The following is a 121,896-nucleotide window of genomic DNA, read 5'->3' on the forward strand; positions in this document are numbered from 1 at the left end:
CTTCCATCTTTTGTGTTTCACATTTTTCTATGACTTTATTGAAATCTGAAATGCTGCTCGCCAAGTTTCTCTGAATAGAAAGCATCGCTACCGCAAATATTTTTCGCTTTATTTTCTTTAGGGTCCAGAAACACCTCTCTCCTCCGACAATATGCATTTTGTTAGCATTTCTTTGTATAAATATACGGTACAAAAAGTCCATTTTCAGAAACCACGTATTTTTGTCTGTAAAGAAGCATGAAATCTAAGATGTTTTCCTTCGAAAATGGAAAAAAAATAATAATAAAGTAGTTTAACATTCCAGCAAATTAGGCTAAAGAAGACAGATGAGTATTGGAAGTGAATGATTTGATATTAATTTATGCTCTCCGCCGGAAATCGAACACAGAATCATGTGCACGAAAGACACAGAGCTAGGAATTAGACCAGTAGTAAGACATTTTCTTCTTCGAGACTCGATCGACCCCCCAGAATAGGATTTTTTTTTTTAAATAAATCTTATCCCAAGAATTTTCACCTTTGTATTATAAATGTTAAATAAAATCTATTGACTTCAAACGACCGCCCCCCAAACTTTCAGCCTGGATCCGTCCCTGCTACCACCAGACTTATATTTGTTCTTTGCGAGTTTGTTTTGTGAATAACTTCTTTCTTCCAAGCGTCTGTATCTCGCTCACCCTATCAATTGAGTCAAGCGCTGCTAAGCGGAGGAATTCGTAACTATTACAGAAGCTGACCAGTTGCGGTAAGAAAGGCAACCGCATGAGACCAATAGGGGAAGATAGGAGCGATGCAAGAATAAATCCACTTCCCCATGTTAAGAGATAGGAGCTCGCTGCCATATGCTCAATGTTACTGCTTCCAGTGGCAACGTTCGCTGCCACCGGAAATGTAAATCTCTCTCTTTCTTTCCGTTTTTTAATTGACTTTTTTTCAGAAATGCATCAATACTGTTTTGCGCTCAAGAGCAGAGGTTTATTTTTTACTAATACACTACTTTAATACTTAAAAATAGTTTTAGTATTAAAAAATATCCGGTTGCACAACCATGCAACATATAGTACCAGCCGCCGCTGTATATATATATATATATATATATATATATATATATATATATATATATATATATATATATATATATATATATATATATATATATATATATATATATATATATATATATATATCTTTTAATATTTCTTATTGCTTCGAAACTTTCAAATTATAATCTACAAACATAACAGAACATTTAGAAAAGACTATATCAATGAAATATCTGTTGGTAAAGATTTCATTCCTTTCTTTCAAACAGTATCCGATATTCGGCACCTTTCCTATATATATTATTTTTTCCTGACGAATTGTTCCTAAAGTGAGCTCCGGGGGATAAGAATAACCCTGGCTCTACATCATTAAGTGAAAAATCTTTAAATGAGTGCGTATAATTGTATTAATTTAGATGACAACTATCGTTGATCACTAGAAAGTGAATGTGGGGGAACTATGAAATAAAGTAAATAGACGCGTGTCATTTTGTTATAAAATTACATGGCGAATGCATTTTATTGGATCCGAAACGGTTATCGTCGAATATACACGGTTAGAGCACTCTGATTAGCCAAACGATTTCAAGAATTTATCCATCTATAAGCAGTGTTTTCTTCATCGCCCCGTGGTGAAGTCGGAAGAACACGAGGCTAGTGATCGTAAGGACGGTGGTTCGCACGCATATAAGCTATTTAACGTATTTTGGGGGAGTAATTTTGTGGTTCGTTGGCGTTATGTCGCGTCTCTGCCGCTGGTGGTATAATTTTCAAAACGGAAGTGTAGTCACCGAGATCATCACTGAGGGGCCGCCAATTTTTGGCGAAATGTCGCTAGTTGCCCATCGGTGGTCCACCGATGCTTACGGCATGGGGAAGTTCATGACCTCCTATGACAGGTCACCAAAGAGAAACTCATTCCTTGTATCCTCCTACATTACGACATAACCTCCCTGCAATGTCTCTAAGACAGCTTATATTTAGAAGAAAGAAAACTACTGCAGGAAACTGGCAGCCATATTGACACGTGGGACCACTAATGAAGCAGTCTCTATTCACACGGATCTAGTTCGATTCCCATAGGGCTACTAAATCTAAGATAAAATTGAATTTTATTCGGATACAACTTTAAGCAATAGACCCCGTCTCCTGTAGCCTCGATACTGAAAAAGGACTTTAAAGTCCGTCAATTCGTGTAACACTTTGTATTTCGATTAAATCATCAATCGATTTTTTTTATTTTTAATAAACCATATAGTAGTTTTAATATATAATTTTAAGATTGAGAAGAAAAATGATATCAACTAAAATAATTTATGGGAATTAATTATGATTCTCAAGCTTACCATTAGTTTTCTATACGTAAAACTTCTGTAATACTTGTTGATATAGATACCGGACAATTTATTTTTTTTTAAAAATAATACATGTTCATTTCCAATTGTTGCACACGATAAACCACCAAACTTCGGTAAATGTAGTTTGTCTTTTTGATATTTTAACCTTACGATGGTAATAGGGGTGACGTGTAACCCCAGCCTAGTGTTTAATTTTTACTCTTTTACTGCTATTAGTTTTTGTGACCAGGCTACCCTGCTAATCTCTCTTCAATACAAGGCCAGTTAGTGTGTTGCATAAGCTTGCGTGAAGTGGGTCCTGTTTTTGTTTTGTGTGGGGTGGCGTGTCACCACTGTCACAATTGTTCCTGTCGCTCACCATGGATCCTACGAATGTTACCGACAATTTTGCTGACTTTGTTAATGAAGAGGAGAGCGTGTCGAGTGGTGAAGAAACTGTGAGTGATGAAGAAGATAAAGTTGAGGTTCAGTCTGAAGAGAGCAGTGGAATCAAGTTTGATTCTTCTGATAAGGATGATGAGAATTCTGCGACTACAGAGACCATCATTAAAGGTGGAAATGGCCGTGTATAGTCGGCTGTACAACCTAAATAAACTTCAACAGCTTCACGGAATATTGTAAAGATTCCTTATTTTTTTATGTAAGAAACATCTCAGTGAGATTGTTGGTCACTCCATGTTACCTACCGAAGCTGTCATATTGAGGTTACCATCGTAGGATTAAGTCTCGCTTTTAGCGTCCTTGTGAGCAAACGTTGTACTTTTTTTTTTTTTTTTTTTTTTGTACAGGACTTTGATGCGTCCGAACCTTCGTCCCTCTGTACATTCTAGGTTAAAATCATACTTAATTAAGAGCTCAAATTAATTATTTATAAATAAATTTATTTATTTACTTTTGAGTTTTCCTACCAAAACAGGAAGTTACACAATTATTAGTACTGAAATATAAATATGGTTACGGGCCTTGTTCTAATAATAATATAAAAACCACAACATGTTCATGCTCAGCATCATCATTTATCCGTTTTGAGATAATTGAGTTGAACCAATGCAGCCTAAGTTGCAATTAAATCACAGTATATTACTGTATAAATTCACAAATACGAGGATTATCCAAAAAATAAAGACCCTTTAGTTATACAAAATGAAAAAGGCACAATATTTATTGGAAAAATATTTTACGTTATATATTGGAATCTTCCTTCTCTCTTAATATTCAACGTCCCTTAATATTCAACATCAACGAATACCTCTACGAATCGTGTCTCGCGACATAGTTGATAGTTCAGGTTCAAAAGATATATGTTAAATAGTTGATATACGTCAAGTTCAAAGCTTGGGGGAAGGTTGAAAAAAATTTAAAAAGTCTCGAAGAAGAGAATAGAGAGAGATAGAAAAGAGAAAGAAAAAACGGCGCACCAAAGGAATGAGCTAGGACACTAAAACTGCAAAAATAAGTAGTCGAATTTCGACATACAACAATCCACAGTTAAATATACTTCCATATGGCGAAAAGGATTATATACTAAAATGCGTAGCCTAAGATAAATATATCTCCAAGTGCGTGACAAGTTCGTGCCCACAATGGGATTTTCATAAAGACAAAGTCTTTAAGGAAATCCCACTCCTCACTGTATCCGATCAACCTCCATTGGAGACCCCGGCTCTACAGGAATGATGGAGTGGTCTCTTAATTTAGAATTTCTAAATAAAAAATATCCGACCCCTCAGAAATTTTTACTCCTGGCTCATCCTACACGATAAATACTACATCACTTCAGTGAACACTTCTGGTGTCTCCCGCGTTGACTGATAATATTGAATGTCATTTAGAATGAAACAACCAACGTGAACGGATGACAAAATCTTTGACAAGATATGCACATTTAATCGGTTTCTACGACTGTTTCCACATTTGGATTAATTGCAAGCCCACTGTAAACAATGTAAATCAATAATTGAGACTGAATGTTCAGAAGAAAATGTATACAAGTGAATTGTATTCATTCATTCTTTATTAATAAATTGTAACTTAAGTTGAAAACAGGCTTTGGATGATTTCACGAAACCGACGGACGCCTACTTCAGAGTTATGTAACATTTCTCTAGTTCTAGTATGGCGAAGTTACGGTGCCTCTAGGGTGTAGATTTCGTCACCTACTCACAAGGGCGGATTAAAGGGGGCGAGGGGGCGATCGCCCCCCCCCAAGAGCCCTCCAAAATATTAAAATTACACACACTGCTGCTTGTAGCTTACCGCCACAAGAACGAAAGTTTGGGATCGTTCTTGCGTTATTTTAAAAGAGGGTTAATTCTTTAAATTCTATTTAAAAATTGTGTCTGTCCAGCATGCCGCGTTTACGCTAACGATAACTCGAGTCATAATATCAGATAAATTTCAGGAAGAAGGACGATTTTACTTGAGGTCATAACATCAGGAAAACTATCCATGGCTGGTTCTTTCCCATGAGAGGGGTCTTTTTTTTTTTTTTTTTTTTGTAAATATTGCTCATTTTTGCAACGGGTTTGGTTGGGGGCTATCGAATAAACATGCCTCTCCAAACTCTTGTGACTAAACCTTTGAAGAAATTCGCTACTTTCTAAGGTATTTTAGAAACTCACAAGGCATAGTAGTACATTAACGCTGTTGAGGTCGGAAAAAACGTTTCTGAAAAACTACTGGGAACCAGTGAAACCAGTCGAGAATCAAATCAACTCGTCAAGAAGACAAGTAATCCTAAATCGCGACAAACTGAAATTAATGTTGTAGAATATGATATTCCTTGGAAGGCAAGGCATTGCTTTTCAAGGCCACAGGGAAGATGCTTGTGTGGATAATTGGACCTCAGATGGTGAGGTGTAGAAACTAAGTTCAACGAGGGCAATTTTCGAGAATTGGGCAAATTTAGAATGACTTGTGGTAACGATATCTTAAAGAATCACTGGAAGAAAGCATCGTAAAGGACAATTTTTGCCAATAAAACCACACAAAATGCTCTCATTGGGGGTTGTGGATGAGAAATCACGTCTATAATATTGTCAATCGAGTGCGGGAGGGTCAGTTTTATTCTATTATGTTTGATGAGACTACGGACGTTTCGCACACATCTCAGCTGTCTTTGATTGTAAGGTACAAACACACGGGTGAAATAAGAGAAGACTGCTTCAGTTTCATTGATCCTCGATCAGCAGAGCTGAAACGTGAGGACATTGGTTCGAGCTTGGAATCCGAAGACGCAAAACCGCCCAAACTCTCACTGACTGGGGGGAAAATTGAAAAAAAAATTGCTCTATCTTTGCTACGAGACTTCTCACTCGACCCGAAAAACTGCGTTGGTATTGGTACAGATGGTTGCGCCGTCATGACCTCAAAGTCGTGGGGCAGTGCAGGAGATCCAGAAGGAGGCTTCAAACGCGCTGTACTGTTCATATTGCAATCACAGCCTCAACTTGTCCATCTTCAGGTCATCGTCAGTATAGTGCGTGAGGAAATGTCTGGGAACAATGAAAGAGATCATTGTGTTTTCCACCGCATCGTCAAAACGTAATACTGTCCTTAAGCTTACGCTTGGTGGCCAATTGGAGACATTTTGTGAAACGAGATGGGTTGAACGGAACGACATGGTGTTACAATTTCACTTGAAATTAAAAAAAAAAATAGTGAGGCTCTACAGTGTGTTCCAAGTGATCCAAGTTAGATACAGCCAAAGCACGGGCACTTTCTTCTCCCATGCACGACAGCGAGTTTATCGTAACTATTACTTGTCTTCAGGATGTTCTCACGATAACTCTATCCTTCATCGACTTTTGCAGAAGACAGATTTAGACATGAACGCAGTGTCAGATGTCATTCAGGACACTATCGCAGCATTAAACAACAAGCGTTCAAACAGCAAAGAAGAATTCAAGGCAATTTTCGAAGCAATATCCAGAATGGCTGCCAGTGTCGACGTGTAGATTCGAAATCCTCATTTCACCCAAAGACAAACACATCCTACTTACTTCAGGGCAGATGACACGACATCTTACTACTGAAGAACTGTCTACATTCCGTTGATCGAGTCGGTCGTAGAAGACCTCAAAATGCATCTTGTGCCGCATGTTTTAAACGTATACGGACTCAACATTCTACTGCCAACACGTGCAACCGACAAAACTCTGAGCAACACCTCCGCGTTCTAAAACCATCGGACTTTACAAAACTATCGGAATTGAAGAAAAAATGCTATTTTCCCTCCTTAGTTCTGAATTTGCAATCTGTACTTCTAAATGGAAGAGAATTAAAGAGGAAGGTGAAACTCTATCACGGACTGCGTTGGAAGCCTTGGCCACTAGTGACGAAGATCTTCGCGTGGCTATTCGAAAACTGCTGTGCATAGTTGTATCCCTGCATTCGAGTGTGGCCAGTGCAGAACGATCTAAATCCACATTGCAGCGACTGAAAACGTGGTTGCGATCTCGTTCTGGCGAAAAGCGGCTGAAAGGAAAAAATGAAAATGAAATTTTTGAGTTTTACGTCCCATGGTTATGCGGGCTAGGCGAAAGGAGACGGTGCTGATGAGCAATGAATGAAATGGTGGAATTGAAAAAGTAGGACGACTAGCACTTTTGAATGTCTCAGGAACATTGTCGTAGATCGCGACAATATTATATCGAGAGATACGCCTTGGGTGGTATTCATCAAAAAGCGCGTTTTGCGTTGTAACTTGTCGTAAGTTCTTCTGTCCTTTGTCTAATTCATTTTACTAAAATACAGAAACATTATGAGCGTTCTAAGAAATGTTTAACCTGATATTTTTCTAGCAAAATATTTAGTAAAGCATAACCACGACCAGGCCTGTAGACAGAATATCGTTTTGGGGGAGGGGGCATTGTGGTGAAAATTCCGTAGCAATTATATCTTTTACCCTCTTTTCCTGAATCCGTTTTACCTTTCTTTTTTGGGGGGATAATTTATGGGAACATATTCCACTCTACAACAAAGAGTCCCCCCCCCAAGACGTTTGGTTTAATCCGCCAGTGCCTACTCAGTGGTATCAGATTAACGGTTACCTCCAGGTCCGGATTTATAATCCTGCGAACCACGCGTTCGTGGAAGGCGCTGGGTGAAAACGGCGCCAAACTGGAAAATGACTTTGTGTTTTAAATGTGAATATTTATTAGAGAAACTGTTGTGATGAAATTTTTTTCAATTAGCTTCACATAAATATTGTACAGACTGAGATACAGACAAAATGCATAAAAAAGACAATAAAGTCCAATCTTTGCGTGAGTAGCTGAAAATACCCCTTTACAATTGAAATGGACTCATACATCAATTGGTACCAATGCTATATTCACAAGTGATGCTAGCTTGAGGTAAATTTCCAGTGGCGCACGGAGATTTAGAAAAGATTTTTTAAAAGGAAGATTTTACGAATAGGAGATAAAATGTAGGGAAATTTAGCTTTTCAATAGATGTTATATTAAACACTACGGTAGTACGACTAAAGACAGCGGCATTATTTCCACAATCCTACCATATGCATAAAATACAAATATAACATACTTCATTCCTCTCTCCCAACAACTCTTCCGCGACCTTGCTGGAGAATATTGCGAGAGAGAGAGAGAGAGAGAGAGAGAGAGAATTACAGCAGAAAGAAATGTTTTACGGAGTGTTCCACCTAGTCATAAACAGTGTCCTCGTATAGTGCTTCGGTTCAATGGCCAACTTAAGAGTTGAGAAAAGTCAGCGTAAATGAAATGCACATTATCGAAGTTCACGCGACTGTCCATTGGTCCAAGTAGAGGGACGAATACTGAGTAAAAATAGGCTGTATAAGTAGAATTTTTGTCATTTCTGAGGGAAATTTTAATATAAGTTATTTCTGAGGGAAATTTTAATATCAGTGGCTCACACTCGGTGCCCACTACTTAATGTCTATTAGAACATTTGTCATTCGCCTGAGTTCCCATCCTGAGTCCGGCCTTGTCTGTTTCTATCCTGAGTCGTTTAGCTTTTTCTTTTTATTATTATTTATAACGATGTATGCTTTTACTTTTCAATAGTATTTTGTTTTTGTTTTAAGGTGGATCACTACCCGGAAGTCAGTACATATTTTAGCTTATTCCCTTAACTGCTGCGCAATGAAACGTTATATATTATAAATATTGTACTTTAAGATAGAGTAATGTTTCAGCTACAGCACAAATCACTGACTCATTTGGTTGTGTCTCCTGACATCGAAAAATGTAACAAATAAAAGTAAATATTTGATTTGTTTTACAATGAGCACACAAGATGGCACTTACTGTTAGATCTTACTAGAAGTGCTCCGTTTTATGAAATGTTTATTTGTATGTGTAAAGTATTTTAAACTAACGATCTTATTATGAAATAGATATATTGTTTGACCGTTTCTCGTGTTATGTTTCACATTTTATTTAAATATTAATTTGCATTTAAGGAAATAGATTTTGAGATGAAACTTGCGCATAACCCCATAATGCGTTGTTGCCAAATTTGTATGTTTACTGTAGTAGTCACAATAAGAAAATTCCTTGTTTCTAGCATTGCAGTTCGAGAAGCGAGATTGCGGAAAAAGTTGAAAACTAATTTTTCCATTAAGTATCCAAGCAGAATTCCATGATTACTCCCTTTATTATCTGGCATTAGTAAAAACTTGACACTGTCTGGCAACGCCGCACTATTCAAGCAGCGTTTAGTATAGCACCGAGAACACCTAGTGATCCACCTTAATAATAATGGCCAACAATAAGTGTGCGTTTAGTATAGCACCGAGAACACCTAGTGATCCACCTTAATAATAATGGCCAACAATAAGTGTGCGTTTAGTATAGCACCGAGAACACCTAGTGATCCACCTTAATAACAATGGCCAACAATAAGTGTGCATTTTATCGGAAAGAAAGCTATTAAACTTGAAAGAAGATGACAAGCAAGCGAAGGCTCTGAAAAAGTTGCTTTCGGCTTCTGGACGAAATTTCGAAAGTAATAATCGTACAAATGTTGAGGTGATGGAGTTGTCAATACCAGTTACTGTTAACGAAGAATTTGCAAGTCGAAAAACTTTTGAAACTGTAAGTTTATTTTATTGCAGTAATTTAATTGTTAAATTAAAAAGAAATGGATATGACCTCTTCTGTTACGAGTCTGAGTTAAATTTAATATATTTCAAAATCTGTTTCAATACAATTAGTTTCCAAGCAGTATATTCGTATATAACTCGAAAGCGTAACTGTAGTCGAAAGGTCATTAGGATTGTAAGTAACACTTTTTGTTTTAGAACTCTCTTTATCAACTTTATCAATCACAGCAGCTTATACACATGCTCATTAATAACAGTGGAACAATCATTATCAATCCATTCTCTCGTATTAAATTTAGATGGAACAATATCTTTAAACATTTGGTAATAGTTCTAATGCAAAGTAGAGTTTTGATTATTAGTTACCAGTACTTGTGTTCAGAGATGCACCAACGGAGGTGGTCTGAGAGTCTGGATCCCTGACAACTTTTAATTTTTAAGAAAATTATCATAATTTCAGAAGACAAATACACAAAATTATTTGCATTTTGTAGGCTACTCCGAAAAATCTTCGGATCCAAAAGAGAAATCTTAGTGTGACACTGCTTGTGTTTACATTGTATTACTCATTGCCTGATTTCGAAAGTCTACGTTGGAAAGACACATAAAAGGACTGAATTGATTCATAGGCCTAAGGGGCCCTGAAAATAATTTTTGCGGCTAGAGCCTGATTTTAAAGTTAAGCCACTGGATCAAAGACATTAAATATCGATTAAAGCACACACTTTTGCTATTTGTTGTGTATTAAACAGATTCATCTAAAATTAATAAAGATTCATTTGAGAGCAACTATATCTCAAAAACGATTAAATAAACTAGTTTTGATGGTCGTTGAAAAAGACATACTCAATGAAATGGATACGGATGCAATAATAAGAGATTTTGCCAAATTGAAAGTCAGAAAAGTGTCTTTATAACATGAACTTTTCAGTAACAAAGGAAACGAAAAGTTAAGCTAATTACCATAATCGTATCACTAGAAAATACTATGTAAATATGCTTTTAATGAAACATAAGAGCATACATCTTTATCAAAATCATACCTGTGTTAATATTAGACTTGAAGCTCATGAGTTTTATTCTGTTTCGACTTTTATGTTTCACTTGTACTTGTCAAAATACATCTTTTATATATATATATATATATATTAGTTGTGCCTTGTGCCTATTTAATGAAAAATTCTATTAATTATTAAAATTGGAACTTTGTTAAGTATTCATCCTCAGTCAATTAGTTATAATTTTGCCATTTTCATTATATTCACAGGGAGAATACAGATATTGAAGAAATTTGCAATTGTAACAACTATTTGAAGAATTTTGTCCATCACAACTTTCTACTCTTTTAGTATGATCTAAGTGGGGGCATCTAAATATTGTTTGCTTACACTTAAGAAATGTCTAGAACCGGCCCTGGTTACCTCTTCCACGAGGACACCTGAATTACTGCTAACTTCTATCATATAGACTTAAGTGTCCGCTGATCAACAAACGTTCTGTGCATATGTATTCTCCTGACGTAGTTCAGCTGTATGGCTGAATGACGCTAGCGCAGCTTCGATACTCTGACGGGGTTAACCTCCATTCACCTTTCTGGATGGAGCATTTAGTGTACGAGTCTGAGCTCTCGCACACCTCTACGACCGCGCTATCTGCTGGGAAACTAAGTAGCTAGTATTTATCTCGTTCATTGGTACCTTTCTGTAGTAAGTTACTAAAGAAGAAAAGCTATGCATTCACGATATTAACGTAATACATTGTAATATAACGAAGGTAGAAACACACTAATATGTACACCTAGTTTCTACTCATATCAATGTGGAGTATTCAGCGATTGGATAGTTATAGACAATACACATCCCATAACAATATTAACAAATCAACTGGTATATAATTACAAAATTTAAATGTAATTACATAATACAGGGTGTCCGAGAAGTCCTTCCCTGATTACAGAAATTGATAACTGAGGCTAGAAATACGATAGAAATATGAAACTGGTGTTGAATTGTTTACAAACTATAAAAGTTTTGGTCACATCAGTACACTTCCACATGAGCACCCTTGGTATCACGTAGCACATCTAGGCGATATTCAATTTCCATCCACACATTAGCCAACATCACTGGAGTGATCGATGCAACGACTGTGGTTATTCGTTGTTGCAGGGTTTCAAGATCTGGTACACGTGTTCGGTAGACCTAACAAGACAAAAACTTTTATAGTTTGTAAAAATTCAACACCAGTTTCATATTTCTATCTTATTTCTAGCCTGAGTTATCAATTTCTGTAATCAGGGAAGGACTTCTCGGACACCCTGTAGAAAACAAATGAGTGGCGAGATAGGACAAGTACACGGAAATAAAAATCTTATCTATGCACACTAATACGGATAATAACAAAATGTAGTGTTACTGTGACTATTATCTAGAAACTACACTATCTAGTGTCCACAAGTGCATAGTGCACACTTCGAGGATGCACACTCGAAGTCTACAAATGGAGTGCACACTAAATAGTGTACACTTCGTTAAATTAGCTTTTGATCCACACTTGTTTACAGCGCCTCATCGTGGTGGAATATGGAACATCGATAACAAAAGAAGGGAGAATTTTGCGTACTAGAAAAAAATAACATGCTTTTTTCTAGATGAATGATTTTCAAGTTATATTAAAGATAAATATATCGTACAGATTGACAATATAGGGTAGGCCTAACCATAAAATGACTTAAGAGTTTCTTTCATGTATGCCAACAGCTTCAGCTTTGCCGTACCTGCAAATATTTAGGTCTATCAGCATAAAAACCACTAAACTATTGGCGATGTTCTATTTTGTTAGGTATGCTTGCGCGAGGGAATATATATTAATCCTCCGGAAGAAAAGTAGCACTGGTGGTTAGGGCGCTGATGATACTGTTGCTAAGTAGCTTAGGAATTTTCTTGCAGGTGAAAGTAGGAGATTTGCAAGAGCGTTAAGACACCGAAGTTACCGAGAGGAGCGCCATTTACAATAATGTGGCTCAAAACTACTTTGGGAGAGAGTTCATATTGAGTATAATTCCTTTATGTACGGTAGATACACAGCAATGATACTATAATTGTCGTCCTTCTATTGTATTGCTTCAGTTACAGGCATACTGATTAGACTATTTCTACCATATTGTGATAATGTTGAAGTTCGTTATATGTTACGCTTTCTTTGTGAATCTATAGATTTTACTCGTAAATCTTCAAAATAGTTCCTCCATATTCTTAATCTACACCGAAAGTTAACACTTACAAGGATGACAAGGAAAGAAGTGGTGGAGTTGAACATCAGGACCAAAATTTACAGGAAAAAGCTATTATGTCACTATGAAATGCCAATTTATAAGGTTCACGTGTACTCAAGATGGATAACCCTAATTAAAGTAATACGTTTAAAAAAAAAAGATATAAGATTACTATCTTATAAGCCCGCTTAAATTGAGTTCTGTACATTGTATACACTTCAACATTTGCGTGCACTTCACTATACTTTCGGCGCTTTACATCTTTCTTGAAATATACCCGCTGTCTCTCCTACACACTTCCCAATACGAAAATGGTTACTCAGTAACGAAACAAATCTCCTTATCAAAATATAACCATTAAAAGCTACTATTGATCTAATAATAATTTTATTAAAATTAAAGGACGGTTTTATGAAAAAATACAGTATGCAATGTAGTGGCTCTCATTGTTTAACTATACGGAAGGAATTATTTGTTCACAATCAATTTATAATGGGTACCGTAATGGGATTATATGAATTAAAAGGATGGCAAGTCTTTACTTTGGCCATTTTATTCAATGAATCGTTCAATAAACCGATTCGTAACCAAGACTGAAAAGAACGTGCCCTACGAGCCTCTAATCTGCCTTCACTCGCTGACGCTCGCTCGGCAATACTATGTGAATTAAATATTAAACTTTGGTACAGAAAAGAACCACCCTAGTTATTAACTTTTATATGTATATAAGCTAACAGGCAAGTTCTGAAAACCGGAACCGAAAGATCAAATCACTGAATCGAAGAATCAAAAAAAAGAAAGAAAAAGAAATGTCCAAAGTAAACTTACCAAGAGGAATTTTTGAAGTTTTTGATCAATGTGGAGAAATAAATTTTTGATCTGTATTTCTCTTTTGGGCAGCTGTCAAAAATGCAAAATGTATGGTAATTGATATATTACAGTCTCTCAAGTGCAAGGAAATATGGTAGCTTTGAATAGAATTTGTTTTGAACCAAAGCTAGAAAATTAGCCTCTCTACCTACGAATTAACATTTGCAGCTGCAGCTGTAGCTATAGCTTTAGAGAATGAATAATCTAGGTATTTATTATTCTATGCTAGTTTAACATTTTAATTCATACGCCATTAAAATTTGTCATTTACGTGCAAATAGCTCTATTACCGATAGTGTAATTATTTCAATTAAGCTACGTAAACCATGTAATATTTAAACACAAATGCCTTTGTAGCATTATTAAAGAAACTATTTGGTTGCTTTCCCTATACTATTTTAAATTCCATTCCATACTCAAAAAACACAACGTAAATAGTTTGTTATTTGCGTAACATTTTTACATTCCACTTCTAAAATCACTAATTTGTATATTTATCAAGTAAATTATTATTAAATCAGCTCACAAATATATATACCTCAACAAAAATATTAAAAATATGTCTTTTAAAATTTTATTAAATCACTTTGACATTATTGTTGTTCCTACTAGAAAGAACTCCCATCTTAAGTACGCAAGTGTGCTAACGTAGTGTACATCCTCGCACACTACGTACTATGCACTCGCAGACTTGTGAACTTGGACCTTTTGATGCACACTAGGTGACGTCAGTTCCGGAAATAAACGTACTCCGAATGCACACTTGTATCTTTTGGACATGGCCTAATATTCTTTTCAATAAATGGAAAAAGATAAAAACACACAGAAACCAAATTTACTTTATTTTTATATATTATAAAAATACTTATCTATATCAGAAACAGACGTTATTGAAGCATGTCATTAATGTCAAGTGTGTTCACGATAGAAGTCAACACATTCTCAATTCGTACGTCTATGGCATATATCACACATGCAGTAAACAAAACATTACTTGTTTCCTGCGGATCATATAACATGTTCTTCGTGGCTCCAAGGGAAACGTTTCACATATAACTGGGTCATCTAAACGAGAATAATCTAGATTGATCTAATAGGCATGGTAAACACCACAATAGTTGTTAGAATTAGTCATGCACGGCTAGAATAGGCTTCAAGAGACCCATCTTGGCGTTCCTATCATATTCTTGGTGCAATGCGTGTTCCCGTACATAGATGTATGCATTTTACTTCAAAAAGACATAAATGTTGAGTTTGGCAACAATGACACACTGCTCCTATCAGTTCCACGTAAGCTGCAACACACCACAGACCAGGCTTGTAACTTGGTATGTAAGCATCTCGATTTACTTTATTATGCTGATTTTTCTCTAGTAACCACTTGTACAATATCTTGAAGTTACATCAAACTCTACTAAAATACAAAAACGACATTTTTTGTCTTACTTATAATCAAAATTTGATTTCTTTTTTTGAAACAGGTCTTCTACTCAGCACTTTTCCATATCACACTCACATTGTCTCTGATTAATACTGCGCACTTTCCCGTAAGTGCATATTGCCCCAAATTACAATATATAGATGAATGGCAGACAACAGAGAGTGAACGTTCCCAAGTAATAACAAATTTCTACGTTTTGCTTCGCTAATTACAAAATGCATTTGAAACTGTTAAGTCAATTTGAACATACGTCATCTGGAAGATAGTAACTTTCTACAAATTTTAAGGTCAGGGAGTTTCCAAAAGGATTTTCAAGGGAGAAGAAGGATCATATGTCATTTAATATGATGAAGGGAGTCTCTAGTAAAAATTATAGCAAAATATTCAAACTATCACAGGTGGAATGTCTCCGTTACAGTTATGTCATTCAAACTATTTGACAACCGGTTCTATGATTACCATGGTAGGCTGACTTAATATTATTACTAGACGATTATATTACTATGTATCTATATATTATTATTATTATTATGCTAAAACAAACCAATCAGAGGCTCCATCTCGTATCGGTTTGCGTCAGCACAACCCGAAATGTTGCGTCTCTGACAAGAAACTAAACACATGTTACACAAAAAACTGCGTCTGCACATCCACAGATTTATGTTTCCATTCGTGAGATACTGTACAGACTCAAAGTGTCATGTCCCAATTCCAGCATGTCTAAACTGCCTGTTTTGAAAAGTTGGAAAGGACGAAATAAATACTAGAACTTCAAAAATATTACTAGAGATTTTTTTCCATAACTACTGGATTTAAAGGTAAAGAAAGAATTTTAACAATCTGTTCGAGTGAAACAGCTGAAAAACATCACTCTTCCTATGTAAAGACGGAGTTCGTTTCATTTACGGGTGTTGCTGAAAAGCGGCTGACGTTGAAGTAAGGTTTTATTGTTTTCACGTGCAATAAATGTATGTCATTACACTTTCTTTGTTAAGTAATACGCATAGTTTAAGAAAATTTAAGATTTTTATTTAAAAAATAAATTATTATCAAATAAATTACAGTCTTTAACCTAATCAAAGCTTGCTCACAGAGCAAAATCACCTGTTATTGCTTCATGCAGAAATTATTCTAAATTATTCTCTTCAATATTTCACACATCTACATTTTCTATACTGCTGCTCAGTGTTCATCCTTACTCTCACGCTCCCACATCAACTGCAACAGCTCTTTCGTCTTCTCATAGACACCAAAGAACACAGCACCACCTAAAGAAATCCACGCAACACGTGGCACAACTCCTGCGAACAATCTGGAACATTATACAATATATATATAAATCTATAGAAATATATCCTTTATGCTAATTTATAATTCTACAGTCTATGTTACAATACAGGGTTTTCATAAAGTATGGACGGATTTAATTCGCTTATAATTTACATAAAAATGCTCATATTGAAATCAAATAAAGTGCAAACGGTAGCGGAAGGATTAAATTTTTACCTGTAATCTGCACCATCTCAGTTCATTCACCGCCACACCTCAAACTGGGCGCCATTTACGTCCACACATTCGCGTAGGCGGCGCTGGAATCCACTCACAGCGTTCCGCCGTGTTTGATCCGAAATGCCAGCCACAGACGCCCTGATTTTGTCCTTTAAGTTCTCCAAACCACTTGGCTTCTTTGCATAAACTTCCGTTTTCACATGACCCCAAAGCCAGAAGTCGCAGGGGGTAAGGTCGGGTGCGCGGCCAATTGATCGGTTAGGGAATTTCTCGTCAAGGAACTGTCTCACCTTGATTGCATAGTGAGGGGGTGCCCCGTCCTGTTGGAACACGATGTCGTTCTGGATTCCACGTGCCTTCAGTTCCGGAATGAGGTATTTCTGCAACATATCCAGGTACGAATCTCCATTCACGGTCTCCTCTTCAAAAAAGAACGGTCCAATCAGATGATCATAGGACACAGCGCACCAAACGTGTTCAGAGTTGCCGCTTATCTAACAGTGTTGCCAACTAAAAATTTAATCCTTCCGCTACCGTTTGCACTTTATTTGATTTCATTATGAGCATTTTTATGAAAATTATAAGCAAATTAAATCCGTCCAGACTTTATGAAAACCCTGTATATAAGCTGTCATTCAAGATATTGAAGACAAAGCAGCGAACATAAAAAAGAATTTCATATTATTTCTACAGTTTTCAATAATATTGTTCCTCATAAAAGGAAATAGACTTTATGTGTCTATATCGAAGTTATTGATCACTAGGAATGTAAGTTTCGTTTTCATATTAGTTTTTTCCCCTAAAATTGTGACTGATGAAAATGAACAGAGTATTCCTGAAAATTTTTACAAGATAATTACAGAGTCCGCCAGAAAAATGTATACATTGTTTAAGAAAAAAAAAAAACCCTATATATCATATTTCTTAATTACATTTAATTATTGTTCAAACATGTGTTACAAACCTTCAAGTAAGCGTATGTTTACAATAGATGTTCAAAATGTTGGCCGTTGCTTGGGATGGTCGAGAACCTTCGCCAGAAGATTACAGAGGAATGTGCATTGGTCTCCATTGATCCATTGACCACTGTAGCTGCAGCGACCGCTCGTCGTTCCATGCGCCTCAAACTTGCCAACAATACATTTGATTGTTAGGCGGGTTGGTGGTTCAGTACCAAACTCCTCTCTCCACTGACGCTGCACTTCGATGGCATTCTCAAACCTGATTTTAAAAAACTTCAAAACGTACTTGCGCTGCTCGAACGTCAAGCGTACTCCTACCATTTTCTTATCTCACTGATCGTGCTGACAGTACCGACATCTGTTGATCGAAAAACCGTACTACAACATAATTTTAATTGAAAACAGTGCCGACATCTGTTGGGCGAAAACCATACTAGGTACAACTGACTTATTTAAATTTCAGAACAATTGTCAATGCCGGTATCCTGATACGGGATGACAAAGAGTGTATACATGTTTCTGGCGGACTGTATACAGGCACAACAAAGTCAGTTTTTTTTTACTAAGTTAATAATAATGTGTCAAATATTCTCCTCATTACATTATAATATTGTTATTCATTTGAATGTAGAATATTGCACTATCAACATTGTTAAAAGGCTGTTTCGTTTACTTTGTCGAAACAAATATCCCCATTTTGCTGTTCTTTACGCTCGTGTTTAAAGAAAATACTGCAATTTCCTGTTTTGTACACTAATATTCACAAAATTATTGCAATCTTTATTTATAGTTTGAAAATCTTTTATACAGAGTACACCGCTGTAGGGAATGGAAAGTAACTAAATAATTTTCAATGTGAGTTTCTGAATACCTGTTCCTTTTTTTGCAGAGTATAATGATGTCTAATGAGAAGTTTTCAGCACGATACCATACAAAATGACATGTTTATAAAAGTTCTCAAGACTTAAGTGTGATCTAAAACGTCTAAGCTCTGAAATATCTTGGTTTGATGCTTCTAGATTTCAATATAATGAATATCGGAAAAGGTATTAAAAGCTGTCGATTGAATAAGTCTGACACAATAAACTAGTATGATATTTACAACAATTATGGATAGTACAAAAATATTACGTCATCCCTTCTTACAATTAACATTGGTTATTTAGGGATGGGCAAAACCGGAAACCGGTTTCTAGAAAACCGAAACCTGAAAAGCTGACATTTCGGTTTCTACAAAACCGGTTCGGTTTCTCACCGAAACCGGTTCCGGTTTTCACCGAAACTGGTTTTCCGGAGAACAACGAAACAATATTCTGGTCAGAAATAGAATTTTGAAAAAAATAAAACTGGTTTTGAAGAAAACCGAAACCGGATCCGGTGAAAAACAGAACCGGGTTTGGAGAAAACTGATAATCGGTTTCGGTTAAAAACCGAAGTTTTTCTAAAAACCGAAAACCGGTTTTTGTACCCACCACTAGTTATAACTAAATGACCTCATCACGATTTTAGTATGACTATTCTTAATAGTCCTAGTCAATTGTATGAAAACATATCGTTAAAATGGGTCGAAACAAAGATTGACGGAATGGCAAAACGAGGCAATTGCTTTTAGGCGTGCTCAGAGGCACATAGTATATGAATATTGTTAGGTTTGTTCTTGATCGGATCGATAAACAATTTCGAATATTTGATAATACAAAGTAATTACCAACAAATACTACGGTTTTCAATATTTTATTACTAGCAACATAGCCACTATTATGAGCGGGAGGCCAAGCATTTAAGTAGGGTAACTGCCCCTCCCTCCAGGCCCCCTATAGTCCGCCACTAAAACTTTGGTCGTAAAAGAATCCTAGCACAGACGAATCACCGATGAGTTTCAACCCTGGTTAAGCAAAATTGTTTTCATACCAGACTGGAATTAATTCAATCCGTGAATGCACACCTATCCCAACCAATGTCCAAAAGAACATTCTAAAGGGAACTACATGCAATGAATATTTTAAGTTGAGTATCACGAAAGAGGCCGCTTCTCTTTTGACACATAGCGGCATGTATTAAATGGGTTCAAAAAACAGATACTAAACAGTAGTCCGTCGAGTCACGTTTTGTCTCTATTCCAATGGTGCAAAGCTTGAGTGAGTAAAAGTTCAATGAAGCATTTCACCTGCATTGTGTGTTTTAAGAGATGGAGAAGGTTCTGTGATGGTGTGGAGGTATTCTTCGTAACATAACTTAGCCTTACACATACAGCATATAGCATCACTGAGGTCCAGCGACTGGGAAGGGGTTTGCAGTTGTTGAGGAACATTCTATATTATCCACTGTTTGTTAAAGTACGCCTTATGCTTACTATCGTCGTTCTGTTGAAATATAAAATTTGCTGGCATTTCCTTATTTTCAGCACTCTGCTTTATATTTTGTTTCAAAATTGTGCTACAACCCGACTTTTCCATAACACCACCTACGAAATGTATATTACCAACTCCTCTGGCGGACATACACCCCCACGTCATAAAAGACTTTCATCATGTTTTACAGTGGGGAAAGTGTTTATAGAGTCATTATCTGTATTAGCTTTGTTCCACATTCTTATGTCATCTGAGAAACTAAACTTATTCTTGTATCATCTGACCAGATGACACGATACCAAAATTCTTGACTATCATCCAGATGACCCTTAGCGAACTGAAGAGTTCAATTTTTCTTCCTGACTATCATCTTTTCCTTTTTCTTCCACCATAGTATCTGATTTTCCACAGTACTCTACGGATTGTCTTGTTGGACACTTACAGCTTTTACTGCTGGATGGAGTTTCGGAACACTGATTTCTGGATTCTTTTTTATTTCACCCACAATCATTCGTTCATCTTTCTCTCTCTCATTTAGTTTATTTTCTTGTGCCCCGCGCGGTAAATTCCTGGTTGAGCTGTTGTATTTAAATTTCTTCAGTATGTATTGAATAGTTCAATGGAATTTGTTTGGAATTTTTCTTACGTTTTTTTTAAGTGCAAGGTTCACAATTACTTTCTTCAAATCACTACTTAAACTCCTTTTGACACCCCATTCTGTTTAAAGCTGATTCATAGAATAAACTACTGTGCACTATTCTCTTCCATAATGTACCACGTGTCTGTAGGGGGCAGCAAGCAGACAGCAGTAAAGAAAAACTCTCTTCGTTCTGAGAGTACAATTGGTGTATGAACACGTGTGTTGCATAAAAAAAAATGTACTTTTGTTCTATTAAATATTATTAGGTTGTTAATATTCCTTTGGCTTGTAGTTTTAATATTTTTTTGCTTGTGATATTTCCTTAAATCAATCTAAATAGAAAAGTTCGCAAATTAATTCTACTTTCTGGCGTTTACAGAGTATTTTCCCCAGTAGAGTCAAATTATAGGAACAAGTTTGTTACATACTGTATATACTCTATACTTCATATGTGGAGGATAGTTCACGTTCAAAGTTGCAAACCGAAATCCCATGCTCAACAAGCCTGGAACTCAATGACCTCAATAACTGAGCGTGAGCAGGAGCGACTACGAACTCAATTAAAAACAGTAAGCCTAAGCCCAATGAGGTTAATAGCACGAGACTCAGTTAAGGTATGTTGTCTCATCCAGGACGGCAAGCCCGAGCTTGACCAAGTGCAAATCCGAGCTAGCGCCAAGTCTCACTGATACTAGTGAGCGCAAGCTCCATTAAGAATAAGGAACCTAAGTTCGCGCGAGCCCCATTAAAAATAAAGAACCTAAGTCCGCGCGAGCATGATTGCAAAACGGTCATTTCTGTCGTGGTTGTGTGTCGAATATCTTTATTACACATCAATGTACTATAAGTAAATAATTAACAGTTAATGGTAAGAGACTTTTAAACATCTAATATGATGTCAATTATATTTAGAGAGCATCTATTTATTTACCCAGTTACTCCTCTCTCTGCATACACTTCTTTCATGACAATTGATACTCTCCCTCGCGCAGCTATGTTAGATTTCTCGGCGAGCATGATTCTCGTCTTTGCAACATCAAGTGGGGTTGTTAGTGCAGCTGACATTCCGCCTGAAAATGTATAAAATTTCCTTCTAATCATGCTGACGATAACAAACAGAGAAGTCTAACAAAACAAGGTAAGATCGTAGACAGCATTATCTGGAAATATAAAAATATAAATATTTCAAAATAAAATGTTAAACCAAAACCTGGACATCCAAGGAAAATAATCAGAGAAGGGGAGGGACAAGGATAAAAATATCACCTATACATTATTCGGCGTAAGCTCTAAACTGCGATAAACAAAGCCACGTGAAACTAAATCTCGCTGATTTGCTGTTGTCCTTCTGACGCTTGTACTCCTCCGCAAAATAGTTCATGTGATTGCATTATTACTTTTACTATGAAGCTTCATATAAAACTGCTATATTATTATAAATGACAAAAATATAATATGGATTATCTAATAATACTGCAATCAAGTGTGGCTAATGAAACAATAGAAATAAACACTACGCATGCGCAGTAATTATGGCGCCAACTCAACTGTGGACGGGTGTTCTGCTTTTAAAGTCTGAAAGATGATTGGCATGAATCCCAGTTCCGCGGGTGTTGTGGTGAGACACCAACTAGTCAAATCTTTACTCACTAAGCAACAATTGTTTACGAGCGAAATTCAAATAATTTTTTTTTTTTTTTTAATCTTTCGAGTTTCTTTTCTTTCTTTTCTGCTGCTGCTGTAAGTATGTGGACAACACGAGACAGTATTGTCAAAATGGACGTGTATAATTTTCTCCTCCCTGTGGGTAGTGGGAGTGATACATCACTAGCCAATCGTATTTGTGACAAGCGGAAGGATACAAATATTTTGTTTATCGGAGTTTAGAGCTTACGCCGAATAATGTATAGTTGAAACTTAAGAATTTCAAGTGAAGAATTCTAGGATTCTAATCTCCAATATTATACCTCAGACAGACCTTACAAAGAATAGTGTGTGAACTTCCACAACTCTTTCTTCTCTGAGAACAAATATTTCAGATATTCTCTGGGAAAAAAATGTATAATTATTTAACATTTATAAATTAATTAATTTTCAGTACACATTTCCACTAGAATTCTTAGAACTATATAAAAAAAAATGGCCTAAATGTGCAACTATCATGTTTGGAAACTGAAGATGGTACAATAAAATACAGTAATGAGATCGACCGGTCAGGGAGAATCGCGGATCCTGATCATCTTTACGTCTTGAAAGACCAGACTTCTATTTGTAGAAGGACTTTTTTTTCCCTAAAGTAAGCATTTTACTTGAAAGAATAACATATATGAAGTTTATTGAACACGTATACAAAGCCTCTTTCACAGTTTAGAAATGCTGCTTTACTGTGACCAAGTTCAGAATCGTCACTCAATTTTGAACAGATCTGATCTGACCAAATTTGTGACGGTTCTTAATTTATCAGTGGTAAAACAGAGTGGTAAAAATACACACGTAGAGTATTTAACGGTCGACTACAAGCTCAAGAGATTGAATATTTGTATTTGCAAGAGTTGAAGCAGACAAGCGACATTTGATTCGTCTCTCTAATTAAAGAACAGAGACAGAGCATTTGCGAATTGCTTCCGGAAGAGTCTACACTTTGAAGCCGGCCACCAGGAATGTCATAGTTGTTTTTAGAATTTTCGTTGGTGGGGGGGGGGGGATTCATTACGACAAACTAAGCAAATAAATTACTCTCAAGGCTTTTTTATTAATTCCATTACGATTTGAGAAAAACAATAGTTAGCAGTTGAAATAATTATCATTCACTCTGGAACAATCTGCACAGTTAGTAAGTAAAAATCTTTTTGCAATTTTATATTAACGGCAGATTTAAAGATTAAGAAATCGATCGGACTTATCTTACATCTCAAATATTTCATGATGCTAGGATGACATCGGAAAATACACAGTGCAGCAATTTGTAATCGAGATTGAATTTTTTCTCGGTAGGTGGCGAGACTGTGTAAGCATTCTGTAGTGCGAACAAGTAAGAGATATCTCACCAACAATCGATGGAGAGCTCGTTGACCCGTGTGTGGTGCTATTGAATATGGGCAAGTGTCGTGAAGGTCCGTCATGATTTCAACATGAAATAAAAACAAAAGTCAACATCAAATTTTGTGCGCGCCTGGGTAAAACTGCTACGGAAAAATTTTACATATTGCAGTAAATATGTGTGAACAATTGTTTATTTCGTGCGTGTGTACTTAGATGGTACATGTGTTTTAGTAAAGAACGGGAGTCAATTAAAGACGACGAATATTCGGGTACAGAACGAAAACAAGAACATTGAAACTGGTTAAGAATGTGCAGAATCAGTGCTGGAGACCGAGATGATACGCTTCAAATCTTTGTTAGAATATTAAAGGTGAAAAAGGAAACGTTTGATGCAAAGAAAAGCGCGTGTAAGGTTCGAGTATCAGAATGATGGTAATTTGTGTCTACTTCATGACAATGCCCATGTCACAAGGCTTTATTTGTGAAGGAGTTTTTGGCCCGATAGAGTATCTATGTATTGTCACACCCTACCTATTCACCGGATCTGGCTATATGATTGTTTTCATTTCCTTAACTGAAAACAGTATGTAAAAGTTTCTACTTTGATGATGTCCTAACAATCAAGAAGGCCATGACAAGGGTTTTAAATAGCATTTTTAAAAAAGTAGCATTCCTTCCATTGCAACTCCAGTCTTGATTTCAAATTATCGCACTGTGTATGCTTCCCCACTTGGAATAAAAACTGTGATCATGTGACACGTAACCATTCTTTTATGCAACAAACAAAATAAATTAATATAAAAAGTATGTCAATATCAAAGACCATATTATATACCTGCTATTGCTCCACATAACGCCACTTCTGACGGGTTTAGTTCCTTCCTTTTCCATTTCCGAAATCTCTTTTTCAGCATCTCCCACAGAGGAAACTGGACTAGCGAGAAAGGTATCTCCCGAATAAGCATACTTCGGAAGCCTCGATAAAGCCCTCGGAAACCTTCTTCCTGTACAGTGCTTTTCAATATAGCTAACGAAGAAAGATGCCCACGTGTCTGGCGCCTTTGTTTGATCACCTCTATAGGAACTCGTACGAGACAAGCCGACTGAAAATAAAAACACTAGATATGTATACACACCGGGTGCTCTGTAAGTATGAGTCCATCCTTTAGCTCAGAAACAAATAGCATTTGTGAAACGTGCAGAAACTAATGTGCCATTTATTTGAGAAGCTGACCTTTTGAGCTAACCAATTTCGAAAGCGGGCGTCATCGCCAGGGGTAGGTGACGGGAAGCACCGCAAAAACCGGCCGGGACGCATCGGTTACAGAACCACAACATCAAAATGGTTCATTAAACACCAAGTTACACCAACATAATGGTGACCAAAATCACAGAAGTGATAGAAATAACAGAATTAAAAGGATATTCGTCTCGGTACAAAGCAGTGACGGATCCAGAAGGGCACCCGTGAAGCGATAACTCTTCATGTATTATTTTAACAAGACGAAATGATTTTTTTTAAATATATATTAAACTAATAATCTACTCTCAATCTATTATTGGTACAAATTAGCTAATATTCTCAAGTGGTACAGTGGATAATATTTTGAGCTCTCTCCCAACCTTCCATCCTTTCGAGCATGAAGAATGAAATATTAATTTTGTGGCTCAGTGACGGATCCAGAAGGAGTTGCGCGCCTCCCTCAAGCGAACGTATAATTTCTGTGGTGATTTTTCAGCAACATGAGACGACAGGATTATTATTAGACCAATATTCTGCACTCAATTTATTGTAAATACAAACTAGCTTATATCCCCAAGTATTACGTCGGGTAATATTTTGCGCTCGCTCCGAACATACCATCCTTTTGTGTAAGAATGACGAGATATAAATCTTCTGAAACTGAAAGTCTACCACACTGGAGAAAATATAAGAATTACTTGAAACTATTTTTATAATAATACATCCCGTCATCCCAAACTGAACATTAATCTTTCCAGACTGCCCAGAGATACATACGTATACAAAAGATAAAAGTAAGCGACTTCAAATTGAATTCAACAATTTAGATTTTTAACAAACTTTAGAGCGGAAGTACTAAGTCAGTATGCTATGACTATACTTCCTGTCAAAATTTGTGGCGCCGCTCCTGTTTCAGCAGAACATGTAACTGAAAACATTCCCTGCAAAAACCTGAACAGATTTTCTTTCAGAAAATTCTGTCCGGCAGCAAAATCAAAGCACGAAAGGACTGGCTGTGACACTAGTTGCTAAAGGACGTATTTTGCACAACTGTAATATGTAATCAAAATTAATTTAGCTTACAACCGGCGAGGGGAGACAGGAGCATGTAGACTCTGGACGACCTCCAGGCTGTGTTCCTACAAGAAACACTGCAACAGAACAATTTAATATTTGTCCGTTTATTTATTTATAAAAGTAACCAAGAAAGTTCTGTCACTTTTTCACCCACCACCTTAGTACATCGATATGTCACCTAAGACGTACCTGGAAGATGTAAAATAGTCCCCATCAGCATCGACAACCTTCTGACAATGTTCTGGAAGGCCATAGATTCCGTCGCAGTAGAAGTTGGTGGGCCATGAAGCGAAGAAGGTATCACGTGAATTTTGCACCTCTACTAGGGATTTGAACTCGCGTCCTCTGGACATTGTCCAAGGAATGGAACAGGTGATAATCAGACGATGCAATGTCCGGGAAGTATGGCGGATGCAATAGTGTCCAGAACTGCATCCTACTCAAGAAATTTCTGCTTCCGCGACTGGTACAAAGGTACATTCACTGATATTTATATGTCCTACATTATCACTTGCAGAAATCTTTCAAATGATACATTGCTCGGAGTATTTTGCTATTGATTTTTTTTTTCAGCCTGTCTACTCTATTTAACATACCCCTGGTGGAACACAGTTAAGCTCAAAATGTCAGTCCTATAGATTAATGGAATACGGGATACATCATTTTCTGCACAAGCATAAATTGTTTCTGAACCAAAAGAGGTGGACATAAACTTACGGGAAATCAGATGAATTTCAAACTAAACACTTACCAAAAACTAGTTCTAATGTACGATTACAAAATACAAATAAACGAAAGCTATGTTTAAGTGTTTTTCCTGACACTTCAGACACGCAAGAGAAGAAAGAATAGAAAAAATATTGCAGAAAAGAATAACTGCAACTGAGGATATATACATGTACATGCTTTAAGACTTAAGACAGAAAACAAACGGCAACAAACTGAACTGAATTTAAACATAAGAAAAATATATGTAATAGAATGTATGCAATATGAAAAATAACTACTTTAATTTTAAAATTGAATTTTTGAAAGTAGTTGTATCACTTATTTTCTAATTATGTCTACTAGCTTATTGTAGGCCGTAAACTCATAATCTGGTCTGAAACTTTTCTATCCTGTTAGTGTATATAAGAATTGATTACTTAGCCACAGTGCAACTCAAGAAATGGTTGTTGTAAAAACACAGATTGCATAAAATTTGACACTCTTCTTTACAAAGCGACACGACCAAGAACCAGCATAAAGCTATCCTTAGACTACTTACGGTTTCTCCCATACACGCAGCTGCCATGTGAAGAAACGGTGACCATTTTTCACTTACATAATGCAAGCCGTATCTCTTAATAGTATCATACACGCAAAAAAATACGGCCGCTGTAAAGAGAGAAGACAATATTAAGTAAAGGGTTTAATCGGGACAGAAGGAACATAATATATACAGCGTGATTCTTAAGTCCGTGTTACATTTCAAAAGGATGTCTCCTTCATAAACCAAAATATTTACATTAAAATAAGAAAGAATATTCGAAATTTCGGTATTGGGCAGAGCCTGTGCATAACCGCCGCCGCTTGCTGTTACAAGCCAGCATAAAAAGGCTAATATATACACTATATACAAACAAAAGATGTCACTGTTAAAAATACAACTACAAGTTTCATCATAATTCTAGAAGATCCTACTTAGTATTAAAATTTTCACGATAAAAGAGACTTGTTTTCTGTTCATCGCTGAAGGCAACAATGGCAAACTGAAAAAACTGGATTGTGTTAGGTAAGAGTATGTTCATCGTTCTACAAATTTACTAGGCGTGAAACCGTAGAAATTGGCATCTTGCAACTAACAGTGGAGCAAATTCTCTCTAAAAGGCTAAACTTTAGATTCTGTGCACTCTTGGTGCTGATTAAAAATAAATAAATAAATATTAAGAAATCAGGTCTTTATCATCCAAATGCAGGCGAGGTTTGAAATTGATTTCGCTTATCCACTCATCTTTAGTAACAAAATCTTTCATGGGAATGAGACAGTGAATCTGTACAATATGCGAATATGGAAGAATGAAAATTCCTACGTAGTCAGAAACCATGCTAGGAACTCACCGAAAGTGTATATCTTTCGCGCAGATATATTTTTCCTTGAACAGCTTGGAAACTGACTGGTGTTACCGCTTATTAAAGCTTAACTTTACCGAACAAGCCAACTATTTACTTCATTATCACAACGGAATTAGATGGTCTCTCAATGCAAAACTTGCCACAACATTATTATTATTATCATTATTCTTTGTTAATTGAAGTTTAGCGTACCTCTTCAGCACCGAGGCTAAATCAGACCTGGACCTACACTTTAAGGTGAAATCCGGGTCACCACAACGCGTTTACACTTTTGTGCTCTTCTATCGAGAATCGGACCTTCGACTACGTACAATGAACGCTCAGCACTAGTCATGAGACCAGCGGGGAGACCTGTTACAACGTTAGATTGAAAAGTCAAAATAATGAGTTGTCAGTGCAACTTCTTGTGTTGATTTGTAAATGTCTTTATGACTCTACTTTTCTTATTTGCAATTGGTTTACCAAACATGCTCAGCTCAAACTTGAATGCAACTCTAGTATTTCTTTTACCAATCAGAGGTGACTCTTAAGGGGGCAGACTACTAAATATTTTTGAAAAACTAATAATTTTTCTTTTGCCCGGTTTTTCGTAAGTGGAAAGAGGTAATAAAATGTAACTTACCACAATAATAGATAATGTTATTCTACACCCGAAAATATGAACTGGAAGAATTTTCAGTGTTGCCATCCATAGAAATTGCAGTGTGACCAGAATTTGAATTACTCAAAAATCTAAGTAAAGGCAGCGACTAGAGAAGTGAACTCAATGGTAATTGATGACTTATCATGCTGTCTATGTTCCTTGTTTACTACTTTTTAAATAATGTTTCTATTTATTTTGTAATGACTTATTTATTTGTAATAATTTATGTAAGTTTTATAAAATAAATAGAAATATTATTTAAAAAGTAGTAAACAAGGAACATAGACAGCATGATAAGTCATCAATTACCGTTGAATTCATTTCTCTAGTCGCTGCCTTTACCTAGATTTTTGAGTAATTCAAATTCTGGTCACACTGTAATTTCTATGGATGGCAACACTGAAAATTCTTCCGATTTGTATTTTCGGGTGTAGAATAACATTATCAATTATTGTGGTAAGTTACATTTTATTACCTCTTTCCACTTACGAAAAACGGGCAAAAAAAAATTATTAGTTTTTCAAAAATATTTAGTAGTCTGCCGCCTTAAGGGAAATAACATAGGAAAAACGTACAATTTTATTGCTACAAACTAAGGAAAGAAAAGTTGCCTAATGTCCTAACATATGTTTACAAGAATTAGGACATAAGGTTAGCGTGTAATGATTATATTGTATTCGTCTTCTCGATATAACTCTCCGCAAGAGTCCCGACCCGTAACATCGCAACTATATTCAGTACATGTTAAGCATTTACTTACACGTATATAAGAACATAATATAGTTTGAATTTTAAAATACAGAAATGAATCAAAATCTTCAACATTCCTAAAAGACTTTTCTGTATAGGTATCATATATAGGTATCTCCATATCATACTTCTAGAAAGCAAGATTAACCGATACTCTTTTCCTTAATTATAAGTCATGTAAAAGTCAGTAAGTTAAATGAAATTAATAAGAATATACCAGTCACCATTTGGCGCCGATCCAAGAGCAGCAGGTCCTACTCCAGCATATATCCCACGAAACCCACCAGCTCTCCAGAAACCTTGTTCACTCTGACACCGAGTTTTTATAGTGTCCAGTGGAAATAAAGTTATGTCCACTGCCATCCCTGCTGCACCACCAGCCTACAAAGCAAATACTGTAATTACACTCGAACATCTTTAAGTAAATATTTTACTTTTTTTTTTAAATAACTGCACTTTGTAAGATTAGGATTAGGATTTAGATTTCTGGGCTTTCGGCATCTATGGTCACTTAGCCCATTGGTAGTGCTATATTATGCAGTACTATAGTGCTATATTGAAAAAAAAGGATGAAATAATCGATTTTACATCACACAAATTCCTCTTTAGACGCGAATTCAATAATACACAAAGAATGAAAAAAAAAAAAAGTGCACGACTGGACCAAGGTTTAAGACCGGGTCTGAATTGCTAAGCACCGACCTCAATATAAAATGTACGGCTCTTCAGGAAACGAACTGGGTAATACATCGGCATGGTATACCGAAGACTAAGGTTCGAATTCTGGTCTGGTCATGCGTTTTTTCACCCTTTATGTATGTATTCTTAGTAATACAGTAAAATACTTTTCTTTTATGATCATAATAGCTCAAGATTTTTCGAGTGATCTCTGAGATTTACGATACATTAACTTTAAGCCTAATGTAACAACGTAACGAACTAAACTGATGCAATTGCAAATATTCACTTTGACTAACCTTGGTAACGTGTCAAGAGAGTTACTGACAAGTAAACCTTACGTTTGGGTGAATCGAGTTGCTGACTGAGACACATATGAAAAAGTAGTATTAAATGTGGTCAGTATTTCAGTGAAGTTGTAGGTGCGAAGCTCCAGGGGTTTAGGAGATACAGCTACCAGAACATCACATGGAAGTACAGAATAGTCTTCATACAGTTGGAGGTAAAAGCTCTGTAAGACCTCTTGTAACTACAAAAGGTGAATAACAAATATATGGGTACATATTAGGACTAGGGGGAAGTCATATAGTAAGGGTATACCTGACGGCGGCCATCTTGAAATCCGCCATTTTGAATTAAGGTTAAGTTTTTAAAATAGGAATAGGGTCTTGTGATACATGATTTAAGGCGCAAATTTAATCAGAAGAACAATGGTGACGTTAATTTTGATTTACGCGCAATTGGTAAAAAGTTACAGGGAAATTAAATATTGTTGCAGCATATGTATTAGTCCTTTAACAGGATACAAGAAAAACAACGAAATGGCGTGCAAGTACAGCATCAAACAACTAACATTGTAACGCCACCATTGTATTTCTGATTAACTTCTAGCCCGAAGTCATCTATTGCATTACTCTATTCCCATTTAATTTTGTGCTGGTTAATGATAAAGCAAAAATGGTTATACCGTTGGATTTATGGTACAATTTGCTATTAATAAGGTGTCACTGTTATGCGTTTTGTTTAAAACTTTTGTCTGATTCAAAATGGCGGATTTGAACATGGCCACCATCAAGGCAACTCTTACCATAGACCTAATATTTATCCACCTGCTTTTTATTTAATTAACACAAAATTTACAAGGTGGGGTAAAGAACTAATACATATGCTGCAACAATATTTAATTTCCCTGTAACTTTTTACCAATTGCGCGTAAATCAAAATTAATGTCACCGTTGTTCTTCTGATTAAATTTGCGCCTTAAATCATGTATCACATGACCCTATTCCTATTTTAAAAACTTAACCTTAATTCAAAATGGCGGATTTCAAGATGGCCGCCGTCAGGTATACCCTTACTATATGACTTCTCCCTAGTCCTAATATGTACCCATATATTTGTTATTCACCTTTTGTCGTTACAAGAGGTCTTACAGAGCTTTTACCTCCAACCATATGAAGACTATTCTGTACTTCCATGTGATGTTCTGGTAGCTGTATCTCCTAAACCCCTGGAGCTTCGCACCTACAACTTCACTGAAATACTGACCACATTTAGTACTACTTTTTCATATGTGTCTCAGTCAGCAACTCGATTCACCCAAACGTAAGGTTTACTTGTGAGTAAGATGGAAGTTCCCATTAAAAGTTTCGGCAATTACTATGTGAAAGACATATACTAAGATCAGTCCAAATGTATATTTAAGTCTAGCAATTTTCCTATTGAAGTTGGTACTGCAAAACTTGAAGTTGGTTTCTTCAACCGTGAATAAAGACTGGATACTTACTTATTTTCTATAAATGTGCTTTAGAACAAAACGCCAGTTCTTATGCTCTAAATAAAAGACGAGTAACGTAATACTATCACTTGTTCTAATACGGATGTTGCCGTACCATAAGCCTTATTGTTTCTAATCTTTCGGAGACCCTATCATCTCAACCATTACACATTTTTTATATATATATATATATATTTTCCTTTTCTTTTGGAAAGCAGAAAGTTATTTCTCGTAAGTTATGTGGACTAATTCTTTCAGGTGTTAAATTCACTTCCCCTTAAACCGGGATTACTCATGTTGATAAAATAATAATAATACGGTTTTAGTCTTAGTTTCTCCTTTAGCTGAAGTTGTTTCTAGAATTCACTACTGCTTCACTATTTTCTCGGTGCTATTGGTAGGAATCAAAGATTTACGTGCAATTGTAGTGTTCACCTCGAAGCAAGGCCCCTCAATCTGTTAGATATATTCTAGCTGTGGGACAGATCTTACGAGTGTTTTTGTTAGATTATTAAAAGCGGAGAGATCAACAGCGTAAGAACTTGTGTCAAAATTTTTGCCTCCTTTTTGTTAACATTATGGGTATGAGGGGGCAAGATAATAATATGGTTCGATGAAGAATTATCTCTTCATACATCTTCAGAGAATATGAAGGATACTGAAGAAATTGACGCGTCTTTTGAGTATCGCGAACACAACTGAGACACGGAACAATTCAATGCTACTTCAGATGAAGATGGCGTACACATTCCTGCTTTACCCAGACCAGTACCACAGTATGTAGGAAAATGGAAAGTCTATAAGCCAGTTACTACTAAAACGCTTCGTGAAAATTTAGTGAAAAAAATTTCTTGGAATGGCAACACCTGTAAAAACAATTTTGAATCTAGGAACTATTCTTTCCCGTCAGAAGACTTCATACACTTTTGTAAGCGAGAAGGTTTGATGAAAGGGGATCGAGAGAAGGAAGAAAAATACAAGCCAGGCCCGGTTTTAAACTTTTAGAAACTGGCCTGGAAACAGATCTAAGCTTATTAAAAGAAAAATCTATAAATATACCACATTGATTTGATCCTTAGTCTTCCGTTGCAAGCGCTGCTATCGGCTGAATGAATTCCACTCGCTTTCTCTCGCTTAGCAACAGTTGAACCCTTATTGGCTCAACGCGTGGGTGTGAGCTTTAGTTCGCATTTTTGCCACGGCTCAAAACATTTTGGTAGCACAACAGCTGTAATGCATTTTAACATTTTCCAGGAGAAGAAAACAGTAAAATTAAATTAATGCGTAACGATTGGTTTGGCGAAAAGTAAACAATGATAAGTAAGGCACATAGCGTCTTGTATTTAAAAAGTCTACGGTGTAGTTTGCTCTTCGTAACAGCGGAAAACTGAGTCGTGGAGAACAAGAACAAGACATCTCTAAAACATCTGTGAAATGTGGAAAGAAAGACCACGACTCAAAATTGCCAAGTTTCGAAGCATATTACAGAGAAAATCGTGCGTTCGAAAATATTCATGTACACGCAACGAATTGCAGTACTCCAGGTAGTGCGACAGATTCAGGAATAAGAAGCGGCTCAGTTGCAGAGTTTCATTACATTTTATTCTTCAATTCAAACTGTTAAGACTCTTGGAGTCAGTATTTATTAATGATTGAAAAAAACCAACAGATGGTCTTAGTTCACCTCCAATTTCTTTCCTGAAAAGGAAGAGTTCATTCGGTGAAGACCTCAGTGTGTTGCCATTTGCACTAAATTCACCTCGGAAGTGGTATTGAAAATTCAACAAATCGAAAATATTATCAGTCGAATTGTTATTGTATGCTATTCTATAATAATAAAAACAAATAAATATATTAATTGAGCTGAGCGAAGCGAAGCTCTTATACTCGGGTTAGCCGTTTGGTTGTCCGCGAACTCCTCCTAGACCGTTTGGCCGATCTCAACCAAACTTAGCACGCTGATAGAGTATGTCGTGCTGAGTGACAACATAGGTCGAAATCAAAAATCCGATGTACCATCGACGAATAATCACCGAAAAACGCTTCCTCCTAGACCGTTTGGCCGATCTCAACCAAACTTAGCACGCTGATAGAGTATGTCGTGCTGAGTGACAACATAGGTCGAAATAAAAAATCCGATGTATCATCGAGGAATAATCACCGAAAAACGCTTACTCCTGGACCGTTTGGCCGATCTCAACCAAACTTAGCACGCTGATAGAGTATGTCGTGCTGAGTGACAACATAGGTCGAAATCAAAAATCCGATGTACCATCGAGGAATAATCACCGAAAAACGCTTCCTGATTACGTAGTTTAAGCTCGCTCAGCTCATTTCATTGCAATCGGGTATATCCATTGCATTCCTAGTGGTAGTGATAGGATTTAATTTAGTGTTACCGTACTTTTAGCACCGAGGCTATGAAATATGGAATATTCAACATATGAGCTACCACCAGGAGGTCTCCCGCAGTGAATACTAAGGTATTAACGATTATGAACATCTCTAAACAATTCTTTATTACGAATTTGCATCATCAGTACATTCTCATACTGTATTGTGTGCCATTGCATACTAATTGGAAATCTTTATTCGGTTACAAAACACAAATCTACGTATGAACGGATACTCCAAAAATGAAGAGATTTACTACGCTTAACTTTCCTTCTTGTCTACGTCTATGTTAGGTTTGTTTCTAACTCACTACAAAGTAGGGTCTCAGCAGATAACGACAGGGAAGTAGCAAGGCGACCTAGGACGCCAAAGGCGCAACGATCGGTATAACTGAATTATTAAGACTTAATGCATTATACATGTTAAGTTGTTAAGAAAGTGTACAGTATGTCCAGTACTATATACCAGTCGCGACTATTTATTTCATTACTATTTACAGACTTGAGGTTTACATAACCAAATTATATTTACATACGTAACTCTCTTTGTGAAGCTATACAATCCGAAATAAGAACATTCGTAGTCATTATATAATGTCACCTGCATTCTTTACCTGAGGAATCATGGGTGAACTAGAAACCCGTTAATAGAATGGATTTTTAATTTAAGAGTTGGCATCTTTCAAGGAACAGTAAGTTTTTAACCTTCACACGACGACCGTCCTACTCTTCACTTGTACAGAAATGAATCTTTGAGTTTTACGTCTCACGGTTATGCCGGTTAGGCTAAAAGAGACGGTGATGATGAGAGATGAGTGAAATGGTGGAATGAAGAAAGTGGAGGAAACGGGAGAACCCCGAGAAAACCCACGAGCACGGTGTTTGTCCACCACAAAGTTCACTTGGCGGGGGCTGGGATCGAACCCGGGACCCCAGGCACCAGAGGTGAACGCTCTACCACTGAGCCACCGCGCCCCCTCTCTTCACTTGTACAATGTGCAGCAAAACACATGCAACGTGAGCATGTAAGTTTATTGTGAAACGACGAAGTCTTTTGCTTCAAAATGAGTGTGCAGGGGAGGACGCCAAAGTTTCTTCTGGCGTGATTTGTGCCACTTAGATGTTATGTTGATTCCTTGCACTCTTAGGCGTAGTTTCACAATAAACTTAGATGCTCATGTTGCAGGTTTTTTTGCTGCGGACTGTACAATAATGCTGATTAATTCGTTCAAGGGAAAATTCTGAAAGTTTATCTTTCACTTCTGCATACATTCGAATGATATATGCTATATAAAACAAACCTGATTATAGAGTAACGCTTGGCAAGCTTCTAAAAAACAGGTACCCCTTCCCATTTAGCTGTAATAAAGACAGAAAACAACGTGCCCTGCGGGGCTAACCCGCCTTCACTCGCTAAAGCTCGCTCGGCAATACTATGTGAATTAAATATTAAACTTTGGTACAAAAAGGAACCAACCTAGCTACTGATCTATTTGGGGGGACCTGTGTTCTAGAACCTTCCCGTAACGCTTTGTTTAATATTGCATATAGTCAACTATTTAACAAACCATTACGTAAAGATAATTTCTTTTACATTAAAATACCGGTGTTAATATTTTTTAACTTACCACAAGAGATGTAAGAAATGTTGGGTCCGTCATTATTTAAATATTATACTGAATTTTATATTAGCTACCTTTAAAAACACTGCCACTCATTAAAAATAATATATTATACTCATAGTTACACAGTAACAGAAGTGCGAAGATCCATTTTCTGCAAATCATCCTTGCATTTCTTAAAATATTTGTGATACAAATTAACTAAGGTCACAGCTGTGAAGCTACATCGACAAAAACACAAAAATTGTTGTTTGTGGTAATTGGTTATGAAATCAATATGTGATTAAAAATGTGCAGTAAAACTGCACCACAATTCACTTTTGCGCCACTTAACGTCCATATTTAATCAATGTGACAAATGACATAAGCGTGCAGTTTTACTATAAAAGTAAAAATAAATATATGGCCGGGACGAACCGATTGCCTAATTCCGAATAGTTGTCGTTTGTCACATTGATTAAATATGGACGTGAAGTGGCACAAAAGTGAATTGTTATAAAACACACAAAAAGTTTATGCATTTTGTATATATCAGGGATTTTCAAACTTTTTGCAGTTGAGGCTCCCCTCAACCACCATACTCTGAACGCGTCTCCCCTGTCAACAAACATAAATACATATGTCTCTAAAAGAAACACTATCACTATGCTAAACTATGTTTCATTTATTATTCATTAATGGAAATATTTCATTAACACAGGCGATCTACATTATACACACAGACTTAGAGTTTTTCCGGGGCAGTCCCGGTTTTTAATGAAAGAATTAACTGTCCCGAAAACGGCTTTTGGGACGCCAGTTTGTCCCGGTTTTCGTTCTTCAGATTCATAAAAATTCAATCTGCAAGAACTAGTATGTTACCTACAAACGGAAGGTTTTCGGAAGATTTGTATAGCCAACTAACTTTACTAAACAAACAAGGAATTTGAAAATCACTTTAATTCTTTTGTTTTATGGGTTGTATCGCTTCCAGAAGAAAAAAATATTTAAAAATATTCATGAGAGGCATATGATGGCAATAATTTTTGAATATCACTTTTTCGGTGACGGGCTCTAACTACTAGTAATTTTGTATTTCAAATATGTTTTTTTCCTCCTAAATGCTAAATTTGTATTTCTTTTAGAGTAGTGTTTCTGATTCAGATGATGACGCAACAAAGAAAAAATCTTCAATCACAAATGGGAGGGTGTGTTGTAATTGGCGCAATATTTAGGACCTGTTAAACACGAAATAATCGGAATTCGGAATAAGAGACGCCAGGCAGCTCTTCTCATGTTATCATTTCACATTCTTTATACATCGCTTGTGGGGCTTCATTTGTGTTAACCGTGTATATAATAAACTGGAAAATTGTGATTGTGAGTAAAGACGAGTAGTTAATTGATTCTGATCAAGTGAGTAGGAAACCTGACCTTACATATAGCCTGAGATTGATGTCTCGGTTTTTCGTTTACAAAATTTGGCAACCCTACACAGACTACACCTTTTAAAGTTATTAGCCAGTGGTAATAATTATAAATTGGTAAGTCAGATATTTATATTAAAATTGAAAAATACGAGCAAAGAGAGAATTTAAATAATGAAAACCGGCACATTTAAATGTTGAGCAAAGTCAATGGGATGTATGAGCTTGTTTTGAGTAACGCAATTTATTAAATCTCGGCACATATTTTGAAATGGCAATACGCATCTCTTTCTGGAGATTTATTTTTGACCTATATTTGGGCTTGATCACCACCATGACTGAAAATCCGGTTTCGCAGAGATAGGAAGTTGCAAAAGGAAGGAATACTTGCAAGCAGTACTCGAAGTGAGACGGTATGCAGTGGCATGCCATACCGCCTCTGGTTTTTATGTGATGAAGGCATACCGTCTCTGCTTTTTCAGTGATCAAGACATACCGTCATTGGATGCTAAATGCCTTTAATAAATCCATTTTCATACACACTAATTAACGAATAGCTTTGCACGTTAAAGATTTTCTTTCTTATGTAAATAATTTCTAAGTTAATAACACCAACATTTTTTTATTTTTCCCTACCTTTTGTTTTTAAAATGAGGTGAGCTCAAAGAAATTCATCTAGTTTATATATTTTGATGTCCCATATCAATTGTTTCTTTCTTATGTATGTGTGTGTTTTCTTGTGTTAATGCATATGAAAGTTGTGTTTACAGCATGGGCTGATTTAGGAGTTCTCTACTTTGGGGGCGGATCTTCCGGGAGTTTGGAATATCTCTCAGTCAAGTGGGGTTTCTGGGAGTTTTCCCGCAGGAAATTGTTAATTTAAGAACTCGGTTTTTGAGCATTTTCGTGTATAATTCTCTATACAAACAAAACAAAACAAACATAATACCAATAAAAGTCTATCACCAAAATGTGCAGGGGTGGAACACTCAAAAAAGGCTTATGTTAGAAATAGGGATGCTAGATGATTTAAGTGATGTAGATATTATATGCTTAACTGAACACTGGCACAAGGTAAATGAAATAGAGTACCTACATGTAGAAGGTTTCAAATTACTAGCAAATTCAAGTAGATGTCACATGAACAGAGGGGGGTCGTGCATATTGGTTAAAGCAGGCTTGGATGCAAACAAAAATACGAAATTTGAAATTTTTAATGTAGATAAACATTTTGTAAGTAGCATAATAGAATTATTGTATGTGTATATAGAACACCTGACGGTAACTTAGACTTATTCACAAACAAACTGGAAACAATTGTCAGATATGACCAAGAAAGAAGAAAAACGTAGCAGTAATAGGGGATATAAATGTTAATTTTTTGAAAACTGAAAAGATTGATTTTAAATTTAATGCTATGTTAGAAACGTATGGTTTGAAAGCAATCGTACGAACACCTACTAGAATAACCGAAAATAGCAAAACAGCAATAGATCAACTTCTGATAAATGACTTAATATTAAATAGTCATGCTAGGGTAGTAAACACTGGGTTTTCTGACCATCTCGGTCAACTCTTCACTATTAATGTACCAATAAATAAAAGTACGTCTTTAAAACGGGAACAAGAAAAAATACACGCATATAGGCGGAATTTCAATACAAATAATATTATGCACTTTAAAATGCTAATTAAAGATGAAAATTTGGAAGAAGTATTTTTGCACAATGACGTAAATGAAGCCTGGAACGTTTTTCTTGATAACTTTAGTTACTATTTCAATGTAGCTTTTCCCAAAAAGAATGTTACTTTACAAACAAAAGCTTCCAAACAATGGTGTACTCAGGGTACTAAAATTTCCAGTCAAAAAATGAAAACACTAAACTTGTTAAGGAAGGAAGGAAATACTACTGAAGCATTCGAAAAATATTACAAGAAATATAAAAATATATATAAACGTGTAATTATAGCAGCCAAACAAATGCACAACGAAACTATAGTACAGCATTCGGCTAATAAGACCAAAGCGTTGTGGTCATTAGTAAATAATGAACTAAAAATAAATCAAACAAGAGAAAATATTACTGAAATAAAACACAACGATGAAGTAATTCATAACCCACAAATGATTTCAGACACATTCAATTCTTATTACACAAATTTAAGTAGAATATATGACAAACACAAAAATAGCAACCAATTTGGGAAAGTTAACATAAGAAATAATCTAAATTCAATGTATATATATCCTGTAAATGTGACCGACGTAATTAAAATTATCAATCAAATGAAAAATAAATGGTCAGTAGGCATTGATCAAGTTGTTGGGCCATGGATTTAAATGTGAAGGATGTTTTAAATGTATTTAATAGTAACCAACAAGCTACAAACTGTTTATATAGAATACAAAAGAAACGTATAATATGCTTGCAGTCAACTTTGCTGTCAAGGCGCTACTTCATTACAAAAAAACAAGTGACAACCAAAACAGCGAATTCACAGTATACATATTTCAAGTCTGTAAACTTTCAAGATCGGTCATCACAAAGCCACAGTATACAGTCATCACAGAACAATATTTGCTTTCCATAACACTTCCTCTCAAATATTGTTTTTTTTTTTTTTTCTTTTACTGCCTTTCGCACACGTTCATTGCATCTCTAAGAGTTTCAAAACGCACACGCGCTAATGGTTTGGTCATAATGTCAGCTACTTGATGTTGACCATCTATGTGTTCCACACTTAAAATACCAGCTAGATATTTTTCACGCACAAAGTAATATCTAACATCAATATGTTTGGATCGCTTGTGAAACTCTGGATTTTTTATTAATTTCACTGCACTCGCATTATCAATCAAGAGTGTTGGAATTTTGCTGATCACAGAAATCTCACTCAACATACGCATCAACCAAATCACTTCCTTTGCGCCTTCACTGGCAGCCACAAATTCCGCTTCTGTGGTTGAGAGTACTACACACTTTTGCTTTTGACTCAGCCACGTAATCGCTGCACCGCTGTACTTACACACCATCCCAGACGTCGAACGTTTTGTCCTGCTGTCCCCAGCAAAATCAGCATCGGTGTATGCTTCGAGAACTCCGGATTTATATTTGTACCGGTAAAACAGACCATAGTCCGTTGTACCTCGTAGATACTTCATTATTCGTTTCACAGCTTCCCAATCACTTTTTGTAGGTTTTTCTAACTTTTGCGAAACTTGACCCACAGCATAAGCAATATCCGGTCTTGTAGCTATTGCTAGGTACATCAAGCTTCCTACGGCTTCCCGATAGGGTACTTTACCGGAGATGTCCTCCGCATCATCTACAGCTTCCTCTTTAACCATAGGCACTGCAACTTTATTGGCTTCATCCATCCGAAAACGCTCAAGAATCTTCTTGGTATAGTTGCTTTGGTGCACAAAGATTGAGCCGTCACTTTCCCTTTTAATCTGCATTCCTAAGAAGCTATCCAAGGAACCAACTGTAATTTTGAATTCACGTTTGAGGTTCATTAGAAATTCCTCAATGTGTTCACCATCAGTCCCTGCAATCAATCCATCATCTACATATATGGTTACCAACAACTTCTGTCCGTCTTTTTCACGTATAAAGAGACACGGATCAGCATCCGATGCTTTTAAGCCACACTGTTTTAAGAACCGTACAAACCGTGCATTCCAGCATCTAGGTGCCTGTTTCAGTCCATACAGGCTACGCTTTAATTTACAAACCCTACCGGTACCGTCATCGTAACCATCTGGTTGTCTCATGTACACTTCATCTTCCAGTTCGCCGTATAGAAATGCTGTTTTTACGTCAAACTGTTCAAGCTTAAGACCCTCATTTGCAGCAACACTTAGCACTGTCCGCACTGTATCGTACCTTGCAACAGGGCTGAAAGTCTCGTCATAGTCAACACCTGGCTTTTGGATGTAACCCTTTGCCACAAGTCTGGCTTTGTAACGGCCAATGCTACCGTCAGCTTTGGTTTTCACACGCAGCACCCAACGACAGTCTACTACCTTCTTGTTTTCTGGTAACTCGATTAAATCCCAAACATCATTTTCGTACAGTGAAGTCATTTCTTCATCCATAGCTATTTTCCAGAATTTGCTATCACGAGAATTCATGGCTTCCTCATATGAATTTGGAAGATTGTCATTTACAGCAGCCACCATTACATACTCGTTAAAGTAGGATGGTTTTCTGATCGTCTCTCGGTCACGAAGCTCCATGTTACTTTTCTGACTTCCATTTTCCTGTGATTCATTAGTTACTGAACTTCCATCTTCAGCAACTTCCTCTTCAGCAGAAACCTCGTGTTTGATGTTCAATGTAGCTGATTCACTACCGGTGCCCGCTTCTCTCAGTTCAAAACTCTTTTCGGGAACAAATTTAACATCACGACTTAATAATATTTTATTTGACGACGGTACAAAAATGCGATAACCATCTCTATCTCCACAGTAGCCAACTAGCACTCCCTTGACACTTTTTCGATCCCATTTTTGACGTGTTTGTTTTGGAACGTGCACATAACAATCTTCTCCAAACACTTTTAAATGATTTATATTGGGCCTGTCTTTACCATACCAAAGTTCATACGGACTTTTCGTTGTAACTGTTGTTGGACCCGTTCTGTTAAGTACGTATGCCGCGGTGTTTACCGCCTCAGCCCAGAGTTTGATTGGTAGATCTTTCGAGTGTAACATCGACCTAGCACATTCTACTAACGTGCGATTTTCGCGCTCCGCTGCACCATTTTGTTCTGGTGTGTACGGCATTGACATCCGTACTTCAATTCCACGTTGCTCGAGAATTCTCCGTACTTCTTTGTTATCAAATTCTCTACCACCGTCCGATACAAACTGTTTCACTTTATGTCCTACCTGATCAACTTCTGCTAGAAACTGTTTCAGTTTATCAGCCACTTCATCTTTGCGTTGTAGGAAGAATACCCGCCGAAACTTTGTGTAGTCATCCTTGAAACACACGAAATATTTGGCACCCCCTAGCGACTTTTCTGACATAGGTCCACACACATCTGCACTTATTACTTGACCTGGTACCTTAGCTCTCTCTTTACGAGAACTAAAACTGTTTCTGTGTTGTTTACCATAAACACACCCTTCACAGAATACATCTTCACCATCTTTAACATCAATACCATGCAATTTTAGAACACTTAAAACGTGACGCTTGTTTTGATGACCCAAGCGTTCGTGATACAATTGTAACGATTCTGATGCACGCCCTATGAACACTTTCCCTGGTGTTTCTGATGGCTTTACACGCATATTCAGAACCATCAAACCGTCGATTGCCTGTCCAGTAAGAACTACTTGTCCGTTTTTCTTACACTGTATTTCTTTCGCACTTGTATACCACTCACAGCCCTTGTACAGTGAGACCGACTGCGAAAATAGGTTAAGTTCAACCTCCGGTACATGCCACACGTCCTCTAGGTAATTAGTTACCCACTTCCCATTGATTAACATTTCAACGTTTACAGTCCCATGACCTACAGCCTTCATTACCATACCGTTTGCCACCTCCACATTCTTCGGGACAGCAAAGTCTGCATAGGTTGAAAAGTATTCCCGGTTAGCCGTCATGTGTACTGTCGCTCCGCTGTCGTTAATCCACTGATCTCGATCAATGTTCCGTATACCGCACATAAAAGCAGAACACACAAATGCCGAACCCTCCTTGTCTTGACTTGAAGAAAGTTCAGTCTTGGTTTGCTTCACAGACTTCATACTAGGGCAATTTCGTTTGTAATGTCCCACCTTATCGCATCTGAAACATTTTATGGCACTTGTACTGTCTTTCTTGGACTTATCACGTTTACCGGAATGTTTCCGTAAAGTTGACTTGGACACGAACGCAGCAGACGAATCTTTCCCAACCGAGTCGTGCATTTCAGCCATTCGTAACCGTTCTACTAACTGATCCATCGTCCTATCTTTAAGAGCCGTTGCCTCCCACACCTGACGAAAGTTGTTGTACTCAGCCGGTAACGTTGATGTGATACGCAACATCAAAAGTTGTTCCGGTAATGCTACATCGAACTGTCTTTTCATTTCGTCACTCAAATCGTGGAAGTCTCTTTGCATAACTGAAATGTGTTCTAACATACTCACGGTAGGATCCTTTTTCGCGCCAAAAAACTTTTCCGCCAGTCTATCAAGACGGTGGCCTGAACTTTGTTCATAAATAGACAACAACCGCTGCCACGCATCATTCGCGGATTGCACAACACCTAGCATATTATACACATCATCTGATAAAGCGTTCGTTATCAGCAACTGAGCATGTGCATCGTTTTTCTCAAAGTCACCAAGCTCCTTCCTGTATTTTGCCAACGCTTCCGCTGACTCCGTTTCAGCCACGTATGTCGGTTGTTTGACTTTACCGGTAACAATATCCACAAGTCCATGGCACTTGAACAGAAGTAACATTTGGTGCTTCCACTTGGTCCAGTTTTCTGCACTCGTCAACTTGTCTATTTGGATTTTTAAATCTGCCATCTTCGTATCAAAACGAAAAACACTCCACTTGAACAGTCACCAAACAGTTCCTTCGGGAATGGCACACCACCAAAAAGCAAGCAAGTCTCAAAAGAAAACCGGAACTACACCTTCACATTACCACACGCGCTGGGCCCATAACCTGTTGGGCCATGGATTTAAATGTGAAGGATGTTTTAAATGTATTTAATAGTAACCAACAAGCTACAAACTGTTTATATAGAATACAAAAGAAACGTATAATATGCTTGCAGTCAACTTTGCTGTCAAGGCGCTACTTCATTACAAAAAAACAAGTGACAACCAAAACAGCGAATTCACAGTATACATATTTCAAGTCTGTAAACTTTCAAGATCGGTCATCACAAAGCCACAGTATACAGTCATCACAGAACAATATTTGCTTTCCATAACACAAGTCCCTCCTGCGCTTATCAAAAAAGTTGTAAACTGTTCTCTAGCTGAAGTTTTATGCTATTTAATAAACCTTTCTTTCCAAACAGGAGTATTTCCTGATAAATTAAAAGTTACCAAAGTTAAACCAATTTACAAAAAGGGGGATAAAATGGATATCATTAACTATAGACCGATTTCTCTTCTTACAACATTTGCGAAAATATTAGAATTAGCAATGAACAAGCAAGTTACACTGTATTTACAAAGTACTGGAACAATTTCAAAAGATCAACATGGATTCAAGGAAAATAAACGGAAACCGCTATTTACCAATATCTGAATTACGTAAGCGAACTACTGGATAAAAGAAATAAGTGCATAGGATTGTTTTTAGACCTTACAAAAGCGTTTGACTTTTATATAAAATAGAGAACTTTTATATAAAATAGAGAAATGTGGAATAAGAGGAGTAATAAGAAACTGGTTTCGTTCATATTTGACAGATAGAATGCAGGTGGTGGAAATAACTAGATTAGATGGGAGAAATTCAAAATTAACTACTTTCACATCTACAATGAATAAAATAAAATGCGGCGTACCACAAGGATCAATTCTTGGGCCATTACTGTTTTTGATATATATATATATATATATATATATATATATATATATATATATATATATATATATATATATATATATATATATATATAACGATCTCCCGGATAATTTAAACTTTGCAAAAGCCACATTATTCGCGGATGACACAAGTGTAGCAATAACAGGCGAAAATCATCAACGATTAAATACTAATATAGAAAACACCGTAAAACAGCTAACGAACTGGTTTGATCATAATAAGTTAATAGTAAATTCAGAAAAAACCTTGTCAATAAGCTTTAAATTAACAAACAACAATCTAGATCAAGGAAGTATAAAAATAGGAGAAAACGAAATAAAACAAGTTAGTTCTGTAAAATTTTTAGGTGTACATATATCAGCAAATTTAAAACGGGATTATCATATAGAAAAAAATGCGAATAGGTTAAGAAAAATGTGTTTTGCCGTACAAACCATCAAAAATACTATAAACCGAAATACAGCAAAAATATTATATTACTGCTCATTTGAATCTATATTAAGATATGGATTAATATTTTGGGGAAATACTGTAAAAAGTAGAGATATATTTGTTCTTCAAAAGTGAGTTGTACGAATCCTAGCTGGTGTGGGACCCCGAGTGTCTGTAGGAAATATTTTAAAGAACTAGCTATACTACCTCTACTATGTTTGTATATATATTGCTTAATAGAATTTGTAAGATCCAATATAAATGAGTACACAACAAACGGTGACGTGCATGGTTATAGCACAAGAAAAAAAGACTAATTTTCATCCCCCAAACCATAGAACAACAATGTACGAAAAGGGAGTAAAGTATGCTGGTATTATGCTATACAATAAGTTACCAAACAAATTAAAGGTAATCAAGTCTAATGTTACATTCAAAAGAAAATTAAAATAATACCTATTGTCACATTGCTTCTATACAATAGATGAATATAATCAGTTAAATAGCCACACTGTAAATAGTAGTAGCAAAGTAACAAGATAGGTTCATTTATGTATAAGGTATGCTGCAGTATTGGTATAATGATATTTCAAATTACTGTAATGTATAAATGTATGAATTATGTTTAACAAATGTGTCTAATATATGTACTGCATCAATTAACCATGACGAATCCCATGTACTATCGGAAAATTATTTCCAAGTTTGTACAGAATGGAGGATAAATAAAATAAATAAATGAATAAATAATAAATATAATACAACATAAGGGTGTATATATATTTTAGAAAGTTTTTGACAGGAGATCAAAGTTTCTCCATGCCCCTCCCCACCCCCGTAACTACAGAGAAGCTCTCCAATTGTTTTTAGTCATTCTATAAATAGAAATACCATCTTTTAGGCAACATACCCTCACTGTATTCAACATTTTAGATAGTCGTTATGTCGAGTCAAAATCGTAATAAAACGTGCCGCCTTTTTTTAAAAAAAAAAACTTAAAACACTGATCACAAGGCCTTACTTAATTCCAGATACTTATTCATCACCGAGCTCCAGAATTCAGGTAACGATGCAGAGAAACTATGGTGTTCAATGTACTGTCTGAAGAAAGATCAATAAGCTGTTCATCCTCTCAGATGGTGAAATTTGGATATTTGAAAATTCCTGAAGTAGAGGATCGTAATGGCCATCTAACAAGCATTATACACGTTTAAGTCAAAGGTAAAAGGTAATCCGTGATCGTGTGTGGAACAGAGGTGATACAAAGGCTTAGTCCATTATGTATTACTAAAGAAGAAAGGTGCAGACTTAAGTATGCGTGTTGCATTATAAATATGTTCCTTTGAAAGTCATTTTTTCAGGGAGGCGTGCCGCACAGTTTTAAAACACTTGGTATATATCAAGTGGCCAGGGCATTGCCATTATCAATCAGGTCACAAAATACAATTGGGAATACTATGTGCTTCATTCTGTGTTGACGGTAGCTGATTGCAAACTATTGTAGCATCACCAGTGTGGAGAACATGAATGTCTGGTCTCCTTACTCTAAATCTTGGCCATGAGCCTTCTTCCATGCCAGCAATTACAATAATTGTGCAGAGGAATGCAACTCAATACATGCAAAGAAAAAAATCAATTATAATTATTATGCCGATTGTCGCTAAATAGCAAATTTTGCGTTGCGTTGATTCAAATCGTTACGGAATGTGAATATCGTATCTTAAAAATAGAACCATAAAGGCCTTATGCAGAGTCGTTCTGAAGTTTTATTAGTGCCATACTAAAGAGTTCGACTAACATATGTTTTCCTGTAGTGGTCAGGCTGTTAGTATAACGCTAATCATACGACAAAACGACTCTGCATAAGGCCTATAGTGTTATTACTCTACGAATAGTACAGAGACAAATAAGGCGAGCGTCTTGCGTATTTGTTCGACTTATTTTCTAACGATTAGTTTTTCTTTTATGCTAGCATATGGATCAAAATTCTTAATATGCGGGTGTAAATAGAATGCATTCAAGAAGAAAGTGGATGTCTTAAGCTTTTAGACTTTCGAACTATGCTTGTGTGGCGACAGGTATCTGAACAAAAAAGGTAAGAGAGATGGGCATGCGGTTTTTTGCAATAGATTCAGCGTCCCAAGAATGGATTCCATATCCTCCATTAACTCTCTATTCAATCCGGAAATGGTTCAAATTAGCCATTTCCGGTTTTATCGTTTATTACCATGCGAAAGTGTGGTAATAGATAAGAAGCAATCTTTGTAAACGATTCATCGTCTCAAAGTAACGCACCATGACTATCCTGAATACTCTATCTAAACCAAAAATAGTTGAAATTTAATAGGGATTCCAGTTTCAATACTGATTTCCACAGCAAACACTGATATCTAGATGTTATATATATAATCGATTAATTGTCCCAGGAATAGGTTCCATCTTCTTCATTAACACACTATTTAAACCGAAAGTGGTTCAATAGCCATTTCTGGTTTCAACATCATTTATTCCCATAGAACAGTGATATTAGCTGATATTATAGAGAGGGTTTCAATAGAGCATATCACCGTAATCCTCAACACTTTACGAAAACCGAAAGTGGTTAAAATTTACTACCACCTCCAGTTTCAATACTGATTTCCATACGGCAAAAACGGTAAGACGCCGAAATGTCTTTTTGTAATTGATTGAGCTTTTCAGAAATAGGATCCACCTTCTCATTAACTCTTTAATTAAACCGGAAGTGATCCAAATTACTATTTTTGGTTTCAACATTTATCGCTACAGAACAAAAACGGTAAGAGATCAAGATGTGGTTTCCGGTAATCGATTCATTGTCTCAATTCCTCTTCATTAACCATCTATTTAAACCAGAACTGGATGAAATTAGCCACTTCCGGTTTCAAAATTTTTCGTCATAGAACAAAAGAGACAGTGGTTTTCTGCAATCGATTCTGTCTCTCAAGAAAGTATATCATCTCAACCAGCAACACACTATCAAAACCGGAAGTAGTTAGAATTTACTACTTCTGGTTTCAATACTGAGCAAAAACGGTAAGATTTATTGAGATGCGATTTTTTGCAATTGACTCTGCTTCCCAGGAATAAATTCCATCTTCTCCACCAATCTTCTATTCAAACCGGAAGTAGTTCGAATTAACGACTTTCGGTTCCAACATTTATCGCCACAGAACAAGAATGGTAATATATATAGGGCGTTTCTAAACAACGCCGACAACGTTTGGGAGGTTATTCGTGACACCAAGATAAGACAAAAAGCATAGATCAACCTGAATGTGTTCAAATCCTTCCTTTCGGAGTTATGGACTGCCAAAACCTTGAAAAAAGAACTTTAAAGGCCCATAGCTCCAATACTATGGGACCTCCTGTAGTCGGATCAAGCCTTCACTTAGGAACTAGTATGTGCCCTATCCAAATATCCATGTTTCAGAATCCTGCGGTACTTCAACAACAATTTTTATAGACGTAGTTAGGCTACGGGCATATAATTTGGTTTAGTACTCATCAACTACCTCTATAAAAATTGTTGCGAAAGTACCGCAGGATTCTAAAACATGGATATTTAGATAGGACGCATACTGGTTCCAAAGTGAGTCTTACCCAAGTACGGTAGGTCCCGTAGTATTGGAGCTATGAACCTTTAAAGTTCATTTTTTCGTGTTTTCGGAAGCCTATAACTCCGAAAGGAAGCATTTGTGCACCCAGGTTGGTTTATACTTTTTGTCAGAGGCGGATCCGGGGAGGAGCAATCACCCCCGCACCCTAGAAGAGGAATCTTTCTTATTTTATATATAAATAAAACCCATCCCAGAGTTTGAAACTCTTAAAAGTAGCTCTAAGTAGCAGTATTACAACCCACCTCCCCCTCCAGAAGTGTGTCCTGGATCCGCCTCTGCTTTTTGTCTTATCTTGGTGTCAGGAATCACCTCTCAAACGTTGTCGGCATCGTTTTAAAACATCTTGTATATAGTGACAAGCTGTTTTTTCCATTAGATTTAGGGTGTCAAAACACATATTACCAAAACTGGAAGTTGTTGAAATGTACTACTACTACTTCCAGTTTCGATATTGATTTTCGAAGAGCAAATACGGTAAGATATTTAGGTGCATTTTCTTGCAATAGATTCAGCTTTTCACGAGTGGGTTCTATCTCCTCTCTTAACGATCTATTCAATCTGAAATTAGTTCGAATTAACCATTTTTGTTTCAATCTTCATCGCCATAAAACAAGAGAGCATAGTGAGTAATGGCTTTTTGATATGGATTCATTGCAACCAGTAGTCACAGAGTACTACTTCAAGTTAGTGTTGAATTAGTCTACAGTAGTTTTACACTGTGAAACGAAACTCGCTTGTTCAAATGTGTTACTGTGCTTTGCTTAACTGAATTGTTAACGCGCGCGTTTGGTGTGTGTAGTCCCTGGTTCCACTTCCAGGGGCTTCACTAAAATTTTCTGGTGTTGACTCAGTATCATGTTGAAACTGGGGAGCAATCTGAATTACGAGGAATTGAAATCACATCCAGGAAGTCAGCCAATGCATCACTCAGTTGAATGAGAGCCATCTGCCCGGCATAGTTTTCCATTGACTGTAGCAAAAGTGAGTTTAGTACTTTCTTGCTTCTGTTGGCTAATTTTATCAGTACTTCAATACCGTTTAACTGAAGAAAACTGAAAAGAATGAGAGACTGTTTGCCAATATTGCACGTATTTCAGCCAATGACGCGCCGTCGGTACAATGGTTTCAGTTATATTGCTGACTTTTCTAGGATAGTATATGTTATGTTCAGTGGCGTGTTTAAAACTTTGTTTCGGGGGGAGGGGCTTTGCTAACTTTGGTCCTGGAAATATGAAAATTCAGCAAGATATTTCATTTACTTTAATATAGTAAACAAAATTTCAGGTGGCTTAAGCCCGAAAGAACCCTTAAATACGCCATTGGTTATGCTAATGCTTAGTATACAAAGTGCTTCAGGGGAAAGGGTAATATGTACTTTCGAGAATGGCAGTATGGGTGATTCTAAGTAGAAGTTCATGTGAACACGGGTCCTATTATTGAGAGCTACAGGTTGTGAACCATTTTTGACTTTGTTACTTATTGTTCACTCTTTAGTTATTCTACAGAAGTGAGACATAGCGCATTTGTAAGGCGATAGAATGGCCTTCCCACTCGGAAATAAGGGAAATTTGGAAATTATTGTTGCCGTCCAATTTTCTTAAATAAATCATCTTAATTTTCCCAAATGCCTCTCAATAACTGTTCTAAAGACACCACTGCTACATATTGCATACCGTTGGAACGATCATTTTATCGTCTTTCAAATGGGCTATGTTTCACATTTGTAGAATAGCTACAGAGTAAGCAATAACCAACATATGGTCAAAAATGGTTCACTTTTTTGTTTGGAATCACTAATACAACAATTTCACATGAAACAGGAGCGTGTGTGTGTGTGTGTGATTCAAGATGACAATTATTAACCCCCCCCCCCCTTTCATGAGTTTCTTGGTACGCCACTAACAAGAAATGTTTAACTTTAAAAAAAAAAAATAATCCTCTAATAGTAATGGTTGCTCAATACCAATTTAAGTTTCCTTGCCTCCGCAACACTTTTACATCATCTAAATTTACCAAATTTGCAAGAATGTATCGCCTGGTACTGTATTTTAATTTTGCGTTCTTTCATGACAGCTATGAATTTTATGTATGACGCCAATCGCTTTACTTCTGTGTTCTCTGCCAAAGCAATTGTCGGCGCGAAGATTCATTAAATTTCCTACATTCATATCAACTTTGTCCGACTTAAATCATTTTGTAATTCTGTAAATTAGTAGAAAATAACACTCAAAGAATAGCTTCACGTAAGATCACCGCACCTATGCGCAAATATGTTTTATATTTCATATCCGGGCAAAAAATAAGAAGCATTTCATTCATGGAAATCATTTCGTAAAAGAAAAGCAAATGTAAATTTAGTGGCGCACTTTAAACTAAAACCATTCTATGAAACAACAGTCTTCTGTCATTATTATTCACAGCTAATTCCACAATTATGGGCCAGGACAACATACCCGTCAACAGAAGCTGTTAACTGAACTACAGATCTTGAACTCTACTGAAAACGGTGCTAGACAAGAGAACATGTGAACTTCTTGAAGTGAAAAAACAAACAAAATAAATAAATAAATAAAATAAAATAAATGAATGATTTTGATACCTGCCTGGCAGCAGATTACGTATATGTGTCAGGTATTATGTTCTCTGCCTCTATTAAAACTTATTAGGACTCTAAGAGTTAAAATATAGCCACTACTATTAGTAGAAAGTCTTGAAAGTACCGGGAGTAACTATTTTTGCTGTATCATCCAACAAATCCCCCATTCCTTTTATTTTATTATTATTATTATTATTATTATTATTATTATTATTATTATTATTATTATTATTATTATTATTATTTTAACAAAATAGTTTAATAAATCATTCCTTTCCAGCGTATGAGCAAGTGTTCCCTCTCTAATGAATAAAAGAGGGAATAGAACTCGTTCTTTTTACAAAAACAAAGTTAAATAATTACCTTCTTTTAACTTTAGGGATAGGATTTTCTAGAAAATAGAAAAGAAAAAAGTAGAAATAAAATAATTGAAAATATGTATTTATTCCAAGAATGACACAATCATGTTATGAACTTGTATTTCAAGCACTACTTTGTGCTATCTGCTCCCCTTCCTGTACGTGAAACTCTTTTGGCTGTCTTTTCGAGTAATTCTGTTCTTCTTGCCCTGGAATACAACAAAAATAAATAATGAGTTCTAAATATTTACTATCATACTATTATAAAATATGCAAGGTTAATAAATTAGGGTCCAGCTGCTTTGGTGCGTGAGGTTTGTTTGAGCTTCTCACCAATCAACAACGCTTTCTGCGGCGCAGTAACTATTCTCACTTATTCAAATTGTTTCAGTATTTTCTTTTGTACTGAAGACAGAATATACACCTACATACACCAATGGTACAAAATTTAAATATGTTTCGTCATTATTTGCTGCTGCTTTTACGATACTTCGTAATTTTATAAATATGTTATTTGTGTGTGTGTTTTGATAACGTCTTGGAAAGAAGAACCGACAGTTAGTATGTGCTTGGTATAGATTTTCATTGTTTAATAGTTGAAATGTAAGTTAATGAACGTAAGTTAATTTAATAGTTACAGCTGGGACTTACTTACTGAAAATAAGCGCATTAAAAATAAATAAATAATAAAAAAAAGCTAAGTAACTATACACAGTGCGGCAATTAGGAAAAGAGACTGACTTTTTATGCTGAAAAGTTGGTTTTGGCACGAAACTTATTCAATGTAGTAAATCTTGTGTGTAACCTTGCGAACTCGTACACAATTTTCAAGCTCGGCTGGTTTGACACAGTTAGTACAGACTGAAGATGTGATATCTCCTCATCGTTTCAATAATGAAACAAAAGCGTGAATATCTAGTTCTATGTGCGCTTAGGAAAATTTCTAATGAAAACATTTGAGATGTTCAAAAACGTTTATGGAGACAATTGCTTTTCTCGTTACTGCTTTTTTCAACAGTATAAGAGGTTCACTGCTCTCACGACAGATCCAAGCAGGTTGTCGCAACAACTGAAATGATTGACGTGTCCGGGATATCGTTCTGAATGACCAAAATGGAAGTCTCAAGGTAATATCAGGCCTCGTGAAGCCTAATAAGTAGACTATTCATCAAATAATAACGGAGCATTGTTAAAGAAGTGGAAGCTGTACATACGTTTGGTAACCCATTCCTTAACAGGGGAGCAAAAGGTGGAAGATATTTCGGCCCAAAAGCGGGTTTATCTCTTAGACATATTCACCCCCTGTGATTGTTTTCTTTTCCCCAAATTAAAAGCATCAATGAAGGGTTGCTCTTTCTGATGATGTTTCCACCGTCCAGAAACCACAATCATAAAACACAATCACAGTCTAGAACTTGCTGAATTTATAAACCTATGCATAGACAAAGAAGTTTCCTACTTTGAACAAATGGAAGTAAGGTGATTCTACATTCTTCTTATTCATGTCTTTCTTCAAATCCAGGGTCTCGTTTCCTAATTGCCGAACTGTGTTTAATATTGAGGTATATAGTGAAATATAAAAGTAATGCATGTAACGGATGCAATAAATGTTCATTCTAGTTTGTTAAGAGCACGTTACCGCCATTAATATACATATAATTACTATCGAAGTGCTACAATACATTATTTATTTGTCTAATTTTTTCAGAAAGTCAACAAATACACCTGGCAGCACGGATCAGTTTGTAAAATGAAATCTTTGAGTTTTACGTCCCACGATTATGCCGGTTAGGCTAGAGACGGTGATGATGAGTGATGAATGAAATGGTGGAATGAAGAAAGTGGGAGGAAACGGGAGAACCCACGCACACGGTGTTTGTCCACCACAAAGTTCACTTGGCGGGGGCTGGGATCGAACCCGGGACCCCAAGCACCAGAGGTGAACGCTCTACCACTGAGCCACTGCGGCCCCTTACGGATCAGTTTGTCATTTGTTAGTTATTTGCTATAAATGTCCCCAACAGAAAGTGCTCTCAATGCTAAAACAAGAAGAAAACGAAGGCCATCCATAGCTCAACAACTTCATAGCCACCAGGTTCCTTCGAGAAGATCTCTTGGGAATATTCAAGAATGAGAACAAAAGCTTAACTGATAACAGATGCCAATACGCGCATGCATTTGTCGACAATATCTATGAAAAGCAATAAACAATGATCTATTGTTTTCGCTTCCAATTCCCAAGTTTATCCTCCTTTGCTACCTACCCTTGCAACATTATTATCTAGAGCAGTGGTTCCCAATAAATTTTCTTTGAGGATCCTTTCTTATCTTCGCCAACATGTCGCAGACCATGTAAAATCCCAAACAGATTTCAAGTCGTAAATTAAAATTCTAATAAGCACTTAGTGAACTGAACATCATTATTTACTTAGCTAAAGATAATCCTTTTTTTTTTATTAATTTAGTCTGGTATTTTGTAAGGTGGAGGCCAGTCACAAAATAAAACAGTCATAACTAAAAATAGGCCTAAAAATGAATATAGGTAACCCTAAGAATGAGAATCAATTTGATTATTTTTATTAATACAATAATGTTTATTGGAGGCTAGCTTAAGATAAAACCTAATTTCCCAACGGGGTCAGCGGACCACCTTTTGGGAACCACTGATCTAGAGTAAATTGACTTTCTGAAATACACCAATACACAGTCGGACGTTCAGTTTAGTTGGTCAATTTAATATGAACAGCCTAGGAACAAAGTTGTATTCATGAAGTCACGTTCCAAGATACATAGGTAGCTGATTTTATTTACCACGTTTTACCATACTTTGTAGGGGAAGCAGGGGATTACGGAGTAATATTCTGTTCTTTATCAATGAGTAACGAATTATCGAAAAATGTAGCGACCAGTAGTATTAACATTATATTACCTTTATCTACTTAATACTGTAATCATAATATAAGTCTGATTAGGTTGGTTGGCATTTGGCGTTACTTTTCGGCACGAAGCCTATAAAAGACATGTATCTACAATTTTAAATTGGAATCACAGCCACAACAATGTGTTTAAATTTCAACGCTCTCCCACCGGGAATCGAACTCGGGACCACGTGCACCAAAGGCGCGTAAGCTCGTTACCCACTAAACCTGTGGGAAGAACATAACACAAATTTGAGTCTAAGGATATGCTTGAAGATTAGGATAAACAAAATCTCTATCCAGAATACACTTAAAACATAGAGGAAGAAACAATCTACCTTTCTTATCCGATCCTGGATGACTAGATTCTGTCTGTTCATCGAGTGTTTGCTTCCTCCTTGGAACTTCGTAAAGTCCACCTCACTATAATCAAACGGCGTGAATTTAGACCTTTTGTCACTTGACTGAATCTCCGCATCATTACTAACATCCAATTCGTCGTCAGTAGGTTTAGCTTTCTTCGTTGGACTTTCACCTTCCTCGTCATTAGGTAGATCATTTTCAGGGCCTTCTCTATCTTTATGCCTTTTTCTGTTTTTATATTTGTGCTTCTTTGGAGTCTGTGAACAAAGTTAAACATTTATACAACTATACCTTAACTATTAACACAACATAAAAAAAGACAATGATAAAAAAAAAAAATATGTACAGATGTTTTCTAGTTGTGATGATTTTTTCTTTTTCCTTTGTCTTCTAACGAAATGCATCGCTACGTTTTCTCATTTAAATAAATAAAAATAAAAAGTTCATTTTCGCTGCCAATGAAAAATATCGGTAACTTATTCTGCAGCTTTTCAGAAAGAGAAGAAATTGAAGAACAAGAAAAGTACGTTATCGTTCCTATGTTTTCAATCCAATATATATTATTCAATAAATATATACTATGACGCATCTACAAGCATGCGTTTAGCCAGGATTTCTTTGAAGTAGGGACAGCAGAACTGTTGGTTCGTATCTTGATAGTAAAAATTATTATAATATACATATGGTTACCAAAATATTGGAAACACGTGTGAAATTATGACAATGTGCAGCGTCTGACCCTTATTAGTGGTGTCAGGTGATCGTTTGTAATGTGGCGTAAAACGGATGCAAAGCAGAGCCCTTTCCTTTTCAAAGGGGCTAATTTGTGGGTGCGTGATTAATTGGCGCAAATACGTTTAGCGAGGAACTACAAGATGATGAAGACTTACAAAATCAGCAAAGACGAATAGCGGATGGAGGGAAAAGAAGCTTCAATGACAGGGTTACATTAGAACTTAATATAATTATCACCAATGCGGCAAAAGTGACTGCGAAACTCAATCAGCAGCTGATACAGCTATTGCAATAATCACAGTCCGATGCGATTTGCTGAACATCCGCGGTTGAGTTGCAATTTCCAAACTACTGATTATCGAAAACAACGTTTTAGCGAAGAAAATGGTGCCGAGAATATACAGAGCGGCCGCCAATGATTAGAAATATGATACAGTTTGATGAGCCCTCTTTGACCTTTCAGGCTGTGTACATATACCGGAAGCTCAGAATTGCTTATGCTAAGAATCCTTTCATCCCTACCGCGAAACATGGCGGTACCGCAATTTCCTGGTATTCTGTAGGTCTTGTGATTACGAATAATAAACAAATGCAAATAGTCACAAATAATATTCCCTTGTTGATGGATATCTAAGCCAGGAATTCTTATAAAATACATTATTGAAACAACGACTTTAACGGAGGCGTACAACGCCACATTTATTTCCGTTGTACACAGATTTCCGTTTAACTCAGGTAAAACAACACTATACAACCACCAATGAAACCGTCAAAATTTTATTTTAAAGACAGGTTTCCGCTTAATACACTTTCCGCTGAACACAGAATGTACTATATTAATTTATACTGATGGATCTACGAAAAAATGGAAAGTAATTCCCCCCCTCCTTAAGAAGTCATACAGCGATGGAGCAAATATGGCAGGTTTTATGCGAGAATCATCCATACGTCCTTTGGTTACGTACAACTAAGATCTGCAGACCGCACTATTGAAGTACCAGCAGAAAATTCGAATAAGCGGCTCAGAGTTTACCCAGCAAGTACGGAGAGAAATTATCTTTCGAACTAGTGGTCAAGGGGGGAACGCCAAGCGGTAATGCGGTATTAATGTGTCCTGGAACGTCAGGTGTTTAAATCCATAACCAGCTTATGGAAGTATATGGCCCTCATGTCATGTTGAAAGAAATGGTGCAGAGATTGTGCCGACAGTTCAAGGAGAGGCGTGATCATGATGGGACATACTGAGACCTGACAGGAGGTCAATAGACACTGGAGAGAACATCAGGCATATGGATGAAATGATTCAAGCGAATACACATGTCACAATTAATAACGTCGTCACAGAACCAGGCATGTGTCAGTTCACGAAATCATTCACAACACTCGAATGTGGTACTATCGGGGCGGAAAGAGATGGGAAATGAAACATGGGTTTACCATTTGAAGGTAGAAACAACGGCTTGTCTATGAACTGGAAACATCCGTGATCACCTGTTCAACCGAAGTTCAAGACAACTCCTTCTGCAGGTAAGCTGCAGTTTTCTGGGACGCCTGTAGTATTTTGTTGCTGGATATTTTAAAGGGTGAAACAATCAATGCTCAGCTACGTTGTAAGACACTGACAAGAGAAGTGTGCTTGCTATTTACAGAAAGAGATTTGGCCTTCTGACATCTAGCATTTTTCTTTTGAACGACAATGCAACATCACACTTGGGGGGCGACAATGCAAAACAATCTTGACACCCTCGGTTGGAAGCGCCTAGCCCATACCTATACAATCATGACCTCGCGTTTTCCTCCTCTTTCCGGCATTGAAAGTCTCAGCAGAAGGCACTTTGGAACCCAAGATGAGGTAAAGACAGTCGTGAAGGACCGAGTTTTTTGCAAGAGGAGTTTTTAAATCTTATATCCAAGTCATTGATTCTTATACGGAAAAGTATATTATTTGTTTTACGTAAACACCTCTGCCCACAGATGCAAGGGAAACTTATTTTCCGACTTGCCTTCATATTTTCACCTAAAAATGAAAAACATACGAACAATGTAGGACTACAATAGACAGAGGCACTGATTTTATCTTTCATATGATGGTGTAGTATAGCTTTGATATGATATAATGTATATTGAGTCGGCGCTATATCGTATTTTTTCATACTGTATTTGATTAGTTTCAGTTTGAATGTACTTCTATGCCATGTCTGAAATAACTACAAGCAAAAGCAAATTACATATATATATATATATATATATATATATATATATATATACTCACTCACTCTCTCTCTTTCTCCCTCGTACACTGTACTTAGTGAAAATAAAATTTATGGAGCAATAGAATGAGTAATCCTGAATAAATATTAATAAACCAAGATTTCCAAATTTAATTCAAAACTGAACTCGCTAGCTTCTGTTGCATAAATGAAAGATCTACTGCTGAGCAACTGTATTTCGTTCGTTTTCCACTTGTAACCCTGATTATGACCTACCTATTCGAAATATTGTAAAAGTGTAGGAGTTCTAAAACTTCGTTCAAGTAATATCTTACTCGTTCCCATATGCATAGTCCTCGACTTAAGTAAATAGATTGTTTTACCGCTCTCTGCACAAGTCGAAGTTTTATCATAATCTCAGATTTGCCGCAAAAAACTTCGAAAAAAATATTGTTAAGTAACATGAAACGCAAAAACACAATTTCGTAATATGCCTTAAAAATAGGATATATAATAAATATTATACGCACCCCAGTATGTATCGTACAGTTTATGACAAATGCAGCATTGCCAAATTAGCATGTAGTTCATGCTTCACTCACCAGATAGCTCTCAAAATAGAATTTAGAAATTTACTACTTTTTCTTACTTCAGATCTAACTACTGTTCATAAACCTTATCTATATCGGACATTTCTTACGTAAGTATAAATTTGCGTAGCTCGAGAACTGTCTAATTACGTGGGGTCATTCAAGGGAAAAACGTTCCCTACGTTGCCAAAAGTTTATTTCTTTAGGTAGAGACGAAAATCATCTTGTACCAAATAGCATGGTCCATTCTCTCTTCAACATTATCCCCAAGGCGGCATACGCATTTGTTTCATCGCTGTACGAGTTTTGAAAACCATCTACGAAAAATTCGGAGTCCAGAGGACGAAGAACACTTTTCACAGCTGTCTGAACCTCCCAATCATATTGCAAACATTGTCCCTGTAGCTGGGACTTCAGTTGAGGAAACAAGTGAAAGTCACGCGGGGCCAAGTCAGGACTATAGAAAGATGGTAACCTTTTCCATTTCATTTCTAGAAGTTAGAGCTGCAGAATGCGGACGAGCATTGTCATCCAGAAGAATGACACCAGCAGAAAGGAGTACAAGACGTTTGCGGAGAATTGCGTTTTTCATTTTCTTGCGTGTTTGGCAATAACATATAGCAATGACTATTTCGCCTTTCTTCAAATACTCTGTAAGCACTATTCCTTTGAAATCCCAAAAGACAATCAATAACCTGACTTGAATCTTGAACTTTTTCCTCACATGGGATGTGGAATGCTTCCATTTCATCGACGTCCGTTTGAATTCTAGAGTGCAGTGATGAACGAAGCTCTCATTCTGAGTTACAATTCGGCAGGAAAAGTTGATCCCTTCATTGACGAACCGGGTAAGAGAATTCAGGTTGTGGGGACGTGTTGCAAGGCTGTTCAGTGTGTTGTTGTGGGACCCAACGCAATGTGACCTTCGCGTATCCCAGTGTTTCGTGGATGATTTTTGTTCCCATCCCAACGAAAATGTTCAAATCAGAGGCTGATTCACAAACATTGTTTCTTCGATTCGACAATACCGATGTCTTCACTTTGTCAACCAATGGTGCGTCACTGACTTGAGATGGGCCGATCTTCATCGAATATGCCTATTCGTCCTTCAGAAAACAATTTGCACTATTTTCACATTAATTACACTGACAATACAGTCTCCATAAACAACAAAAAGCTTTCTCTGGATGTTGACAGGAGCACGATCATTTGCCCACTCATACCGGATCACAAATCACTCTTTTTTTATTCCACACCGTCAACACATTTTGTTCCGCCATGATTCGCTATTCCTTATGGTCAGGGCACATTTCTCACTGCACGACTCATGCCAATCATGCGCCGCGCATGCGTGGTAGCCCACACGAACATTACACTATGTGATAAATGTAGAGGAAAGACGAAAGAACACACTGCTACTTTCATGTCAATTATCAGGCTCGTAATTCGTTTAAAAAAATCTTTGAACGGCCCACGTATAATTAAAAGAATTCAAAGCGGCATTTATTTTAATTTGCAGCTTGAAAAAATAGACCCACATTTTGAATCCCTTGTTGTTCATAGGGTCCACTCCACATGAAAGGGAAGATTCGCGTCTATTTTGCAACATATCTCTCGAATCAAGAATTCCTCGAGAAAATAAGTTAAAATGATTGTATATATTACGGACCGGAACATAACTAGACAAATAGGATTTTTTTTCACTCGTATGAGTTTGTATTGCCTCTTTTACTGCCCGAATTTTCAGAAAATTACCTGTCATTATTGAGCAACACATCTGTGTAAATGATGATTCATAATATATTAATATTTGAAGTTGTACCTCTTTTCTGATGGGCTCCACAGATTCCTCCTCTGTCCTTTTACCGGCTTGCACTACGGCACCAACTTGGTTTGTACTTTTCACATTTTCTGATTGATTTTCATTATTTGAAACTGCATCATTACCCATGACCTGCGGTATCGAGGAATTCAAGTCCATGAAGTGTTGTTTTAACTGAAAAAGAATGTAAATTAATTAATTAATTAACTACAGAATATTCATTAGAGGAAAAAATAATTCAGAATTATTGCACACTTCTTCATGCACAGGGAATTATTTTCCAACGCTATTAATTACCAAATCGAGTCTAAGTTTTATGAAATCAGAAGCATAAAGATGTTTTAACACGTAAATAATTTACCTCGTAGTACTCGAAATGAAACTATTAAACACTAAAATTTTTGTCTGCCTTTCTGCAAATATTTTCGATAGTTACTTTCGCATAAAAATGATAGGAAGATGAATAGAACAGGAATTAATGAATGAGGAAAAGGAACACTAAAGAAAACTACGAGCAAATTTCTTTCTACTCTATAAACATAATGTCTTTTTCCTTCTTCTGAATCGCATTGTAGTGTTCCTTTGTTTTCAAAAGTATACACAAGCAAGCAAGCAAGTACGTGAATAAGACAGACGCATCGCATTGCTTGGTATTCTTCAGTAGACTAATGTGATTTACATTCGCTCTTGCTATTGAAGTTAGAGTGATTTCTTTGAGTTGGTAATCCATGTTGTCAAAATTAACAACTTATTTTGCAGTCAAGTTTGAGTGTGATCTCTTCATATTAGATATGTCTACATCTACATCATTTGCTTAAACCTTTTATTTTGCTCTTTCGTAGTCAGCTTTATTAAGCGAGGCTGACTGAAGAGCCTTACGCCTTATTCTGTCCAGTTTCCATACAACGTCGTTAGCACGATGTTCAATTCACTGTGTAATTATATATTAACATGAATCTACATATAAAGTGAAGTATATCTTTCGGTGCTCACTGTCTACACAATATGGCGTCCCTACTAACGCGTTACGTCCGCTACTACTAGACAATACTGCCAAAACTCACCTCCTCTATCATATATAGGTCATTAAAATTACTTAAAATTGTCTCTAGCACAAATAAGAGGTAATTCCTTATTCATATTCTGCAATTTTCTCTCTCAATATCCATGCATAATATCATAACAACTTTAAAGATCTCTCTTTAGTTCTCTTCCGATTTATTCTGCAATTCCAATATATTTCTTCTATCCTTTCCTGTTTTTACAATAATATGTATCATACTGCATTTAACTCGCAAGTCCTTCCATATCATCTTAGTCTGGCCCTGCGTTCCACAACCTTTTCTACTTGCGGCACAACATAAATTATCCACATAGCGCACACGAAAACTTTATTTCCATCAAAAACATATTATACGACACTAATAATATGCCTAGGAAAATGCATGTTGTAATCAACTTATTATATCAAGAAGCAGAAATCACATCGTGTATTTATTAATGTAAACATGGAGTGAAAATGAGTTCTAATTTAACGTCCCACGATTATGCCCTTTAGGCAAAGGAAGACGATGATTAAAGCAAGTTAACGATTATGGAAGAATTGGTGGAATGAGAAAGTGGGAGGAAACGACAGAGAAAACCACAGACATGATGTTGGCCACCACAAATTTACTTGTCTGGGGATCGAACCAGGATCCCACGCACCAGAGGTAAGTGCTCTATCACTGAGCCACCGTGCCTCCCTTAGAATTAGAACTGATTATGGCAGATAAGTGCAATGGACTTAAGCTCCATATATGAAGTTATTCTACTGTATAAAATACGAGAAAATACACTTTTTTGTTACTATTAAAAATAAATAATTGTACTCATATTTTTAATGCGTAATAACTGACCATGCAAATCCGTCCCAATTCACACAAATATATACCTGAAAATGGATTCAGCGGTTGAATGTGTCCGCAGAGAGAGGAATTTCTGAAATTTCACCAGCAACTCCTGAACTCTGGACGATGATCGAACCTGAGAGTCCTCCACCACAGGTGAGCTCTCTACCACTAAGCCACCTCCAGGCTGTACGAGGTAGTGCTAAAAATTTTCGAGAATTTAATTACCGCGCTAAAACCAGTACCAATACCAATATCTGCTGCTAGCTGACTTTTGGGGTGTATTTCAGCTAGCAGTCCCCTAAGTGGCATTGTTATGAGGACAAGTGTTCCTTAGTTTTGCAGGTTTTGTTAACACCCTGTTCTGTTGTTCCTGCGAATTTGAAAATGTTTGACATAACGGAGTAAGGAAAAACTGCAGCTAAATATTGAAGGAGGCTTTTAAGGTTAGTAAAATTTAAGTGAAACAAAAATAGAGTGGTTTGGGTGTTTCAGAGATGGCCGGGATTCTACCATGGTAGCAAATATCGAGTCGACCATCAACGATCGCGAAAGTATCGAGGAATCCCTGAAGTCAGAAGACAGACAATTCTTGATGTTTTGTCCTATCATGTGGGACATGCGAATTCATGCGGATGAACTGAACGTAAGACGAGTTGCAGCAAAGTTTATTCCTTGCATTTTGAACGGCGATCAATGATATCAGTGGGTTCTGATCAAAATACATGACCATTTTTCTCCATCCACCCGACTTAGCCTCTTGCGGTTTGAACTTCTTTCCTAAAATGGAATTCCACTTGAAAGGACGGCGTTTTAACTCCATCGAGGAGATTCAAGCGGAATCGCAATAGTTTTTGAACACGATGCAGCCTGCAAACTTCAAGCAGCGCTTCCAACAACGATACAATCGTTCGTACGAGTATGTCACAGTAGAAATTATGATACAAAATAAGTTTCCAATTTTTACGAGGAAATTTTCGAAGACTTTCGGTAGTACCTAGTATGTTAATATTAACAAAGATTTAACACTATTTAACATAAATAAAGCCAGGCCGATTGAAAATACGATCAAGAACTTCCTGGGTATGGCATACTCATTTTCGAAAGCCCTTTTGATCACTTACTGTACTTATTCAGAGCCTAGGAATATAGAAAAAAAAATTCACTGATCTTTACCTTCGCTATTCTTTCTTCGTCCGTAACTTCTTTATGGCTCACAGTCTCCTCTTCCATCTTTTTAACAAACGGTTTGACTAATTTGTACCTTTTATATGGACTGTGGAATGTCATCTCTCTTACTTTACTCAGAGCTTCTCGAACTTCAGGATCTTCTGCCTAAAAAATGATATAACTAATAATTAGTAATAATTCAACAATTCATGAACATGGCGCTAACAAAAGTATTTAATCTCATTCCTCTCTCCTGCCTCTTTTCCTAGAATTCATAGATAACATTCAACATTTAGTATTAAAATGAGCGTCATGAACGAACTCTGATGGCCCATATTGCGTTAAGACGTAACGAAGACATATTGCGTGACAATCAGCGCTAATCAGCATCAGAGTTCAAGTTAATATAGAAGCAAAACTTTTGTATTACTTCTTCGTTGTTACAAATATAGATATTTCTAGATATTTCGTTAATAGATATACAAATAATAGATTTCGTTGTTAGAAATATAGATATTTCGTTAATAGATATTTCTATGTATGTATAAACATTATAAATAACTTTGTCGTTGAAAATCGTGTCAAATTACGGGAAAAGGAAGAACAATCTGGCACACAGTTTGCTTAAATATGAAACAGATACAGAAGTGACTTTTACTGACGTTGGTAAGTCTCACAAGGATTAATCTTACTGTAAAAAATAAGAAGAAAACCCACCACCATTAACTTTACTTAAACATATTTTTTTTTATCTCATCAACACCATTTTATATAAAAATTATATTTGTATTTTACCTAAACTACGATGATTACTTAGCATACAGATAATTACAAACACCGTTGAATATATATATATATATATATATATATATATATATATACGTGTGTGTGTGTTTACAACATAAACAATCAATCACTATTTTCAACATGGAAATCATATTGAAGATACTTACATTATTTCTTGTATTATATTGGGTGGAACATTTACATAGAACTACAATCTTACTTATTTAAAACATATTTATTTATGAAACTTATGAATATATAGTTTTTGTTTGTATAACTCTCGTGAAATATATCTGAAATTTCCCTATACTATTATTCGAATGAATAGTTTGAATGCCATAGGGTAAGAATGATCGAAGTTATACACAATTACAACTTCGATTACATAAAAACCACATATTTAAAGTCAAACACACTTCCTCTATCGGGTTATTCAATTAATTTGACAGTGTGAACAAGTTCTCTATTATACCTATGTACGTACATCGGAGTGAAATGTTAACAATATACCTTACCTGAGATGAATTTGGACTAAGCAAAGGCAAAATTGGTCGTTTCTTAGATATGGACTCGCCTATCGATGAATTTTTGTTTACGGGTTTGTTGGAATGCAGTAAAACAGGTAAGTCATCACGAAATTCCTTCATATAAGAAATATCATGAGGACAATGCAATGGACCTTCCAGATTCACCTTTACTTGCGTCTGTTCAGCCCTTTTTACTCGTGCTTCATCGGTGTCAACCTATGAGAAAATAGAAGCTCCGTAAGCGATTTACACCAAACATTAATAAATACTAACACAAATTCCTATTTGAAGTGTGAAAGTATTGGCTTTTGAGGTGATGTCAGTTACGTTTCTATTTCGATATCTGTATAAAGTAAAGAATAGATTTGGTCCGCACCTAATCTTACATTACGCTCTATAGTCGGTATATCTTTAGTCTCAGTCTCTCTTGAATTAGAATACAGAATTTCTTCACTAATTCACTAATACGTATTAAACATCAAATACGCGTATATTGATATTTTTTGGAGGTCATATTTATGGATCTTTCCGTACCTATTATTATCAAAAGCAGTAATCCAAGGAGTGACTTCTATCCTGTTTCAACTATCTCTGAGAACTAAGATACTTGTAAATATACTTAAATATTTTTCCTGGTATCAATTAGGTTAAAGCATACGCCGATATGAATAAATCATTATTTCTAACTGCATTTACGGTACCCTTATTTGATTTAACCTCATTAGTAATGAAAAAAATTTTACAATAAGATATAACATTATAAAAACTGTAATATTAAATTAAAGTGGAAACGAAAATGAATTACTTAAACAGAAAATACTCGAAACATAACTATTGTCTAGTAAGCAATCCATTATATAAGCAATTTCGACATGACGCCCATCTGGACACTTCAGTTACTTCTCTCTCTCTCTCTCTGTGTGTGTGTGTGTGTGTGTGTCTTTTTTTTAAATTTATTTTTTCTTCTTCCTATCTTATGATACGTTTGGGCGGAAGGGCTCATAGTGCACATTTCTAGAGTTTGTAATTGTGTTTATGATCTTTACAGTGGTACAGCCACGAACACTAACAAATGGAGGTTGGAGCCATAAGAAATAATGGCTTCAGCCTCCATTTATTAATGTTCGTGACTGTACATGTTAAAGGCAATTTTTGTTACGCATCAAACTGACGAAAGCACAATACCCCAATACTTGATACTGCGTGAGCGAGCGTACATGCCCTCCTCAGGTCTATAGAACAAATTCAAAGATGGTAGCGGAATGTACATGTAACCTCGTGAACTGAATACGCAAATTCGTAACGTTAGGGAGGTGATTTTAGTTTATAGTTCCGATTATAGACCAAGAAAAAAATGAAATGAAATTACGTCCTTGAGTTTTACGTCCTACGGTTATGCTGGCTAGGCTAAAGAAGACGGTGATGATAAGAAATGAATGAAATGGTGGAATGAAGAAAGTGGGAGGAAACGGGAGAACCCCGAGAAAACCCACGAGCACAGTGTTTGTCCACCACAAAGTCCACACAGCGCGAGCTGGAATCGAACCAGGGACCCCAAGCACCGGAGGTGAACGCTCTACCACTGAGCCACCGCGTCCCCGAAAAGGAAGAAGTGGAACATACTAAACTATGAACACTAGATGGAGGATCGCACTCCAAATGTCAGACCAATATACCACCTAAGTTACCGCGAAAGTCAGCGTAAGCTGTTCCCCATGTATTACAGAAAGAACCAGCTTCTTCCAAGAGTTTATAAAGTACATTAACAAGAGAAAATATATTTAGTTAATGAATAATAGAAAGTAATAAAACTACTCTTTTCAACTAAAAAACTCTAAAACTATTATGACTGAAGTGGTGGATGCTTTCGAGTTTCGTATTTTGATATTTTTGGATGCAATCCTCGTTGAAAAATAGGATTTGCTTTCCTCTAAATTTTCTGTCTTTCTTACTCATATAAGGCGAATAATGATATAAACCAATATTACGTTACTGACCATTCGTTAATCAACCGGAATGTATAATGTTTCCTTTTCACTATGCCCAGGAAGAATCGTACACACAAAGAGAAAATCGACCCTTAATAACAATTTTCACTGCATTTGCCAGGAAGTCAATATTTCTCAATCATAAGTAAATGACTATGGATCTCGTTTTGGAAGGGCTCATCTTGAACTCAAGGCGACAGATCATGTTCGGATCTTACTAAAAACTATAGATCTATGACTCATATAATCATTTAAATATGTAGAGTAAATAGAAAACGCTATTCATCAGATTATGACGGCCTAAAAGCTTTTAAACTTATAATTTAATCGAAAAGATTAGCTTTATATATAACAGACACGAGTACTTATCTCTGGGATCCCTGGTTTAATCGTCAACCAAGTAATTTTGCGGTGGTACAACATTTGTCTTTCTTAGTGCCCTATATATATATTGAAACCTCTAGAGTTAGAACCACGTCCGAAGTCTAGGCTGGCAATAGTCAGGGTATTGGTGGTAGTGTGTTAGGACAAAGCTTGTACTACGTAAGGAGGAGTAGCACATCGTGTGCAGTAAGCAGACGGTGATGGATAAAATGGACGACCTCTCTAATTTCCAAATATGCATATATTAGAGTTGGGATCCATGTGCTGACGATACATCACATAACTGTAAGCATCTGGCAGGACCAGATATCCAGTAACAATGTACTGACAACACAGCACGCAACTAAAAGCCATCTGGTAGGCCTAGAAACACTAGTAACTATTATGTAGTGGTTGATGTGTTGACCACACATTACTCAACTGAGAGCCGTCTGGTAGACTTGGGAATCAAGTAACAACCGTATTGGGATAAATTTGCTAATCATACATCAACTAAAACCATTCCGGTAGGCCTAGAAACTCAGTAAAAATCACGTTGGGGGAGGGGGTCAATCTGCTTACCACACACCGCTCAGCTGAATGTCGTTTGGTAGACCATAGTTAGGGGCTGTAATGTCAAAGATGATGATGATGATGATTATTATTATTATTATTATTATTATTATTATTATTATTATTATTATTATTATTATTATTATTATTATTATTATTATTATTGGAAATTAAGTATAGGGAGATGTTTTTACGAATTGGGTAATGATAAAGGACCCTAAACTTTAAATCAACGAACCTACTAATGATCTTCCCATAGGGAGTCCAATCTAAGAGCATGCCCAAGCATTGACTGCAAATTGCCAAAGAAATATTGGTTACTGACATTACAAATGTGTGAAGCTTTTCAAGTAATATCATAAATAAAATACCCACTGCGCAAGATTCGGATCGTTATCCAATAAATTTAAGAATTATATATTCTTAATGGAGAAAAGAAATAGATGTTTATAGCAGTTTCCTTACAAATAATGTTTTTTTTAAAATAATAAAAGCTGTCCTTTTCTTCCTTCGCACTTCTGTTTGAGTAACATATTTTCTAATGTCCTCAGGCAGAAAATGTCTTTCAACATGCTTAAAAAAATCTACTTCTGCCTTAAAACACTCTCCACTTTTAGCTTTCTGTCTCTGCGTTCGAAGCTTGTGCATGATTCGTGAGCTGGACAAAAGAGGGAGGAAAGAGAAGGTCAACTGCATAGTCATGCGGTGTTGCCATTGTAGATTTACTATTCTAAGAAGATATGTTTAAGTCAAAGGGAAAATATTTATTTCTTCGAGTGTACCTATACAGTTTTAACCATGCATACAATTTCTACCAAAAACTTATTTCACTAAATTAACCCAGTAATTAGTAAAGATATTACAGATTTTCAGTAAGGAATTAATTCTCAAAACTATAGTTCTCGTATAAATCGAGATAAATGACACTATTTTAATTATTTAAATCATGTTCAGAGGTTCTAAGAGGAGCACTTAACTATCAGAAAGAGCTTGTCAGAATCTATGATTAACATTAGTATTCTCTATATCTGTGGTCATCTTGCTTTATATATAAATCTAACGGAACATGTATCTTGTTTTACTTCAAATTTGTTTCTTCTATATAATAATTGCATCACAAACTTCAGTGTTACAATTCTCATTGAAATATTATATGTAGTTTGAGAATTCACTATTAACAAATCAACAAAATATAATACTAAATAAAATAAATACTTACAATCACCAAAGGCAATTCACGAGCTCTCAAAATCAACTGATGCAACACAACGAGATTCTGTCGTACAAGTGGAGGAATTGGATTACAACACGCTAAAATTCCTTGCATCTCACGGGGAAGTGTATCTGCTATTTGTAATAGCATGTGGTTTGGAAGAACGTATCTGTAAGAGAAAATACGGTTCTATATTTCAATTACTACTACTATTTGTTATTGTAGTATTAGGAGACTATTTATGCATTCTTCTTTCTTTCTTAAATCTCATGATGTTATGCAGAGGCTGGTAGGCTTCCACATAGAAGAAATACAATGTAAAGAAGTGCGATGCACGCGCAACGCAAAAACGTGACGCTACACCATGTATATATATATAGGTCGAATTTAAAATCTCGTCCCTTTTTTTTAAGTCGGTCAAAAAGACGTATGTGTCTCAGTTGAGGTCAGAGACGCCATATTCTGTCTACACTAAGGGATTTAAGATGCTGTAGCTCAACTGATTTCAGAGTTAAAAACCTAATCACAAATCATGGCACAATACATAACTTAATGCATTTGTAACATATTATTCTGTACTGTTGTACTACATGATCTCTGAAGCCCAAATAACGCTATTACTTCAAAGTTGTCTTCATTATCGAGATCGACTACTTGGTTTCCTTGATATTAAAGAAGTTTTCGATAATTTCCCCGACTTTTCCTAACGAAAATAAAATTTCCTGATTTTCCAGGTGTGAAAACCCTGGATGATGATATGACCGGAATGTAGAATGAAGGAAGTGGGAGGAAATGGGAGAATAATGATAAAACCCACACACGGTGTATCCCAGTAAAAGAGTCCCTATAGTTATTGCAGCTCAATAGACTACTCTACCTTTGGGGTTCTGAAACACCGCCTTTCTTCTTGTAAGGTGCGCATAGCTTCCGGCCTCTGGAAAATGGAATCAATTACTCTTGTCCACCTTGAAAGAAATTTTCTCCAGTGGAAAGTGCGCTATCAGACAATCGTGATGAATGCTCGTCGTCACATAGAACACAGCAAGTAGTGAATGGGTAGACTGTCATCAAGTAAAACGGATAACGACAGTTATGCGAAGCGAACACGAAAATGGAAAGAAACAAACTGAAATGAAATTTTTATATTAACGTCCGGTGATTAAGCCCTGTAAGCTAACGAAGATGGCTCATACATGTTAGTGAATCGTGATGGACTAATTAGTGGAATAAATGTGGCTCCTGTGTGGATAGGCACGATATTCAGTGTTCGCCAGAGCTTACAAGGTCTAAGACGAAACCAAGAACTTTTCACACCACGGATAAACGTTCTTTATCACTAAGATAATGTGTTTAGATATGCGGATCTAAACTATGAAAGTACAAGTAATGGTTAAATACCGAACAACAAAATAACAAAGAAATTCTCAAAATAAAACAGATCTGTTCTTAGCTTATATTACCCGGTTCCTAAATGTTTGTAATTATATCTCAAATATTTATTTACAAGGAAAAATCCATCAAATGTAAATAAATATTTGCGAGATATTTCCTTGAATTATTTTATTGTTTGAGATGTAACCATTACTCCTACTTTTAATAATATATATCTTCATGGATGAAATATATATATATATATATATTTCCTTTTTTGGTAGTGTTGATTTTAAGTACTAAGATATGTCGTCATATCTGTGCCATCACTGTAACCGTGTCCTCCGTGAAGTAATAAAAGTCAGAAACTAACATGATTACCTATAAAAGAAAGGGAAGTTTTTACTCACCCAATGCGACCATAAAAACGTACGTTTCTTTCATAATTACAATACGAATTATTTACAAACTTTGATATATATCTAATTTGATTCGTAGCTGACAATTACAAGAAAACCATACAACCTGTATTATTTCTTACATATAATCGAAGTGGAAAACACGTAATCTTTTGCCTTGATAATATACAATTGAGACATAAGTAAAGGTCTTCAGGAAATTCTGAATTCTAAAGGTTTCATTCACCTTTTGCGTCCAGAAAGTTATTTTGATAGTTGTTCTGTCAGTCATCAAACTAACTTATTAACTAGACGCATTAGGTATAAAACCTTCATTTGTATTTACATCACACTTCAATTGCATATTTTGACTCATTAGTTCTGAATTAATCTCGGCAGGTAATTATTTAAAACAATTCTTATTGAATATTATAAATTACGACACGTGTACTCTGTAACACTTTGTACATAATATCTTTATGGTACTGAAAACCGCACACTCATTTAAATCGACGCCTAAAACTAACCACAGGTATGGGATTTGTACATTAAATATTCTACAAAATTCATTGATTTTTAAATGTCCAGATCATTTTTCTCTGACATGCTTACAGAGAAAAGTTACTGAAACAAATCTTCTGCTTAAAAGATCTTCAGTATTTCTGGGAAAGATCTACTAGAAAAGTATCAGTTCTAAAATTTAAAAAAATAAATAAATAAATAAAACAGGCATACCCTATGCTTTCATCCTCTTGTCTTGCCATTTTGTCTCTCCATTGATATAAATCGCGAAGAGCCTGCATCTGTCGCGTATTAAAATGTTTTTTGCTTCTTCGATACAGTTCCATGTGACTGTCTTCTTTCAATATCGGTTTCTCATAACGCTAAAATACAAAGTAACTGTACTCTTTAACAATGAAAACACATCTTTGATTAGAAAAGGCTGTATATTTCTGACCACACAAAATTTACAGTTTTTATGCATATATACTAAAGAACAATATTACAAAACAGGATGAGATATTTCTTAATTAAATTTTAGTGGAAAATTATTTGAACTTTTTCAGAACACTGAGAATTTTAACTTCTCACACAATAAGACCAGTAGTTCTGAATTCTGTATATATTCCTTGAATAATTTATTTTCACCAACTTTAGCGGAAGATTAATCTTTATCGGTAAGCAAGAGGACCAGGAAAAGGTGTTAAAATTTTGAATTAAATTACTGAAAGAAAAATCGAAATTATTTATAAAAATTAAAAATGAAATACTAAATTTTTGTTAAATCTTACACATCTCAACACACAATTCTATAAATAAATGTCTACTGCGAAATATCAAAAATAAACAACAAAAAAAAAAAAAATTTAAATCAGCAAAGAATTTTTTTTTCCTTCACGTTCATATTTAATTCCAACGTATAAGATTTACTATTATAATATGGGAACCAGAAATGGGATCTATAATTTTTTGGCTTAATAAGTTCAAAGTTTTATTGGAACCAGGGCCGTGCCATGGGGGGCACAAGCGGGGCGACGGCCCCGGGCGCTGAAGTAAGGGGGGCGAAAAATTCTGGAGAGAAAAAAGGAAAAAAGATAGGAAAAATTGCTTGGAATATATGTATGGGGGCGCCGTCGTATACTCTCGCCCCGGGCTCTGATTTTCCACGACACAGCCCTGATTGGAACAGAAGCAAAAGGTCACTAGTATCCTATGCCAAGCCACTCCAATCAAAATTGAAATGAAATGAAACTAAATTTTCAGTTTAACGTCTTACAGTTACGCACCGCAGTCTAAAGACGACGAATGATCTAATTTTAAAAAATGAAATCTTTGAGTTTTACGTCCCACGGATATGCTGGCTAGGCTAAAGGGGACGGTGATGATGAGAGATGAAATAAATGGTGGAATGAAGAAAGTGGGAGGAAACGGGAGTACCCCGACAAAACCCACGCACACGGTGCTTGTCCTCCACAAAGTTCACTTGGCGTGCGCGGGAATCCAACCACATACCCCACGCATAAGAGGTGAACGCTCTACCACTGAGCCACCGCGACCCTTGATTTAATAAAAATGAACGAATATGAAAGTAATGGTTGAATGGGAATGTTGGAGAAAATGGGAAAACTACGAGAAAATTCACTGACACGATGTTGTCCACCATAAACGCACACGGCCAGAATTGAATCAGGGATCCTTTATACCAGAGGTGAGTGTTCTAGCACTGAGCTACCGCGGTCCTCTGTCCAATCAGTATTGGTGTTACTCGCTTCCCATTATTTGGTTTCTATACAATACATTTACTGCCAGTCCATGCGCATCGAAAGCTGTCAACATAGAGTATATTACATATAACGATATTCATAACACGCTAAATATCAAGTATGACATAAGACATTTCCTTACAGAACTATCCTTGTTTGCTTGGTAAGCAAATTCTCACAGTAAAGTCAAAGGTGTCTTACTATTTAATATTTAGCTGATACAAAGTATAGGGCGACTTTCATTCGGAATAGGCCAGATGAGGCCCAAAGGCTAAGTAGAAATAAGGCGCCAAAGATACTGAACCTTGGCACATACATAATGTGATGTAGTCAGTATCACATCACACTCCATAGCTTTTTATTTCCCAGGCTTCCCCACGTACCTGTTTGACAGAGAGGCTGTTAACCCTGAACGAAAATTTCCACTCATAGCATGGACCAAACCCAGACCGTCCAGTTGGTAGATAGAAGTCTTACAGACTGCAACACTTGATACTACTCTCAGGCAGTCTAAAAAGCAGTGAGCCTTTTGCGCTCGAGATGTCCCAATCTCATCGTATATGACTCGCAGTGGGTCAAGGGTAACATACGCTTAATTCGATTGCTAACAATTTAAGCTAGCAGTTGTGCAATAAGTGTTGGAATTCTTATAATCAGAAATAAGGCATTGCGCCATCAAATGAGTGACAACTCTTTGCAAAACTGCGCTACATTTTACAATTTTATTTCGATGAAAGGCAAATGTTGCATAGGCCCATGAAGAAATTTATGCTGTTTGCGGGCAAGATGCGTTACCAAAAGCAACAGTCAAAAGGTGGTTCCATGAAAATTTCGATGTCCAACATGATCTTCGCATTGTCCAACCAATCATTTTAAAAGTGGATGTTATTCTGGCAAAAGTCACGCAAGATCAGCATGCAAGCAGTCATGACACTGCAAACAACTTACACAACCATTTGTAGAAAGCTGGCTACAAAAATAAGCTCAACGCTTGGGTGCCACATGATCTTACTCAAGAACATTTACTTGATCAAATTTCTACATGTGAATCTCAAGTGAAATGTAACGAATTCGAACTATTTCTGAAGCGATTGATTATGAGTGATGGAAAGTGGACAATGTATGACAACAATGTGTAAAAATGATTGTGATCGAAGCGAGGAGAAACTCCAGTCTGTATCTAAGCTCACACTGATGGTAGGAAGATTATGCTGTACGTTTGGTGGGATTGGGAGGCTATCGTGCACCGTAAACTGCTGGCGCTGGGCAAAACGATAAACTCGGATTGTGTACTGTCGATTATTAGCGTGAGTGTACCTAGCAAATCAAAAGCAATGACCGGAACTTGTCCATAAAACGGGCGTCGTATACCACAGTGACGTCCAACCTTATAACCTTTAACGATCCATCAGAAATAGAAATAACTTGACTGAAAGGTTTTAATGCATCCATCATGTAACCCTAACCTGGCACCCTCAGACTATCATTTGTTTCGTTCTCAGCATAACACTCTGAATGGTATTTAGTTAGTTTCAAAAAAGTCCTGTGAAAACTACAGAAGTACTACAGCGGCGGAATTATGGTGCTGCAGGAAAAGTGATAGAAGGTTGTTGAATAAAATAGTGCACAGTGGTTTCATACTGTTACTTTAAAATCTCAATAAATGTATTTTTAATTTTGACTTTTAAAGGCCAATGCTTTTTAGAAAATTCGATAATAAAATGTTAACAGTACGCAATTGTTCCGGTCGCGATGTATGCACAATGAAGTCAAACAGAGCACTAACCCGTGTCATGGTGACAATTGGGGAGCTACAAAATTCGCGATGTGCAGGCAGATCACACAGAAATCAAGTTCTTAAAATCAGCAGTTGGTCGGTTTAAGCTCTTCAAGGCTTCGTTCCATCATAATATTAACGCTAATTTTAAAGGCGGCGAATTATTACCGTGCAATAAAAGGAGCTTGCTAATGTTTAGGCTCCTTTTCAAATGTTCTGACGAAATGTACTGTAAAAATCGCCAACATTTTTAGGTATTAAAATTAGAAACAGAAAACAAATGTGATGAGCAAACTAGATTTTTGTGTTTCGAAGAATCCAGAACTCCGCCTTTTACAAAAAGCATATGAAAAAAATTTCCCCCTACAGTAAGGAAAACTGGCATATACACAAACATCTGGAATTTGATTATGACATTTCGTATACTGTAGAAATAAGAAAAAATGTCTCAATAAAGTACGAACAAAGGAGCAAACCTTCTGATTAGAAGATATTTATTTACAATTATCTATTTCACCTTCCTTCCTGATGAACGGCAGTTCAGTAAAATGATTTCTGTGGATTTGTTTCTAAGCTATGTGAGGTCGTGGTGAATATCGTACTTGTGAGATTTATCGTGGTCTATTCGTTTCACCCCATTCTTTTATTTCTATCAATTCTTTCATTATTATTCGCCTGTATTTAATGTTCATCTGTTTTGTCCATCATAGAATAATTGTAAGACACAAAGGAATACTTTTTCTTTTTAACCTTTGTAGTTAGCATTTAAAATTATACTTTATTTTAGAATGCCCTTATTTTAGAAAATACAATAAATATTTTCATTACATTACAAATTAAAGAGAAAATCTATAATCAAAAGATCATTGGTATAGAAAATTTGATATTTATATAACCTCGTAAACACAGGGTGTCCACTAAAATTCCAAAATGAAATCTCGTGACTTTTTGTGACCTTTTCTTTACCAAACTATAAAATTTCGTAACATTCTTAAGAGCGAATTTGGGTGCGAATTAGGCCAAATTTTCATACATGCAATAGAATCGTACTTTGCTTGTGATCTGGTAGCGATTAAAGACATTTTTGGTGGTGAATTTTTGACGTTTTATGCAACAAAATTTTCCAGTCTGTAGTTATATTTGTACAGATAAAGAAAATCGTGACCCAAAAGCTAAATTTCGTGACTTTTTCGTGGCTTTCGTGACCAATAGACATCCTGAAACAGCACAAACTTTTAACAGTTACTGAAGAAATTCGTGTCAGATTATGAATGTATAATTTTTAAGCATCATTATTAGAATATTGTTGAGTTTATAAGTAAAAAATCATTATGCGAAAATATTAAAGAATAAAAACTAAGATTACTTACCTTTGCGCAGATATGCTTACTTCTCTGAAATACTGACACCAGCAAATTCTTTTGCTGATTTGCTTTCTTTAGCAGTTCATTTCTCATATTATCGTAAATATACAATAAATAGTGGGTATCCTCCCTGGCATATTTGATCATTTCTTCTGGTAAAGGTCTGTAAATGCAAGAAGAGAAACAAAATTTATTTCATATTTCTCTCTCTTTTCTTCCAAGTGTATTGACATATGTAGTACTTACGACATAATGAATTTGTTATATATAATCCAGTACTGTTTAATCAACCCTTGAATATATTTTGGCTAGCAAAAATTCATCTTGGAAGAAAATTCAATGTGTGTAGGCCGTGGAAAGTTACCAGGACCCACTATGCTCTAACTATATAGCTACAACGAAGGTCAACATGAAATCGCGTTAATTACACAGTGCAGCATGTACTGCACAAAGTAACTTGTATATGCATTTTTAAAATTTAATTTCCAGTTTCTAGTGTACTATTCATATTGATAACAACACTACACAGTCTACAATAAATCTTACAATACGAAAGAACTGAAAGTTGACAATGGAGAAGAATAGATCAAGATGCAAATCAGCATCCTCGAAACTATAAACACGACGATTTATCAATTTGAAAGAGTTCGGAGGTACCGACGAAACTGTCATTGGAATTAATCAAAATTCGGACGCAACAGCTAACCCACATCCTTTTAATTGCTAAACCCTTAATACAAGTATATCCCCTACTACTTTACGATCCTAGGTCAGTACTGAAAAGTTCTATGTATCCATTGGCAACTGAACCCAGGACCACGCAGTCCAAGCACTGTAACTTCATCCATTTTGACTAAAACTATTATTCGAATAATTAATACTTTTCTGAGCAGACTATTAAAATTAAAGAAAGAGAAAACAACATAGGGACGATATGAGACTTAAAAGAGATAATAACGGTATATACAAACACTTTAAGGAAACAGGACACGATATAGATTGGGAAGGGCTCCAAGGTCTAGAAAAAGAGAATAGAACAATAATAAGAAAATGGAAAGAAGCGCGAAGGATTAAGAGAGAAACAAGAGAAAGATAAATGAACTGGACAAATGGACTTCAAATACATGAATTATGAGATAAGATTATAAGAACGAATGGAAGGATAAATATCACAGATATGAAAACTTATTACGTGAAGCAATAAAAATAAAGTTATATGATAGAACACTGAATTGAGAGGAATCTTAAAAATTAACTGATATTTCGAATAATTTATTAAAATAATAAAAGAGAAAAGTGAAAATAATAATGATTATAAAAAACAGTTATACTAAAAATTTAAAATGAAACAGTAAATTATAATACCTGATTATTACATATTAAAAATTAAAATTATAAAATGAAACAATTAACACTATACAACAATATAAAGTTAATGTTATGAAAATATTTCTGCCTGTTAACGTCTGATGAAGATAACGTTAAGTAAATATATACTCTGGTCAGAAAAGTATTAATTATCCAAGCACTGGTTTTAGCTACACGGAAGTGCACTTAGGTTTTAACTACAATGTATTCTAAGACAAAAATAATGATAATGAAGCCCAAGGAACATTGACAGAATACTTTCTGCATTTGGCTGATACAACCATCTCAATATAATATTTAGTCCTATTAAGAACAGTTACACCTCGTACCTGGAATTTTTGTGATTTACTCATACGGTTTCAGTGATCCCTAATTTTCTTTGATGACGCCTAAAAATCGCTAAACTGGGCAATTATTAAGGTTCCTCCCTTCCTGTGAAACTCTCGTCATTCAATGGAAAAACTCATACCGTACAGAACGTATCCTACATCATTTATCAGTATATATAAATGTAGTCCTAGTTTACTGACTCTGTATCTTATTGATTTCAAGGAAGAGACCACCCTACAGCACCACACTAATGAATATATAGCAACAGATGGGTAATAAGTTGATCCTAAACGTACCTTATTCTCCAATCTGCTAACTGAAACTGCTTGTTGGCATCTACTTTACAGAAATGCTTCAATAAATACGCCAAAGAGAGCTGTGGGTAATTCAACACCCTGGCAGCCTGATGTGTATCAAACATATTAACAACATATACACCCAAATCACGCTGCAACCATTCAATATCATAGTCTGCACCATGAAGTACCTAAAACAAAGAACACAAGCATATCATAAGAAACATTTATTAGATATTTAAAAAGGCAAACCCGAGTACCTGGTATGTCAGAATAGATCATTCATGTAGGATTCTTGTTTGTCAATTACGGAGAGAAAATACGAAGGGATTTTCAAATTTTATTTCTCATTTTCACGAGCTTTAAGGAGTGACTTAACGCCGATAACGTTCGGGAGGTGATTCCTGACACCAAGATAAACAAAAAGTGTAGACCAATCTGGGTTCAAAAGTCGTCATTTCGGAGTTATAGGCTGCCGAAAATAAGAAAAAATGAACTTTAAAGGTTAATAGTACCAATATTGTGGGACCTACTGTAATCAGATCAACACTTCACTTGGGAACTAATATGTGCCCTATCCAAATATAAATGTTTCAGAATCCTATGGTACTTCTGCAACAATTTTTATAGAAATAGCTGGTGAGTATTTCAAATTATATGCCCGTAGCCAAACTACCCCTATAAAAATTGTTGTGTAAGTACTGCAGGATTCTGAAACATGTATTTTTCGATAGCGCACATATTAGGTCTTACAAGGGACATCGCCCAATTGTCCGGCTCCGATTTCAATGAAATTTTTCTAGCTGATAGAGGTCATATATGTATTATTTGTGATGACAGAAATTTTTGCCATCGTGCATGTTTTCTATTTTTTTATAATATTTAACAGTTGTGATGTGGTTATTAGAGATTACTGCAGAAGTCCCTTACTAACCTTTGTAAACCTAGCGTTAATGAAAGAACAACCATGTAGATACATATAAGGCCTAGGGGGAAGTTGTATGGTAGGTATGACCTTGACCGCAGCCATCTTGAAATCCGCCATTTTGAATTAAGGTCAAGTTTTTTAAATGGGAATAGGGTAATATGATACATAATTTCGGGCTAGAATTTAATCAGCAAGACAATGGTGAAGCTAGTTTTGAGATACACCTATTTGGGAAAAAGTTACAGGCATTTAATTGTTCACTTACTACGTGCGAAAGTCCCTTACCTCCTCTTCTAACCCGCATATTAATGATAATAAGTGGATAAACGCTTCGGTAATACATATTATGCCTAGAGGGAAGTGATACGGTAAGGGTATCCTTAATGGCAGCCATCTTGAAATCCGCCATTTTGAATTAAAGTGAAGTTTGAAAAATGAAAACCATAGAATGTGACACCTCATTTTAATAGCAAATTTTCCCAAAAAGCCAATGGTATGCTTATCTTTGTTCTATAATTAACCAGTGTGAATTTAGGACTGCTTCTAATGAGCACCAAACGTCCATTATTCGATCTTTCAAATTGGCAACACTCCTAATTTTCACCGCATGTTTTAAGATTCCAACTGGCACTCTGCAACTGTTGCCATGATTCATGTTTCCTAATGTATGACATTTTTTAAGAGTTGCGATTTGACAGTTCGTGAATAGTGTTGGGATAAGCATCCAGCAATCTTTCTGAATTTTGAATACTTGCAATGGAATTATTTATTTTAAACAAGAATACATGAAGAACTTATGGACCTATATGACGTAAAGAAATACAAATGAAATTATAACAAATTGGTGTTATACGAACACAAAATTATCAGGAAATATAGCCTACATGTTGTGCAATTGACAAACAATAAAATATTTTTTAATAAATACAACATTTAAGAAACAGCAGCAATGCTAGAAAATATCAAAGAGGCATTATATGACTGTTCCCACAACATTGTTTGTACCATGAACATAATATGAAAACAGGTAACTGGTTTATAAAGAGGTGTAACTTAATTGAATGCCCGATCAATACTGATTATAAATTTTACAATCGTGAATCATCGACAACAATCGCTAGAAAACGACTGACTTTTTTGTCTGACTAGCTAAAAAATTGCCATAGAAAAAAAAATAAATAAATATACAATAAAGAAATAAATATAAAACAAAACAAAAGACCCTTGATCTACACAACAATCATATTTCGTTTTCCTTTTTGAAGTGAATTTTCATTTGATTTTTCGTGTCATCTACTACACAAGCTACGTCTAAGGTATTACCTGAGTGCAAAGTTGGAGTTGTTTCGTTGTGCGATGATTCATGTCAGTAAACGAGTTTTTGAAGGGCAGGTATAGGAAATAAATAATTACATGGCAAGTCTTCAAAATTCAGAAAGATTGCTGGAAGCTTATCCCAACACTATTCATGAACTGATAAATCACAACTCTTAAAAAAATGTAATAAATTTAGAAAACACGAACCATGGCAACAACTGCAAAGTGCCAGTTGGAATCTTAAAACATGCGGTGAAAATTAGAAGTGTTGCCAATTTAAAAGATCGAATAATGGACGTTTGGTGCTCATTAGAAGCAGTCCTAAATTCACACTGGTTAATTATAGAACAAAGATAAGTATACCATTGGCTTTTTGGGAAAATTTGCTATTAAAATGAGGTGTCACATTCTATGGTTTTCATTTTTCAAACTTCACTTTAATTCAAAATGGCGGATTTCAAGATGGCTGCCATTAAGGATACCCTTACCGTATCACTTCCCTCTAGGCATAATATGTATTACCGAAGCGTTTATCCACTTATTATCATTAATATGCGGGTTAGAAGTGGAGGTAAGGGACTTTCGCACGTAGTAAGTGAACAATTAAATGCCTGTAACTTTTCCCCAAATAGGTGTATCTCAAAACTAGCTTCACCCATTGTCTTGCTGATTAAATTCTAGCCCGAAATTATGTATCATATTACCCTATTCCCATTTAAAAAACTTGACCTTACTTCAAAATGGCGGATTTCAAGATGGCTGCGGTCAAGGTCATACCTACCATACAACTTCCCCCTAGGCCTTATATGTATCTACATGGTTGTTCTTTCATTAACGCTCGGTTTACAAAGGTTAGTAAGGGACTTCTGCAGTAATCTCTAATAACCACATCACAACTGTTAAAAATTATAAAAAAATAGAAAACATGCACGATGGCAAAAATTTCTGTCATCACAAATAATACATATATGACCTCTATCAGCTAGAAAAATTTCATTGAAATCGGAGCCGGACAATTGGGTGATGTCCCTTGTTAGGTAAAGTCAACCTGACTATAGTATTGGATAGTAGATTAGGGTGACCAGCATGTACTGATTTTCGCAGTACAGTACTGTTTTTTTAAAAAACTGTCCTGCGTGTTGCGAAGACGTTTAGAAAATCGAGAAATGTCCTTCTTTTTTAAAATGTCCTCAGATAACTTGTTTGCAATATTTTAATGCTTCATTCTCTACTCACAACATTTTAAGTCACAGGCATTCTTTTCCTAAATGATGAACCGCTGTGTTTTATAACATTCCTCAGAAGATTAGGAAAGTAGAACAATCAACAAAACATTATTTTACTTTTTTTTTTTTTTTTTTTTTTTTAAGGGCTTGTTGAGATATTTTTAAGGTAGGGAAGATACGAGAAACACTTTCTCTTGTTCCGGTCTGAATTTTCCCTCATTCCTTTTCCTTAAAATAACCCCACGTTCCGAAAATTGATTTTAAAAGTTTTTCCCTAAGTTTCCGACACTAAGTTTCACTGTACGTTCATAAAAATAAACCACTTTGTCATTCATCAAAGCATTTGGAGTTGTGTTGAATTCCTTCAATACTTTTCTTTAGTGCTTTTCATTTTAACAGAAATGAATGATTAACTTAAGGTTAATGTTAAATGAAATAAAAACATGCGTATTGCGGTCGCAGTAAACTATCATGTACTACTATATTTGTGTCCTACTTTTCGCTTGTCAAAATCTGGTCACCCTATAGTAGATAACATAGTATTGGAGCTATGGACCTTTAAGGTTCATTTTTTATGTCTTTGGCAGCATATAACTCCGAAACGACGGATTTTTGCATCCAGGTTGGTCTATACTTTTGTCTTGATCTTGGTGTCACGAATCACTTTCCACATGTTGTCAGTGTTTTGAAACACCCTGTATATTGATATATACAGACGGAACCTGAAAAATTAAACAAAACAATACAATAGAAGCTTCCAAACAACAAGAAGCAGAGAGGATTATAGTGCTGCGAAAACTGTACAAAATCCATGTGTTGGGACCAGTTTTTCTTTGATCTCAGCGTAACTGATAAAAATTAGAAGGCAACTGATTGATGCCGTAACTACACGGATTATGTAAAGACTTCCCTGAGTAATTTCAACAGGATGGGCAGATGCTCATTACGCTATGAAGAACAGACATTGGGTGGCGCGGTGGCAATATGAAGGGATCACTCACTTTTTTTTCCTCCTTTCTGGGATCTTTGAGTACATATGGGACACACTTAAAGAAAATAAAAATATGAATCAATTAAAGAAATGTATCATTAATGGTTATACTAAATTGATGAAAATATAGAATTAAGGAATTGTGTTACGTGAATCTGGCCAAGTTGTTCAATTATTAACATTGAGTATACACATTTTGGGTCATATTTGGTAAATAACACTTCTAAAACTAGGTATATTACACAAATAGTGTACACTATATTTTTTACACTCATACCTTTAAATACTTCGTCAGACAAGAAGATAACGCAGTAGAAAAAAAAATGAAAGTTAATACAAAATAAAAGAAAAATACCAACAATAATACTAAAAATAAAGAAATTGTAAAAATAAAATGGGTGTACGGGAAACAGAATGAGTACAGTAAAGTGAAGTTTACAGCAGTTAAGAGTAGTGAGTCGATTGACGGATAGAATGGCAATGTAAAAAACTTTCCATTTCTTTCTGAAGGACGGGGAAGAATTATGATAATATACGTACAATGAAGGATACATGTGTATGGACAAATGTATTGTTGAGACGGATATCATCTTCAAAGTACATAATGAGTATTGCAAAGATACACTGGTATCGAACATAGAACAAGTTTCAAGTTTAGAATTCGTTGGAGGTGCGAGATATTTTAAGGAACCAACGGTGCAAAGTAGAAGGGCTAGATTACAATACAGTAGAGCGTCGATTATCCGAACGTCGGTCAACCGAACGACCGCTTAACCGAACTGTGTACTCGCTCGCATCTGTTACTCTCCCACCCTACCGTCCATCATCCCCCTCACTCCCAAACCAAGTTTCCCACAGTAGTCGCCGCACTGAGCCACCGCTGGCGGAACATTGCTTCTAATGGGGCCTTCATAAGGCGCTGCTGAACGGCCAAGCCGCCAGTCGCTGTGTTTCAACAATCAGCACACTTCTTTTTATGAATAAATTTACTGTACAGTACTTCTTTTTGGCAAATAAACATGTACAGTTCGATTATCCGAACAAACCAGTTTTCCGAACACCCATGTCCCCCAATTACTTCGGATAATCGACGCTCTACTGTATATATGCACTAAAGCTTTATGTATTCAGTTTAAGTCCATTCCCCTTAATTATTGCTTAAGGATAAATATATATATAATACTATAATCAATTATAGTATTATGTACCTCCCCCTCCCCTAAGTTTTACCCTCAAAGTGAAATGATAAAAAATCATATCAGGCCAAAACATCATCTACGTTAAAAATTTGATCGAGATTGATCGTTTGGTTCAAGAGTTATATTTATTTATTTTTTAACTCCTCTCTGCCCCTCCCCTAAGTTCTATCGTCAAAGTGAATAGATAAATAACATCTCAGACCCGAACCTCATCTATGTTGAACATTTGATCGAGATCGATCGGGTGGTTCAAGCGTTATTAAGTTTTATTTAATTTTATACATTTCTTCTCTCCTCTCTTCCTCTCTCTCCCTTAACTTCTACCGTCAAGGTGATATGGCAAAATCCACCCAAGGTCCATGTTGAAAATTTGATACAGGTTGGTCGGATGGTTCAAAAGTTAAGTTTTATTTATTTTTATACATCTCTCCCCTCCTCTCGTCCTCCCCTAAGTTCTACCAACAAAGTAATATGATAAAAACCATCCCAGGTCCGAACCTCATCTATATTGAAAACTTAAGATCGGTCGGGTGGTTTACGCGTGATGAAGTCACAAAGACAGTCACTTTTATTTGTAATATTTTGACATATATATCCCCCTTCCCTACGTTGCACCGTAAAAGTGAATGACAAAAACATCCCAGGCCCGAACCTTATCTATGCTGAAAGTTTGACAGAGATCGGTCGGGTGGTTCAAGAGTTATTAAGTCTTATTCATTTTCATACATTTCCCCTCCTCCCTTAAGATCTACCGTCGAAGTGAAATGATAAAAAAAAAAAAAAAAAGCTTCAAAGGTTCGAACCTCATCTATGTTGAAAATTTGACCGAGATCGGTTGGGTGGTTCTAGAGTTATTAACTCACGAACATAGCCACTTTATATATATATATATATATATATATATATATATATATCTTGATTTTTGTATATCTTCCCACCTCTCCGTCGCCTACGTTGCTCCGTCAAAGTGAAATGATAAGAAACATCCCCCAGGCACGAACCTCATCTATGTTGAAGATTTGATCGAGATTGGTTGTTTGGTTCAAGAGTTATTAAATTTTATTTCATTTATTTATTTATTTTTTATAATTCTTCTTCCTCCCCCTCCCCTATGGTCTACTGTCCAAGTGAAATGATAAAAACACTCCCCTGCCCAAACCTTATCCATGTTGAAAATTTGATCGAGATCGGTCGGGCTGTTCCAGAGATTAAGAGTCACATAGTCACTTTCAATTTTATAATATATATCTATATATATATATATATATATAAAAAAGAAAAGAAAATATCTTGCAAGCACCTCTGAAACTGATTGTAGCACCGAATTTTATGAGCAGCTTAATTCGTAATTGTTTTCGGAAGAGTAAATTCATTACAACGATTAATATAGTTGAAAGGATGTATCAATATCTATCAAAGTACGCATACTACGGAGTGTTTTTTTTTTTTTTAAAGTAAGAAAGATACATTAAAAATTAGATAAGATGCCAAATTCAGCGCAATGCGTTTAATACAAGATATGTGGCATAGGTATTTTACATTATTGTTTATAGTAATAATATATCTAATTGAATCAAAACTAGTGTCAGAAAACTTTTTCTCTTCTTTATTCTGGACATCTGTAATCTATCCCAATCTAGTTTAGATTAAGTTTAGGGAATACATCAACATTAAGAGCCTGCCTTACTAAAAATAATACAAAATTTACCATTTTTCTTTTGCTTGTTTTTCATAAGTGAAAGGAGATAATGAAATGCAACTTACCACAATCATAGATAATGTCATTCTATTTTACAACAGAAAATATAAACCTGAAGAATTTTCAGTGTTGCCAGTCAGAAATTACAGTGTTGCCAGAATAACAACGCCCCTAAAATCTAAGTTAAGACAGCGACTAGAGGAATGAACTCAACTGCATTTGGTTATGTATCATGTTGCTTTGGTTTCCTGTGAACTACTTTTTAAATAATAATTTATTTAGTTTGTAATAAACAAAATAGTTTTAACATACAGTTATTAAAACTGAATAATAATGTTATTTAAAAAGTAGTTCATAGGAAACCAAAACAACATTATACGTAACCAAATGAAGTTGAGATCGTTTCTCTAGTCGCTGCCTTAACTTAGATTTTAGGAGCGGTGTTATTCTGGCAACACTGTAATTCCTATGGATAGCAACACTGAAAATTCTTCAGGTTCATATTTTCTGTTGTAGAATGACATTATCTATGAATATGGTAAGTTGCATTTCATTATCTCCTTTCACTTATGAATAAACAAGCAAAAGAAAAATAGTAAATTTTGTATTATTTTTAGTAAGTCAGCCTCTTAAATGAAAATAACGTAAAATATGTGCGTAGTTTTTGAGTGAATTTCAAATATGGCATATTATCATGTTCATCTTACTATGAAACTACATTTCCCTTGAATTACCGGTCAACTTTTAGTACTGATTCAATATAAGAAGAAACTGTATCATGAGGGATGTCCTGGAGGGTATGATGGCGAGAAAGAGTCGGAGTGGGAGAAGGAGACTACAATTAATGGATGATATAAAAACAGAAAGATCATACGTGAAGACGAAGAGGATAGCGGAGGACCGTGGAGCATGGAAGCTCTTCATCTGCTGCAAGTGACCTGTCAGTAAGGGCAGAATAATAATAATAATAATAATAATAATAATAATAATAATAATGATGATGATGATGATGATGATGATGATGATGATGATGATGATGATGATGATGATGATGATGATGATGATGATGATGATGATGATGATGATGATGATGATGATGATGATGATGATGATGATGATGATGATGATGATGATGATGATGATGATGATGATGATGATGATGATGATGATGATGATGATGATGATGATGATGATGATGATGATGATGATGATGATGATGATGATGATGATGATGATGATGATGATGATGATGATGATGATGATGATGATGATGATGATGATGATGATGATGATGATGATGATGATGATGATGATGATGATGATGATGATGATGATGATGATGATGATGATGATGATGATGATGGTGGTGGTGGTGGTGGTGGTGGTGGTGGTGGTGGTGGTGGTGGTGGTGGTGATGATCATGATCATGATGAAGAAGAAGAAGAAAGAAGTTCAACACGACCATCCCTTACTAGCTTGGAACAAATAAAGGACTTATTAAAAGTTACAATACTGGAAAAATAAATTCATCTACTTACCTTAACAACAGATGGATTAGTGAATACTTCATTCAAACAATGAAGTTCGTGGCGAAGTTCTAACGTGTCAACGATATAATCTGTTTCACGAGTAGATATCTGCATAAGGCATGTAATGCCTTGATAGGTGCGATAAGAATGATGCTACATAAAAGAATAAGATAATAAGTAAATAATTGATATGCAGTTGTTTTAATTATTAAAAATTAAAGTTACCTGTCAATACAATATGCAGAAATTATTATTTTTTTCTTTTACTTTTGAACGACTATAAGTTTAATTCAAACATTTTATATGTGCTTCTATCATATTTAAAAAAGGAAAAAAGAAAGAGAGAAAGGAGGGAAGAAAAAAGAATCAGACATCTGAAGTCTCTGATCTGAAATTAACTTTTAGAAAATGTAATAATAATAATAATAATAATAATAATAATAATAATAATAATAATAATAATAATAATAATAATAATAATAATATAGTAGTAGTTGTAGTAGTAGTAGTAGTAGTAGAAGAAGAAGAAGAAGAAGAAGAAAAGAATAGGAAAAGAAGAAAAAGAAGAAAAGAAGAAGAATTGCTATTAAATAATTAAATAGGATTCCCTCTTTAAAGGTTTTTTTTTTCTTATATACCAGAAATTTGGATGCGCAGTTTCTGATGTCATAATAGTTGCGTACTCAAATTTATAGTGTATATATTGTACAAAAGGTCCTGAAAATAATTGTTAGATCATATAATAGCATTTTCCAGATTTTATCTGCTCACTTTACAATTTTTAATTTTTCACTGTTTGAAGTTATTCAGTCAAATTCAAAAAAAGAGGGAATCAGTTCAGCACAGAGCCTTAGAGCGTACAGCACAAAATATGAAATAGAAATAGCTGATAGAATAGCACAATATTACAGCATTTATCAATTGGTGGAAAGTATTTAACGATATCCATTAAGAATTTAAGAATCCGGCCAAACATTAGGACTCAAGAAGGTAATGACAGACGGCATGGTTTCATCATGGCGCCCGTGGTACATCCCGAACATGTAATACAGGGTGTTGATAGTACACGCAGCCACACGGAGTGGCCATACAGGAGCATCTGATCGGGCCAGTATTCAGTATTGTCGATGAATGTCTGCCTGGGGTACGATATCCCACATTTGCTGTACATTTGGCGCACCTGACTAATGGTTGCTGCCGGCCCCGTCCCGTAAGTATTTCATATGGCTTTCATCTAGAAAGCTAGCAAACCTGGTTGAAGATATATACTGATACAGCACGCTGCATTGCCCTGTTGTTATAGGGACTCGCGTTATTCTGCTAGAAGATAAGATTCTAATGTTTAAATAACGTCGGAGGACACTAAATGATTGACGAATGTCCGACACATTGCTCATACTCCGCTACATGAGGACCAAAGTCAAGAGATATGGGTAATTTCTTGGCCCCATTAAAAGAATGTCAGGTGGTACATGGCGAATACTAACACACGCTGGATTTCCCGCTTATCTGCACGTCTAAGGGCAGGCACACGACCGTCACTGTGGCCGCAACAGAAGCAATTCTCATCGCTGAATTTCGCCACTCTAAATTCGCCTCGCCACGCTATTCTCTTTCGACACCACTAACGTTTGCTAAAATGGGTAGGTGCCAAGTGTAATCGTACGAAAGAAACGAATGAATGAAGACCTGGCCTTCAACAATCGACTGTTTAGTGTTCGTGTTCTCATGTGGTGGCCCACGGTGGCTCTCAACGTCGTGTCAGTTAAGAGTACCCCGAACGATTCTTCTGTTCATTCGCCTCCTGTTGCGATTCGGAGGATACGTCCATCGTGGAAATCATCTGCTTCCTATTGTGTGCACCACCGATGGACTACTGACATGTCTTAAAGAATCTAACTTACTATACACAACTAACATTTAACTTACTATATATTAACATCATCTTCATTTTCTTCTTTTCCGTACAAAATACAGAACTTAATTACACTGTTTTTACCTTAACACAATAGCTCAAAAAAATTACTTTTGTTGTTTCAACTTTGTACTGGCAAATATTACAACCAAATAATCTAGTATAATTTTTAAAGTTGTATCATATATCCTGTTTGGTGATAAAACTATATTCGCAAACCTACAAATTATAAAAATTCATTTTTTTATTATGAATAAAGCTATGTATATCCTTATCCAAACTTCCTCTGCCGGAATTAAGTTTTGGATATTTTGTGCGCAAGCAGAATATTTAAAATATATTCATTTCTGTTTCTGAAACTCATTTATATATGTCTTTTATATTTTGTTTTGGCAAACTAAACACTCAGAGAAACTTGGCGTGACTGCGTTTTGTATTATGGCATTCCTGATGTGTTCAAGGAAATATAAGTTAGTATCTTATTTTGTGGGATACGAGAAACAAATCTAGAAAATATTGGTATTTATTTGAAGCGTATCCTTTATGTACGCATATTACCGACCTAAGTTGATTCTTTAACATGCTTCACGTTACTGCTTGAAGAAGATTAAAAGATACGTAAGTGATATTATTGTATTTAATATATGTTCCTTGCGTTCTATCTGAAATATAAGAATAATGTTACAGTTGTACAGTGAGTTTATATTTTTCAGTCATAAGCGCAACTACGGAACTGGTAGGGATCTCCTAGAGGACTGGCTACCCCATCCCCAGCTTTTTTAACTGAATCTAAATAAATTGACTAGTTTGCAATTCTCGAGAGTGAAGGGCCATTTTCTTTTAATTTCTCACACGAAACACCTTATAACAAAAGTTAATTATTATTTATTATTCACTTACTTTTATTATTATTGTATTATTTATTGTTTTATTATTTTTGTTAATTTCACTTTTTAATTTTGATATTTACCTCTAGATCCACGGCAATTTCTTTTTGATCCCTCAAATCGGTCATCATAATGTTAAGATCTTCTGGTCTTTCCACTATTATTAATGGTGTATCTTCCACATTAGCATACATCTGTGGTTCTTTTTCACTTAATATACTATCTGGCGGTTCAAATTTTTCCAATTCAAGTTCATACGGATGGTTGTACCTAAAAGAAAAGTGTGGTATAACAAGCAACAGGCCAAAATTAATTTTAAAAAATTAAATAAACTTAGCGTGTACATATATATGACATGACATTCCTTTGCAAATAGTGTTAAATTCAAAAACTGTTAAAAAGGAAATGTAAAAGCCAATTCCAACCATAAATGCATCCCTTTACTTGTTTCAAAAATCCGTAAAGCACTAATCAAGTAGAACAATACTCATCAGGGCATTGAACGGTTAACTTATCGATGCAAGCATCATTTTAAACACAGAAGCTAAGTTTTATTGCTTACCTTAGTCATTAATGAATGAATCAGCAAATATTTTCATTAGAAGGATATAGCAGAGATTAATAACAAAAGCTTTTGATTTTAAACTAATTAATTAGTTGATTGATTTGGAGTTTAGCATCACTTTACAGCTCTGAGACTAAGTAAGATGTGAACCTGGGTTGGCAAAAACCATTGTTTTTATGGAAAAAACCAAAAAAAAACGTTTTTTTGGTTAAATAATTAGCTCTATGTATTTATATCACATATGGACAGAAATAAGTTTGTTTCGCCTTGGGGTTATTATGCAACAATCGCGTTATGCTGGAAGCGGTTACGTAAGAAAGCGGAGTCCAAACCGCTTCTCGGCTTACATCCGAGAGAAATTATCCTCCATTTGAACTCGAAACCGGGACTAATTGGCCACAAATGCGGTACGTCTGCCGACTCACTCACGAAGGACTCCTGATAAAAATACGTTGTACTGATCTTTGCATACTTATAAATATAATTGTCAAGAGTCATTTGAGAAGGAGATAGTGCACTGTAAATGTTAAAAAAATAAACAACTGCACAAGTGAAATCATTATACAGAATTACGTATGGACAATTTCAAAGTACTGCAGAGTACAGAAGAACTAATTTAGTCCAAATTAGTTCACTACAATTTTTATTAGTCCAAGTTCAAGAAATACGACGACTTAATTTGCATATGAGTAAGAAAAGTGAATAAAGATACGAATTATTTGAGTCCACTTTGGCTCTGACCCATTTATACATAAATAGATACCAAAGATGCTTCTAATTTCAATAAATCCCTCTTGTGGGGTTTGTATGACCCTCTCCCCCCAAAAAGTACGACATTTCGATGTATTTTATCAACAGTAAACATTAAACGAAACAATATTTAGAATTTTCCTTTGATTGCAATTGCATAACAATATTAACTAACTATAAAAAAATCACAAAAGAAACATTCATAAACTTTATATATATATATATATATATATATATAAGTTGCTTTTGTAGTATAATTACTTTGAGTAATGAATGGGGAATTTAGGTCTGAATATAATACGAATAATAATATACGGGAGGTGAAACGTGATAACCCACAAAATGTGTGTTCATCAAGATTTTACGAACCCTTACATTTTTACAAGCAGTTTTCGTTTTTTTTTTTTTTTTTTTTTAGCCAACCCTGATGTGAACCTACAGCTTAACGTGGGATCCGAATGAAATGACCTCCCGCGGGAACGAACCCGGGTCTCTTGCACCGAAAACTATCCAAAGGAAGCTTCCTAACTAATAGTGAACGCATAGTACACAATAGCACTAAAAATACAAACAGGAATCTATCTTTTGGATTCGAGACCTTACCTATCTCCAGCATCTGTTATTTCCAGTATTAGAGATAAAGGAGTCAACGCATTAGGTTTCTCTTTGATCTTGGGCTTGAATGGAGCTGTTGTGTTATCAATTTTATCCTTGAATTTAATTTGTGGTCTCTGGATATTTTTGGCAGTAAGAAGTTTCACAACTCGAGGACTGCTTGAATGGTTTCTTTCATGTTCTCCCTGAAAATAGCAATAAAATTTAAGATTTAATTATATTCTCGCCTTCATTTAGTCAACAAAATAAGAACTCTTAAATTATAACCATGTGAAGTTTTCATGAAGTTAACAATACATTTTATTAGGTTACTGGATAATTTCGCAGCATTTCTTTCTAACCAAAGTCTGTCTAACAAAGTAAGAAAGATAAAAATATTATACTATATTTTATATACATCATTTTGAGGACCTCTTTCCGGAAAATACTACCGCATATAATCTCGTCGCAAGAACAAGAAAGCTCTCCGTGGGTGGTTTCGGCAATGTCCGAACACTCGTATCCCCTTACTAGTGACATTGTAAGTAAATGTGTATCCACCAACGTTGCCATAGTTTTGGGTCTCTGTTATACTCTGATTTATGACTTACACATGTGGGTTTAAGAGGTCACTTTCCTCTCTTTCTTTTTCCCCCTTGCCGTGGATTTGGGATTCCATTTTGCTCTTTTCTCCCCCTCGCAAACGAAAGGTACATGCTCTATTTTGTGTTAATGCTAGTTAAAAAAAAAAAAAAGAAATAAAAGATTTTTAAGTACACGGCCACATCGCATATAATGCAAGAAAATTAATTAGGACGACCTATGCTTTGGTGTAGAATTTTATAAAAATAATCGATGTAATACGCGTATAATGTAATTATGTAATAAAGTAATTGAATATAATGTAATAAATGCAAAATATAATTAAAATACATTATTCATAAATTTCTGATCTCATGTTGCCCAGTGGCGTAGGGAAGGGGGGGGAAGCCCCCCCCAAAGAGGTCCGACAATGTACTTTGGTACTTTGATGTTTGTAATTTTTTTATATATTTTATGTTTATATATTTTTGTTTGTAATTCCTCTATATGTACCTATAACAGCACTTGTCCCCCCCAAACACACATCCTGTCTACGCTACTGATGTTTTAAGTCTTACGTCCCACGCATAAGCCGGTTAGGCTAAAGGAGACGGTGAAGATGAGAAATGCATGAAATGGTGGAATGAAGAAAGTGGGAGGAAACGGGAGAACCCCGAGAAAACCCATGAGCACGGTGTTTGTCCACCACAAAGTCCACACGGCGCGAGCTGGGATCGAACCAGGGATCCTGTGCACCGGAGGTGAACGCTCTACCAAATGATTTATGAAACACGAAAAGAAATTCGTTAGAGTAGTTTTTGAGTTTGAGTAGTTTGAGACAAATTTTGATTTTCATCTTTCAGTAAACTACTCGTAGTTTTAGAGGTGTTAAGAAAATTGGAAAATGACGCTAGAGAATCTTGTAAAAAAACCTTAAGTTTAAAATTATGTCTCGATACGCTGAACCGTAGATATGCCCTCTAGGCAACCGAACATATTTTCACTGGGACGAACAGAACTCCGTTTTGAGACATGTAGGGATCATCCAACGTACAAATCCGTTTAAATCTAATTTTTTTTCATGATTGCTATACTTTCTTATTTCCTATCGTCACTCGAAAGTAAAAAGAAAATTTTGTAAAGAAGACAATCGAGACTATCTTCTCATCATCACGAGAAAACTGCTGAGCCGTTTGGAAAGAATTTTGGAACAGTAGCACTTGGCTCAAACTGGGCTTTCCAGGTCTCTTTCATTATAATGAGTTTCCTAAGAGGTATGTGTCCTCCACACTTAAAATGATGTTATTTGTCATCATCATGAGAAAAACGGATAGATTGTTTCAAATGGATTTCGCAAAGTAGGTAACAGTTGACTGGAGTCGGATTTCTTTCATGTCACTTTCATTAAAGGCGTATCCTAGGGGGAAAGGGTTCAAATATAGAATATGTCAAAAGCTGTTAAACAGTTTAAAATCAATTTTTGAAAATAGCACTTGGGTGGCCTAACCTTTTATAATTTAATTTCCATTTAAATACCTAAATGCGAAAAAAGGGTTCAAATATGATTAACATTTCAAATATTCTCCATAAATCTACTCTTCCCGTGAACGCCGGTTCTTCAGCCAGTTAATAAATAATTTTATGATTAGCGGTAATAAAAATAATAATTTAATGTTACAACGAAAGCAAGTTGTGTCATGTGTGGTTATCACATTGCTTTCTTTATTGTTGTTCTAGGCCAAGGTTCCCTCTTTCTTAATTCAATTATCTAAAGATGTAGATTAAAAACTGAAAATTCTGTGTTTGATCGGGAATCAATCCGAAACAAAGCATATTACATTAACTATAATAGTAAAACAATAAATATTTCCTGGTGCTAAATTTCACATTACAATTGGAAAGTTTACAGAATTATGCAACGAGAAATCTTGACAGAATTGTCCACGATTTTCGTTTTCCTCTCAAACGAATTGTGAGATACTACCTTTTACTTATTATTTGTCAGCATCCTTTCCAAAATATTTCCCCATTTCTCATTATAATGTTAAAATTCATTCAAACTATACCTAGATCACTATTAAATACGTAAATACCTCTCAGCAATAATAATAATACAGTGAAACCTCCCTTAACGGACACCTTTCAATAACGGACACCTCTATAATACGGACAGATTTTTTTTGTCCCGGCAAAAATATATGTTCTCTTACGGAACAAAACCCTCCCTTTTACGGACACTCTCAGATACGGACGCGGACAGTCCTTTTCCTCCCAAACGTTTCAATAACCTCTTCATAACGGACAGGAATTATTCTCGATTCTGCGATATATTACAGTAGACACAAAAGTCTTTTCCCCACAGATGTATCTATCATGAGTCTAGACCGGTGAACCATCAAACAGAACAACTTCAAGCTGAACTTGAAATTATTTTTTTCTGCTCTCAATAAACTGCTTTCTGGTGGAAATCATAGAAAACCTTCAATAAGTAATAACACTCATGTAGGGTAAGTCGTGTGGCCAAGAATTCTATACGAAAGATCTTCCCTTCCCTGACAAATTTAGTCCTTTTTCCTCTGGGTCTTGAATTTTTCCCGACAATTTCATAGATAACAAAACAAACGCTGTTTGCTTTACAATAACATTTTCAACGAACAATATTTCCTCATACTTTTTTTTTTTTTTTTTTTTTTTTTTTTTTGGAAAAGTAACATTTTTCTTTTACTTATGATACTGGAATAAGTCTGGGTTGGAGTTTTCCAGCCATCCTTTTTCACTTTTTCTAAGAAGATATTCTTTGTGTTTGGGGATGAGTCAATAAACATATGTAATCACAATAACTTGCTTTTTTCATCCATTCCATGAGTACACAAACATACATACACACACATATATTTTTTCCGCAACTGTGCTGAGGATTTTCAGAGGACACTTTCTAATGAGTTTAACCGGTTAGTTGATTCCTAACGCATCTTTTGAAAAGGTCCTGAGGATTTGAAATAAATTAAAAACGCTTTCCCTCCCACCTTCCCCTCCTATGTAGGAATAAAATTATTACCATACACACGTTATCTTTTGCAATATACGAATATATTAACACATCCCCAGCAATAATACTATTTAACAGAAATCAACTTCTTCTTCATCCCTCCCAGTAATTCAAATACATACTAAATAGAGTATTTTCATATTGAATTTTACGTAGTTATGCTCATACATAATGTATTTACTGTATATTACTGCATACAGTTACCGTTGCGAGAAATTAAATTACTGTAACCTCTCTGTAACGGACACCTCTCAGTAACGGACAAAAATTCGTGTCCCATTGGTGTCCGTTATTGAGAGGTTTCACTGTATAATAGATGAGAATAGTTGTTCCGCTAATAACTAACCATGGTCATCCTGGGTAACTCGATCTAAACCCCGTGGCCTATACATAACACTGTCAAATACCGAAGAGAAAGAAGAAAATTTAATATTATGCCTATGTTCTTCCGGTGTCATGAGGAAAACTCAGTAAAAGAAAATTAATTTAGACGGCCTATGCTCTAGTGAAGAATTCTATAAAAATAATCGATGTAAAATATAGTGTAATTATGTAATAAAATAATTAAAAATAATGTAATTTAATAAAATGTAAAATATAATTGAAATACACTGTTTGTAAATTTTTGATATCTTGTTGCCTTATCTATTATGTAAATGAGAAAGTTACTTCTTCATCATGCATTTCAGATATTATTATTCGACTAGAATTGAAGATACTTTTATATAGATTAAAATCTTCCTCGTGTTTTTTTTTTTTTAATAGATGCATTCATGTTTATCTTTTAAAAAAATGCACAGTCCAAAATGTGTTTCTTGCCTTCTTTGTTTATTTCATTCTTTCTATATAGAGAACAGGGAGATGAACAAACATTGACCAACTGGCAGGAAATATGGTTCGCTCCTTCTTAACGGAAGAAGAAAGATATTCTGTTGGAAGTGTCAAATAACAAAACAACACGAAGGACTCGCAGCACGCAGGACTTTTTTCTTCGCCAAAACATTTAAAACATTCCATTCCTTACTCAAGTAACGGAGATCAGCTTTTACTCACCCCCTCCTATTTTAGCTGAGAGCTGTCATGGAGTTCGAATTTGTTGGCAACATCGGATTTCGGAAAAAATATCTGTTTCACTACCATGTAATGGGCGGAGAAGGGTAATAGGTCAAGTTTCTGGACCTCACCCTAAGGCCGTCATGAAATTTCCAATAGTATATAGGCTGTTGTGATACACTGTACGTCGAAAGGAATAAGGTATGATATGACCTTTTTTATGCTAAACATTCTTATTTCTGAAAAGCTGAATACTAATTAGTAAAATACTGTTATTGTATCACGTTGGGCGTTTCTTAAAATCAGAATTATTCTTGGGCTTATCACTATCTTTCTACAAACACTTAACTTTTGCACCTTCAAGGGGTTCATCAAGGATTGAAACTTACTTGTGGTTTTCACCAAGATACGACTGTTAAGTGAAAGGAGAGTTCTATATTTGACAACAAAATAATACTGCTGGTTAAAAATCATTTAATTAGCACAATATACTATTTTAGAGGTTAGAAATATACAATCTTAACGAAAATAATTGGGGGAAAATAAATAGGCTTCTGCGATCTACACCAATAGAATTTAATATCCGCCTCAGCAGAAATAAACGTTGGATGCTCCCCTTATAGGTAAAGCCTTCGGTTAACAGTCAAATATATCACCTACCGTCGACAGTCTGTTCCAGCTTCCACTCACTGGTCGGTCATTATTTATAACTCCCTCAACTATTAATGTTTCAGGATTTCTCCGGATTCCAGCCACTTCATCTAGATTTATACCCTGAAAAAATAGTAATAAAATGAAAACGTAAATCAATATATATTTATATAAATGCACACTATATCAGCAGTAAGCTTAAGCATTTTCACTACAATCTCCGACAAGACGTCTTTAATATAACCTTAAAGGAATTGATCAGAGTGAAAGCCTAATGTTCAATCCATAAGTTTATCTGTACAATAATCGTACAAAACATTTTAAACCTATATATAGCAGTCCGAACACCTCTTGTTCATCTGGTTCATAATATAGAGAACAGCATTCATTAAAAATTAAAAATAAAAAGCAATTTTTTCACACTACTTTCCTCGGTTTTCGAGTTAAACCTGATAGATTACATGAGTCTGAATTTCTAGTACGGTCGTATGAAAATACAAAACTGTATTTTATTTTTAATCTTTAGTTATACTCCGAAGCTAAAGGGATTTTTTTTAATGAAATCTATCAGTTTACATCCCACGATTATGATATATATGTTAAAAAACTCAGTGATGATAATAAACGAGTGGGAGAAAAATGGAAAACTCCGAGAAAACCTACGCACACAATGTTTGTTGACCACAAAGTCCACTTTGACGGGAGCTGAAATCGAATCATGGATCCCATGCACTGAGTTACCATGACTCTATACAAGTTTATTTAATGAACTATTACACAGATGTTATATCTGCCTCTTGACAAATAAAAGACAAACTGAAAACAGACCATAAAAAAAATTTCAGCAACTCAATATGCGCGATCATCTTTGCTGAAGTGGTTACAGATTCGATTCCGAACAGGAATCTTAGTCTAGGTTAGCAAACAGAATAAATTTGTGGTGTACATCGAAAGAAACAAACGAAATAATGTAATTTCTACAATATCAGTAAATTAAATGCAGATAGAAAAAAAGATTAAGATCATTAATGCAGATGGGATATCTATATACAACATTCCTTGGTACTCACCACTCTTTCCAAGATTGTATCACTTGTGTCCAAGATCAAGTCGAACTTTTCTTCCAAATCCCTTCGCATTATATTTCCTCTGACGCCTTGGTGACGCAATATTTGGGATATTCTGAAAGAATTAAAAGAAAAGCGGTAATTTCATACACAAATACTCCAGTGATAATAACCATGGAAAGATAAAATTTAAGAACTTTTATTACGGTGATCTGCCTCTTTTATGTGAATTATTTCAATGGAAGAACGCATTGAAGTTATAACTCAATCACAATACAAGTTTCCAATCTCTAGTGGATATTTACTACTAAATTACAAGCTAAACTAACTCACTCACTCTATGGCTTATAGAACCCGAAGGTTCAATGCCGCGTTCACAAAAGCTCTCCACTGATTTCTATCCTTAGCCAACTGGGTCCAGTTTCTACTTTGTATTCCTATCTCTGCGAGATCCATCTTAATATTGTCCTCCCATCTGCGCCTAGGTCTTCCTAATGGTCGTTTTCCGATTGGTCTTCCAGTCAAGACTTTGAAAGTGTTTCTACTTTCTTCCATCCTAGCTACATGACCTGCCCACCTAAGCCTCCTAGACGTAGTGATTCTAACAATGTTTGGTAAACCGTATAAATTATGTAGTTCCTCGTTATGAAGTTTCCGCCATTCCCCATTCCCGTTCCTCTTGGGTCCGAATATTCGTCTCAGGATCTTGTTCTCAAATACTTTCAGTCTATGTTGTTCTTTCAGAGTAAGCGACCATGTTTTGCAACCATATAGAAAAGGCGTGATTATCGTTTTATGTATATTTAAGCTTCAAATTCCTCGACAGAATTCGCGACAACAAGAGATTTTGAACTGAATAATAACACGAATTCCCTGCTTTAAGTCGACATTTAATTTCTTCGTGAATATGATTTTCGTCTGTTAATATGGATCCCAGATATTTGAAAGTATCCACTTTATCAAAAGTGTCATTTAATATTTTAACGCATCCATAATTTGCTGTATTACGGTCACAACGCACTTCCATGTATTTAGTTTTCTCTGCATTTACTTCTAAACCCATGTCCCTGCAAGCGTTTAATAAGATCTCTGCATTTGTTTCGATTGTTCTCCTGTCATCCCCTATTAAATTTACATCATCAGCATATGCCATAACCTGGTGAATACCATTCTACTCTAGGCCCTGGCTGCTACCTTTGATATTCCTTATAGCGTATTCCAGGACAAAGTTGAATAATAATGGCGACAACGCATCTCCTTGTTTCAGGCCGTTTTCGACGTGAAAGCTCGTGAACAAAAATTTTCCTACCCGGACTTTACTTTGCGATTCACTTAAACATATCTTAATTAATCTAATTATCTTCCTCGGTATTCCAAGTTCTCTAAGAACGTTGTATAATGTTTCTCTCCTAACCGAGTCGTAAGCCTTCCTAAAATCAATAAATAGTTGATATATCGGGGTATTGTATTCCCACTTCTTTTCGAGTATTTGGCGAATGGTAAATATTTGGTCGATAGTTGATCGAATTCGTCTAAATCCGAACTGATTATCTCCAATAATTTCATCTGCGTATGGGGCCAATCTTGCTAACAGAATATTTGGAAGGATTTTGTAGGATGTTGACAAAAGAGAAATGCCTCGATAATTATTACAGTCAGTTTTGTCGATAACTAAATTACAAGCATACTGTGTTATACTACTGTTCTGTGAAACAGAATCACTGATCTATACTACTGTTCTGTGAAGCAAATCACACGTCCTCTTGTAACACCCATTTACTGACTTGTAGCTAGTATTTCACTCTTATTGGTTTGAGCAATAGAAACATGTATTACGATTCTAGTAGTTTCGAGAAATAACCCTTGGTATCACTTCCATTTACTATCATCCTCTTTAATTTAGTTTTTCCGTTTTGTGTCCTTATAAAATATCGAGGTTATGGCAGACGTCTCCTACAATTAACGTGGATCCCGTACCACGACCGAGGTTTGAATCCATCGCATTAGCAGTTGCACAGGCCATTATGCAAGATCAACAATCACAATATAGACCGTCCCAAACCACACTTCCAATGCAGTTCGATTACAGAATCACGTCCTGGTTCCGGCCATCTTCCTGTTGCTTACTTTAAGCAAGATACGTGAATTCCTACTGAGTGATCTGAAACTGTGTTAGGGTAAGTGACGGTAATTGTCAGACAGATTTCACAACTTTTCCACGTTACTCAGCTTACATTAGTTTTGAAGCAGTTAACCTAGGCAGCAGTTTATGGTGCCAATAGAGTAACAATTTGTTGCCAAGAAATTTCCTGTCATCTCATAAGTTGATGAGTAAATATCAAATTTGTACTGTGTCATAATTATTTCCCTCCAAAAGGGTAATTATGAGACACTTGTCCCCAGCTTTCTGTATTTGATATTGAGGTATGAAGGAGTCCAATTGTGAGACAAAGAAGTCTTCGTTATTTTGTGTTTATTACATAAAGATATACAAATATTTGACTGAGTTACAAGAAAATAACTAAGAAAGAAAGTCGAAATAGGTGCTGATGTTATTCTAACATTTTTGTGAGTTGACTATAATAGCCCAATAGGCTATATTAGATAGTTTCAGGTTACAAAACAGGCTTATGAAACAAATTTAGACCAAGTTTTAGGCTGTTCACTATAAACAACTTAGGCTACTTCTATTTCTTTATGTTTCAGTATAATGATATGCAGCCTAGGCTATTTCAATAAAATAATGTACGTAGGTCGACAATTTTGAAAGTTACTAAGAAACAAGATTATAGAACTATCTAAACTACACAATACAGCTTTTTTGAAACTTTTAACATACTAGAATACACAGACAAATTCGTTATTTCCCAAATAGATTAATCTAGAATGCGCTTCACAATCTCTCCACATAAGGAAAACGACATAAAACAAAATAAAAAAATAAAAAAAAAAAGAAGTCGGAAACGAAAGCCCAAGTAAAAAATCTGGCTGGTCTAACCTAGTTGGTTTAAGTCCTCCTGAAATAACTGGCAGAGGTTCACAATCAATTCGGGACAATCCGATCATCAAATTGCATCAATCAGTGATACTACAAGAAGCAGACAGACAAGGGGATAAGGCCAGACTTCTCGCCTCCTCATCTCCAATTCTAGATGCTTGGCTATAGGCTTTACCTTCACACAATCTGGGACTACACCTTTCAAATGCAAGTTTTCGTATTGCAGTTGCACTTTGCCTAGGGGTAGACATATGCGAATCACACAACTGCTTTAAATGTAGTACATCAGTCAACCAGAAAGGGCTACACGGTCTCTCTTGCATAGTTCCGGAAGACATGTGAGACATTCGAACGTGAATGACATTGTCTGGAGAGCACTCACATCAGCGGAAGTTCAATCTGTTCGTGAACCTCCGGGATGTAACAGATCTGACGGCAAAAGACCTGATGGCATGACGATGGAAGAGGGGAACGATTCTTCTCTGGGATTTCACCTGCTGTGACACTTTCGCGTCATCCAACCTTACTCTTTCGTCATCACGAGAATGAGCTATTGCAGCCCGCAGAGAATGTGAGAAAAGAAGAAAATATAAAGAACTCCTTTATAGGTACATGTTCGTGACCGTGGCTATTGAATCGAGCGGCACTTGGGGCCTCGAAGGTCTAAATTTCATCAAAGAAGCAGGCCAATGTATTGCACACGTTACTAGGGACAAACAGGCTACTAATTTTCTGATACAATGTATCAGCATCCTGGCGGGAGTTGCTGGACTCCTACCAGGCGCCTCCCCAGGTGGCGGATAGGGGAACGCCCATCAGATATGGTGGGTACCGGATATTTCCGGGGTGGACCAAAACCAGCACTGCTGCCTTGCAGTTAGTAGAGGTATCTACAAAGGCTAAGGGATGAGGACCCTGACAGAAAACTCCTGGTCCTCCTGGTTGGAGGTTAAGCGTTGGGCTAACAACCAACCTTGTAAAAAAGAACAAGTTCAGAAACTTCAACTTAAGCCTCGGATAGATAGGATGACGAGAACTAAGACGATGGCGGAGCGGGATCTGGCTATTGCGACATGGAATATACGAACAATGATGCAACCGGGTAAAATGCAAGAGATTCCTGATCAAATAGAGAAGTTTAACATCGATATAGCGGCGATGCAGGAAATTCGATGGAAAGGTAGTTCAAGGATTGACAAACCCGACTATGTTATGATGTAAAGTTGAACAATAGAGCAAATAGGGCAGTATGGAGTGGGATTTATGGTCAGGAAGAGACTAATGAAAAATATTCTACAATTTGAACCTGTAAATGAACGAATATGCAAACTAAGAATTAAAGGAAAATTTAAGAATATAACACTTGTTTCGGCATATGCCCCAACAGAGGAAACAGAGGAATTTTACGATAACTTGGAGAAAGTCTGTGACCAAACACTAAAATATGACATGCTACTCGTTTTAGGAGACTTTAACGCAAAAATCGGGAAGGAAGAGTTTCAGGAAAAAGTAGCGGGAAGATATACACTCCACGAGGAAAGCAATGAAAATGAGATCAAACTAGGGCAGTTTGCAGAAAAAAAAAAAAAAAAACTGCTAATAAAAATCACATGCTTTCCACACAAAGACATCCATCTTGGAACATGGAAATCCCCCGATAATAATACAATAAACCAAATAGATCATGTATTCGTAAATAGAAGATGTGCCACCTCAATTATGGATGTAAGAAGCTGTCGAGGCCCAAATTGTGATTCAGATCATTATGTAGTGAGAGCTAAGGTAAGAGAGAGAATAAGCAAATGGCATGGGATAAAGGGCAAAAGAAGAAGGAAATGGAACATCGATAACTTCAAAGATGAACAAACTAAGGAAAAGTATAAAACGACAACAAGGGAAAGAATAAGAAAGGCAGTAATTCCGGAAGAACAGGCAGAACAAGTGGAACAAAGGTGAAAGGCGATTTAAGTGGTGTTAAAGAAGACAGCAGAAGTGATAGGAAGACAAAACAAAACATCGAATAGGGACTGGTTTGATGATGAATGTAGAGAGATAACACAAAAGAATAAAGAAAGGAAGAAAATGCTTGAAGGAGAAACAAGAGGAAATTATGAAAAGTATATAGAACTGCGGCATGAAGCAAATAAAGTCTGCAGAAGAAAAACGAGGGACAGCTTAAAACATACCCTAGAAGAGATCGAGCAACTAAGCCGAGAGAATGAGATAAGAAAGCTCTATGCAGCAATTAATAAAATGCTGAAGGGATACCAGCCTAGGACTACGGGTTGTAGAGATAAAAATGGGAAGGTATTGGAAGAAGATAAGGTGATGGATAGATAGGCCGAGTACTTCCGTGAACAGCTGAATATAGAAGAGATAAGGGACGACCAACAAAATGAAGAGCAGAAACTATACGAATCACAACGCGATGAGAAAGAAAGAGTAGCCAACCCAACTGAGAAAGAAATATGCGCAGCAATTAAGAAACTGAGAAATAATCGAGCACCCGGCGAAGACGACATCATCGCAGAAATTGTTAAATATTCCGCACCTGAAGTTAAACAAGAAATTCACAAGCTTATAAAAGTGATATGGGAGGAAGAAAGAATGCCCAGCAGCTGGAAAATAGGAATAATATGTCCAATTCACAAGAAAGGTAACAGGTTGGATTGCACAAACTATAGAGGAATCACATTACTTAACATAGCATACAAAATAATGTCCACTGTAATAAACGAAAGACTGCGGAAATACTCTGAGAATATAATTAGGGAATATCAAGCAGGATTTAGGCCCAACAGAAACACGACGGATCAGTTATTTACATTAAAACAAATAGTAGAGAAACATCAGGAACATATGTTACTTTGCCCACGTTATTTATAGATTTTAAGAGTGTTTTCGACAGCTCTAATAGAACGACCCTGATTAACACATTGAAGGAATTTGGCATACCTAGGAAATTGGTGCGATTAATAGAAATGACAATGGAACAAACAAAAGCCAAGGTGAAAATAGGAGACAATATAATAGACTCATTTGAATATAATGGTAGAGTCAAACAAGGAGATGGTCTCTCGACGACACTATTCAATATAGCCTTACATTGAGCAATAAAATAGAGAAACGAGGAACCGTATTCACCAAACTGAGCCAGATATTAGCCTACGCAGATGATGTTACAATCACAGCGAGAACTGAAACAAGTATACATCAAATTGGAAAAAGAGGCTGGAAAAATGGGATTAAGAGTCAACGTAGGAAAAACTAAGTACATGATAATATCCACAAAAATGAAAGAAAGGAACATAACGTAATTGAAGATACAAAACAAGACCTTCGAGGCTGTAAGAAGCTTTAAATACGGTATCTAGGTATGACACTGAACAATCAAAACAGAACGAGTGATACAATACAGGAAAGAATACAAGCAGGGAACAAAGCATATTGTAACATGCAGCTGCTGAAGAGTAAATTAATTAGTAAGGGCACAAAAATGAAGATTTATAAAAATAATGATTCGGCCGGTAATAACCTACGGGGCGGAAGTATGGACCATGACGAAGCGGAATGAAAACATGCTCAGGATATTTGAAAGAAGAATTATAAGAAAAATTTACGGACCCATGAAAGAGGGCGACGAATGGAGAAGAAGAACTAATGAGGAAATAACTGATATACTGGGGAATCAGGATATAGTTAAGTTCATTAAGGCTCAACGGTTTTAAGATGGTTTGGACATGTGGAAAGAATGACGGCTGACAGACTACCGAAGAAAGTCACAAACAGAGGAAGAGGAAGACCCAAGTCGCGATGGATTGACGATGTAAGGAGAGATCTGGAAAAGATGAAGATAAAAGGATGGGCTAACAGATTGAAGAACCGTGACGAATGGAGGCTAATAGTTGAGAAGGCCAAGGCTCACATAGGGCTGTAGCGCCGAGTAGTAAGGTAATGTATCAGCATAGCAGTTCAGCAAGGCAATGTGGCTTCCATTTTAGGTACATTACCTCCTGGCAAATTTCCTTTTATAACTATGCAGAATTTGCTGTTTTCTCATATCATTTTCCGCTCTTTCTTTTCTATGCACTATCGTTATATCTTTTTTTCTTTTTCACCTTCTCTCTTTTACTTTCATGTCTTTCACAATTACCACATGATTTTGTATATCGGGAGATTATATATATATATATATATATATATATATATATATATATATATATAACGACGTATTGTACAGAACGCTTTACCAAGAACAGTTCTACCGGATAGAAGTTGAGTTGAGAGAGAGCTTAATTCATATATCAAAATGTAAATTAATATACTGCTATCATTTGAAAAAAAATGTATATGTATGTATATATGTATTCTTCAAATAAGTTCTTACATAAAGTGACAAATTCAACTTGACCTATAACTGCTGACCTACCAGGCTTCCACCAGCACCCACTGGTTTCACAACAGTGATATTACTGCACGAGTAGATATAAAAGTTAATAACAGGATTTCAAATTTCAAAACATTTTTTTTCTTTGAATGAGTTTGTTAAAAGAAAAAAGAAAAAAATTGTACATGCAAACTTTTGTAAACTGAAACTTAAAATGCAGACAGAGCATGGTGAAGAATGTTACTAAATGCATGTACTCTTAATTTGTAACTACCTACAGTAGTTGAAGATCAACGAGGAATGTCTCATAATTACCATCCATAAGCAATGTCTCATAATTATCCTCACTGACCCTATCTGTTTCGAAATATGAGAGAAAAAAAATTTTCAATCGTAATCTTAGAAATAAAAACACGTTAAGGTATTTATTTCTTTAAATATTTCATGTGTCTCTAGCTACTATTAGCAAACATTTTAATCGCATACTTACATTTCCAATACGCCATTTCCTTTCGTGCTCATTACCCTATGGAAACTTGGATAACTTGTGTAGAAGTTCCAATCATCCCCCGACGGTAAACTATTTGCTGCTTTTGCCGACTGAAGAAGAGCCTGATATCCATCCTACAAAGAAAGGTATCAACACATTGTTACTGCTTATTACACATGTGTATACACACCGCTTATAAATATATTGCCAGACTCATTCCTCAAAGGCTTGCGTTATATAATTGTTTACAAGACGAAACCAACAGGATTACAACACCTCATACAAACCCAAGTAGCAGTTCGGAAATAACTTCTGACAAAACGACGACAGCCAGTGAAATCAAAGCCAATGCTCCTCTTCTCATGTAGTATGGGAGAATATGTAGGGAACGTTGCAGGTTGGTGCTAGTTTTACTTGGTCGTAAACATTGTCTACATGAATAATTTCCATTGTGGTACTTTATATTCTGACGCAGATAGCGTTGGTGAATCATCAAAATGGCCGCCACTAAAAAGTGTAGGTCCCGTATTTTTTGTCCGATTTTGATTAAATATGCCTCATCTGAAAGATCTTGCTGAGGAAAATACGACTGTTTATGTAGCCTTTTGATGTAAAACCAATAGTTTCCGAGATAAGTAACGAAATGTATTTTTGGCTTCATATGTCAAGTTGGATACATATATTTTACTGCAAAACAGTTAATTTTCATCCGACTGTCATGCGACAGACGTCATATAAAAAACTAATACTTAAGAGAAAAATCGTTATTTGAAATTGTCATAAAATCAACAGTTTTCGAACAAAATGACAAAATAAATTGTTAAATCTTTGAACACTATATTTGTAAGTATTACTGTTGTAATTCTTTCCCTGAATTTGATTAATTGCACGTTCTGTCATGAAAACTATAGGTGCTATATATTAAGACATTAGTGTTTAAAATCAGTACCATCATTAAATACATGTTTTAAATCACTGTATTTCGTTGAAAATATTTCTTAAGGCCATTCAACATAATTTTGAGAGAAATCGTTCCTATGCGAAATCGTCTTCCATGTCAAACTCGATATTTTTAATCATCATATGTCAGTAATTATCACAAAGTTCTTCGTTTCCTTCGCACTCACACATTTCAGTACATGGCAGATTATGTGAAATATTTACATTATGGGTAATCAGGTCCGTATTTACATATTGTGCGCCCCTGTGCTCTAAATAATTTGCCGTCCCCTCCCGCACGAACTTTTGTCTTAAATAAGAAAACAAGTTGTGATTTTTCAAATATACCATATTTTGTTGAGTAGCAGTTTAGGTATTACAAGTTATAAAATTTACAACGTACTTTCAAATGGCCTAATTCTCTAAATGATGATTATGATGTTGTGTTAGATAGATGGACCGTAATATTAGGTGCTTGAATTAATTCTCGCTGTTGATGAACAGAGGGCAGTATGTGTACTATTGCAACACAGCGGACTATTGGAAGTGCCAGGATACCTATTTGGAAGTGCTATCCTTGGGCTATCAGAACATTTCTTTTCAGTCTGCTTCCAACTTAAGAAGTCTGCTGCACAAATCTATCGTTTGCTAGTGGAGCGTATGGAGAGCATGCTCTATCAGAAACAACGTGTAGAGAATAGTTTCGTCGATTCAAAGACAATGATTTTAACTTGAGCGACAAAGTGCGTCCTGGTCAACCGAAAAAGTTTGAAGATGGGAACTTAGAGGCATTACCGGAAGAAGATTCATCTCAGACGCTTGAACAGTTGTGTCAAATTCTAAATGTTGATGAATGAACTGTTAGTCAGCGTATAAAATCCATCGGAATGATCCAAAAAGTGGGAAACTGGGTGCATATAACTTGATGGAAAGAGATTTGGTAAAACGTTTTACCATTTGTGAAGTGCTGCTTCAAAGACATAAACGGAAGACTTTTTGCATCGCATTGTAACCGGCGATGAAAAATGGATTTGTTACGACAATCCCAAGCGCAGAAAATCATGGATGAGGCTCGGAGAACCATCAACATCACGCCAAAACCAGACATTCATGGAAAGAAAATCATGCTGTGCATTTGGTGGGATCACGACGGTGTGGTTTATTATGAGCTGCTTCCACCGGGTCAAACGATGAATGCTGATCGTTACTGAATACAATTACTGCATTTGAATCAAGCACTTCAAGAAAAACAACCGGAGTATGCTCAGAGACACGACAAAGTGATTCTGCTCTAGGACAATGCCACACATCATGTTGCAAATGTAGTGGAAAAAACTTTAGAGGGATTGCGATGGGATGTCTTACCCCACCCGCCATATTCACCAGAAGTCGCCTCTGCCGACTACCATTTGTTTCGATCCATGCAGCAGACCTTTCTGACCAACAAACACTTCAGAATTGTTGAAGATATTCCAAACTGACTCGCTGGATGGATTGCCTCAAAGGAACCCACATTTTTCTATCGCGGAATACATTTCTTTCCCGAAAAGTGAGTAAAGGTTGTAGCTGCTGAGGGACAGTACTTTCAGTAGAAGGTATTGTTCTGTTCTTATGGAATGACAATATTATCACTGATATAAAAACAGCGGGAATTAATTCAAGCACCCAATAGATAAAAGCATGAAATTTTAATATGTTTTACAGCTCTCAGAGAAATGATTCAAATGACAATTCAAATGTTCCAGGTCACACCTGAGCTGAGATATGGAGGTGCAAAGTCCCCATAAGAATAACATGGGGCATTTTTAAAATAATCGAAACCGACTGATATTAGAGTTGAATCCATTGTTTTTGCTGTCGCTGAGATGAATAGTGACAGTTTTAATCCAATTAAACTTCAAGGTCATACTCCACTCCCCAGGGAGGGGGCCAGATCTTAAAAGTACTCGAAAACGATATATATTAGTGTTAAATTCAGTTTTTGAGGTCGCTGAGTTTAACGATATCAGTTTTCATGATGTTCAAGTTCATTCTCATCCCTTATGATGGAAGTGGAAGGGAATGGCATTTTCAAAATAATCAAATAAGCTAGCTAATTAGTAACTACTCTAATTAGAGCAAATTAAACACATTAACATACTGTATTTTCTCATGCTTGTGCGGATGTCTGCTAGTTTTAAATATTACTTTGTTGTGAATCTTTTAAAAAATCCGAAAATTTGCTGCCCCCTAAACTCTGCCGCCCTGTGCTCGAGCACAGAATAGCACTTACCTAAATACGGGCCTGTGTGTAATTCATTATCTTCCGGCACCAACATCTAATCAAGTGCAAAACTGAATCTGGAACACATGACCTCTCACAGCGAACAAGACAGAACGTATGTTCCCAACTTCCAACTGCCATCCGGAATTTTTTGCACCGAGGCTATTTAATATGGAACATTTCCTTTAAAGTGAAATGCTACATGAGTTTATATCCAAAACAAGTACCCGATCGGGAACCGAACTCGAGATATAAACACAAGAAGCACTGTTCGAGTGCTGCAGGATTACTGTTATACCTACAAATCCACTCGTTACTTTTAGAGCTCTATTTTGATGTTTCCAAGATTCGTCAGCTTCAAGAGCATTGAATGGTTTACTTGTTCTCTCTACAACCCAATTTCCTTTGTTAAACTCTCTCCATAATAAAGGATCTGAGATTTTAAACTGCTCATTTGAACAAGACAAAGAGTTAACATGGCTGAATAGTTATGAAAGTCCAACGCAGAAAACGGAAGCATTACTTCTTCTGCTGCAACGTGTTCTATGCAATCACTGCTGCGTATTGATTTCATAAAATTCAGCGACCATTATCATATATTCACGAAGCATTTGAAATTTGCGGTTTATCAATGGCTATATTTATTCTACCTCACCAAAGACAACTATCTTGCAAAGACATAAGTACTATAGTTGAAGATACAAAATAACTTTCTCTCTTCATATAACGCCTTGCAATACAATAACACAAAATGATAAATGTAAATAAGTGAAGAAATAACTTGCTGAATGATAAAGTAAAAATCTACTATTTACTGCTTAAAGCTATAGGGTACATATTAAACAAATGTCAGTACTACCGGGAAATATCCTATTACTCATGGTACAAAGGTAAGTCTACTGATATTTAGAAATCTACTAATTTACAAATAGGGGTAAAATCTACCAATCTACAAAAAAAAAAAAAAAAAAAAAAAAAAAAAACGCAGTATCTAAACTTATTTATGCGCATGCTATATCTTTAACAAATCGATATCGAGTTGTAGATAAATGTATAACGTTTCGTGAATTGATCGATTCTAGAATATTATAAATTAAAGACTTAAAAGTGGGCTATGTTGAACAAACAACTGTTATGCTGCTTTGTATAATATAATGTGTTCATGTTGCTTTTGTCTCTAAATTGTATTCTGCTTGACATGGAATAAATGCTTTCGAGTTACAACTTTGTTTTCATTTAATAGTGAGTGTTAATGGTAGTGCGCTTCATTTGGATTGAGATAAAGCTTGCGCTGTCCTAGCGAAAGTAGAGAAACGACGATTGTTTACTATTAGGAATTAGCATTATCCACAGACAGTGTCGCTATTATAATATTATTATTATTATTACTTTGAATAAATGCTCCTTAGATGTTACTACTAATTCAACAATTTATTTCAATATACCTGTGGAATATATTTTGACGAGAGACGCTTACTGTACTAAAGAGATCGAATCAAGAATTACCATAGCCAAAGAAGCATTCAATAAAACAAGGTTATTCTTAACTAGTAGTCTTAATATGGACTAGGAAGTAAGTTGCTCAAGTGGTATATACTAGACTGTATGATTCAGAGACTTGGACATTACGGAAGTTAAGACAAGAAATACGTATTTAGAGAGCTTCGAAATATGGTGTTGGAGGAAGACGGAGACGATAAAATGGACGGAGAGAGTAACAAACTAAGATGTTTTCAAACGGTTAGGAGAGAAGAGGACGCTTTTAGCCAGCATCTCTTGTAGGAAGACAAACTGGATTCGACACATCCTGCGAAGAAATTGTCTTCTTCATACCGCATTAGAGGGAAAGATGGAAGGAAAGCGAAGAGTAGGAAGAAGAAACTGATCGATCATTTGAAAAACAAAAGAAAATATTGGGAGTTAAAAGAGGGAGCTGAAGATCAAGAAACGTGGAATAAACATTTTCTGCCCCGAACCTAAGAAAGAAAGAAATTAAAACCTCCTTAATCCTAGAACCTGACAACATGCAGAATACTTAATAATAAAAATAAAAATACGCCTAATATATATACTAGAACAACAGCTTCCTAATCCTTTACATTCACTCCTCAGACTCTTATGATATCTCACAAAAACTTTAAATCGCCAACATATGTTAAACATTTTAGAAGTTCCTGCAGTTGTACAAGATGTCGTCACGTTAAGTTTTTCTTCCTTTAAATGATATACTGATGTATTTTAGTGCTATTTTGATGCCGATTCAGAATCCGGATCCACATATTTGTAAAATTTACAAACGTAATTCGTAATACTTTAATAGACAAGTATGTAAGTAATCAAAATATAATATGTTTTAACCTGAGAGATGAATATCTACATAGAAATACACTTGAGATGAATATCTACATAGAAATACACTCATGAAAAACTAACATGTTAAGCACATATTCGTCCATAAGGCAAAGATTAACCACAGTGTATATATATATACAGTAAGTAAAGTAAGGTGAAGTTAAAAACGAAATATTTCAGTTTAACGTCCTTCGGTAATGTCGTGTTAGCTAAAGGAGACGGTAACGATAAGAGTGAATGAAATGGTGGAATGAACGTGAAGTTAAATATGTGAAGGCAGTGTGCTAACCCATGATGCGTAATGTCAAATTTACTTGGGGCGTTCAGAAATGATTGGTACTATATTGAATTTGTTTTCACAGGAATCATTTATTGAACAAACGATTACAGTTTATTTTAGAGGTATTCCCCGGCAATGTCTATGCACCTTTGACACCGTTCTGGAAGCTTCATTATTTGTGTAGCAAACCATTCTTTGGGGGTATCTCTCTGCCACTGGCGGACAAATGCGTGGAGTTCATCATTTGTGCTGAACATTTTACCTCTCATGTCCTCTTTCATTGTGTCGAATAAAGCATGGTCGCTAGGAGCCAGATGCGGCAATACACTAAACCCTAGTTCATGCACTGTAGCAACTGTCTGACGACTGTCATGTGGCCGTGCATTGTCGTGTTGGAGAAGAATGCCACGGCCCCATTTTCCTTGTCGGCGTTGTTGGATGCGTCGGCGGAGTCTATGCAGTGAACTGCAGTAGCTCTCACTGTCGATGGACGTATTGGGAGAGAGCCATTCCACCAGCAGTATCCCATCCTGATCCCAGAAAACGGTCGCCATTTGTTTCCGCACGAATAGTCCCATCCGTGCCTTCTTGGGACGAGGGTTTCCAGTATGCATCCATTTCATGGACTGGCGTTTCTTCTCTGGAATTTCGTAGAGGAACCAAGTTTCGTCGACGGTGACCAGACGCTCAAATAACTCGGTCGGATTTTCACTGTACTGTTGCATCAACTGCTGGCAAATCTCCACACGCTTGTGTTTCTGTGCAACGGTGAGGTCATGAGGCACCCATTGTGCACACACTTTGTGCAGCTTCAAATCCTCATGAATGATAGTGTAGAGGGAACCCCGTAATAGACCTGTTTCTCTAAACGTGATTCTCCCGTGCTCCACTATCAAATCATTCACTAGCGCGGCACTGCTTGGTCTGCGTGCAGTTGCAGGACGCCAATGTGCTTTTGTTTTTTGCAGTACTGTCCTTGCCCACCTTGAATTCGGATACCCAAGGAAATACGGATCTGCGACTTGGTGCTGTGTCTCCACATACGGCTAATAATCTGTTGTGGATGTCTGAAGTATTCACTCCTTCACTCCAGAGAAACCACTGCCCTGACTCATTTACAGGGTTGGCAAAAACCATGGTTTTTATTAAAAAAAACGGTTTTTTTGGTTTAAACCAGGTTTTTTTTGGTTTAAACCAGGTTTATTTGGTTTAAATAATTTGCTCTATATATTCATATCATATATGGACAGAAATAAGTTTGTTTCGCCTTGATGTTATTATGCAACAACCGGGTTGTGCTGGAAGGGGTCACATAAGCTTAAAGCGGAATAAAAACTGCTTCTCGAGTTACATCCGAGAGAAATTGTCCTCCATTTGAACTCGGAACCAGGGCTAATTGGCCACAAATGCGCTACGTCTGCCGACTCACTCACGAAGGAATCCTGATAAAAATACGTTGTACTGATCTTTACATGTTTCTTAATATAACTGTCAAGAGTCATTTCAGAAGGACAAAAAGATACACAGTTGCACAAGTGAAACCATTATACAGAATTACATATGGACAATTTCAAAGTACTACGGAGTACAGAAGAACTAGTTTAGTTCATGTTAGTTAACAACGACTTTTATTGGTCCAAATTAAAGAAATACAACGACTTAATTTGCATATCAGTAAGAAAAGTGTATAAAGATACGAATTATTTGAGTCCACTTTGGCTCAGACTCATTTATACATAAATATATACCAAAGATACTTCTCATTTCACTAAATGCCTCTCGTGGGGTCTGTATGACCTCCCCCCTTCACACACACACAAAAGTACGGCATTTCGATGTATTTTATCAATAGTAAACATTGAAACGAAACAATATTTAGAATTTTTCTTTGATTGCAATTACACAACAATAATAACTACAAAAAAATCACAAAACACATTTATAAACTTATATATATATATATATAAAAGTTGCTTTTGTAGTATAATCTTTTTGAGTAATGAATGGGGAATTTAGGTCTGAATATAATACGAATAATATACGGGAGTGAAACGTGATAACCCACAAATGTGTGTTCATCAAGATTTTACAAACACTTACACTTTTACGAATATTTTTCGTTTTTTGGTTTAAACCAGCCAACCCTGCTCATTTAAGCAGCATTCGTGGTTTTTAGCGGATCCTAGCACAAGTTGGTTAGTGGTTTTTGCACAATCTTTTTATGGCTACGGAACAGGGTTGGCAAAAACCATGGTTTTTATTGAAAAAACAGGTTTTTCTGGTTTAATCCCAGTTTTTTTGTTTAAATAATTTGCTCTATGTATTTATATCACATATGGACAGAAATAAGCATATTTCGCCTTGGTGTTAGTATGCAACAACCGGGTTATGCTGGAAGGGGTCACATGAGCTTAAAGCGGAATCCAAACTGCTTCTCGGCTTACATCCAAGAGAAATTGTCCTCCATTTGAACTCGAAACCGGGACTAATTGGCCACAAATGCGATACATCTGCCGACTCACTCACGAAAGATTTTTGATAAAAAATACGTTGGACTAATCTTTACATATTTGTTAATATAATTGACAACAGTCATTATAGAAGGACAAAAAGATAAACAATTGCACAAGTGGAACCATTATACAGAATTACATATGGACAATTTCAAAGTACTACAGAGTACAGAAGAACTAATTTAGTCCAAGTCAGTTCACTACGACTTTTATTAGTCCAAGTTAAAGAAATATAAAGACTTTCTTTGCATATCAGTAAAAAAAAATGAATAAAGATACGAATTATTTGAGTCCACTTTGTCTCTGGCACATTTATACATAAATAGCTACCAAAGATTCTTATGATTTCAATAATTGCCTCTCGCGCGGTTTCTATGACCCCCTCCCAAAAAAGTACGGCATTTCGATGTATTTTATCATAGTAAACACTATTAAAACTAAGCAATATTTAGAATTTTCCTTTGGTTGCATAATAATAACAAACTATAAAAAATCACAAAAGAAACATCCATAAAGTTACATAAAAAAAGGTTGCTTTTGTAATATAATCTCTTTGAGTGATAAATGTGGAATTTAGGTCTGAATATAGTACGAGTAATATATGGGAGTGAAACGTGATAACACACAAATGTGTGTTCATCAAAATTTTGCGAATAGTTACACTTGTACGAACATTTTTCGTTTTTTTGGTTTAAACCAGTTTTTTTTTTTTTCTTGAAAAAACCAGATGCTTTAAACCACCTTCGTTTAAACCGGCCAACCCTGCTACGGAAACTAAAATTTTCATAAAGTGAATCTGTATTGAAGAATGCAAATCTACACTCCAAAAAATATTGTTTAAGATACTTGGACTCCATTTAATTACCGGTACCGTACTCAAAGAGAAGCATATATGCAATGAAAAACTATAAATTTATGGTGTTGATTCGGATTCTCAACCTGCACCGTTATTTTCTTGAAGTATGCATAAATAAATGGGGTTAACTGCTCTATCGCCGGACCAATTTTAGAAAATTTACTAGGTGAATTGGAGAAGTTATTTTGGTTTGTGAGGAAAAGTGAGTGATAGTAACGTTAGGGGAATAGTTGAAGTTAAGAAAATACTTGTTGTTCTTAGTTGTTTTTGATGTTGTAAGCGGCACTATATATGGAGGTGGAAGGGGCTATTTGGCGGAGAAATACACCTGTTATGATATATGGAAAAGACAGTGTGGAAGTAGTGCGTAAATGACAAGATTGTGACATATCGTGTTTGCGTTTTATCGAGTTATACTAAAATAAGGAAGTGTCAGTTGCTGAAATTGTGTGACAGGCATAGTCTATTAAACATGCGAATAGTTTATTGTAAGTTCCAAAACGAACTGAAACCACAGAAAAGAGGAACATCCAATCGAATCTAACTTAATCAAGTGCATTTTGGTACTTTTTTGGATGGCATTTAGCATCCCACCCAAAGCTGTACAACACATAAACCATGCAATTTATGAGATATAAAATGTTCATCCAATACCGTTCTTTATGCGTACACCCACCGCCGCTAACGCGCCTGCTCCCTACAGATCCACCCACTCGCTTTCGCTCGAGACTCCATTCTGCGCTCCTGTCTAACTCGGTTGGATAACATTCGTGCTTTTTAATGGCCACCTAGTACAAGTTGGTTCGTGTTTTATGCACCAGTTTTTGTCATACTTCCACACTGTATTTCGAACAACAATCACTACCAAATTGGACCAGGGTTATAACTTAGTAGTTTGAGAGAGAAACTAAATAATATTCCTTTTCTTTTCTTTCTTTTTTCAATTTTCGTGTGGTCCAGCGATACAGCATTAATACTAATACCTACGTACCTCATGGATAACGTGCGTGTAAACTGACATGCTATAAAAACGATTATTCATGAAAAAACACCCAATCTGTGCTAGTTGGTTACAGTAAGAATTCAAGCTAAGCCCGTTCAGAGCAGGGCTTAGAAGGTGCTGGATAAATTCTAATTACGAGGGGCTAGAATTACTTATTTCAAAAAATACAGCTGAGAAAGCGACAGCAAGTGAAGAGGTTAGAAGCCCCGCAGGGCTCGTTTTTTCTACCTTCATCACAATTTAGACAAATTGAAGGTACTCTGTTCTGGAACCCGTATTTACCTTCATCATTTATATTGTCTCCCCGCAATTAAATTAACGCATAGATGTTATTGTGATATAACCTCCTTAGGGAACACACGCCAAATGGCTATGGGAAACCACAAAAACCACTATTCGTTTGGAAAACACCCATCAACCAGAGCTAGTGTAGTTACTCACTTCAGCCGTAAAATCACCATGGACAATGTTTATCAGAAGGGGTCCAGCTATTTTTTCTAATAAATGTTACAATTTCGGTACTTTCTGTTCACATTAGGTTAGTTTCGGTTATGTTAGGTTACTTTATGTTAGATTATATTAGTGTAGGTATCCACCATAATTTCTGAACAAATGACAGAATTTCGCTTATTTCTATTAATAATCGGTTAGTTTAGATTAGTACAGGAGAGCATAAGTTTACGTTAGGTTATGTTAGGTCAGGTCAAAGTACTTGCATCTTCCATTTCTCCCGTAAATTTTGTATTTTTTACGTACTTCTGGACCCCGTCTGCTAACATTTACCATAACCATTTGTATGACAAAATTTCGTAAAACTGCGTCACAAATTTTACACAAAACATTAAATTTATATTCATCACATGTTGACATCCATCTTTGAGTCTGCTGAAACTTGTGCTTTGAAACATATGTCAGTGATCAAACAAAAGGAAAACTTCATAGAGCATTTAGCTCCGAAAGAATTTTATTATTATATTAATACATTATGATCTTCAGAAACTTACTTTAGTATAATCGTCGATAGTTCTGTAGCCTGGAATTATCTCTTCTACAGGCTCACATACAACTTCATCCATAGTGGCACTCTCTGCATCCATTCCAATTGCTATAAATTTTCCTACAGCACAAAACTGAAAAATACTTCAGTTACTGTGTAGTGTCATATACACACAATAAAATTCTTTGCAGTAAAAACAAATATCTACAATCCTACGCTAGTAATTGAAAAACCATTCACGTCTTCTTCTTCTTCTTTTAACATCCTAGGTAATTATAGGTAAAAGCATAATTATTATTATTATTATTATTATTATTATTATTATTATTATTTTAATATACGGTCGGTCGTTGTAAATTATGTCGACAAAATCACTAATGATTATAAAGATAGTAATTGATTAAGAAAAAATTGATAAGTATGAACGAACGTAATTGCCTGATTCCGAATAATTTATCAAAATTATCAAACTGTCTTGTGTATACGTCACTAGCATTATTATTTTAAATGAAAACAAAAATGTAAAGTGACAATTAGGAAAAGAAATCAAAATCGGGAAAAGGTAAAACTTAGGAAAGAAGTTCAATCAGTGAAAGGGATCTGAGTATCCAGATCGACAGGGCTAAATTTTATAACATCCTTGGCTAAAATAGTGGAGAAAAGTTGGAAATTTGCGTTGAAAGGGAAAAGACAAAGGAAGAAGTGAATATATAAACGAGCAAGCCCGTAGACAGCCAAAAAATGTAGGGGGGCGGCTGAGCTGAAGTTAGTGGGGCCGATCCAACCATGTGATCGTTCATCACCATATTATAGTTCATTTGCAATCCTACCGTAAAAATTTTAGGGAGGCCAGCAAAAATGTAGGGGCATCCGGGCCCCTAGACCTCCTGCATACGGGCCTGTGGACGAGTAAATGTACAGACAAAATAAATGTAAGTAGAGTGTATATGTCAAGAAAGGTCCACTTGACCCCCTTCCTGAACACAGCATCACGCAAGCTCAGCGTACGCAATGTGCACTATCGCTATCACTGTCGAACTCCCATGTCTAAACCTTTCGAACATTACAAATACCTAGGTTTTATCTGAATTTGCAATGCTACAGTGTGATCCTTTGCTCTATGCCTTGAGTTATGCTTTTAATTCTATACCACAATATTTATAATTGATTTATATGTGGCTGTCACAGTTTTTATTATTATTATTATTATTATTATTATTATTATTATTATTATTATTATTACCATTATAGATAATTCATTAAATTATTATATTCTAAAAGCATTACGATTTCAATTGGATATTCACTATATATATATATATATATGTATGTATATATATTCCTTAGATGTTTATTTCACATTGTCAGACTATATATGTAAATAAAGTTCCTGAATATCATCATGCTGTGTTAAGGAGATGTAATTTGAAATTGAGAACGTCCGGAGCCATACAGAGAGTCTTCCGTTATATATCATAAATAATTTATTTTTTAGTTTAACGTCCCACAGTAATGTTCCTTAGGCGATGGGATGATAAATGAAAGAAAGTGTTCTCGAAATTAAATTTTTGCGCTTTCACCGAAAATCGAACATGGGACCACGTGCACCAAAGGCGCAAGAGCTAGCCTTCAGATCAGATGGGAGGTTATGGGCAAATTTTGTTATTGTTCAAGACTTCCACTTCCAAGTTCTTCAAACAGAATTGTAATGTTTCTATACGGGAATATACAGCGCATACTCATCTAAGATTTTTAGTCTAGTGTACACTCACCTCAAATTTACGAAAGAACTAGTGTACACGAAGGTGAGTATACGCAATATTCTTAAACATGATCTGGCGTATATTCACCAAAAATTCTATCACATCATATCATTGCCTTTAAAGTTTATAAAATCTTAGTATGACTTATATCAATTGGTCAGTATTCACATCATGGCTATATAGTGTCCTTCATTTGTAAAAAGTATGTCAAAATGAAATTTCTAGTTTTACGTCCCATTCTCATGTTCTGTAGCCTACAGGAGATGGATGATTAAAGAAAGTGAATGTTAGCGAAATTAAATTTTGTGTTCTCCCACCTGGATTTGAACCCTGGAGCAAGTTCACCAAAGGCACATGCGCTAGCTACTAGACCAGCGGGGAGGGAAGATGAATATGAAAGTGAATATTTATGAAATCATTGCCGAAGTGATAATTAGGAGGAAACGGAAGAACCCCGAGAAAACCAACGGACACTACGTTATTCATAAGAAATCCACATAGTCAGGAATCGAAACAGGTAACCCTTGAACCAGAGTTTGCTATATTTAGCAACTAAGGTAAAATATAATTATGCATACGTGAAAACTCAGAAGTAATTGTTAATCTCAGTTTGCTGCACAATTAAAATGATAAAACATTTCTGCAACATATACTTTTGTTTTCATCCCTTGAAAACTTTCGTTCATCTGCATTGTAATGGGTGGTGGATTTAATACAATGAAAATGTATTATAATAAACTAATGAAACTAAAATTACTTTTGACTCACCATCTTTACTGTTTGAAAGAAGCTGGAGTAAAGATGTCCAAACGCATCTTCTCAACACCATGTAACACATACGCCCAATTCACACACAGTACACTTTTAAACATTGTTACACGAGCCACTGTTAAGTACCATCTGTCCAATTTTGAATTGAAAACTAATGATTTTTAAATTCTTAGTTTCAGTCACTAAAAACAAATAATATTCATACGTGATAAGTATTAACTAAAATAATAAATCGTTTATGTATACAATTGAAACTAAAGGTGAGGAAGTTAATGGATTCGCAATGAATTTAAGTTAATGGGACCTCTGCTGTTGCTTCCTTTTGGCCAATTGATTGACTCTTGGATGAAGCAAAGTAACAGCCAAACGTAAACAGTGAGAAAGTTGCAGCCGATACCTTTGTTTTGTTTTGAGAACAGTAATTGCCGAAAATGCTGTTTCACACAGATATGTCGAGGAAAAGCAAAGAAGAAATGGCATTGCTCTTTCATGTATTTCTGTCTATTCCGTCCTCATTTTTATCCAGAATTTGTAAATACTCGTAGATTTGTAAAGACATTCAAGCTCTCTGTCCGATGATAATTCAGTAAACTGTACTCTTTCCTTGTATGAAAGGTATGAATGCATATGGTCAACAAAAGGATTTATAATCCACATATTGCTCTCCCGAGGATCTTTACCTTTAGAATAATACTTTTCAAATGATGAAGAGAGCATCTTAAGATGACTGGTTATTATTTCTGACATGTCAACAACATCGACTTCAGTAATAAACCTGAAGAACGATTCAAAAATTTCAAAATTTCCTTCAGAAGCCATATTGAGCCAAAGTTCGATTTTCTTTTTGAACGTTCCTATTTTCTTGCAGGCACTAAATATTATTGTTTGTGAACCTTGAAGACACAAATTCAGTTCACTTATTGTGGAAAAAATGTTACTTAAATAAGCAAGCTTGGCTACCCATTCGTTGTCCTCAAGATAATGACTATAAGTGCTTTTCTTATTAGTAAGAAATAACTTCATTTCTCAATTCGTACAACCTTCTGAGAACCCTCTCCCTTGATAACCATCGAACTTCTGTATGGAAATGATGCTGATGATTAGGTCCGAGTTTCTCGCACAATAGTTTCAACAATCGTGTGTTCAAAGGGCTGTTATTAATAAATCTATTTCTTTTCACAGCATGCGAAAGAACTTCATTAAGTTCAGGTGTCATTTTCTTCGAAGCTAAATGTTCTCTATGTATGAAACAATGGGTTAGTATGTTGTCATGATTTGCTACTTCCTTTATTCTAGATGTCACTCCTGAATGTTTTCCGGTCAGAAAAGCAGCACCGTCGATACACACCATAACACAATTTTCCCACTCCAACCCTTTCATACGAACAAATGCTTGTAGTTTTGAGTTGATTTGAAGTTTAGCGTCTCTTTCACAGCGAGGCTATATGAGACGGGGCCTACTGATTAACGTGAAATCCGAACCACATGAGCTCCCGCCGGGAACCGAACCCGGGTCTCCCACGCCAAAGGCGCGTACGCTAACCGCTTAGCCAGGAAGGAGCTCTATGAACAAACGCATCGAATGCATTGAAAATTTCCGAGCTAGTAGTCTGATCTGGTAACTCACATACAATGAGTAAGTCCTCCTTGATGTCATCAACGGTATAATCAATATATATCGTACATAAGAAAGCAATATACTGTTGTTCTGGACGTCTGTTGATTCGTCAAGTTGTATGGCGAAAATTTGGATTTTTTAAAATATTTTCAATTATTTATGCTTCTGTATCCTCTGCCATATCGGAAATTCGTCTTTCAATCGTATCATTTGATAGAGGTATTTCCTTAATTTTGTTAGCTGCAGACTGACCTAAAACTTCATTACATGCTGCTATTAAAGATAGTTTAATGAGTTCTTCTCCAATGGAATAGGGTTTCTTGCACTTAGCGATCTACAGAGCAATTAAATAAGATGCTTTTAAAAGTGCCATACCTGTAGTTGAAGCTTGATTGATCGCCATTTTTGCAGTTTTAAGAGTTTGTTTTTTACGCATAAAAAACTCAACCGATTTGTCTTTTAAGTCCGA

General features: G+C 35.9%; 2 protein-coding genes across 2 annotated transcripts; both read right to left on the reverse strand.

The window, feature by feature from the left end:
- Window positions 1-16,072: 16,072 nt before the first annotated feature.
- On the reverse strand, window positions 16,073-36,208 carry LOC145668827 (mitochondrial S-adenosylmethionine carrier protein). The gene is made up of 6 exons (XM_081737007.1): window positions 35,885-36,208; window positions 29,633-29,789; window positions 27,168-27,277; window positions 24,416-24,683; window positions 21,470-21,608; window positions 16,073-16,388 (listed from the first exon to the last, which is right to left on the reverse strand). Exons 1-6 carry the CDS (start codon window positions 35,915-35,917, stop codon window positions 16,259-16,261), a joined length of 837 nt encoding a protein of 278 aa, XP_081593133.1. The 5' UTR covers window positions 35,918-36,208; the 3' UTR covers window positions 16,073-16,258.
- A 15,733-nt stretch (window positions 36,209-51,941) lies between these two features.
- Rrp6 (exosome component Rrp6) lies at window positions 51,942-117,534 on the reverse strand. Its single transcript, XM_081737008.1, has 16 exons — window positions 117,283-117,534; window positions 106,073-106,206; window positions 98,201-98,312; window positions 97,140-97,253; window positions 91,805-92,001; window positions 89,970-90,156; window positions 87,094-87,237; window positions 78,196-78,386; window positions 76,208-76,364; window positions 71,532-71,680; window positions 69,034-69,196; window positions 64,879-65,106; window positions 63,584-63,742; window positions 60,519-60,692; window positions 55,137-55,418; window positions 51,942-52,089 (listed from the first exon to the last, which is right to left on the reverse strand). The coding sequence occupies exons 1-16, from the start codon at window positions 117,373-117,375 to the stop codon at window positions 52,021-52,023; spliced, it is 2,553 nt and encodes an 850-aa protein (XP_081593134.1). The 5' UTR covers window positions 117,376-117,534; the 3' UTR covers window positions 51,942-52,020.
- Between the last annotated feature and the right edge of the window lie 4,362 nt (window positions 117,535-121,896).

Source organism: Thermobia domestica, chromosome 13, assembly GCF_964235325.1.
Source record: "Thermobia domestica chromosome 13, izTheDome1.hap1.1, whole genome shotgun sequence".
Lineage (NCBI taxonomy): Eukaryota > Metazoa > Arthropoda > Insecta > Zygentoma > Lepismatidae > Thermobia > Thermobia domestica.

Excerpts from the sequence above, each read along its gene's own strand:
- Rrp6 (XM_081737008.1), bottom strand. The coding sequence starts at position 117,375 with ATGGATGCAGAGAGTGCCACTATGGATGAAGTTGTATGTGAGCCTGTA. Across the intron at positions 78,387-87,093 it reads CTAATCCATCTGTTGTTAAG|GTACTTCATGGTGCAGACTA; the intron begins GTAAGTAGATGA and ends TCTTTGTTTTAG. Across the intron at positions 76,365-78,195 it reads TTAGCAGATTGGAGAATAAG|ACCTTTACCAGAAGAAATGA; the intron begins GTACGTTTAGGA and ends TTGCATTTACAG.
- LOC145668827 (XM_081737007.1), bottom strand. The coding sequence starts at position 35,917 with ATGACGGACCCAACATTTCTTACATCTCTTGTG. Across the intron at positions 27,278-29,632 it reads TCTTGGATCGGCGCCAAATG|CGGCCGTATTTTTTTGCGTG; the intron begins GTGACTGGTATA and ends CTCTCTTTACAG. Across the intron at positions 24,684-27,167 it reads CTGCGTGTATGGGAGAAACC|TCGGCTTGTCTCGTACGAGT; the intron begins GTAAGTAGTCTA and ends TTTTATTTTCAG.